The sequence below is a fragment of the Orcinus orca genome, chromosome 9, assembly GCF_937001465.1.
Source record: "Orcinus orca chromosome 9, mOrcOrc1.1, whole genome shotgun sequence".
In the NCBI taxonomy this organism is placed as follows: domain Eukaryota; kingdom Metazoa; phylum Chordata; class Mammalia; order Artiodactyla; family Delphinidae; genus Orcinus; species Orcinus orca.
In genome coordinates, this window is record NC_064567.1 from 84,977,684 (window position 1) to 85,115,580 (window position 137,897).

The window sequence follows — 137,897 nt, forward strand, 5'->3', positions numbered from 1 at the left end:
AGGAATATTACTCGGCCATAAAAAGGAACGAAATAGTGCCACTTGCAGAGACGTGGATAGACCCAGAGACTGTCATACAGAGTGAAGTCAGAAAGAGAAAAACAAATATCGTATAATATCGCTTATATGTGGAATCTAGAAAAATCGTACAGATGAACTTATTTGCAAAGCAGAAAAAGAGACACAGATGTAGAGAACAAACTTATGGATACCAAGGGGGGAAGGGGAGGAATGAATTGGGAGACTGGGATTGGCATATATACACTACTATGTGTAAAACAGATAACTAAAGAGAACCTACTGTATAGCACAGGGAACTCTACTCAGTGCTCTGTGGTGACCTAAATGGGAAGGAAATCTAAAAAAGAGGGGATATATATATATACATATAACTGATTCACTTTGATGTACAGCAGAAACTAACACTACACTGTAAAGCAACTATACGCCAATAAAAAATAAATAAATAAAATATTGATTTCTCAACACACAAAAAAAGGAAATGAGAATATACAAAACTCTTCCTGAAGTACAATCTACTCAGCTCTAAAAATATCTAAAATAGGTAATATTATTAGTAACCACAGGGTAACCGTAAAGATTAAGTGTGCTAATACATACTGAGCTAACAACAGTAACAGACATATAAGAGCTCAAAATGTTAGCTATTATGTCATTTTGATGAATTACCTAATGCTTCCCTTTCCTTAATAATGCAGCATGAGACAAGGAAGGAAGGTATATGCCTTAATTGCATTCTTTTAATATTTATCATAAGATATACTCTGGTTTATTATTCTAAAACATAACCCCAACTAAATGATGCATACATATTAGGAATCAAGACTACGGTACCTTCCTTGTTTACATATTTCTAACAGTTTACTATAAATAGCATGAAAAGCTGTATCATATTTTTAAAGCAATTTAAATTAATGCCAAGAGTATTAACATATCTTGGTTACATTTGTATTTTAGAAAATACCTAACATATTATTGCTGCTCATTCAATCATGTGAAATAAAAAATGAGATCATAAAACATCTAAGTTATTCAAAATCAAACACATTAAACTGTTTAGCTTCCTTCCACTTACCTATATAAGGTAAAATTAATATGGAGAAAAAGTTAAGATAACTTGCTCCTGGGTGCTCAGTCCAGATTCCCCAGAATTAGAATCTGAGGAACCTGGACCACTATCATCATTGGGCAAGAAAAGGTTTGCTGTAATTGCAAGAATCCAGGTAGCCAAAATTGCTACTGAGAGTGACTACAGTTATGCCTACAGAAGTTATACTGTTCATCTTCACTATGCAGAATTAGGAAAAACTGTGCAGAGGAAGAAATGAACCATTTATCCAGATAGTACTTTAGACTGTGCTAAAGTACTAATCTTTGGTAAGCGCTTTGGAAAGCATCTGCAATCTTATACTGTACATACTAGTACTATATATATTCTTATACTGATGAGACAACTGAGGCTGTCGGAAAGTTCTGCACCTAGTTGCAGAAGCTGAAAGACGAATATGGGAACATAAACATTCTTCATTAAGGTTTATCTACAGATTAAATGAAGAGCTCTTTTAAACAGTCAAAAAAAATCTTTCAAATTAAACAAATGAATTTTATAAAAGTTTCTTCAGTGTGTTTTTCAAAGCAACTTTAGTACAGGAGAAAAGAGTGGCCTGAAAGTCAGCAGATCTGAGTTTTGGTTTTATCATTAATTCATGACTTTGATCAAGTTATTAGATCTACAGGCAACAGGTTTCTCAACTGTAAAGCAAAATGTTTAACAGGAACTAGATGATCTCTAAAGTCAAACCATCTTGACTACTGCATAGCATAGTTTCTTTCTTCCTTGTAAATAAAATTCAAACTCAAATTATTTATTTTAGAAATACCCAAACTGGAGAGAGGGTGAGGGTGGAAAATTTTAAGAACTTCATGACCAAAATGCAGGAGAAAAATCTTAGGTGAAAAGGTACATATTTCAGTAACTAAACTAACCAATGTATTTACGCTAGGAAAAGACTTATTTTTGGCAAGTAAGTGACATTGAAAAGGAAATGGTGGAAAACATGTACATTGATTGAAGCAAAGAAAGTTAAGGCTTATAAATTACACTTAATCATATCTCTGCTGTACAAGTGTTAGACAAACATCAACTAAATATTTACTGTTCTAATATTGGATGGGTATTAGAAGACTGACATTTTAGGTTTCTCCTTTACAAGTAAGAATCTCTTTAGCCTCATGAGAATTTTTAGAATCCATGAAATAAAGCACTCTGATAAGTCTGGGGAACAATTCCTCTGATAAGTGTATGAATATGAGATAACAATAATAGAAATAACTCTCATTTATTGAAGGCTTACCCTGTGTAGAGCACTTTGCTAACACTTTGCATATATCATCATCATTTTAAATATAAAAGTCAGTGTTTATATATATGAAGAAAGTGAAATTCAGAGACACAATCTGTCCAGAATTATACAGGCTTTCAAGAACAAGGATTCAAATCTCTGCTTTCCAACCCCAAAACCTATGTTCTTGTTACCATGAAGATATACTGTCTCCTACAGTGGTCACTCTCAAAGGGGTCAGGCTGTGACTAAAAGGGAGCCTGAAGGTTTTGTAAAGCCGGTAACATTCTGTTTCTCGATCTGAGTCCTATTTTATAAACAGGATACAAACAGTTCTGAACACAAGCAGTTGTTCAGTTTGTAAATATATGTGTAAATATGTAAATATATTATATATAATAAATAATAATCTGTGTGGTTTTGTGTATATATTATATACCACAATAAAACATATATTCTCTATGCATTAGTCGGGACTCTCTTTTACAAGTAAAAGTCCAATTCAAACTATCTGCAACAAGAAGGGGAAATTTAAGGACTTCCCTGGTGACACACTGGTTAAGAATCCGCCTGCCAATTCAGGGGACACGGGTTCGAGCCCTGGTCCGCAAAGATCCCACATGCCACGGAGCAACTAAGCCCGTGTGCCACAGCTCCTGAGCCTGTGCTCTAGAGCCCGCGAGCCACAACTACTGAGCCTGTGCTCTAGAGCCCGCAAGCCACAACTACTGAAGCCCCTGTGCCAAGAGAAACCACCGCAATGAGAAGCCCATGCACCACAATGAAGAGTAGCCCCTGTTCGCCACAACTAGAGAAAGCCCACACGCAGCAACAAAGACCCAATGCAGCCAAAAATAAATAAATAATTTTTTCTTTTTTTTTAAAAAAGGGAAATTTATTGGCTAAACAACTCAAAGGTCAGGGGTGAAGCTAATGTCAGGGTGGAATGAATCCAGGGACAAGAGCACCTGCTGGCCTGTGGCTGTCTGCTTTTTCCCTATTCCTGACGACTCTCTGTGCTCTCTCATTCTCTTCTTCTAAAACTTTTTCCATGTTGTGGTAACATGCTTAGACTTTCATCCTTCTAAATGAAAGTTCCTAAATGAAAGAAGCAAAAGAGTCTTTTCCAGCAGCTCTAATTAAAAACAAAACAAAACAAAACAAAAACAAAAAACTATAGAAGGACAGTTTGGGTCATCAGATTTACCTGGACCCATCACTGTGGCCAAGGGAATGAGGTACCATTTCTGGTCTGGTCTTAGTCACATACCCACCTCTTTGGTCAGATGGAAGAAGTATGTGCAGCACATACTCCTGTTGGTCATTAAAGAAACTGCAGAGTACTGACCACCACTCCAATGTCTCATCTACTATATTCCAAGTCATAAGATGCATTACTAGTATTATTTTTAAGAGTGATACTTCATATTTATTCAACAATTCATAAACCAATTTAAAAACCTTTTTAAAAACTATATTTAAAGTTGATTCACTCCTTCATAACCCTGTGAGGCACAGAGAGGAAGCACTACCATCCTCAGATTACAAAAGAAGGAACTGAGGCTCAGAGAGATTGAGTAACACATTCAATATTACAAGCTGATAAATGTCACAAAATCGAATACAAGTGCTCTTTCAACCATATCATACTATAAGGCACAGTAGTCTAAAATTACATTAAAGATTTAATGGTACCTATGAGAATATGGTTCAAGGGGAAAAAAAGCTTAAAAGAGAAAATGTGATAAACCCGTTTGTCTGAGGCTCAGTACTTCTATTTGGTAGATCTTAATTTTACATCTACTACTATAAGCATTCAGAGGCAAAAGAGCACTATACAGGAAACCACACACCATCAGAAAGCATTTCTTGGTTATCACTTAGCATGCCTTCAGCTGCAAGGAAATAAAATTAAACTTCAAGTGACTGAAAAAATAAGGGGATTTATTAGCTCATACAGTAAGAAGTCCCAAGATAAGACAATTCCAGAGTTAATTAATTCCATGGCTCAAAAAGTCCTGAAAAACTCAGGACCTTTCCATCTTTCAACTCTGCCAGACTTGGCCAGCTGTCAAGCTCCCTTCTGGGGAGCAAGTTCATTACAACAGCTTCAGGCAACAGAGCTTCACCCACTAATGTCCAGAGACAGGAAACAGACCCTCTGTCTCATTTCATTCATTTACCTATGTTAAATTAGTTAATATATGTAAAGCATCTAGAAAATGCCTGGCACATAATAAATGTTATATAACTGTTAGGGGAAACACTGACTGAAACCACCCACCCTGGCCAGGCACCACAATAACCATCTGCATGAGTTGTTTTATAACAGGAGGTCCTGGTAAGGAACACGGAACTAACAAGCCACCACCAACTGGAAGAATTTGGGAAAGGTCAATATGAGACGCCAGTCCATATGTCCTACCAACCTCCCAGAATCCTCCTCACTGGAATCCATCTTGGCTGAGTGATGCGTGCGCCACCAGGAAGGACCCTGAGTCAGAATGATTGGCCAGAGACAACCCGGAAACTAATCTCATCACCATAAAACCTGAGACTGCAATCCACATGGCAGAGCAGTCCTCCTGGGTTCCCTTACCCTCCTGCTCTCCACCCGGGTGCCCCTTCCTAATAAAGTCTCTTGCTTTGTCAGCACATGTGTCCCCTCAGACAATTCATTTATGAGTGTTGGACAAGAGCCCACTCTCAGGCCCTGGAAGGGGTCCCTCCTGCAAGAAAAGGATTTTTTTTTTATAAGCCTATATGTAAGAGGAACACAAATCTATATGACCAAAGAGCAGTGAAAGGAACTCTCAGGCTGATGATAAAAGGAAATACCAAGATGGCAGATGAGAGGCATGACTTGAGAACAATCCATCCAAGAATGGAGCAGGAGGTCACAGAGTTCTAGGAGGGTCATTCCCAAGAAAGGAAAAAAAGAAATTGGTAGAATACCTGAATGTGACTGACTACAACAAAAGTTGTTCAGTTCTGTCAGAGACTTTCAAGAACTAGAAAAACAAAGCAAAACATAAAAACTGTTGCACAGACAGGAAATATTATCACAGATACTACATGATGTTGCTCTAAATACTGCACACACAAACATAAGCCTTGAATACTGATTTAACCAAAATTTTAGTCACTGGGAGAATGCAGTAGGGGGATTGGAAAGAAATCATAAAAAAGCTAAATCCTTATCATACAGTCAAAAATCAACAAAAAACATCTATAATGTGGGCCCCTTGCCCACTACTTTCTGGAGACAACTGAGTAGATTCTAAATAACAGTTACCACTCAGATTGCTAAACTGTATAACTATTTAGTGACAATTAATTGCTTTGTGGCTGAGGTAATAATCTTAAATTTGAAGGCTGCCTCAGAGACCCAGACTTTCCATAGTTCTTTCTCCCTCTTGTTCCCTCATGGCGTTTTAGCATGGAACTAGCAGGGAAAACAGAGAGGAAGTTATGGTATAAATATGGGTATCTGGTCACTGATTTTGGTTGTATGACTTAATTTCTTTTGCACCTTTATAACTTGGGCAAAGTAGGTATGTATAAAAAAAAAGTAAATACCATAAAAAAAACTAAACAGTGTTATTCAACAGGCCATTATTCCATTTTTAGCAGGGCAGTTCTTTTTGGTGCCCTAAGATAGCTCTATGAGGCTATCTTAGAGCACAGGTATGCAAACTAAGGCCTGTGGACCAAATCTAACGTATTGCTGGTTTCTGTAAATTAAGTTTTATTGAAACACAGTCATGCCATTCATTTCATTCATTTACACATTGTCTATGGCTGCTTTTGTCCTGTAACAGCAGAGTTGAGTAGTTTCCACAGAGACCTATGGCCCTCAAAGCCTAAAACACTTACCACCTGATCCTTTACAGAAAAAGTTTGCCAACTCTAATTTAGAATATTGCATGATATTTTGTATCCGATTCCTACCCACAAATGTCAGTATTCCCCGAAAAGTAATTATGAAAACCCCAACTTCACACCCTATATTTGCAACCCACCCTCCCCTACTCCCTACCAGGATGAAGAGTAGCAGAACTTTGAAACACCAACTGCCTCCAGGGAGCAGAACTCAGAGGTTGGATAAGGACAGGAAAGGGTACCAATAGGGGCTGTTATTTTTGTTTTCAAAAAGTCTTGAAATACCAAATCTTTCAAAGTATTCACACGTATTCTTCAAGAAAATTAAATTTAAAATCAAAAGAAAACAATAGAGCAAATCAAATCTGGTTAATGGTTCTGGTGACTCTCTAACATAATATGTGATTATATTTGCTAGATATAATTTGTTTTATCTGTTAGGGTTGCTCTGGAGAATTTTTTGGTTGCACATATCCAAAGCTGCTAGATAGACGACCCTCAGATAAGAAGGCTGTTACTGTGCTAAAACTGAATGTGAGTATAATATTTGAAACTCTCCGATCTCAAGAAAGGTCAATTAATCTAACACATCCTACAAATGATCTTCAGTGAAGTTTGAAATTTTTAAACCTAAAAAGTCCAATAGATAAAATGTTTAATAAATATTACTAAATATTACTAACTTACTACTAATTTCTACTAATAAGTACAAATTAAGAGAAAAGCTTTCAAAGATCTATGTAGGAAAAAAGAATAGTTTTCTTTAATTCAGCTTTCTTTTAAGTTGACTGGAAATTTAAAAGTAAAGATGACACTAATATAAAAACATAAAAGATTGAATTAATAGTATGATCAACATCAATACTTCCAATTCATTACTTTACGAGAAAAATGTGATACGGTATATCTGTGGTATGTTCTACCCAGAAAAGAAATGACACATCCAAAGACAGACTGTATTCTTAGGTATGTCTAATCTTTAAAGTGTGCTAATTTACCACTTATTTACAATTTAACTAAATTTTAAAATTGTCTGATTTTCCCATACATAGGAAAACCTTTAAATATATAATTATCTTTGTTAATAGGAACCTAATGAATAAGGCATCAAAAACGTTTTAAAATGTGAAAACAAACATAATTCACTATATAAGCTAAAAATCTAAGATACCACATAAAACAACAATACATTTTAAAGAGTGTAAACAACACTCTTCAGGAATAAACAGCTTACTGTATCTTCAAAAAAGGTATCAGAATTTGTACTTTATAAAGAAAACATTACACTGGTAAAGCTTATTTTGAAACATAGGATGACACAGCTAGTTAAGCAGTTATGACGACTATTCCTACAACATCAAAATAAACATTTTAATATTTCAGTTTGGAAAATACAGTCTCCAAAGGTTTATTCTACTGAAAAGATTCAGCTGTTGAATTATGACTTACAAGAAATAGACTTAAACTATAGTTTCCCTTGTTATAAAATTATAACTGCTCTGTTAACCTAGCTTTCTTCAAAAGAAATGCAAGAAAAAATTTAATGCTTTCATAAAATGCTAACTGTATTCATAATCCTGGAAATTTGGTTTATATTTTAACTGAAAATAATTAATCTAGCTACTTTGATAATGTGGAGTAAAAAGTAGAGAAAAATATTTCTAAGCACCACCTTTCTTATTTTCGGTAATACTTGACATAAAACCATCGTATTAAAAAAAAGCATGCGTTTTTAGAACAAAAACATTTAAAAGGTTAAAAGCTTTGACTATCAACTTACCTTCTTTTGATACCACACTATAGCATCTGTGACTTTGGACGCCATTTATTCCACTGAGATCACACATTCGTCATTTTAGGCTGTGCAAGAGAGAAAAACATACAAAGGACTTGACTTCCACCTTCTAAAAGGAGACTGAACAACATGTATACATAGCACTCTGGTTACTTGCACAGCAGGGGTGTATGACTATACTTATATTACACCCTTCCTCATTACTATTTTAGCAACAGGTTCCCTTAAGTGAACAAAAATCAGTTGCCATAAGAAAAGGATCTTTCTACATGAATATAACACTTAAATTTTCTTACAAAATAGTTGAATTGTTTTTAAAAAAATAAGTCTCTTAAATAAATTTCAGAATTTTCCAGATTATACTGGAAACTTTTCATTTATAAATTCACATATGATAGGAATCAATCCATTCACTCAGTAACAGATCAGTTTTGCTTCAGCTTCTATCTAGGAACTAGCATCAATTACGGTTGCTAAAGGATGGCTTGATAGAGATTCCAAAATTTATAATCATATTTAATTTTCCCTGATGCTCAGTAAACACAAAGTTGAACTAAAATCAAATAGCTAGAGAAACCTAATTAATGTTAAATACTAAGCTAATATTAGAGTTAATTACACAGGAATAGCTACTATTAAGGACTTCTCAGATATCACAGTTTGCTAACCTTCAGAAATTTACCACAGACTACTTCATAAGCATCTTTCTGGATACTAAACTTAATGGTTCCTTACTCCTAGAGAAAATTAATTTCAGACTGATTCCAGTTACCTCTGGAATACTTTTCTAGTCTTAATACTACACCAGCATGGAGGGCATCTCTGGCAGGTGTTAAGGATGAGCTTAAACAGGTTCAAACGCACAATTCATTGCAGAACTCATTACAAATTAGGATCATCCAAGGCCAAACAGGATCTCAAGAAAATTCTGAGAGTAGAGCACCCTGCTCAGCCAATCCTAGCACATGCAGATCTGCAACCAGCGAGATGCTAACACTACAGAGTTTGCCCAGAGTAAACAAAATACCAGAGGTTTTATACTCCATTCTTGGGAGCATATAAGGATTCAAATATAATGACAATTATCACCAGCAAGTTCAAATATTCAGATCAACTTCTAAAATTTAAGGCAGAATTTACTTACTGCCTGTATTTTTTTAACTTTTATTGAAATATAGTTGATTTACAATGGTGTGACTGCATATATTTTTGACAGTGTTAGAGACCAGATTATTTATTACCTTTTCTAAGATACTGATTGCATCTTTAACTGATCAAATTCAAGTAAACCATGTTTTGAAAACCTCATAAATTCCCTGGCATCATGGAAAGAGAAGGAGCATAGAGTCAAAAGATGAGAATTCAAATGGTTCCACTAACTAATATGCAATATTGAAGAAGTCACTTCACCTCTATGATCTAGTTTCTTTCACTTATAAAACAGGAGTAACTGTACCTATCTATCCCTTATAGAGTTTTTGTGACTAATAAATAAGACAATATACATAAAATGCTTACCAAAGTCTACTACATATAGATGGTCAATTATAATTATTTTATTAATTTTATATTTTAAAATTCCCCAATTCAGGAACTGGGAAATATTTATATTTCCTTTTTTAAACATGGCAAACAGGTTAGAGAAGAAAAACGTGCAATCAGTTTCTGTTGACAGTTAAAATAAAAATAGTTACCTGATTATCCTAAGACTGCAATGTCAATTCTCCACTCCATACACATGGATTATTTAGAGATTTCAAAGTTCACCTCCTCTGAAGTTTCTCAGTCAGATGTGGCTACCTTTATTTCTCTTAATAAATAAAGAGGGGGGAAGCTTGTCCTTACTGACTTAAAATCTTCCATTTTTTGTTTTTCTGTCCTGGAGGCCTTTGGGAGTAATTCATTAACTTAAACCACATTTTGTCCTAAAGGTTTTACCTTGATTCGGTCAGCAGACTATTCATTACAACATTACACCTTCATTATAATTGTCTGTGAAGACTATAGTTTATGTTTTCCAAACTGGTTATAACTCTCCTCCCTCTCCTGTCCCCACCTTGCCAAATGCAAGCTACAAAAAGTATGAAAATATCAATTTTTCACTTTACTGTCCTTTAATCTCACCGAATCTTTACTGACAAAAATTCCAGCTTATCTACCAAAATAAAGATCCTCTTTCTAATCCCCAGTAGTGTAAATAATATGCATTTCATATAGAAAATGTGAAAGGATTTTTTATTCACCCAATCTATTAAATATATAAGATATTTAATATATTTGGGGAATATTTAAATGGTCATACAAATAGTATTTTTTTTTTTTTTTTTTAAGAAAAAGCTTCAGTGGAAGTGAGGAAAACAGTACCTGGTTCAAATAAAATAATCTCAAAGTTTTTTTTATATACTTTGGTTTACACCAAGCTACACTAAGAAATAAATTTCGAAAATCAACTCTAACAGTACACTAGGTACATAAAATGTTCTAAATATTTTAATTATATTCATTTGGATTTACGGACATAAAATTTCAATCAATTTTGTTTAAAAAAAAGAAACACAACCTTTCTTCAGGTAATGGTAAGTTCTGCTGTACAAACTCATTTAACAGTTTTTCCATTGTGTCAACAACCTTTCAGTGACACGGAGTGGCTCATATCTATTTTTAAAACAGGTCTTACAGCATGCTAAGACAGATTCCTGAATCAGACATCTGACAAAGCACAGACACATGAGTACAAACAACAAGAAATAATAAATCAACAAATGATTTCATGAATAATAAAGATTATTTCTAAAGCTTTTCCAACTTCTTTAATTCTAACGGTCCAGGAATACAGGTTTATAGTCTCTTTTATCATGATAGTTCATGATAAACACTTTTTATGCTAAATTGACACTAAAATGAATTTACAGAAAAAAGTAGAATATTAAGCTTATTGGGTACCTTAAACAGAGGATCTTAATCTTTTTTGATCAAATAATTTGATAGAAAGATGATATTAAGATATAAAAATAATCCAATTGTGAAAACACAGAGCTAACCATAGGCATAACATTTAAATATTGCCATAGACAGTTACTCTGAGCTAATTCTCTCGATGCTGCTTTAGTCATCATACTTGTCAAAACATCTGAAATTACTCTTTACTATGTCAAGGTCTACACAAAATGCATCTATAATGCCAAAGACTAGGATAGAGGGAAAAGATGACTATGAAGAGACAGTATGTTAAGTCTGCTTTAATAGAATCTCACTATCAGGGGCTTGCCTGGTGGCGCAGTGGTTAAGAATCCACCTGCCAATGAAGGGGGCACAGGTTCGAGCCCTGGTCCAGGAAGATCCTACATGCTGTGGAGCACCTAAGCCCATGCACCACAACTACTGAGCCTGTGCTCTAGAGCCCGCGAGCCACAACTACTGAAGCCCGCGCCTAGAGCCTGTGCTCTGCAACAAGAGAAGCCACCGCAATGAGAAGCCCGCTCACCACAACGAGGAGTAGCCCCCGGTCACCACAACTAGAGAAAGCCCGCGCGCAGCAACGAACACCCAAAGCAGCCAAAAATAAATAAAATAAAATAAAATTCTAAAAAAAAAAGAAAAAAAAAAAAGAATCTCACTATCAAATACCCACAAGTATTCTTTGCACAGATATAGCCAAAGAAAAATTAAGTTTTTAACCATTCCCTATGTTAGAAAAAAAAAAAAATCAGTCTATGGAATACTACATAATGTTACAATGTACTTCTCTCATAATTCTAAAACAAATTTCTCTGTTCCAGCATGACTCTCACTACTCTCAGAAAATAATTTATGCACACCTCTGAAACTTCACTTGTGCTGTAATTCTCATTCCTTTTCTCCACTCATCCATCTTTCTAGATCAGTTCAAATCCTACTTCCTCTAAGATGAAGCTAGCTTTCTGTAAGTGTTCATTTGGAACACGTGAAGCTGGATGTCTCTTCCAGCACTGATTTGTACTAATAAATCTGGTATTTAAATAAAAATGCAAAGCAATATAGCCACACATGTCATTCAATCATATGTAAACACTCTTAAGGAAAAAAAGAGGCATCCTTCTTCCTTTGTGTCTCACTAAGTACCCAACACATTATAACATGCAGAAAAGGAAGGAGAGCAGAGAAAAAGCAATGACTAAGCATCAGGAGAACTGGGTTCTAGATTCAAGTTCTGACACTAAGAGCTAGGGCTTTTGAATTAGTTACTGAGTTTTCTGGGCTTTAGTTTCCACCAGTGCCATCTAGTCAAATATTCCACAACTCAATAAAGGTTAAATAAAAATTCGAATAATGTACAGGAGTTCCTGTGAATTCCTTTACTAACACACCCAAAAATATTAACATTAATTAAATCAGTCATACATATTTGGAATCTCATTATTATGCTATTCAGCAACCTTGTGTCACTCCCCACTGCACTTAGAATTGTATTTAGACCCTCTAAAGTCTCACACTAACCCCTACTTACCCAACATTATTGCTCACCGTCTTCTCATACATCTGTTTCAATCATACCACACTTCCTACACTTTTCTACCTCTGTGTCAAAATTAACAGTTCTTCTCTTTCCAAAACAGGGAAGATTTCAAGACGGCCTCCTAAATTCTACTTTCTCTGTAAGCTTCTCCCAAATTCCTCCATTAAATACTTCTCATCCTGTTCTGTATTCCCATTACACTTAATATGTTCTGTTTTGTACAGACTTCTGTATTCTTGTCTGTATATGTGCCCCTACCACTATCCATAAGTTCTTTGAGAGCAGTCCAATCAATGTCTTTACTACCTCAGAACTCTCCGATAGCTTTCTGTATATATTAAGCACAAATGTTTACAAACCAAATTAAACAGCTGCCAACCAAAGTATTGGTACCATCACAGATGAATGAATTTAATTTTTCTATCAACTGAAAAAAAAAAAAGAAAAAAGCACAACAATGAGAGTGGTCAGTTAAGTTTTATTTGGGGCAAAATGAGGACTACAGCCTGGAAGACTAGCCTTTCACAAAGCTCTGAGGAACTGCTCCGAAGAGGTAGGGGGCGAGGTCGGTATATATGTGATTTTAGTAAAGGTGGGGATACATGCAATTAATCACACATTTTGGCAGAAGGGTGCTACTAGTCACAAGAAGACCGCTGCTAGTCACGAGGAGCAGATGTCTCCCTGAATGATTTTAGTGCTTTTCCAGATATGAAAGTGTACAAGAAACTGGGCTCATAAAATCTTCTGAAAATATCTAACTATATGAAGGCCTGTACTGCCAGTTTTTCCGAGAGCACAGAGTGCCTCATTCCTGATCTCCACAAACTCCACCCTGAACTTCTTTCAGGGCGTGTTGAAGGTCAGCGACCACAGTGGCTAACAACTTCATTCTTGTAGTGCCAGATGGAGAGTGACAATTTTTAGTTGGCAGGCCAGAAATTAAAAATTCTATCCGTCAAACTCCTGCACTACCTCGACATGCATATAAACATAGAAACATACTCTTCCCTAATACTAAAAGGTACAAAAACATTGTGAAGTTTAATTAATATGGCTGGTTTATTTGCTGATATGTCACTCAATCGACCAATATATAAGGATTTGCAGACCTATAAAGTACAATGAACAGGAGTAAAAGTCAAACCTGCCAAGTCTAGTCTACCTCTATTCCTAAATGCTAAAGTTATATATAACTCAGTTGCCTCCTCCAAGGCTAAAATAAGCAATTTTTAGACTTCAGAAACTAGGAACAAAGCTATTCTGTCCTTAAAAAGGTAATAAACATACCTTTCATACTGATATTGAAAGGCATTTTTTCATACTGATATTGAAGTTAAAAAAAAAAGTGAAATTCTGGTAGGAGGAGCCTGGTGTGGACAGAAGGAAACCTTCTACTAGTTTCAGGGTTTCTATTTTCTAATCATATGACCTATAAATTGTTACAATTTCTTGAAAACTTACAAAATTCTTCATCTGGAACAGGATTTTATTTCATGGAAATGTTGTGAAGAATAAATACCACAAACTATATGTTTAAAGTCATTTCCAATCTTAGGATAGAAAAATCAAATGCAAAATGAGATCTAAGAGGTACACACTTTCTATTATACCAGTTCATAAAAGGAATATTTGTAATTCTTATTTTCCTTCATGGAACCAACACATAGTCTGTGTATTTAAGGGCTAGAGGATAACACCTAACCTAAGAAGAAAAATTACAGCCAAGTAACTTCTGTGTAAAACTGTATTTATAAAAACATGTTGTACTACTGTGAAATCTAAGAGAATAACTAGAGTTATAATCTTAATACCCACAAAACCCTCTGTAGAACTTCCTGATGTGTACAGCCAACCCACCCTGTATGTCCTTTAAAAGCAGCTCTTTGAATTTTAAGTTTCTTAACTTTAGCACGTACCCACAAAATCTCTACCAGTAGCATTCCTTTGGGCTTTTTTTTTTTAAATACTTAAAAGGTCCTTCAAATACTTAATTGATAGTGTATTATGTAAGTGATTCTTGTTTTGACTGTTGTGCCATTTGGAAAAATCAATAACGAAATACAATCTAAATGGTTTAACTTCCTCATTTACTCACAAGAAATTTTTTACATCAACCGTTCAGTCATCATTCAAATATGGATATGTTATTAGAGGCCTCTAGTAAAAACATTAACTAAACTAGTGTTACAGGTAACAAATGATAATGCATGAAATGATAGTCAAATGGTTTAAAGATTTAATAGATCATCAAAATGAATTTATTTAGATTAAAAATTGCTACCTATACCTCATTAAAAATACCATGAACAAAATTTGAAAAACACTACTTTAGAGATGTTTCAGCCAGTATCTGATACATTAATAAATATTAATATAAATATTAATTAAAATTAATATATTAATAAAAATATTTATTTACTGAACACTTACTAATATTGCATTGTTGTAGGCACTAAGGTCACAACAGTGAACAAGAAACAAGGTTCCTGCCGTGACGAAACTTAACAATGAAGAAAAAGAAGATAGAAAATGAACAGCAAACAATATAATTTTGTGTTGAGGTGGTGCTATCAAGGAAATAAACAGGGAGATATAGTTGGGATGGAGCGGGGTACCTTTGGAAAAGATAGCCAAAGAAGTCCCCTCTGAGATGACACGTGAATTGAGATCTGAAGGATGAGGACAACCAGCTATGCTAAGAATTGAGGGAGGACATTCTGAGCAGAGGGAACAGTAAACACCAAGACCTTGAGGTGAGAATGAGCTCAGAATTTTTAAGGAACAGAAAGGAAGCTTATTTATGGGTAAAATCAACAAGATCTAGAAATGGACTAGGATGGGGCAGGTTGGGGGAGGGATTAGGGAGAAGAATCTAGGTTTAGGGTTTGAACCATTTTTCTGAGATGGATGCATATTTTTTTTAAAAAAGGTTTATGAACAACATTGTAAAGTAACTATACTCCAATAAAAATTAATTTTAAAAATGGTTTATGAAATACAAAAAAATAGTTTTAGACCTGTTAAGGTGACAATACCTATTTGACATAAAAATAAAGATGTCAAACAAGTAGTTACATACTTGAGTCTGAGCTCAAGAAAAAGATGGAGATATGAGTATAGAAGCCATGAACACATAGTCAATATTTAAAATCAGAGGTGGGTTACACAGGTATATGCATTTGTCAAAACTAAAGTATACTTAAGACCTGTGCTCAGAGATGACTTCAATAAAATCACGTGACATATCAACTAAGAAGAGTATAATTAGAGAAGAAAAGGGTTCAGCCTCAAGTTGACTACTATTCAGAGAAATGAAACAAGAGAGGCCAAGAACAGAAAATGAGTAGAAAGAAAGCAGGTGAGTGCGATGTCACAGAATCCAAGAGAGGAGGGTCTTTTACAAAGGAGTAGGCTGCTAACAGATCATTGGATTAAACAAAACAGAGGTTAGAATGAACTTGGGAAGAGCAATTTAAATGAAGTGGAGGAGACAGAAGTCAAGGTGACATGAGAAGAAGAAAGGGCTGATAAAGAAGAGGACACTGTATGGGCTTCCCTGGTGGCGCAGTGGTTGAGAGTCTGCCTGCTGATGCAGGGGACACAGGTTCGTGCCCCGGTCCGGGAAGATCCCACATGCCGCGGAGCGGCTGGGCCCGTGAGCCATGGCCGCTGGGCCTGCGTGTCCGGAGCCTGTGCTCCGCAACGGGACAGGCCACAGCAGTGAGAGGCCCGCGTACTGCAAAAAAAATAAAAAAAAGAAGAAGAGGACACCTGTAAAAAAAAAAATCACCAAAGATCGCTAATTGACTCCCATTATTCCATCCTCCTTTTCCTTTTGCAAACGTTTTGCTGGACACATTGTTGCCCAAAATAAAGACCTTTCCTAAGCCAAGTCTGGCTGTGACTATGTTCTGGTCCAGATACAGCGGTATTAGGTGGAACTTCCAAGTTAGGCCCCTTAAAAGAATCTCACTCAGTTGGAGAAAGCCCTTGGTTCTTTCCCCCCTTTCTATTTCCTGCTCATTGGAATGCTGTTTTAATGGCCAAAGCTTCAGCAGCCACCATGGACAGTGATATTGAGACCAGAAGCCAGGTGTATTCATAGATAGGAAGGAACCTAGGTTGCCGGATGAAGCCACCTTACCAGTTCTGACTGTCTACCTCCATATTTCTTGTATCCAAGATTATAAATCCTTATAGTTTTAACCATTTTTATCAGCAGCCAAACCAAATCTGATACTGCTGAGTATAATACTTTTGATATATACTTTTTTTGCCATCAAAACTTTGTAAATATTGTTCAAATGTCTTTTGGAATTGTACGTAACTGAGAAGTTTGCAGTCAGCTAGATTCCCCCCCACACCACATATAGGTCAGGTTTTCTTTTTCGCCAGGATGCCAAAATAATTCTCTGCTTATTTCTAAAGTTACTAACTACTAGGGTGTAGTCATTTTTCAACATTTCACAATTTTTCTTCCTGGTGTTCAGAGCCTTTCAACCTGCAAATGTAATTTTTGCATGATATTTCTGAAATCTTTTTCTGTTCCATTTGGTGGAGTCTCTATTCCATGGATACAAGTTATGCTTAGGTAGGACAGTCTTATTGTCTTTTCATGGTCATTTCTTTCATTTATTTTTTTCCTGGAGTGTATTTGTAGAGTTACCATGCCATCTTCTAAAAAAATCTTGATCGTGTTTAACATGGGGAGTGCTACACTGAGCTCCTACTTATTTAGATATCTAATGGATTCTCCTTGACAACTTCAACATCCTTTTTACCTTAGCTGGGAACATTTTTATTTCTATGCACACATGTGCATGCACACACCACACACAAACTTCAATTTGAGATCTGGATACTGCTTTTAATCTATTTTTCTATAACCCATCAATGCAGGAAATGGACAAAGAAAGCTTAGTTTGGACTTTGCGTACAGCCACTGCTGAAACGTCATTAAGTGTCCTATACCAGGATCCATCCCCCCAGTCAGAGGGCTATCCTACCTTCATGGGCTTTGGTTCTTGCCCTTAACAAGAGTGCCTTTCAAAATGTCAATGCTCCCTGAAGTGTGAGACTCAGCATTAGTATGCGGGTCTTCTCAAGGATTTTTCGTTGACTTTATGCTTCCTACTCATCTCTTAGATCTGCTTCGCTGGACAGTGTTAGTGAGGATACCTCCTGTTTTGCAGGCCTCATCTTTCCTTAGTCTGGCTTCTGGGATATGGGGCTGGAATTATAAACCTTGACAGATACACGCAGTATCTTCTCATTCTTTCCTGGCCTCCACTTTTTGAAGTATTTGGCATAAGGTTGTACATACCCCTTTCTCGTGTGCTTCTATTCCTTTTTTTTTGTGGTACGCGGGGCTCTCACTGTTGTGGCCTCTCCCGTTGCGGAGCACAGGCTCCGGACTTGCACGCTCAGCGGCCACGGCTCACGGGCCCAGGCACTCCGCGGCATGTGGGATCCTCCTGGACCAGGGCACGAACCCGCGTCCCCTGCATCGGCAGGCAGACTCTCAACCACTGCGCCACCAGGGAAGCCCTTCTATTCCACTTTTTTGCCCTCTCCTTCCCCCACCCACTTTTTCCTATTTTCATTTGGTTTTTAGTGAAGGGAAAATTCTGTGATTCTACTTCATTTTTACTAATACCTAAATTTATTTTTTAACATTTATTTTTTAAGTGCTAATGACAATCTTTTGAGTTCCTGACTCAACTGAAAAGCAAAATTTAAATATTCTAAAATAGGATTCTAAACTAACAACAGCTGCAACTTTACTTCTGTTATTTCTAACAGAGGGAAGTAAAGGGAAGACACCCAGTTTCAATTCTTTTTATAAATTCAAGATACTAAACAGAAAGTACAGAACCAAGCTTAAGCTCTTCTGTGAAGCTGTTACAACTACCTCCAGGGAAAACAAATCTAAAATGCATTTTTCCTCCTCAAATCTACTATTCTTTTATTATCTACTCAATTTGGTACTTAAGCAAGGAACCCTAGAATCTTTGTCTCCTTTCCTTTCCCAACACCACAAATTCTCTACCTGGCACACAGGAACCATTCAATAAATATGAAGGAATATATCAATGCATCTACCTGTCACACCACCAAAACATCTCTCATATAACCCCTCCCTGGCCCCACTACCACAGACCTGGTGCAAGCCCATATTATCTACTACCAGGACTACTCTGACAGTCTCTTATTATTTCTTCACTTTCACCATTTATCTTTCTAAAATACTGACCTCAACATGTTTCTCTCCTTCTTAAAAAATCTCTAATGATTTCCTACTATGTAAGAAAAGAGTTTAATCAGCATAGTACACAAAAGACCTTCTTTTACAACCTTATCATAGATTCACTGCTTTTATAATCAGTAGCATCCATCATCTCTACCTTCTTCCACACACAACCTACCCACTCCAATCTGCCATCCATATACATATCCTACAGTCAGGCCATGTGGGTTACCAAATATATTTTCATGCTTGCCTTCTAGACCTGGTGATAATTCCTCTGTCTAAAATGACTTTCTCCTTGTTCTGACCTATTTGACAAGTTACTTTGGATTCTTCCAGGCCCAGATCATCACAGGAAATTAAATTGTAAGAACATATAAGGAATGGTGTGCAAGTGACTTAATTACTTAAAGAGTAATTTAAGATTTAAATATTTCAAACCACCAGGAAAAAAATGGTAGACTAAACACAGGGGTCTAACAACTTCACTCCCTTACAATAAGTAACTGAAACTACAGCAAAAGCATACACATATAAGAAATGAGCTTGGAATTAGTTCTAAGAAGGTGGATGGAGGGTTAATGGTGAAATAGAAATAAGAACCAAATTGTGTTCCCTGGGTTTTCTTCCCCCATAGTTATAGTAGCCAATTTAAAATTAGGACATATGGCTTTAAATATACCGGATAACTTCTTATGGGACAAGTGAACTATTCTTGGAAACTGAGTCATTTTTAAAATAATGAACATATTAAATCTCACTATTTCATGTAATACCATTATTAATATGTCCAGATCATCAATTCAAGGCTAATAAAAATGAAGTTTGGGGGTTGGGCTTCATATTACTACTAACTACCAAGCCAACTGGCCCAAGCTGCCTGGAAACTCAGGAATGCAACACAATTTAATAGCCACTACACTGATAACATTCTTTTAACCTGAGGGAATTTTCTATAAATCAGGAAACAAACACTTCAATTTCTAGCCCATTCAAATCCATACCACAGAGGAAAGTACTTTCTAAACGTACTACAACTACTATTTAACCAGAATCATGAGCTCAACTGTGTATAACTTATTCTTTTCACTGTTGCCTAATCTCTTCAACTATACAGTACTCTGCAATTTTATATAAAGGACTTGAGCACCAGAGGATTTTGGTATCCCCAGTGGGGGGTCCCGGAACCAATCCCTGCAGGTACCGAGGGATGACTGTATAAGACACAAGGTATGTGCTCAGCAAATGAAACTATTCCATTTCTCTTCTCCCCCTCACAGCAAAATTTTGCTGTCTCCTCCAATTTCTCCACTTCCTCTCTTCAATCCAATCATGCCTTTACTCCCCGCACTCTACTGAAAGTTCTCTTTAAGGACACGAATAAATTCAGGTTGCTAAATCCAATGGTCAGGTCTCAGTTGCTCATACGACACAGCTGACTATGCTTCCTCCTCTTGGAACACTATTCACTTAGCTTCTAGGAAACCACTCTCTTGGGTTTGCTCCTAACTTTCTGGCTACTCCTCAGTTTCTTTGCTGGCTCCCATCTTCTCCCTGAGCTCAGTCCCTGATATCTTCTCTGTCTTCACTCAGTCCCTTGGTGATTGCTTCAAAATATCTTAGTTTAAATACCATGTGTAGGTAATGACCACTACATATGTAGATTACATCTCTAGTCTAACCTGTCCCCTAAATCCACTACATTAGAAAAAGTCAAACAAGTTTTCTTTGGACTTCCCACAGCCTACTATGTTGCTGTGCATTATAAATATACAAGAGGAAACTATGTATACAGTATTTCTTACATATATTTAGACTAGAACCCTTTCCTCACGATGCATCTCATGAGACATACAATTAACTAAGCCACTAAATACAGCATACTGAGACATCTTTCAAGTAGTTCCAACTTCTCACAGCACAAATTAACTATACGAAAATGGGCAAACTTTTCTTCTGATTGAAGAGAGGTAATAACTGAGTTTGAGGCTTTTTTCAAGGCAGTTCACTCCATTAGAAGAGAGCTTGCCTCAAAAATGTCCTTATTCAGAGATAAATTGGTGTCTCTCTTAAATTCCATTCACCTGTATTAGTTATATACTCTAAATGGGCACAGAATAAATTTCCATCTTCTGCCTTCACATAAAATAATATAGTAAGTAGATGCTGTTGTAATCTCTTCTTTTTCCAGCTTAAATATTCCTAGCTCCTTCAACTGTTCTTCACATAACATGGCTTTCAAACCTCTCACTATCCAGGTCATCTTCCTTATCAGATAAGATCTAAATTCCTGGAATCTAGTTGGCCAACAAAACAACCTATTTGAAGAATGCAAAACACTGTGGACTTATAACTTCTACTAATAGGGACATGATCACTTGGTCATGCAGCCTAAGGATATATTCACTTTTTAAATTTTTAGCAGCCATGATACTGGTTAACTCAATAATCCTTTCTAAAAAATATAGGTGTATTACACACATCCACATACATAGATCTCACACATATACAATGCACTTAGCTATATCCACTAAGAGGGCCTAGACACAATGATTCCTCAGTAGCAATAAGCACATCTAACAACCAAATCTCTAAATACTAATCTACAGTAAAGAATCAAGGCCCCTTAGAGAAATGTCTGATTCCAGGGCTGGCATAGAGACAGTGCAAGGTGATCCTGGAACAACTTGTTGGGTCAGAAATTAAAGTGCTCAAAGAATAATAGGGACAGTGTCAGAAGAATAAAATAAGAATCAGGGCTTCCCTGGTGGTGCAGTGGTTAAGAATCCGCCTGCCAATGCAGGGGACATGGGTTCTTTCCTGGTCCGGGAAGATCCCACATGCCACAGAGCAACTAAGCCCGTGCGCTACAACTACTGAGCCTGTGCTCTAGAGCCCGCAAGCCACAACTACTGAGCCTGTGTCCTGCAACTACTGAAGTCCGCGCACCTAGAGCTCATGCTCCGCGACAAAAGAAGCCACTGCAACGAGAAGCCTGCGCACTGCAACGAAGAGTAGCCCCTGCTCACTGCAACTAGAGAAAGCCCGCACACAGCAATGAAGACCCAATGCAGCCAAAAATAAAATAAATAAAATAAATTTTTAAAAAAAGAATTAAAAAAAATCAATGAGCCTATACTGATACAAATGAATGAATGAATGAATGAATGAATAAATAACAGAAGGAAGCTTTCTTTGGAGCAGGAAGCCTTCTTTGTACCAGGAAGCCAGCTAATAAACACAGAAGAATTTGGTGAACTGGAAAAAAAAAATCACTATTTGGCAACCATCTTTTTTCCCCCAATGTTAGTGAGATATAACTGACATAACATTGCATAAGTTTAAGTCGTAGAACATAATGATTTGATATATGTATATACTGCAAAATGATTACCGCAATAAGTTAACAACCATCACCTCACAGTTACAGTTTTTCCCTTGTGATGACAACTTTTAAGCAACCATCTTGAAAACTGATTTGTACAATAATCATCAATAGATATTAAAGCCAATGCGTAAGTTTGAGTAATAGGGTATTTACATAATCAAAGTATCTCTCCACAAGGTACTTAATAGTTACAAGGAGTGAAATAATGACTTAGCTTTGGAGAAACCTGGCAGATACCTTTTTAACTAAATGATCCAAGTTATCATCACCAGTAACAGGAGAAACTGCAGCAATTGCTTCCTGATATAATGTACTGGAAAGAACATTATGTCTGTGATATTCCTGCCAAAAGTATATAACCTGACTCTAGTCTCGAGAAAAAAATCAACCAAACTAAAATTGAAGGACATTCAGCAAAATAACTGGCCTCAACACTTTAAAAAATGTCGATATCATGACATATAAACATAGCTCTACAACTATTCCAGCTTAAAGTAAATTACAGAGACATGACAACTAAAGGCAGGATGTGATCCTGGATTTTCTCTTGCCATAATGGACAGTATTGTGACAACTGGTGAAATGTGAATAATATCTGAAGATTAGATAATACTATTGTATCAAAGTTAATTTCCTGATTTTTGATCATCATACTTTGCTTACGTAGGAGAATGTTTTTAGGAAATAAAACTGAGGTTCACATAGTTAAAGGATTATAAAGACTCAAATGAGTCAGGAAAAAAGTAATGTATATCTGTATATATAAAAATAAGGATAAAGCAAATCCAGTAAAATGTTTAATATTTGGTTAATCTCTGAAGCGTATACAGGAATTCTTGTAACTTTTCAAAGTCAAATTATGTCAAAATAAAAAAAGAAGAAAATAACTATAGTAATTTTTAATTCAGTTTTAAAATATCTCCTTTCTCATGTTAATTTTCTACACACACACTATCAACTTAATACACATAAAGCCTTCCTTTTATAATTAAGTTTATTTTCTCATGTAGTGTGGTTGCAGTGAAAGGGATGCACAGGGTAGACAAAAGAAAACTGACTCTATGTTTTGATTTTACCAATTTACATAATTCACCTCCATCAAAAGAAAAAGGCCATTTCAGTTGCCTATGATCAATGAGGAGACATTTTTAGACATACTCTTCTAACATCTTAACTACATTTCCTCTACAGAGATTTTTAACAACCTTTAATACCTATTATTTCCAAAGTTAAGTTACACTGACCTCTCAAAATATAAAAGGTATTTTTGGATCACAGCGGTATTTTTAGTCTTTGTGGCAAATATTTTCCAATGATGATAAAATCTGAATTATTACACCTTTAGAGAAATATTAATACTTACTTCTCATTTATTTGCCCTAGTAATAATATAGCCATGTTTTTCACTCTCTCACATTTTTTGTCAATGAGAACTGGGTTCTAAAAAGAAGAAAATGCAATTAGTTGCTTTCCTTTTGACTCACCATACATTCCTACATTTGTTTCAAGTACAACAGGAATGCTGAGGAAGCTGAACATAAACACGTTTATCCAGTCAAAACGTACGGTACAATTTGGTTCTTGCTATCCAAAGCTAATACATTCTAAAATCATGGGTTTTAATTAAAACAATACTAAAAATGGTACTTTATGTATTTTAAAGCATTACTTTAAAATTTAATGAAGAGGGGTTTCCACTTCTAGCCACGATGGAGTATCAGGGACCAGATTAATCCTCCCACCTTTTATCTTATTTTTTTTGGCTGTACCATGCATCTTGCAGGATCTTAGTTCCCCCACCAGGGATCAAACCCAGCCCTCCGCAGTGGAAGCACAGAGTCCTCACCACTGGACCGTCAGAGAATTCCCCCTCCCACCTTTAAAACTAAAAAAAAAAAAAAGAAAAAAAGGACAAAATACATGAAATCTTTTCAGACATTGGACAACAGGCTGTGCAAGACAATAATCTTTGAAAAAGGAAACAAAAAAGTGAGCCCTATTATTTCCTAATAGTACTGCCTGTAGAGTTTCCAGGACACAGTGCTAGGAGGGGAAAACCAGAGCCTGACAGTCTCCCCAAGTTGAGAGGACAGATTTGAGCATTCAAGGACAGCAAAACAACTAGAGTTCTCAGGGCAAAGTACCAGAGAGGAGAGAAGAGCACAAAAGAGCTCTGGAGCTTTGAAGAGGAGTCCCACTGAGTCTTCAGCTGATTATTGTTGATCAGCACACTTATGAAGATAAACTACCTAAAGCCAGGAATAGAACCACCAGAAAGGAGCTGGCATAACAATTACCAAAGTTCACACAGGGATGGTAAGAGTTCACAGCTAGAGTGGAAAAATCCTGTAATAATGGGCAACAGCTAGAATACTGAGAAGGGCAGTGCCCCAGTAATAAGGCTAAATTAGCCTTGTACTAAAGGATGCTCAGGACTCATCTAACAAAGCTTTAAAAGCATGCCTTGAAGAACTGTTTCTAATAACATAACTGTGTTCCAAAACAAAGCTCAGAATATTTATAAGAATACAAAGAAAAGACAGCTCCAAACAACAAAATTCACAATGTCTGGCATCCAAACAAAACTTAGCAGGCATGCAAAGAAAAAGGAAAATACTACCCATAATGAGGAGAAAAATCAGTTACAAGAAGCGAATCCAGAAATGACAAAAGTGCTATGATTAAAACAGCTATTATATACAAAATACTGTGCATGTGTACATACACCTTATGTGTATATATTATGTATGTACATGTATACATTCACACACATGCATGCACACACACACAAATGGAAAGAAACCCATGTTCCTGATTGGAAAACTTAATATTATTAAGATGTCCATACCCAAAACAATCTACAGATTCAATGCAATCTCTATCAAAATTCCAATGGCATTTTTTGAAGAAACGGAAAAATTCATCCTGAAATTCATATGGAATCTTGAGGGACCGCAGATAGCCAAAATAATTTTGTAAAAGAACAACAAATTGGAGGAGTCACACTTTCTGATTTCAAAACATATTACAAAGCTATGGTAATCAAAACAGCATAGTACTGGCATAAGGACAAATAGACCAATGGGACAGAACAGAGTCCAGAAATAAACCCTTGCATATATGGTCAAATAATCTTTGACAAGAATGCTAAGACCCCACTCAATGGGGAAAGGACAGCCTCTTCAACAACTTGTGCACAGAAAAATGGATATCCACATGCAAAAGAATGAAGGTGGACCCTTATCTTATATAAAAATTAACTCAAAGTGGATTAAAGACCTAAGAGTAAAACCTAAAACTATAAAACTCATAGGAGAAAATGTAGGGTTAAACTTCATGACATTGTACTTGGCAGTGATTTATTTGGTTGTGACACCTAAAGAACAGAAAATAAAAGCAAAAATACACAAATGGGACTAAATCAAACTTAAAAACTTTTGTGCATCAAAGGATACAATCAATTGAGTGAAAAGGTAACCTATGGAATGGGAGGAAATATTTGCAAACTATGTATGTGATAAGGGGTTAATATTCAGAATATATAAAGAACTACAACTTAACAAAATATCAAATACCTCAATTTAAAAATGGGCAAATGGGGCTTCCCTGGTGGCGCAGTGGTTGAGAGTCCGCCTGCCGATGTGGGGGACACAGGTTCGTGCCCCAGTCCGGGAGGATCCCATGTGCCGCGAAGCGGTTGGGCCCGTAAGCCATGGCCACTGAGCCTGTGCGTCCGGAGCCTGTGCTCCGCAGCGGGAGAGGCCACAACAGTGAGAGGCCCGCGTACCGCAAAAAAAAAAAAAAAGGGCAAATGACTTGAATAGACACTTCTCCAAAGATGATATACAAATGGGCAGCAAGCATGTGAAAAGATGCTCAACATCGCTAATCATTAGGGAAATACAAATTAAAACCATAATGAGATATCACTTTATACCCATTATGATGGCTACTATCAACAAAACAGAAAATAACGAGTGTTAACATGATGTGAAAAAACTGGAACCCTTGTGCACTGTTAGTGCAATGGTGAAGTGGTGCAATCACTATAGAAAATAGTATGGAAGTTTCTCAAAAAATTGAAAATAGAACTACCATATGATCCAGCAATCTCACTTCTGGGTATATACCCAAAAGAAGGGAAAGCATGGTCTTGAAGACATATCTGCATACCCATGTTCACAGAAGCACTATTCACAATAGCAAAGAGATTAAAGTAACTCACATGTCCACCAATGGGTGAATGAATAAAGAAAATTATACAACAGAATATTATTCAGCCTTAAAGGAAATCCTGCCACATGCCACAACATGGATGAATCTTGAGGATATTACACTAAGTGAAATAAGCCAGTCACAAAAAGACCAAGGCTGTATTATTCCATTTATCTGAAGTACCTAGCATAGTTGAATTCATAGAGACAGAAAACAGAAGAATGTCTTCCAGGGAATGAGGGAAGAAGTAAAGAGTAGTTGTTGTTGAATGGATACAGAGTTTCAGATTTGCAAGATGAAGAAGTTCTGGAGAGCTGTTTCACAACAATATTAATGTAATTAACACTACTGAACTATATACTTAAAAAATTATTAAGATGATAAATTTTATGTTATGTATTATTTACCACAATTTTTTGAAAACTCAGCTAGTATAGACTCTACAGGTGACCCTTGAACAACAGTCTGAACTGTGCAGTTCCACTTATACACAGATTTTTTAAAAAATAAAAACATACTACAATACTACATGATCTATATGATTGGTTGAATCTGCAGATGCAGAACCGTGGATGTGGAGGGCCAACTATAAAGTTATACACAGATTTTCGACTGTGTGAACAGTCAGCACCCCTAACGCCCACATCATTCAAAGGTTAACTGTATTCAAGAAAGAAGAAGAGGGACTTCCCTGGTGGCGCAGTTGATAAGACTCCATGCTCCCAATGCAGGGAGCCCGGGTTCAATCCTTGGTCAGGGAACTAGATCCCACATACATGCCACAACTAAGAGTTTGCATGCCACAACTAAGAAGCCCATGTGCTGCAACTAAGAAGCCAGCAAGCCACAACTAAGGAGCCTGCCTGCCACAACCAAGACTGGGCGCAACCAGATAAATAAATAAATATATTTTTTTAAAAAGAAGAAAGATTGAACATGTAAAGGAGAAATATGTAAGATATAGACAAAATTCAAATCAAACTTACAGAAATGAAAAATAAAATGTCTAAGAAGAAAAATACACTGGATGAGATAACAGATCAGAAACTGAAAAGAAGATTACTAATCTTGAGGACAGAGCAGGAGACATTATCCAAGTTGAAACAAGGAGTGAAAAAAATATTTTAAAAAAATGAACAGAGCATCAGTTAGCTGTGGGACAATATCAAGTGGCATAATATATGCGTAACTGGAGTACCAGAATGAGAAGAGTGAAGAAACACAGAAAAACTATTTAAAGAAATAATGGACAAACTTTTTCTACATCTGATGAAAATGGTAAATCTACAAACCAAGAAGCTCAACAAACCCCAAGCATAAGAAACATAAAACACATCGTAGGCACATCATAATAAAAGTGCTTAAAACCAATGGTAGAGAGATCATCTTAAAAAGCAGCCGGGGGGAAAAAAAAACACTTTCAATATAAAGAAATAAGGATAACAGTAGATTTCATATTGGAAAATGCAATGAGAAGACACTGGTGCAGTATCATTAAAGTCCTGAAAGAAAAAAAGTGTCAATCTAAAATTCTATACCCAGCAAAAATATATTTCAAAAATAAAGTCAAAAATATTTTTTCAGCTCTCTGCTTCTCTGTCTGCCCCGCGGGTCCCATGCACCCTTAAGATGGCAGCCACGGCAGGAAGGTTGCTCCAGACTTCGCTTGTCCAACACGTGAGTGTCATTCCTTGGGGCATTTCTGCTGCAGCCCTTAGGCCTGCTGCTTCTCGAAGAACGTGCTTGACAAATGCATTGTGTCTGGTTCTGGTCAAGCAAAATTCACCTTTAGCACCAGTTCCTCATACCATGCCCCTGTCGTCACCCAGCATGCGCCCTATTTTAAGGGTACAGCTGTTGTCAATGGAGAGTTCAAAGAAATAAGCCTTGATGACTTTAAGGGGAAATATTTAGGGCTCTTCTTCTATCCTTTGGATTTCACCTTTGTGTGTCCTACAGAAATTACTGCTTTCAGTGACAAAGCCAATGAATTTCACAATGTGAACTGTGAAATCGTTACAGTGTCAGTGGATTCCCACTTCTCCCACCTGGCCTGGGTAAACACACCAAGGAAGAATGGCGGTTTGGGCCACATGCAAATCACACTCTTGTCAGATCTGACTAAACAGATTTCCCGAGACTACGGTGTGCTGTTAGCAGGTCCTGGGCTTGCACTACGACGTCTCTTCATAATTGACCCCAATGAGTCATCAAGCATTTGAGTGTCAATGATCTCCCAGTGGGCTGAAGCATGGGAGAGACCCTCCGCTTGGTGGAGGCATTTCAGTTTGTGGAAACCCATGGAGAAGTCTGCCCAGCCAAATGGACCCCAGATTCTCCTACAATCAAGCCCCATCCAACTGCTTCCAAAGAATACTGTGAGAAGGTAAATCAGTAGACCATCCCATGTGCACCTGCAGCTCCCCACACCAGAAAAGAACCACAGCTGGAACTCGCTTTTAGCACTTCAAAGGTTATTACTTAGAGAAGGCAAAAAAACAATTATGCTAGTATTCGTAAATATTACTCTAAACGTTCTGTTTTTGTAACACGGGCCAAGGCTTTTAAAACTTGGTTAGTTACTAATGTAAGGAGTCCTTTATTGGCAGTGTATGGACAGATAGCTAGTTGCTATAGAATGTGCAATTCCTCTGTTTCTTGGATCATGTCTTCAAAGGGAAAAGGAAACAATTCTTCTTTCTCAGCCTTACTTGAACCTTTGTATACACCAGAGTAGTATGACAGGCATCAAAACTTCTGATCAAGGGTCCTGAGATTTTCTTCGTGTGTTTCTTTGTATTAAACTGAATTTTCTTTTAAGATCATAGTTTTAAGTTGTTAGCATCAATGGTCCAGTTTAACACTTGCAGGACTTCCCTGGTGGTCCAGTGGTTAAGACTTTGTGCTTCCAATGCAGGGCGCACAGATTCAATCCCTGGTCAGGGAACTAAGAGCCCACATACCATGCAGTGTGGCCGGGGGGTGGGGGTGGGGTGGGAAACACCTGCAATGAATGTGTATGTGATTGAAGCAAATGTGAATCATGTTTTTTAAAAAGCACCTACAGTGGCAAAGTGACTTAACTGATCATGCATGTTCCCCAGTCCTGAAATTTATACTTTATATAGTTATTTTACTTATTTTTTTAGCTGACTTAGTGCCTACATACATTTCTAATATTGACTGGGTATAATTATAAAGGATATTTATTGAATCCAGGGATTGCATTTTGAATTTGAATCATTCATGCATTTGAATCATCACTTAATTATTTTCTTTCCTGAAGTGTTCAATGTAAAAAATATAAAAAAATATATATATACATATTTTTTTTCACATATACAAAAGCTGAAAAAATTTCATCAGTAGTACAGCATTACAATAAATACTAAAGGAAGTCTTTCAGGAAGAAGGAAAATGATACCAGATGAAAAAAGAATTCCAAAGGAATGAAGAGCCTTGAAAATGGTAAATATGTGGGTAAATTTAAGAGCATTTTTTCTAAAAAAAAAAAACAAAAAAATATTTTCAATCCCTTTGAAAGACAAATGACCATTTAAAGCTAAAAAAGTAGAACTATATTGTGGAATTTATAACATATGTAAAACCAAAATGTATGACAATAGTACAAAGGCTGAGAAGGGAATATGGAAGTATACTGTTACAAGGTTCTTATATGATATAAAAAGCTGTGTTTTACTCAAAGTAGATGTGATAAGTTAAAGATGTATACAGCCACTACAGACAGGCAGTAAAAAAAAAAAAAAGAGCTATAGATAATTAATACTCCAATAAAGGGGACAGTCATAAAAAAAATACTCCAATAATACTAAAGAAGACAAAGAAAAAAGGAACAAGAACCGATTGCACAAATAAACACATAGCAAGATGGCAGATTTAAACCCATCAAAATCAATAATCATATTAAATGTAAATGGTCTATATTAAAAGGCAGAGATTAGGATGCTGGATTTAAAAAAAAACAAAAAAAAAAACAAGGACAAACTATATGCTATATATCAGAAATCTGCTTTAAATACAAACACACAAGTAGGTAAAAAGTTAAAAAATGTAAAAAGATATATCACACTTACACTAATCAAAAGAAAGCTGGAGTGGCAATACTGATAAAGTAGACTTTAGAGAAAAGCATATTACAAGAGGGCCATTTCACAATGATAAAGAGATCCAATTCATCAAAAGATGATACCAATCTTAAATATGTATGTGTCTAGTAACAGAACTTCAAAATATATGAAGCCAAACTGATCAAACTGCAAGGAGAAATTGGCAAGTCCACAGTTATGTCAGAGATTTCAACACCCTTCTCTCAAAAATTGAGAGAACAGGGACTTCCCTGGTGGCCCAGTGCCTAAGAATCCATCTTCTATTGCAGGGGATGCTGGTTAGATCCCTGGTCAGAGAACTAAGATGCCACAGGGCAACTAAGCCCAGGTGCTGTAACTACTGAGCCTGCATGTTGCAACTACAGAGCCCACACGCTCTGGAGCCTGTGAGCCACAACTACAGAGCCTGTGCACCTCAACTACTGAGCCCGCACGTTCTGGAACACACCACAACTAGAGAGAAGCCCGCCTGCCGCAACGAAGATCCCACGTGCCACGACTCATACCTGACACAGCCATAAATAAATAAATAAATAAATAAAATTATTTTAAAAAATTGAGAGAACGAGCAGACATAAAATATGTAAGGATAGAGAAGATCTGAAAAACTCTATCAATCAATTTGATCTGACATTTATAGAACACTCCACCCAACATTCTTTTCAAGTGCACATGAATCATTTACCAAGAGAGACTATATTCTGGGCCATAAAACAAGTCTCAATAAATTCAAAACGATTCAAATCACACAACGTATGTTCTCTGACCACAGTGAAATTAAATCAGAAATCAACATCTGAAAAATCCCCAAATATTGGAAGACTTGGGTACATACCTTTAAATAACCAATAGGGTCAACAAAGAAATCACAAAATCAGCAAGGATTTTTGAATTGAACAAAAATGACAACACAACATATCAACACTTGAGATGCCACCAAAGCACTATTTAGAAGGGAATTTTATAGCATTAAACATTTATACTAGAAGACAATAAATTAACAAATTAAGTTTACATTTTAAGATTCTAGCAAATCAAGAGCAAATAAAATGCAAAGTAAATAGCAAAATGGAAATAATAAAGAAGAGAAATTATTGAAATTGAGAACACAAAATCCATAAAGAAAACCAAAACCTGGTTCTTGAGAATATCAATAAAACAGACAAACTTCTAGTCAGATTGAACAGGAAAAAAATGAGAAAACACACAAATTTACAGTCAGGAATGAGAAAGGGGACATTGCTACAAATCTTACAGATATTAAGAAGATAATAAAGGAATATTATGAACAATTTTATGTCCATGAATTTAACAACTTAAATTGACAAATTCCTTGAAAGATACAAATGATAATAGATGCTCACTCAAAAAGAAATAAAAAACCCTTTGTCTATTAAAGAAATTGAATTTGTAGTTAAAATCTTTCCCATAAAGAAAACTCCAGGCATAAGTATGCAAGTCATTTAATATTGTCTTAAGTTTAAGATACATGGAGAGATCAAGTATTTATTAACTATCATGTGCAGGCACTATGGATATATAAGTTTGATATGGTTATGTTAGTATTTCAACAAAATCATTCTGGAAGGAAGCTGTGTAGAGAACTGGTTAGTACGAGGCTAAATTAAAAGTAAAGAGACCTGGGACTTCCCTGGAGGTCCAGTGGTTAAGACTCTATGCTTCCACTGCAGGGGGCCCACATTCCATCCCTGGCGGGAGAACTAAGATCCCATATGCCGCGCGGCCAGAAAAAAAAAGTAGAGACTAGTGACAATAATGAAATGATGAGGGCATGAAATAAGTCAGTGGCAATGAGCATTTTTAAAATTTATTTATTTATTTATTTAATGTTTTTCTTTGGCTGCGTTGGGTCTTTGTTGCTGCACGCGGGCTTTCTCTAGTTGTGGGCAATGAGCGTTTGTATTTTAACTTGGGGTAGGTGTTGGGATAGGGCATGATTAAAAGATAGATAATTAGTAGAGAGAATAATCAGATGCAGTAATGGATTGGACATGAAAGGTATGGGGAGTAAAAGAGTAAGGATGTTCCATGATTCTTGGCTTGAACATCAGAAGAACCATTCATTAGAACAGGGAATACAAGAGGAGAACAAGAAGATATGTTTAATTTTTCAACATATGGTACATTTAGACATTCAGTGACCAAAAGGTAGATTGGAAGGCAATGTGATTAATACACAGAATCAACATTTAGGGGATCTGTGTAAATTAAGCTGCTCTATCTACCAGGATTACTTGCAATTAAAAGCCTTCTCTGTAACTGTACAATTAACTGCACAATGGCTTTTCTCTGTTAAAAGAACTTGAGGAGTAAGAAGGTAGTTAAAAGAGTTGAGAAGATAAGTCCCTTTCCCTATATACTTAATTCACAGTACAAGAGACCCAATTTCAGTGATCTTTTTACTGTCATTTAGAAAAGCAAAACCCTATTTATTTGCTCTATTTGGTTTAATGAGTCTGACCTCCTTTCTTCAGGAAAAAAATTGAGAACGTGAAGCTCGCTCCCTATCTTTTCCCTTTTTTTGTTGTATGTGGCTGCAATGATTCAATTCTTTATTCAACACTGCCTGTTACCTATATAACATCCATTGCCTCCTTTTAAGGTTTTCTTTGTTTGCCATTTTCGGCCTTTCCTTACTCTATTTGAGAATTGTATTTTTTTAAAAAGTATACCTGCTCAACTTAGTTGAACAATTGCAGCAACCTTTTTTTTTTTTTTGAGCAAGTCTTATAAGCCAGGCAATGAATCAAGTGCTTCACATATATTAGCTCATTTAGTTTTCAAAATCTTGCAGAGTAGATATCCCCATTTTATGATTAGATAAAACTGAACATCAAAAAGATTACATAATGAGGGGACTCTCTGGTGGCGCAATGGTGAAGAATCCGCCTGGCTATGCAGGGGACACGGGTTCGAGCCCTGGTCCAGGAAGATCCCACGTGTCGCGGAGCAACTAAGCCCGCGAGCCACAACTACTGAGCTTGCCCTCTAGAGCCCAACAGCCAGAACTACTGAAGCCTGCGTGCCACAAATACTGAAGCCCATGTGCCTAGAGCCCACGCTCAACAAGAAAAGCCACCACAATGAGAAGCCCACGCACCACAACAAAGAGTAGCCCCGCGTGCAGCAATGAAGACCCAACGCAGCCAAAAATAATAAATAAAATTTTTTTTAAAAAAGAAAAGATTACATAATGAGCCCAAAGTTAGAAAACTGGTGGACTGTAGAATTGAAACTTGAACCTAGGTCTGTAGAGCACCAAAACTTGTGCCACATAACTTTCATAAGCTTTTTGCTACCTGTAAGAGACATTTTACTGAATGTATGACTAAGGTGCTTTCATTCATGAAACAAACATGAGTGCCTACTACATGTCTTCAAACTTTCTGTAGATACACTTTTAATAGTCCCTTCCCCTACTGTTTTTGAAACTGGAAAGCTGCATACAGTACACTTTTTTTGCCTTTACTTCCTCTCATTAAATGTCAAATTTAATCATGTTACGATTATTATCAAGTTGTGGTTCAGGCACCGCCATTTCCTGCTTTAGTTCCTGTTCAAAATGAAGTCCAGCATATTTTCTTTCCTAGTCCTCTAAAATTACCTGTTCTAGGAAGCAATTTTTTTTTCTCATCTGAAAACTCACCTCTATTATTTTGTGTCATTTTAGCAATTTACATGAAGCTAACAAGTTGGGACTAAAAATGCAGCTTTCCTAAATGTCACTTAATATTTTCAACTTAGTCATATGATTCTGGTTATAAAGTGATCCACATTTATAAATCCAATGTGACATATATGGAATCTAAAAAAAAATGGTTCTGATGAACCTAATGGCAGGAAAGGAATAAAGACTCAGATGTAGAGAATCGACTTGAGGACATGGGGAGGGGGAAGGGTAAGCTGGAACAAAGTGAAAGAGTAGCACTGACATATACACACTACCAAATGTAAAATAGATAGCTAGTGGCAAGCAGCCACATAGCACAGGGAGAGGAGCTCGGTGCTTTGTGACCACCTAGAGGGGTGGGATAGGGAGGGTGGGAGGGAGACGCAAGAGGGAGGAGATATGGCAATATATGTATACATATAGCTGATTCACTTTGTTATACAGCAGAAACTAACACAACATTGTAAAGCAATTATACTCCAATAAAGATGTTAAAAATAAATAAATAAATAAATCCAATGGGAGTATTTACGGTTCTGTGCTAACCCGAGGGGAAGACATAACCATGGGACTTTTTCTTAGATTTTTCAAGGACAGTCCCAATTTAAAACATTCTGTCCAACAGTCACATCTCAAGTTTCAGTTCAGAAAAGACAGTCAAAGGGTATACATATGCAAAGGGTAGTTTGCAATACTGACTCTATATGGCAACAGAGTAGGTAAGGGGGGGTGGTTAAGGGAAGGCAATCAATCACTTAAGACTCTTCTTTACTTTACCTTACTTTATTTTAATTTTTTTGGCCGAGCCATGCATCCTGCAGATCTTAGTTCTCAACTAGGGATTGAACCCAGGGCCTCTGCAGTGGAAGCACGGAGTCCTAACCATTGGACCTCCAGGGAATTCCCACGATTCTTCTTCTTTTTTAAATAATCCCAAAACACACCTCACAAATTTGGTGCAATTGCCTTAGTCTTCTTTTACAGCTTAGAATGAAGTATCCCAATGAAATAATGAAATAGTTGCTTGCCTGAACATGTTTGGAAATGAAATTTTAACTGACAGTAGGGAAAATAAGTATTCAAAGGTAAATATTAAATAAAAATGTAACAATGCACAAACTCTTGAGATATTCCTATAATTTCAGTATCTAAGTATGCAATTTATAACCACTAAAATTGTCCAGCCACATTTCTATACAATTATCATTTAAATTTGGCCTTCAAAAATACTTTCTATACAGAGCCACAATTACTTGCCATTCCCTCAACAATCCATATTCCGGTTCTCCTGCCCCCAGTTCTGTGTGTTCTGTGTTTGATGCCTTCCCTCCCCACTAATCAAAATTATCAGTCACCTTTTTAGGTTCCAGAGATAGCTCCCTGCTAAACCTCCAACCCCTTCTCAACTCTGTTCAATTTATTTTTTCCTTCTTCTTTATTCAGGGCTTACCAATGTGACAATACTTTACATATTTTATTTAATACTAATACTCCCCTTTGAAACATTATTCTCTCCACTTAACAGATAAGGAAACTAAAGATGAAAAAGGTTTGGTATCATGTTCAAGGTCACAAATCAAAACAGGAATTCAAACGCTGGTCTGTCTGAATTTTAACTGAATTCTCTTTCCATGAAACCACACACTCTACGGCACTCTCTTATAGTATATACTGCATTGTGTTACCATTATTCGTTCAAATATCTCTCTCTCCCACTAAAGGGATGTTCCTCAAAGACGGGGAAGGTTACTCCATCCTTACCTCCCAGCAACACTCAACAGAGCCTATTATACAACGATCTCAAAGCGTTACTGAATATTCAGTTTATGGTTTTGCAGCATTATTTTCCATTGATTGCTCTCCTTCAACCAAATCTCTATGAAGCCATTTTTACTGTGATGGGAAAGCACAACAGCTTGGAATATAAGCTTTGTAATCAGATTGATTAGATGTAAATTCCACCTCCACCAACTTATTAGCTGAGAAATCTTGAACACATGAGTTAACCTACATTAACTCATGGGAGGACAGTAATCACAGTAGCTACCTCCTAGGATTAAAAGGATTAAATGAGGTAACATAGACAATCCTCATCTTTTCCTACATGCTACCCTAAATTTTCTTCGGCTCAGTCTAGTGTAGCCTTTTTCAGTACAAATTCCTTATAATCTTGATATTACTCAGCCATAATAAAGAATGAAATAATGCCACTTGCAGCAACATGGATGGACCTAGAGATTATTGTACTTAGTGAAGTTAAGTCAGACAAGATAAATATCACATGATACCGCTTATACGTGGAATCTTAAAAAAGGGTACAAATGAACTTATCTACAAAAGAGAAATAGAGTTACAGATGTGGAAAACTAACTTATGTTTACCAGGGGGGTGTATATTGGAAGACTGGGATTGACATATACACACTACTATATATAAAATAGATAGCTAATAAGGACCTATTATGTACCACAGGGAACTCTACTCAATACTCTGTAATGGCCTATATAGAAAAAGAATCTAAAAAAGAGTGGCTATATGTATAACTGATTCACTTTCCTGTACACCTGAAACTAACACAACACTGTAAATCAACTACACTCCAATAAAAACTTAAAAAAAAATTTCCTTGCAATTTTGAATGAAATGGACTAGCCAAAAAGGTTCATGGTTTAAAAATTGCTCAGGTCACTTACTTGACTTTTAGGGCCAACTGTCCAGTGCCAGTCTGGACTCAAAAAAAGTTTATTCTTGGAGGCTTGACTATGCAAGAGTGCCCCCACTGTATACTATATTTTATTTGTTCACCACATTTTCAAGCCCTACCAGCAAGTTTGAAAATTGGAACACAGACACTTCCTATTTTACTACCACCTAACTTAATACTACCTGATGCAGGAAGACAACTAACCTGTGTGGGAGGCAGGCTATTTCCCCTGCAAGAAAACGCTCCTGGAACCACCTGTGTCTGGTCTCAGGCATGGCTCATTCTCACCACACCTCCATATTGGTCTGGAATCTAGAGGCTAAGCCACTACACCTGACAGAGGATACCCATTTCCTTCTCTTAAACTTACCAACCCTTACTCCAAAAAGTTAGGATTTTATATTGTTATGCTATTTTACGGCTCTTTAGGCTAAAGTGCCTAGTTTCCAAATTATCAGAATTCCCCCTTAAAATTTTAAAAATCTATGAAAAAGCCCAGTTTTGGAGAAAAAAGTTTTTAAAAATACATAATCCCTAGAAACAAGAGCAAACACTAAGGCTATAGCCAGTCTCAAAGGGGAAAAAAAAAGAAAAATCTTCAAATGCTTAGTTGGCTAAAGCTAACCAAAAGCTCTAAAATCAAAGTACCATAAATAACAACCAATCTCAAAGTAAACAGAATATACCATTAACAAAGTGAGCAAGTGTGAATAACAAAATACCTAACACATTCACCACGAATTTTAAAATTACTTGGTATGTAGATACAGAGATTAATAAATTGTTCCAGATTCTGTACTTCCCTAGACAGTATATGTTGTTATAAAGCAGGGCCTTTTTTGGCCGGGCTAAAAATTAAAAGGGTGACAGATTAGTGACAGAATAATCTCTTAAATTCTACAAGGAGGTGTTGCGTTAGAAAGCCATGACTCGAAGGAACAATACCAGAACACTGGCTGTCAACATCAGGCAGATAAAAATAAGAAAAGGTGAAGCACGCTGATGGACCGCGGCATTGTTTCCAGACAAGAAATATCCCTTTAAGGCCCATGCCAAGGATTTCAGCGCCAGCTCCGCAGTCAGTGCTGGAATCAGAAAACTAAACTGTTGCCCGCTCAGTGGGAGCAGGGCAGCGACCCCCTCCAGTCGGCGTCCAGCGCGCGCAGGGTCGCCCCCTCCTCCCGAGCCCGCTCCTCCGACTGCTAGCTGGCCGCTCCCCGCCGACCCCGGCTCGGCCACCCGATGACCCCGCACTCCCTCCAGGACCCGACGCGCCCCAAACATAGCGCCAGGGGAAGGAAGCGAAGGAGAGGGGACTTGGGAGGGGGCGGAGGGGCGGGAGGCGGCGCTGGGCTTCGGCCCATCACCATCAAGGCTCGAGGACAGCGCGGGTTCGGGAGGAGGGAGGCTGAGCCTCCGCCACCGGCCAAAGATAGCGTCCCGGAGCGCAGGTGCCGGCGGCTGCCGAGGAAGTCACGGGCCGGGAGGACTACGCGATGCCCCCACACCCCCCACCTCCATACCACCCACCGCTCTTCTCCTCCCTCGTCCAGCTTCATCCTCCGCTTCTGTCAGAACCCAACGACCTCCACGCGGCCCGCCTCAGCGCGGAGGTGATGCCGGCTCTTACCGTAGGAAAGGGCGCCGCGCCGCTAGGAGGCGGCTGGAGTGCGCGCGGGAGACACCGAGGCAAACGCCGCCGCCGCCGCCACGGGAGCCTGACGAGCCACAACGAAGCAACCCGCGGGCGCGCTGCCTCCAGAGCCGTCGCCCCACCCCCTCTCCCGCAGGATTTTGCGCCGGAGCCTGCAGTCTCCGCGCGCTGACTGGGAGAGCGAGGGGAGGGGCGGGGCGACCCGCGGGGGCGGGGCGGAGCGCTGGCAAGTCTGATTGGCATCTGTGGGCCCAATGGGACCGCGGACGCTCCCGGCTATGCTTAGACTGACTTTCCTCCTAGCCCGTAGCAGTAGAGAGGCGGGCCTACTGGCTTCTTTTATTGCCGCCTTTTTGACAAACCCGATCGCACGGAAAAGTCGGTTGGTTGGCACTGGCGGCCAAATGGTCCAATTACCGCAGGGAAGGGGGCCTCTGAACCCAGATTGGCGTTCTCTCTACCTATAGGGTAGGCCCAGGGCGGTGAGACCCTGCCCCGGATGTGGGCGCGGCCCCGAGGTAGACCTGAGAGAGGTTCCACTGTGGTTGTTTGGAGAGGCGGAACTGAGATCTTTTTCTTGATTATCATGTGACGGATTCTGGATTTAATGGGGGAAAAAGCGTGGTGGAAAAGGCCAAGGATCCAAACTGGCGAATTTCCTAATCTTCGCGCCCCTCTGCGCTCTCCAGCCAGCGGCGCTGCCAGGTGAGTTCGGGGCTCCAACGAGCCGGCATCCTCCGAAGTGCACTCGCCCCCCGCGCCCCCCACCCCCCGGTGCCCTGGCCTCCAGATGCTTCTGTGGGCCGTGTCGCCGTCCCTCACCCCCTCACACTCCCGGTCCCAAACGCACATACACCTCTTGGCACCGGGATTCTGTTTGCATTGTGGATCATATTGTACAAGAACTGCGTTCAACTCCAGAATGTACTGGTCCCACAGTGCAGAATGGGGGGAGTCCGGATAGGGCACCGTTGGCGGACCGTCGTTATTCGAAGACGAAGGGCAAGGATAGTTTAGGAACGCCCTGAAGTTCTGAGACAAGTAGGCCCGAAAATCAGGTAAGTGTAAGCACAACGCTATTCCTTTGAAGGACGGTCAGGTTGGCCAAGGCTTTTGCAGCAGGAGCCTTTAGAAAGTGACTCATTGTTTAGAATAGCTCTGTATTGGGGGCCCATTAAACAAAACTGTCTTCGGGATGGGGCGAGTTCACTGGGAAGTGTACTGGCAGTCGCGAGAGAAGGGAAATGCGAGATGGTGTGGCAAGCACCATGGACAAATGATCAAGCCCACACACCTGGTACCGAGACGTTGAACTGTGGGCAGGGGGCCTTTAGATTGCCATTTAGGGGAAGCACAGGTTTTAACAATGGATAAGCATATACTTAACTATCTTGCAGGTGCAAGAAATAACCACCTCAAATGAGAAATACTTGAACAAATTTTTGTTTTGGAGTATGCAGCTCCCTCCACCCTGTCCCCCCCCACCGCCCTTCTTTAAGAAGAAAGTAGTAGTAGGAAACAAATATAATAAGTTAACAGAGATTTATTAATAAATTAATGAAATCGGAGTTGTAGGTCATCACTGAACCCCAGCATCCATAATGCTTCAAGTGTCATTTAAATATCAACAGAGTGCTTCCCAATCGAGGGCATTTTAGTAAAAGTGCATACAAAAGTTTGTTGCATCCCACATAATAAAACTTGTAGCCACAAGACTGTGTTCTTTGCAGCCTTTTCACCTCCAGTCTTCAAGTACCTATGTTGAATGCAGCTCCCTTCCTGTGACCAGTTGCTACTCAGTTCTTTACGAGAAAAAATGAAGCTTGACTCATCCAGTGGCTGGCTGATGGAGAAGTTACGTTTAAGCAACTGTATTATTGTAAACCTTTTAAAAGTCCATAAAAATGGCCAGATCGATTGGAAATGGAAATTGAGCAAATTCAATTTACAGTGTGAAACCCATCTGTAGTTACTAATCAGTACGCACCTCTCCACCTCTTCTTCCAAAGTCAGTCCCATATTCCACAATGGCAGCCTCTGGCCAGGAAAGGAGACCAGCACAGAAAATGCCTTCCTGGGAGCAAAAGCATCTGTTTTTCATAGTGCAGTATGAAGTATCTGCCAGCCAAGTAAACAAGTTGAGTGCAGGCAGATGGGTATAAGGGAAAGAACGGAGCTAGGAGATTCATAGGTCACTATTGAAATACAACAGATATATACTCTTGCACCATGACAGTCACCCACTGTTTGAAGTAGTAGAGATGTAGCAATCAAAGTTAGTTCTAAAATATAATTACTTAAAACATGATAGTCTAGGGCATTTGATTTATCTAGCCAGCTTCCTCCCCTTTTCCCTGTTTCTTATCTTCCTGCATTTTTACTCCTATCACCCATGCTTTTGTTACCATACCCATTACCTTCTGATCTTTTCCTGTTGCCATCAAGTGTCCTCTCTCATCCTCAGTCTATCACTGCCCAGTGGCTTATTTCCCTTTGTTTATAATCATACTTAGATTCCTACTTTACTGAAAATTTGTTCTTGATCCTTCTTTTTTTTTTTTTTGTGATACGCGGGCCTCTCAATGTTGTGGCCTCTCCCGTTGCGGAGCACAGGCTCCGGACGCTCAGGCTCAGCGGCCATGGCTCACGGGCACAACCGCTCCGCGGCATGTGGGATCTTCCCGGACCGGGGCACGAACCCGTGTTCCCTGCATCGGCAGGCGGACTCTCAACCACTGCGCCACCAGGGAAGCCCTTGATCCTTCCTTTGTCATCCTCATTGTATGTCTGACCTTTCATCTTCTTTTCTCCAAATGTTTCAAAGGAATAAAATGTTGTCAACTGTTTGCATTTCATTATCTTCTGTTAACTCCTCACCCAACTTCATGCAGCCTGGCTTCTGATTTCCCATTCTATTTACCCTTTTCCCATTGGTCACAAGGTTGATAAAAAAACGTAAGTATGGAACATACTGTAAACCTATAATGTGAAGATTAAATAAGTGCTTATACCTAAGTATTATAGATGAATGCATTCCTATCAAAATTCCAAGTTTTTAAGAACTAGTGATTTTAGCATTGAAAAACGTGGAAGGTCAAAATAGTAGAAAATATTCTGGAAAAGAAAATGGTAAATAGGTACTAGACCTCACAGATATTAGAACATATCCAGTAACAGTCATACAGTACTAGTACAAAACAGAAATATAGATCAGTTTTACAAAGCTGGAAAGAGCCAGCTTTGTAAACCAGGAATAGAAAAATTTTTTTCTGGTATCAAAACAATCTTGACTTTTTTTCCTTCTCTTAGGGTATATTTCCCTTTTTTCGACTCTGCAACAGCCTCTTTAAACTGTTTAAATGAGAATGTCCTTGGCTCAGAGAGTACTACTCACCTGGCTTTTCACATTACTCTTCTTGATCATGTTGGTGTTGAAACTGGATGAGAAGGCACCTTGGAACTGGTTCCTCATATTTATTCCAGTCTGGATATTTGATACTATCCTTCTTGTCATGCTGATTGTGAAAATGGCTGGGCGATGTAAGTCTGGCTTTGACCCTCGACATGGATCACACAATATTAAAAAAAAAGCCTGGTACCTCATTGCAATGTTACTTAAATTAGCCTTCTGCCTTGCACTCTGTGCTAAACTGGAACAGTTTACTACCATGAATCTGTCCTATGTCTTCATTCCTTTATGGGCCTTACTGGCTGGGGCTTTGATAGAGCTTGGATATAACGTCTTTTTTGTGAGAGACTGACTTCTAAGGACATCATCTCATTTTATTGCTGTTCAACAAGCTATCATTAAAGTGTTCTGAATCCTTGCAAGCTTGAAGAATGCCAGAGAACTGAGAAAAATATCAAATGTAATTTTATACTGCTTCCATAAAGTAGTCTTGGTGAATCATGGACTTCTAGTCAACCCAAAACTTAATTATTCAGTATTTTAGTTATTAGTACCCTTATTGTCCTATGTAAATAAAGTTTGTTTTGGATCTTATTTTTCTACTTGACTATTGAATAATGTTTTAAGTATGTGATCAACATTTAAAGTAAATATAAAGCTTTTAATCTACATATTTGGGTAGAAGTTTAATATATCATGGCCCCATTACTACCATAGTAAATAGTGCTTCTCGATTATGAAGGAAAAACAGTTACTGAAATAATTAGGGGTGCCACTTCATGTTTACATTCAGAAAGAATCTGAGAGTTCGACAGTTTTTTATCTAGGCTAAGTTCATTGTTACCTCTGCCTTCTATTTGAAACAAATAAACTAGAGGTAGCATATTAAAACAGAGCAGAAGCTTGCCTCTTTCTAATGTTAGGGGAACTATACAACCCAGTTATGTCAGGAAAGTCCAGTTTATGCCTATTGTCCTGGGGTCTCAGGGAGTTAGTTCCCCTTTCATTCTTAGAAGTGTCCTGGTTTGAAAAATTATAGATCACCCTACGAGGGTACTTAACCAATTCCAGTGAAGTGTAGGTGGCAGTACTTACAAGAATTCCAAAGAGTCTTAAGTGTCTTATAACCCTAAAGCAGGGTCAGGGTGATGTTCTTGCCCTATACAGCCCTCACTTAGCTTTGGGAGTATCTAAAGGAGTATTTTGTTCATTTAAAAAATATCTAACAAAAAAGTGGTTTCTGGCTGCTAATACTTGAGAGGATTGCTTAAATATAGCATTTTGGTCTAGTTCTCCTTTGTAAAGACAGATAATATGACAAAGTTTCAGCCACAGCACTACAAATTAATACTACTTAACTCTTTGTTTGAAACTACAGAGGTAGGGTAAATAAATAAAAAACTGATCAGTTACAGATATTTCCCTGTCTTATAATTGGTATATATTAGTATTTGGGGTATGTAAAAATAGGATTAAGAAGGATAGTTAATATGGGGAACATAATGTTCCAAGACTTGATCAGGTATTCCTAATTCAATTGAGAGATCTAAACTATTTGGTCACTGGAATCTATTATTAATACATTCAAAGCAGAAGAAAGCTGTAATCTCTGAGAAACCAGATAGGAGGGTTTTGTAGTTCAGGAAAACCTGTAGTTGTGAAAGTATCATCTAAGTATAATCTCTCACAGAGAAAAGAAGGAACAGCACCACATGTAAACAATCAGCTAGGCCAGGAGTCAGCAAAGTACTTCTGTAAAGGGCTATATAGTAAATACTTAAAGTTTTGTGGGCCATATGGTTTCTGTCACAACTACTCGGCTCTTGTGGTGAGAAAGCAGCCATAGACTATGGCTATGTCCCAATAAAACTATTTGTGGACAATGAAATTTAAATTTTGTATGATTGCCACATATCACAACATATTATTCTTTTGATTTTTGTTTCAACCGTTTAAAACTGTAAAAACCTTTCTTGCCTTACAGGCTATACAAAAAGCAGGTAGTGGCCTAAATATGGCCTATTGGCAGTAGTTTCCTGACCCCTGAGCTAGGCCATGAAACAAGCAAAAGCAGAAATTCTATATGACATTACTAAGAGGAAATGTGGGACTGGTCTCCAAGGAAAAGAGAAGTTCGGTAAGAATTATATGTAAAAAGGCAACACAATAACCAACTTGTTCACACATGAGGATCAATCAATTGTAAGAGTATCTGAAAGAGTCCCAGGAAGTAGAACTCTTCTTACTTAACTTGGTATACTGCCACACTAAATAAACAACCTGAAGCAGCAGTAAGTTATTGATGTGTGCCTCCCCGATTCGGACACCAGATGTGTGTGTTTTTTCCCTACATCACCAAGGAATTAACTCAGTTCTGACACTATCTGGAGATAGCATCAGATACCACAAGTTAAGGGTTCAGTCCCAGAAAACTGCACGTGCCCCCCACCCCCTCTGCAACTTCAGATGCCAGGCACAAATTCAGGTTGTCACCTTGCTTCTGACCTACCGCCTCTAGAATGGAGGTTCCCATGACCCTCTCCTTGAATTTGATTAATTTGCTAGAGCAGCTCACATAACTCAGAGAAACATTTTACTTACTAGAACACCAGTTTATTATAAGAGGATATTAACTCAGGAACAGCCAGATGGAAGATTCATAAGGCAAGGTATGGGGAAGGGGTGCAGAGCTTCCATGCTCTCTGGGCACACCACTCTTTCCCCATCTCCTCATGTTCACCAACCTAGAAACTTTCTGAACCTTGTCCTTTTGGTATTTTATGGAAACTTGATTACATAGGCATGATTAATTAAATCATTAGCCATTGGTGATTGAACTCAATCTCCAGCCCTGGTGGGGAGAGGAGGACTGAAAGTTTCAACTCTAATCGCTAGGTTGGTTCCCCTGGCAACCAGCCCCAATCCGTAGGTTACCTAGGAGCTTTGCAAGAGTCTCCTCATTAACATAAGCTCAAAAGACACCTTAATCACACTTATCACTTAGGAAATTCCAAGGGTATCTGATTCCTATGCCAGGAACAGGGATGAAGATTAGATACATATTTCTAATTATAAATTACAATATCACAGCCTACTTTAGAACAGTAAGTAATGGAAGACATAAAAGAGAAATTATGCTTACAGACGGAAACAAAACTAATGTAATAATACATAAACAGTAAGTACTGCAGAAAATATCTTCCCCTTGGTCTTAGCTATAGGATACCTCCTTTATAATAGAGATGTTTACTGATGGTGTTTATAAAAAGAACACATTCTGCCTTAAGAAAGAAACTTAAATTTGAAAGGTTTTAGTGAAGTCATTAATTTCCAGGTCAACACAGAGAAGTAACTTAAACTGGTTTGGGCAAATACTTATCAAAAAGTCTGACTGAGGGCTTCCCTGGTGGCGCAGTGGTTAAGAATCTGCCTGCCAGTGCAGGGGACACGGGTTCAAGCTGTGGTCCGGGAAGATCCCACATGCCACAGAACAACTAAGCCTGTGCGCCACAACTACTGAGCCTGCGAGCCACAACTACTGAAGACTGCATGCCTAGAGCCTGCACACCGCAACAAAGAGGAGCCCCGCTGGCTGCAACTAGAGAAAGCCCACAAGCAGCAACAAAGACCCAATGCAGCCAAAAATAAATTTATAAAAAAAAAAAATTCTGATTAAAAGCAACATGTGAACAAAATAATTTTCTATAGCAATTAAAAATATGAAAAGTAGGAAATAGATATTCAGAGGAACCACGACTTATTCAACATTTCATGAACACAGAAACCAGATGTGGTAGCACCATCCACTACCACATGAAACATGACCAGAAATCCACCAATGGAGAGCTTCCAAGCATTAAGAAAAATAGTTGCATAAAGCTTCAAGAAGTAGAAATCCATCCGTGGGCTACAGCTTACTGTAATTTTAAGAGTTATTAACCTTAGAATTTGATCATCTGGTTTCTACTTTGCTTTTTCACAGTGCAGCAAATAAGAGGAACTGATATTAATGAACAGAAGTGATGGCCAAAAAAGGAGAGGAAACCATAGAGCCATTTTCAAATAGGGGCAGGCATATTACTATGCACCTGCATCATAAAGAAAAGTTATTTCTCTCTATTGAGAGGAAAATTATCAGAGTTCTTTTAGCATTAAACAAAGGGATTTCCTTTATCCTTGATTGATCATGTTTGCAGAGTAAACATCACTCTTCCTCAAAGTATTATTGGTGTCCTTAGAATTCATGACTTAGATAAAGAAGGTACACAGGAAAAAAACAAAAAACCTCCTCATGATAGAAAAACTAAAGCCCAGGTAAATTAAATGAAATTAGCCCATGGTCATTGGTAAATGGAGAAGTTTAACTCCAAATGCTATTTCCACAAATAGGTTTCCTATTGAAGAAAAAAAAAGAAAGCATCAACAGAAGATACCAGTTATCAGATGCTACATAAAGACAACACTGGATTAAAAGCTTGAGAGGGATCTACACTTCAATATTTTACTTTCATTTCGCTTGCCCTATATTAAAGTTAGCCAATCATATACTGTAACCATACTGGTAATCCTAAACCATAAAGCAAATTTACTACCACTATAATCTATACACTACAAACACAAATTTGTAATTCACTTATATAAGGAAAAGACAGTCTGTGACATGATTTTGAATTGCCATCCCTGAGCAAAATAGTGAACTAGAAAGAAGTTTGTTTTTGATGTCCTACCTCCACCATACCTCACCTTTGACCTCTTGATGCAACTTTTTCGTCTTGCCAGATGCCTATCCTCTGCCCAAAATTAGAGACAGGAATACATAGAAGTGATGTGAAGATGTGAAATTAGGGTGACCCAGCACACAGCTCTTCTAACTATTCTTTTTACTATGTTAATTCCAGGATCAGAAGCTAACGTTTGTAGTGTCTATGATATGCCAAGCAATGTGCTAGATAAGCATTTGGCATGTGCTGTCATTAATTTTCACCACCAATTAACAGAATAGGTATTACCCCCTATTTTATAGATGAGAAATACAGACTAGTGAAGAAATTTCTCAACATTATACAAGTGTACTATCCCCCTTTAATGACCCACAGCTGTACTGCTACAAATGCCCTCAGCATATCATCCCAGTGAAGTGACTTTACAGAACTTTGTCTGAAAATGTGCCACCTGTATGTCCTTGTCCCACTCCTGTAACAGAATAAAGACAAAGAAAACTAGTGCATGTTATCATCTTGCTTCAATATTTTCAATTTTTGAATGTTTATTTATAGTATCAATAGGGAGAACAACACAAGCTTAATCAGAATGCCTCTCTGACAACCAGATAACCAGACTTTATCTTGCCAAATATGACTTAGGAATAGTTAAATTCTGCTTCAGACTATGAGATATTAAGATGCTTCTTAAATTATATTTGCTGGGCTTCCCTGGTGGCGTAGTGGTTAAGAATCCACCTGCCAATGCAGGGGACACAGGTTCGAGCCCTCGTCTGGGAAGATCCCACGTGCCACGGAGCAACTAAGCCCTTGTGCCACAACTACTGAGCCTGTGCTCTAGAGCCTGCGAGCCACAACTACTGAGCCCATGAGCCACAGCTACTGAAGCCCACGCGCCTAGAGCCTGTGCTCTTCAACAAGAGAAGCCACCGCAATGAGAAGCCCACGCACCACAACAGAGTAGCCCCCGCTCGCCACAACTAGAGAAAGCCCATGTGCAGCAACAAAGGCCCAACACAGCCAAAAATAAAAAATAATTTAAAAGAAAATTATATTTGCTATTTTTATAATTTTAGGTATAGTTAAAATTTATCCTTAATTTGTAATAATTTTCAGTGTATCTCTAGTTGAAGGGAAAAAAGTTGAACAAGTTTTATAGGTGTAATTATCTTTACAATACTTACTCTCCACATTACCCAATGGGCCTAGATATCTAATAGGTAGCTTCTTAAACTTTATCTATAAGGCTGTAGTAAGTACAAAATAGAAATTTCATCTCTTTATAGTGCCCACTGATCTAATTTTCTCCACTTTTCTTTCTGTTGCAATTCTAGAATTACATTATGAATTAAGTCAGAGGTGGACGTTTTAAATTATAGAAACCTACATAATTTGTTTTTCCACCCCAATAAAGTTAAGGTTCAACTTTTGTTCCTTCAAATATTTACTGAACACCAAGTGTACTATGTATTAGGTATTGGGGACACAAAGGGATAAAGAAAATTTGTAACTTCTAACTCATGGTTTAGCTAGCGCCTGACATACACTTAACAAATGTTAATGATGTGAAGAAAGGACACAAGAAGCAGAGGAAATAATTGGATCTATATCAGCTGTGAGGTGAGGGGACAGTTGGAGCAGATGAGGTCAGTAAAAGATACACAGAAGAGATGGTTTAACTGGAGTTTTGAAGAGAGAAGTAAGATTTCACCATGTTGTATACGAGGCAGAGATTTTCCCCAGCAAAGGCACAAGAATTTTAAAAGTACACAAAGGAAATGGCAAGTACTGCCATCTGGTAAAGCTGAAAATTGAGTACATCAAATGAAAGAGATTATAGTAGATAAGGCTGGAAAGGAAGGGCCACATCTTAAAGACTCTTTGGAGCCATGGAATATTTCTAAGAGTAGCAACCATATCTGTCTTAGAAAGGTTAATCTGGTGGTAACGTAATGGGCTGGAATGGGGGTAGGGGCAGAGGGCCGCAGGCAGCCTAGAACATGTTATGCTATTTTAAGAGCCTAGGTGAGATGAACATCTACTATGACTGTGAACAGCTACTATAACAAGAAGAGTAGACAAACATTTCTGGGGTCCACTCAAGAAAATCTCATGATATATTGTAGAGTTGACGCGTGAACAACGTGGGGGTTAGGAGCGCTGACCCTGACGCTGGCGAAAATCCACTTATAACTTTACACTTGGCCCTCCGGCCCTCCATATTCAAGGTTCCACACTCTTAGATTCAACCAACAACGGATTGTATAGTACTGTGGTATGTATTTATTGAAAAATATGTGTGTAAGTGTGTAAGTGGACCCTCGCAGTTCAAGCCCATGTTGTTCAAGGGTCAACTGTACACAGAGGAAAAGATAGAGAAATCAGATTACCATGAGATGACTGCAGAGAGAGAGAGTGACGCAATAACAAAATTAGGAGGGAATGGAACAGCTAATTCTTGGGGGCAAGGGAGAAGAATTTAGACTTGATTACATGGGTCATTAGAGATTGAGAAACCAAGGCTGACTGAAGTCATGGGGTCACGAAGATAGTTCAGGGACAAAGCCTAGAGACCTAAGGGGAAGAATCATAGAGACTGCCTTAAACAATGGTGGAGAGGTAAAAGAAGCCATCCGAAGAAACAGAAAACAACAACAACAAAAAACCCCACAACAGGTCATGCAGAGCTTTAATGAGTAAATGATTGATAACAAGTGTTACAGGGGTTAAACAGAAGTATTAAGAAACGCACCCACTGGATTTGGTAGTCAAAAGGTGACCATTGAGAGAATCACTTCAGCTAAAATGTTAAATTTGAGGATTAAAGTGAAATTGTAGTGAGATGAGAAGTGAAGCAGACAGATTTCTAAGAACTTTGTCAGTCAGGAAGACAGATGGAAAAAAGAGCATAAAAGTCATACTCAAGATTTTTTGGTTTTTTTAAGACAGACTTGAGATTTTTCACATAAAATTTCATCTGAAGAAGAAACTTGACAGCTGGGTGGGGACTGAACTGTCTAAATAAAATTTTAAACACTACTATGCAAAATAATTTGCAACTATGTTGACTTGCGAGTCTGCACACTTAGTAGTAGTCAGTAGAACAATAGCAATGACCTTTACAGGAAAGTGTAAAGATTTAACATTTTCAAGACATAAATGCATAAATTCTAAACTTCAAAATGTACTGAAGGATCCAAAGTTCTCATATTTTAATAGTGCCATTCTTGGAAGGTAGATAATGGTAATAAAGCATACGAGTAGTAAGTTTTAATTTCTAGTTAACATAATTCTGTTTCCCACATTTTGTTCTCAGGTCATTCACATTCCCTGATTGAGTCTGAAATCCTGAAGGGAAGATAACCTAAAATGCAAGATGTTTTCCCCCTCCTTTCCCTGCTCTCCCAGTAGAAATATGATATACAACGCCTGTAAACTTAAAAAGGAAAGACATCTCTGCTTTTAGGTTCCTTGTGCTTAACGTTTTAGAAAGCTGTCACTCCCATCTGCAATATGCAGTGGGTTACAGGAAAAACTGAACAGAAAAGCCAGGACAGAGATTAAGGATGTTATACCTCTCCTGAGTTGTCCTCTTAATTTTCTTATCTGAGGTATATTGCCAGAGCCAATATCAAACAGAACTCTTTAATGAAACAGCACATTCTAAAACCAGTAAAATTTTGTTTACATATCAAAGTAGTTAAACAGAAGGAAGAAAGATTAAGAAACAGCTGTTCTACCACTCTAAAGATAAAACCCATCATGTCACTTTTTACCAGCCTAAAAGTATTTTGAAAACAATGGTACTTTTGTCCTCTCCTCCTGGGATAAAAATAGTCATATCTAGAGGGAAGGGAGGCAATTTACCATGCCATCCCAGCACCCATACCTTACTAGTTTAGCGACCTTGTTTAAGGTGATCTTTAATATTCTTCTCTGTTGGCATAAGTCAATTTTTGGTATTTTTAAGAGTAAAAACGATTTTCAGACTGGAATCACTTTCAAGATCTTATGGTTTCTGTTGAAGATAGAGACAAGAATTTTTAAATATGACAAGATGAAAGTAAAATGTCAAATATAAGAAAATAATTACAAAACATGGAAAAAGATTATGGTTATCAATTTTAGTATTTATTGAAAGGTGGAAGACAAAGAAAATTCCTCTCAAACTCCAAAAATAAATCCTGCACCTTCGCTAAAAATGCAAAATGAACTGAGATATTTGCTTTACATGACAATGAAACTATCCAAAAAATAACTGAATCCAAATTTACCAAAACAGTGCAAATCTATTATTTACAAAGATGATCTTACCTGCCATAAGTATTGGGGAAAAACCTATTTTACACTCAGGAACGCTAATGAAATACCTTGAAGACTTAATCCAAGAAATAAAATATTTCCTACCCTCCATGACCCCCCCCACAAAGTTAAAGAATGGATTAAAAATGAATATATGCGGAAACAAACAGTATTTCCAATAACCTTATACACATACACGCGCACAGGCACATGCACACACAGAGTGTTGTGCTAGATCAACCTAATCTTTATTTAAGGTCAACAGCTGTAGTGACAAAGACGATAATGAATATGGCTTTAGTAAAGTTTTCAACCAAATATCACAAATGCTTAATTCTTTTGATAGCTAACCAGCTAACCTGAGTATGGAATATATTACTTAGCTAAAAGGATATGAACAAAAATAATTAAAAAGAAAAAAATCACTGTAGCAGACACCACTGAGGTACCTTAGTTTTTTTTTTTTTTGTAAAGGTCTGTATGGCAATTTAATAATTTACGTAACAACTATTTATTCTATATAGTATAAGTTCACATAGAAACTGTATCTTAAGTGCTTCATTATTCTGGTCCAAGAAACTGGAAATAACAGAAAAAAAGTTGTGTTCAGATAAGAACTGGAATGTACTAACTAGGAAACCATTAATATAATACAATATTGAAATAAAAATTATTTGTATGTAACAAACGTAGCCAACAACTTCTCAGATTGCATCTGAAGAGAATTTTTAAATTATAACCCATAAGACAGGAACGTAAGCATTACTCAAGGTGACAAGGCTGTATCTTGAAATCTGTGTTCACTAACTTGTATTTCACCTCCACAGAGATGTATGCATTTTACAAAACAATTAAAATTTCAAAATATGGAGAAGGTTGACTATAGGTTATATAGGAAACTACACTTAAAAGCGACCACTCTGGTTGTTTTACGTATGTCTTTAAGTTAAAAGTTTAAGGCTCATATATTTTGCAGGGATACCCTAAAGACATTTTATTGCAGTATGGTCTCATGCATCTATGTGTATGACCCTGGAAAACTGGAGCTAAAACGAACCTTGTTAAATATGTTACCCTTCACTTAAAGAAAGAAAAACCTAAACATTTTTACCACATTCTCTCTCAATTTTCAATACTGGTTTGTTATAAACTTTTGTCTCCCAAAAAGGTAGGTGAAAATACATAAATTTAGCTAAAAATAGAAGATAAAGGTGGTGAGGAGCATGTTAAGTAATATATAAAACAAAATCCCTATTTACATTTGCATGATTTATACTTTCCTTACGTCATGAAAATTCCTATGTTGCAAATATACTGATTTTCTACTAACCACTGAGATTTCCTTACAATATTTGCCTACCCTTTTAAATTGGAGGCCAGAAATGACATCAATGCTGCAGTTTATTTTTCCTGATGAAATGCCTCTGAGTAAGCTTCTCCCTGACCAGAGAGATAAGCAGTTTTATGGGTACCACAAATGAGGCTGGAGTAGAAACCACTCAAAGTGGAATAGCAACACTAGCTCAAAAGGCAGCACAAAGAACCCCATTTGAAAGTAATCAACCAAAGTATGAGCCCAGAAAAATACCAAATTCAAGTAAAAGAAAATAGATTTGCAACCAGCATAGTTCCTAACATCAAAGCATACACTGAAGACATTTGTTTGACTTTTAATTACGGTAGTTGAAGCAATCTGAAATGGTGCTGAAGTCCATTATTGAAGAGATTTGTTTTAATCATCTTTAGCTAGGCACTGGCAATCCTGTTTCCTATCCCAATTTTACTTTCTAGAGCTTCTTTTGAAAAAAGAAAAAAATACTCTAAGTTGTTTACCTTGCTAGGGTAGGGAGAGGGATGCTTAGAAAGATGAGGTAACAGATCTTATTTTGTTAGTTATCTCTTTGTATATGGCAGTTGAGTCACTGCCCTTATTTTAATATTTTGTATTTGCCACATTTTCCTTCTGTTCCTCAAGAAAAATGTAATAGAGGATTTTAACTGCTCAGAATTAAACTTTCTGTAACTGAACATTTTTTCTCAGCTACTATTAGGTATAGTATGGGTGCTGATTAGCAAGAAAATTTTCTCAACTTCTTATTCCATACACTACAAAGAAAATTCACGTTATAGGGCTATATAATCAGGTCACATAACTTCATTAGTTAAAGGGTTAAATATCACTAACAGACCTTGTTTCTCCCAACTTATAAAATTGATTCTATTACCTAAGCTGCTCTCTTAATGTTGAATATAAATATTTAAAAATGTATTCCAGGGAGCATAGGAAGTTTCACATATTCATCTTATTCAGCAATTTAAGAAGTTATGCAAAATATGATAACATATATATATATTCCCATACATACACACACACATATAAATATGCTTTCATAACTGAATCTTGGTTTTAAAAATGCTTGCACAGTGTGGGGAATTTAAATATTCACAAGATTTGAATACATACATTTGCACTCCATTATCCACTCTAAGTGGATATACCAGCAGAAACATAATAGATCAAATAAATGATTTAACTGAATTGTCAGTTTGGTGGGGTTTTTTTGCAGACCCAACAGAAAACATATTATTATGAACCTTTATTAAGTGGCTCACATTTCAGTATAAATCACACTAAAAAGGTTTTTTTAAAGCTATTTACACTACAGTGCTGACACATTTAAAATGAAGAAAAAATCGGTATAAATAAGCTCTATGGAAAAGCCTTAAATTGTCAAAAAAGAATTCTGGCTCATATTACAAAATATATATATATATATATATATATATATATGTTAATGTCAGCTCTATTCTAAAACCTACAACTCCAACTCAAATGATTTTTTTAAAGACTCCTTTTGTTTAAACCTGCAATGTTTACAGTGCATCTGGCCCTAAATGCTTTGATACTTCACAGTTATGGACAGGCACTGAGGAATGTTACAAAGCTACATAAACTATAATTTGTAACAGACTTGGGAGCAAGTTCTTGGCTTGCTTTCAGAATTCACGAATCTTTATTACATTATTAAGTTTAAGAAAAAAACAATATTAAATGGTATATACAAATTTAGCACAAAATGTTATCATCTTTTCTCTCTTGATTTGAATGTGTTGAACTATGTTGCCTTGTATCAACTAGACTTATGAGACTTCCAGGACACATTTCTTCCTTTAAATCTTTGTTGCTGTTTTCAAACTTAGAGTCCACATCAATCTTAAATTCTGTAAATTGAACATGATCCAATTTTGCTTTAACATTCTTGCCATCCATATTATTTGGTGCTCCAGTCTTTTCAGGAATATAAACATTCACAGGTTCTTCCTTGATTCTTACAGTTGCAATAGGTTCATGTTTAATCTGCTGTAATTCATATTTAGAATGAAGTTTGTCTGAAAAAACAGAATCCAAGGAGGTTTTGCTTACAGCACAAATCATGTTGTCAGTGTGAGGTCCAAGAACTGATGATGTGGAATCTGGTGATGTGCATGTTTCATGAGTAACTGTATTCTGAGCAGTGTCCTCCTCTGAGTGATATAACTTGAGACGAACATGCCATGCTAAACTGCATACAGCTGAAACTGTCTTGAACTGATGAACAACATTCCTTGGAATAAAATAAATGTCATTATCATACAGCTGAATCCTGGCATAGCGAATGCCTTCCCTCCTCAGTTGATTAAGTTTTGCATCATCAACCCACTGGACACACTAAAATAAAACAAAACAAAACAAGAAATACCAATAAGTCTTTTCCACAATAAAAATTAAATTGAAGATAATAATAGTTTAAAATATACCTGGGACAGTGGAGGTTCATGTAAATCTAACTGCATTCGTTGAACTACTTCTAAGAAATCTTCAGCATGAAAACAAATTACATCTTTGGTTATTCGGGGTTGATCAGGCCTAAAAAAGAACATGAGATAATGAAGAGTCTGCCATTAATGTTTCACTCTGCTAAGTCCTTATTAAATTCAAAGCAAAAAAAGTTTATGGTCAACACCAAAGTATTATCTTAGAAATGAACTGTAATTAGAAGACCACTTTACATATTTAAACAAAGGGATAACACCATGAGTTTCAACCTAAGTATGGATACAAACAACTCATTTTATTATTCTCACACACACACACACACACACACACACACACACACACGTTTTTGTATAGCAGAGCAGAAACTTTATTCATTAATCAAGGAATGGAGAAGGGAGAGCTCATGCTCTAAAAACACCTCCCTGAAGGGAGAAGAGTAAGGGAATTTTAAGGGGTAGGAGGCAGACATATCATCAGGGCTCTTGCAAAGGGGTGGAGATTTCCAGGAGCAGCCTCACCTCATTTTATTATAGCTATGTGTAACCATATTTGGAAAAATTAAATTGACCTGAATTGGTTAATTATGCAAATCAAAAAACTGTTTAGTCTTAAAGTTAAGACTTTAACTTAAAGTCTTTAATTTGTTGTCAATACTTCAACAAATTAAGTGCTAAATTAAAGATACTATATAATATAAAATTTAGAGATAAATATAGGGGAAAGGGAATACATTCTTTCAATACAGACATATATAACTGCAATGATACCAAAAATCCCTAAATAACTCCTAAAAATTAAGAGACATTCAATAGAAAAGTACTTATAAAATAAACTGTTACCATCCTACTTGCTGAGGTAAATAGAGTCTTTAAATATAATTCTAAAAAAAATCCCCAAATTCTTCAATTAATTAAGAATATACAAATACATGTTTATAAAAGATGCTCAAAAATGGAGTTTGGAATAAAATCCCAAGAAACATAAATACCAACCCCCCCAATCATACCAAGGAAATCATAACCAAATTTTAAAAAAACAGTGATAAAGAGAAAATCTAAAACTCATGCATCACATTAATATACAGGGAAAGAGGGTAAGAATGATTGCAGGCTTCTCATCAGAAACAATGCAAGCCAGAAGAGAGCACACTATCTTTAAAGTATTGAAAGAAAAAGTCAGTCTAGAATTCTATAACCCCCAAAATATCCTTAAGAAAGTGTGAAATAAAAACATTTTCAGACAAACAAAAACTGAGAGAATCTGTCACCAGAAGACCAGTACAACAAAGAATGTTAAAGAACTTCTTCAGGCTGAAGGAAAACGATATTTAGATGAAAATGTAGATCTATTCAAAGGAATGGAGGGTACAAGTAATAGTAAATATGAAAGATATTTTATTCTCATCTTAAAAATCTCTTCAGAAATAATTCCTTAATGCCAAAGAAAGCAACATATTTGGGGGTATGGTTATAGCACACATAAAGCAAAATGTATTAATAATAATTAGCACAAAGGCCATAAATGGGAGCAGGGAGAGATGGCAGTATACTATTGAAAGTTCTTACACATTACATAGCAGGTATAATTTTATGTTTTTATAAGTTGGCATTATTTTTTCTTTTCATTTTGAAAATGTTTCAAAGTGTTTATTGCTAATATATAGAATTAAAATATATACAAGTGACTTTTCAATGTTGTCTTATCTTGTGACTTAGATAAATTCTAATACTTCTTTTGTAGACTTAGAACTATCTCTATACACAATTATTTTGTCTTACTCTAAGACCCTGTAATTCCATTTCTATGTATTTACTGAAATGAAATGAAATTTTATGTGCACACAAAGGCTTGAAAGGGAATGTTCATAAGAGCTTTATTCATAAAAACCCCAAACTGGAAACAATTCAAATCTCTATCATCAGGTGAATGGATAAGTCAATTGTGATGTATCTATACAATGACATACCACTCAGCAACACGAAGGAATGAACTACTAATACACATAACAATATAGATGAGTGTCAAAAACATTATGCTGAGTGAAAGAAGTCAGGCAACATATGATTCTATTTAAATGAGATTCTAGACTAGGCAATACTAACCTATAAAGAAAGAAAATAGATTTTATAGATGTCTGGAGCTGGGGTACAAATGGGGGGAGATTAACTGCCAAGGTATATGAAGGAAACAAAATATTCTATATTTTAGTCGTGGTAATGGTAACATGGCTGTATAAATTTGTCAAAACACATCAAACTGTACACTTATAACAAGAGTGTGTATTACTGAATACAAATTATACTTCCATAGTTGATTTTTCAAAAAACTGGATTTCAAGAAGCAACCTGAAATACATAAATCTATGTGAATTCTATCTTCCTAATACTAAAAAGTGATATAAAATTCATCAACACTTCACAAGTCTATCTAGTTTAAGATTTCTTTGTAGTCTCAATCAATCCCAGTCCTTTATCTCAAATTGGTGTTAAGCCTGGCTCTAAGATAAAGTCAAGAATCTTGGACTTCCCTGGTGGCGCAGAGGATAAGAATCTGCCTGCCAATGCAGGGGACACAGGTTCAAGCCATGGTCTGGGAAGATCCCACACGCCATGGAGCAATGAGCCCGTGCACCACAACTACTGAGCCTGTGCTCTAGAGCCGGTGAGCCACAACTACTGAAGCCTGCATGCCTAGAGCCCGTGATCCACAACAAGAGAAGCCACCGCAATGAGAAGCCCACATGCCACAATGAAGAGTAGCCCCCGCTCAGGGCACCTAGAGAAAGCCTGTGTGCAGCAGCAAGACCCAACAGAGCCAAAAATAATAAATAAAAAAATTAATTAATTAATGAAAAAAGAATCTAATACTCTAATGCCTAATGTCTCATTGAGAAAAAGAGCAGAACTCAAAACACTAAGATAAGGAGAACACTAAGAGAAAGTACCAATTTCCTTAGTATAGCTTAATTTAACAACAAGGAATAACAATAAAGGGATCATAGACCACGTTTGCATCAGAGCCATGAAACCCTCTTAAAGCATCAACCAAATTATTTTCTTACCATCTTTTTTTTTTTTTTTACCATCTTTAATACTAAGAGATTAAAGCAGCATTGGTATAGAAAGCAAACTGTATTTTACAATACTGAGAAAACTCATAGCTAGCAACATCTCATTCCAAAATCTGTCTCAAATTAAATCTGGCCACCTAATATATTCATACTTTGGCAACAGTCTTTTTCACTGTGAAATTGTTAGCTTCAAGTGTTTTTTCATTCAGTAACTATTCATAGGGAACTATGATGGACCTGTGAAGGACAGGACACAATCTCTAACATCAAATAACATATAAAGTGGAGAAGCAAGCATAAACCAACAATAATTTAAAGGAGCTTAAGAGAGATTTAAACAAAGTTAAGGCCAAGAAGCAAGAATATTTATCTCTGAAAAAAAAATGTAACTATATGGCTAACTTTAACAAATACTATCTATAAATCGGAGTTCACCCTAAATAAATTTTGATGCCACTCTTAAATCCTTTATACCAAACATTCAAGAAAAATCTCATTAATTTGAAACAGGGGGTTGTTGTAATGATTTCCAAAGAGAGAAATTTGCCTTTACTCTTTGACAAAATTAGTATTTTAAACCAGATTATGTTAGAAACTATATGGGAACAACCACAGATATTTGATAATTACCATTTAACTTAAACACAATTATAAATTATTATTATTGAATTATAAACTGTTAATGTCATTTTCCTAAGGACCTCTTAGGGTTAGTTCAGTACTAGTTACTTTGTATATCTGAAATTGATAAAGCTTCATTTATGTTAAGAAAGAAGGTCAGTTTACAGTGGCCTCTCCATTCAGTATTAATTTATAAAATATTACTTTAAATTTTCCCTTTTGAACAAAGGGTCAATCTTGTATTCACAGCCCCTGAAAAAATTTCCTTGTACAGAAAATACAGGCAATATTTTTCACAACATCTTAGGAATCTATGCAACAATACTGACATTTTATACTTTCAGAATTAAAAACAGTTTCTTTTTACTTAGAAAAATTTCTTACATACTTAGTATCTAATTCAACTGATTTAATAAGCAAAACAGCATATTCCATCTTAAGTTTCATACCCAAACAATAGTCAATTTGAAAACAAAACCTAATTGAGCAAAGTTATCTTACAGTATAAATATAGCTTTGCTCTATGGGTTTTATCATTTTAATAAATGAAAATTTTTTTAACATATGGGATGACCACCTCTAAGTATATTATCCATTTTCATTAAGAAAATTATCCATTTTTCTAATCTATCAAAAGAGTCAGTGAAACTTACAAGCAAAGCCAGAAAAAATTAATATAGTAAGGTAAACAAACACTTAGTAGATACCAAACCTTAGAAAGATAGCAAGTTAAAACAGTACCAAGAAAAAACACAAGAATCTGTAGTCAGTTCTGAAATCAGACTCAGCTCTACCACTTGTTAACTATATGACTATGACAACATTACTTGATAGTCCGGAGCCTCAGTCTCCCTTTTGTGCAATAAATATGGGCCTAAAAGTAGAGAAAATTAACTGAACATTTGTAAATGGGCATACAATAAGCACCAAGTGAACCTTAGGTTTTCCATTACCTTAGGTAAGACAACTGTTTTCAACTCTAGTCACGTAAAAAATGAAACTACTTCAGTCAAGCCCAAAAGATAAAATCTAGATTCTAGCAAATGAAAATCTTCTTTAGTACAATTATACAACTAGGATATCCAAATACAGGGGAAAATGAAACTTTTTCCCCCACAGTAAGAAGAATTACTGAAAAACTTCCCAAGAAAAATTTTAGAAGCCATTAAATAGCAGTAGTTAATATATACCACTCTCCACAGTGCACAGCCTTCAACACTCCAACAGCAGCTGTAGTCTGTCGTTCAAAACCTTGTCCTATATGATCTGCATGAGCTCTTGTTCTGTCTTCAAAGAGCATCTCACGAGGCTCACTAGTTCGAGGTAGGTACTGCAGGTTTTTTATCTCATTGGTAGTTCTGTTAAAACAAAATTATATATATAAAGAGACAGAGAGAGGCAGGCTTATGCATATTAAGGCTTAATTGCCTTCAAACATTTGTACTGATGTATTGACAGGTTTAACTTTTTAAACGCATTAATAGTTACAGAACACCTACTCTGTGTCAGGCACTATCTAAGCACTGGAGCTACTGAACAAGACAGTAGTGAATAAGACAGACAAGTTCCTTACTCTCGTAGGAGTTTATATTCTAGTGAGAGATAGACCAAAAAATAAACAGCAAGAAAACACTAGGCAATAAGTGCTTCCATAAAACATGCACGGTTTATTGGAGGTAAGGGGAAAAAAACACTTTAGCTCCACCCTGGAGGACAGACATCTCCCACTGGACCTCTCCTCCACCGCTCACCTTCTAGAATCCATATGCATACAGAAGCTGCTGCCTACTTGGCCTCACTCACTGCAGAAACCCTCTCCAATTTTGCTGCAGAAGGGGAACTGGGTGAGAAGAATTTATGTTGGGAGTCATCATCTTATTTATCTCCCTGTCTGATTTTTCTGTTGCTTCCAGAGACAAATCAGGATTGCCCCCATTATTTTTTCGTCTCATCCTAGTCTGTCCCCTAGGGTCACTCTTCCTTTTTGGTTCTCTAATTTCCCACCCTCAAACTCTACTACTTTACTACTCTTTGTGCACTCTTGTCTTACAGTTTTATATAAACTTTCACACAGACACACACACAATGCTTTAACATACTTTTTTGCTGTTTGTGATTAATGTTTTACAGGTATTAGAAAGCTAGATGATGATGTTGCTTTCTGTGGAAAGCTAACAGGCTTTCAAACCAAGTCTCACCTCATTATACCACATTCTAATGAATTAAGACCTTATTAAAGCATTTGGCACAGTGCCTAGGGCACTGTTGTCATTAGTTGGTCAGACTATATATAACCTGATGTGAAATGACCACATATACCATGGATTGTAATCCCTGAGGATTACAAGTTCCTCAAGGGGCTGGTAAACTCCCTTAAATTACATGTAAAAGTTTGTATATATCTGCATTATTCTAGGGAGAGTCTTTCAGATTCTTAAAATGATTTGTAAATCCAAATTAAGAATCACTGAGATACACACCAAGTTTACCATTTACTACCAACTTAAAATTTAACTTGTAAAAATTTCATTGAACCAAAATTTATTTATTAAACACACTCTGTTTAGGTGCTAGAGACACATTAGTAACAAGCACAACATTGTCCCTGCTCTCATATAACCGACATTTTACTCTATGACCATTTCTCCCTGTTCTGTTTTTTCTTCTTAAATTTATAACCAGTGAGACCATCTTTAGACATCTAAAAAAAGGATTATCTCCCCACTCCATTCCCATCAATGTTACGCTAGTGTACATTCTTCTACACTTTTCTCTGTGCTCACATAAATATACTCTTATACATGTTTTTTTAATTTCTTTTCATAAAAATAGAATCATACTAGACATATACTCTACATTTTGCTCTTTTCAAGTACCATGGATATCCAGCTCAACAGACAAAATTTCATATTATGAAATTAACTATTTCACCACATTCTTTAACAGGAATGTACCAAAATGTATTCAACCGTTCTCCTGTTAATGGACATTCAGACCATTTTAAAATTTATCTCAATATGATAAATGCTGCAATTAACATTCTTATACATTTACCTTTAGTGCTTTTATTTCTTGGGACAAATTCCCAAAAATAGGGGTCCTGGTTCAAGGAGTATACATATGTTAAACTTTATGAGCTATTTTAGATTACTTCTAAAAAATGATTACAGAAGCTCACCCATAGACCAATAATATACATTACCCTGTTTCCTCACGTACCTACCAGCCTGTAATATACTCGCTCTGTTAATAATTTTTGCCAATGTAATAGGTAAAAATAATATCTCATAATTCTTTTAATATATATTTAATATACAATCGACTACCTGGGGCCTATTTTTCTATTGGGTTGTTCTACATTTTTCTTCTCAATTTAGAAATGCTCTTTGTATACTAACTTTAGTCTGTCACATGTTACAAATGTTTTAGTCCAGTCTATCATAGTTTTGAACTTTGTTGTTGATGTCTTTTCTCTCACAAATAGTATTATCATTGTATCTTTTAATCTTTGCTTAGGAAGATCTCTCCTAAGCTTAAGCATTTTATTCTAATATTTTTATTTTTTACTTATTATGTTCAAATCCCTTACTTCTTGTATAACATTGGGGTTATGGCTTTGTTTTCCTCCAAATGGACTCCCATTTATGCCAGCATTATTCATTAAATAAATTTTTCTTTTCCCACTTATCTCATTATTAAGTTCCCAATATACTTTGATCCGTTTGTGTACTCTATCCTATTCCAATGATCTTTTTGAGCTTCACAGTACTTTTTAATATTGAGTAAGACAAGGTCCCCCTCATACTCACCTTCTTTTTCACAGCTTTCTAGACTGACTTTACTTATTCTTCCTTATGAACTTTAAAATTATTTTATCCAGTGCTGGAAGTGTGAGTCCATTTGTAATGCTAAAAATTCCAAAGGACTATCATTTTTGTCCAATCCAGAACACAGATCTAAACATTTGTTTAGATCTTATTCTATATCTTTCATGTTTCAGTTTTCTTAAAATGAATATTATTTAAATTTATTTCTGAATATTCATTAAATTTATTCCAAAAGTTTATGTCTCTGTTGTGAATGATATTTTTTCCATTCCTAGTTACAATTTATTGTCATTTGCCTACCTTTTTCATGTTTTATTTATATTTGATACTTATAAGAAATTATATCAGCATGTGTAACCATTTTTGAACTTACATTTCAATTACATTCTAAATTTTCCCTTCCTTCTTCCTCCAAATTTCAACAATATACACATACCAATGTACAAATACCCATCCCCAGCAAAAAACATTTATATCCAACATACCTTTTCCTTTTGAAAGGTGACTTTGGCATATCAGCCACAGGGATCATTTGTTCTCCCGGGCGTACCCACATGATGGGACCATCATCACTATCTTTTCGACTCTCTAATTTTAGACTAGATAGTGTCCCCCATGGCAGTGTACACTAGAGGCAAATAATTACAGAGAAATTAATTATTTTTAAAATGTATCTTCAAATATACATTAAAGACTATTGTCCCCTTGACAAAATTTCATATATACATTTGAAATATATACCTATTTTAAATATATTCATATATATTCATAAATTTTCCTTCATAATATTCTATTTCAAACATAACAAGAGAGTAATTATTCTTGGATGGTTTCCCCCACTTCCCCAACCCTGCCAGAGGTATGATTCACTGTATTTATCATTTATTATTCTTCCTTCTACCAAATATATGGGTCATATGATGTTAATTAGTTGGCAAAATAAGTGTCTTCCATGAGAATCTATAAAAATGAACAACTGAGTTTAAAAAATGGATACCTCAAAAAAAAGGGGGGTGGGCCTTCCCTGGTGGCGCAGTGGTTGACCCTGGTGGCGCAGTGGTTGAGAGTCCGCCTGCTGATGCAGGGGACACGGGTTCGAGGCCACAACAGTGAGAGGCCCGCGTACCACAAAAAAAAAAAAAGGGGGGGAGGGGGGATATACCTCTGATTAGTTATAATCAAAACCTAACAAAACAAAAAGGAAAACTAAACCAAAATCAAAATTTATTTCTGTGTAGTAGTTTCTTGAAAAGGTTGCTGGTCTAAAAGCAGGAATTAACAGCTTTGAAAAGAAAAGAGAAATGACCAAGGGCCACTATCCATGGAATGGTGACAAAATGAGTATTTTTTAAAAAACCATACCCCCTTTCCAAAAAGGGGAGCTTGTCAAATTAAATTTCTCCAGAAAGAATGCATTTAGCTCATTTACTTTTAAAATTAAAATCTGAAACATATTTAAATGATGGTGTTTTAAAATAGCACTCAAAATAAATGCAACCAAATTCCATGTCACTAGTTGGGTGAAACAGACAAGGAACCAAAGGTTTAAAAGGAACAAAAAAGGAAATAAAAGGGGAATGGAGTAGGGTGAAAAAGAAAAGGAAGAGAAGGATACACATACACATATAGACTAGAAAATTAAGCATGCAGAAGTGAAAAAAGAAGAGATGTTTAACAGATTATGTGGCAAATACTAGAGACAAACTGATCTTGTCACATTTTTAGCTTTGAATTATTGATTAAATAACTGACCTAACTACATAGATCAGAGATTTTTCTCTCAATAGGATAGCCCCAGCCGCCCATAAGAAGAAATATTTTCTGGAATGCAGAGACTGTTGGGGGAAAAAAAAAACCAGAACAGAATCTGGCTAAAAATCATTTAAAGGGGCCTTAAAGCTGCATAGTTTAAATACCTTATTTTATGGATGAGGAAACTGAAGCCTAGAAAGTTTAAACGGCTTGCCCAACCCAGCTAGGATCTCGCAAGATTGAAATAGTTATACAACTTCCCAGGCCAGTTTTCCACAAATCCAAACTGCCATTCCCTTGTCCTGAACACTTTAATTTAGTAGACATCCTTCCTGTACCTCTTAAATCCTCTGGCACTCAGTTTATAAAAAGCTGATAAACGGATGGAACTTATTTTCCTAAAGTGGCAGCTACAGGCAAGTGTTATTTTCTGGTCCACCACTTAGCTTTGCCATTAAAATTAGTACCTGAGAAGTCACACACACAACACTACACAAGAATTACTTCTACTTTGTCATCTCTTCCTTTCCTTCCTTATAATTCAAATGAAATCAAAGTTTTTATAATTCTGAAACAGCCATGATCTGTTATCACTAGTAGCATAAAAGTAACTCCCACAACTTAGACTGCTTGATATTGTTTTCTCTTACTTTTAAAAATGGTGAATCTTCCAACATGTCAAGGAACTCAGGGAAGTAATCTCCCACTTCTTCATCTACTGCTCCCACCAAGCTGATCTGTCGCATTGGGCCAGCTCTATAAGTACCGTGAGAATACGTTCTTTTTACCTGAAGGATATGGAGTTAATTAAGTTAAACATAAGATAATGCCTGTTATCACTGGATAACACTAAATTATGTTGTCTGAAAATATTAGAACATAATGTGTGGCAAGCACAACAACAACAAAAAAGCCTTTCACAAACAGTAAAAAAAATAAGGCACTTAAAAAAAAAGAAAAGAAAAAAGAAAAGATCGGCACAAAATCAAGCTATTTTACCTTCTCTAGCTATTCCTACACACTGCTTATGAAAATACAGTTGAGATAAACAGCGTAATTCCAGACAACTAACTATAATTTCTCCTTATAACAGAGCAGTTTATTATTTGATCTACAGTGCCACTGAAATTATATTCAGAAGTTCCTGTACCTATATTTTCCTAAATGGTTCATATCTTTTTGTCAGAATTTTCAAAAGTAGACCCTCTGAAAACGTTGCATTTAACCATCACCAGTAGTTTGTATGTCCAAAAGGCCACCAGGAATGATCTTAGCATGTTAACTAGGATTCAGTTTACTTTTTTCTGATGAAAATCTACTAGAGCTTGAGAACCAAAAGTCCTAGGTCCCAAATCTGTCTACCTTTGCTATCTACCAGCTATGTGACCTCCAGAAATCACTTAAATTCCATGAGTTTGAGTTTCCTTAACCGGAAAGATTTACCTCGGATTGCTAAAGAAAACAATAATTGTACAGTGTGAGCAAATGGGTATCATTTGAATATCAACCAAAATAAAACAACCTATATACCTCAAGGATCACTGGTACCTAAGTTATCAAAAGCACATTTAAATCTTGCAAAGAAACCTCATATACTAACAGTAGTAAACAAGAGTATTTTTAAAGCAAAACAACTTCTTTTCATAAACAAACTTCAAGCAAAATCCTAATTATTTTTTTCTTTGGATTAGCCTTTATGGCCACTAACTGTAGGGAAATTACATTGTCTCAGTTTGCCTGGGTCTATCCCAGTTTTAAAATGGAAAGTCCCGTACCAGGCAAACCCAGATGGATGAGCTTTCATCACATCAGGGACACAGACTCTAAAATATTTTCATATCACAAGGTGAATTCCCACAATTGCAGCTGATACAGATAGTATTCTGTATCAATGTATTTAAGCCCCCACCCACAACAAAAACATGACAATAAAAGTTCTATCGTAATAGAACATTTGACTAAAACATTTGAGAATTTTATTTTTTAGCATAATAAGCAAAACAGCATAACAATGATACATTAATTCCTTAATAAATTTACCAGAATTACAAGGTTAAGTTTTCATGCACTATCACAAATTCACTTCTCAGAACCATAAAACCTTGCTCCAATCCCCAAGTTACAAAAAAAGTTGGGGTCTGTGTCCCCATTTTGTACTCATGATCTGACCTTTTTCTTCTCTCCCAAAAGTTCCTAGCATCTCCAGTAATGAGAGAGCTAAAAGTTAAAATCTGACTCTACAACAATATTTAGGCTTTAGATGTTTAGATATACTAAGAGTACTACAACAGGAAAATTAGTCATCACTATGCATTTCTGTAATGCAGTCTAACAAAGCTAAAAATATCAAGTTGAAATTTAGCAAATTTATAAGAACTGATATCAATTCTGTTGCGTGACTCTGAGCTTGTGGCTTCAGTTTTGGATCTGCAAATGGTCATATGTGTTTTTGAGAGACCTCAAGACCATTCAGTGAAATCAAACACCTTCTATTGTAAAACACAAATTTATAAGTGCTTTGAAATATTCATTTGACTTACAAGTCACATTAGGTAATATTTCCACTTCACACAAATAAGTAAATTTTCTGTGCCTCAATCTTCTCTGTCTTGTTTAAACTTAGATAACTCATCTAAATCGTTAACCGGTTCTAAGAAAGCCAGAATCAAGAAAGTCTTTGCGTTCCAGCTGGTTCATTCTACTACATCAACTAAATAATTTGGACAGTGACTCAATTATCAACATCAACAAGGATCAGCTGAATAATTTGGGCAGTGACTCAATTATCAACTAAATAATTAGGGCAGTCGGAGGAATGTTCAGGGAGGGAATCCTTCCAAAGTACTAAGCACAACTGAATTTATGAGCTCTCGCAAAGAAATGGGTACTTTAAACATACTTTTAAAGCAAAAGGCAAACGCGTATATGGTCCACTGGACTCTTTTTTTCCAAGGGAGTATGTGCAAGAACTAAATACATGCATACAAAAGATACACCAATAAAGAAAGAATGCTCTTTAATATGAATGTTAGGATTTAGGAGTCAGAGACAATCTACTCTGAGGAAATGTAAAGTCTGAAATTATAACAGTTTATTTAATAGGCAAAAACATGAAATAACTCATTTCTCAAATAAATGAAATAGATTTTGGAGTTCTACATAGTGGTTGCCATGCAATTCAATTAACTACTTCCATTCTAAAAAAAAAAACAAACAAAAACCCTACTATAACAGTATTTAACTATAGAGAAGGGATAAATACAATTAATAATCAAAAAAACAGAACTAGTAGGACTTCCCTGGTGGCGCAGTGGTTAAGATTGCTCGCTCCCAATGCAGGGGGCCTGGGTTCGATCCCTGGTCAGGGAACTAGATCCCACATGCATGCCACAACTAAGAGTTTGCATGCCACAACTAAGGAGCCCGCCTGCTGCAACTGAGGAGGCGAACCGCAACTAAGGAGCCCTCAAGCCGCAACTAAAGGAGCCTGCGTGACACAGCTAAGACCCGACACAACCAAATAAATAAATATTAAAAAAAAAAAAAAACAGAACTAGTTATTAACAAGTTTAACATTCAGCCCTCTTAGAGTAAAATTTCTGTGTTTAAGTGTTAAGTAAAAACATGTATCGTTTAGTAACAGAAAAAATGGGTAAAGCTTCTTGGGTGGTAGTATTAAAGACTTATAACTTAAGTACTTAACTAACTTTGATTTAACCAGATGTTGCTATTTTAGGTTGGAATGATCATTTCACTGATTGAAGAGAACATTACTGACCTAGCCATATCATTTCATTCAAATTACTCCTTTACATTAATTTCCAAGTTTACAAATGTTGTTCTTTGTTTACAAGTAAAATAAAATAAAACACGTCTAAATATTAGAAATTTTAACACAATAGACTAAATTAAAACAAATTTGACTTTTCCTCCTCTCCTATGTCTATTTTGAGGCTACCTAAAAGGAGGCTATATCTTTTGATGATTTTTTTTTAAAGTATACCCTATTAAAATTCGTAAATATTTCAAAGGATATTTGGGAGAAACTGAATTTTAAAGAGTAAAGTAATACAGACTCTATTTGTTGGATTATAACCTTAAATATGGTATTTGAATCTTCATAGTTCTGGTCACCTCATGGCAAAATACATATATACTATATGTAAATTCACTTAAACACATAATTTGCTATAATAAAATAAAAGCACAATTCTCTCCCCTTTTCACCAAAATGTGCTACAACTGTAAAGTACATTCTGTTTGTCCACTATTAAAACCACAGATAGGGAATTCCCTGGCGGTCCAGTGATTAGGACTCCACACTCTTTCACTGGCAAGGGCCCGGGTTCAATCCCTGGCTGGGAAACAAAGATCTCGCAAGCCACGCAGTGTAGGGAAAAAAAAAAAAAAAAAAACCCACAACACAGATATATTCCACTAAGTATGGTCTCTATATAAATTACATATACTTACCTATCAGGTTTAAAACAAAACAGCAATTTTCTTCTAAGACATTCATTCTTCAAATATTAAAGATAAGAATCTGATGACTCAATAGGATGGATATAAATAAATTTAAAACTAAATTTTAAAAATTAAATTAGGGCTTCCCTGGTGGCGCAGTGGTTGAGGGTCCGCCTGCCGATGCAGGGGACGCGGGTTCGTGCCCCGGTCCGGGAAGATCCCACGTGCCGCGGAGCGGCTGGGCCAGTGGGCAGTGGCTGCTGGGCCTGTGCGTCCAGAGCCTGTGCTCCGCAACGGGAGAGGCCACAGCAGTGAGAGGCCCGCGTACCGCAAAAAAAAAAAAAAAAATTAATCAAAATCTTAGCTTGTGAAAGTAATCTGAATTTTAAAATACAGTATAACTCAATTAAAAAACGGGCAGACCTGAATAGACACTTTTCCAAAGAAGACATACAGATGGCCAACAGGCACGTGAAAAGATGCTCAACATCACTAATCATCAGGAAAATGCAAATCAAAACCACAATGAAGTATCACTTCACACCCGTCAAAATGGCTATCATCAAAAAGATCAAAAATAACAAATGTTGGAAAGGATGTGAAGGGAACCCTGTACACTGTTGATGGGAATGTAAATTGGTACAGCTGCTATGGAGAACAGTATGGAGTTTCCTCAAAAAACTAAAAACAGGGCTTCCCAGGTGGCACAGCGGTTGGGAGTCTGCCTGCCGATGCAGGGGACACGGGTTCGTTCCCCGGTCTGGGAGGATCCCATGTGCCGCAGAGCCGCTGGACCCGTGAGCCATGGCCGCTGGGCCTGCGCGTCCGGAGCCTGTGCTCCTCAGCGGGAGAGGCCGCAGCGGTGAGAGGCCCGCGTACCGCAAAAAACAACAAAAAACAAACAACAAAAAAACTAAAAACAGAACTACCATACGATCCAGCAATTTCACTCCTAGGTATATATCTGAAGAAAATGAAAACACTAATTCAAAAAGATATATGCACCCCAATGTTCATAGCAGCATTATTTACAATGGCCAAGATATAAAAGCAATCCAAGTGTCCAACAACAGATGAATGGATAACAAAGATGTGGTATAGGGCTTCCCTGGTGGCGCAGCAGTTGAGAGTCTGCCTGCCAATGCAGAGGCCATGGGTTCGAGCCCTGGTCTGGGAAGATCCCATGTGCCGCAGAGCAACTGGGCCCGTGAGCCACAACTACTGAGCCTGCGTGTCTGGAGCCTATGCTCCACAACAAGAGAGGCCACGATAGTGAGAGGCCCATGCACCGCGATGAAGAGTGGCCCCCACTTGCCGCAACTGGAGAAAGCCCTCATGCAGAAACGAAGACCCAACACAGCCAAAAGTAAATAAATAAAATTTAAAAAAACAAAAACAAAAAACAGGACCAGGACTGAACAAAATAAAAAAGGACCTATACTATACAAGTAATCATTAGGGATTAGAAAAATGGCCATAAATTCACGTATTGAGGAGATTAAACAATTAATGAATATTATGTAAAAGCAGAAGACAACAGATTCACAGGATGAGTTTAAAAAAAAAAAGATGTGGTATATACATACAATGGAATACTATTTAGCCATAAAAAAGAATGAAATTTTGCTATTTGCAACAACATGGATGGACCTGGAGAATATTATGCTAAGTGAAATAAGTCAGACAAAGAAAGATTAATACTGTGTATTATTGCTTATATATGGAATCTAAAAAGTAAAATGGATGAATATAACAAAAGAGAAACAGACTCACAGATATAGAACCAAACTAGTGGTTACCTGTACGGAGGGGGAGGGGGAAGGGGGGAGGAGGGAGGAGCAAGACAGGGGCAGGGAGTTAAGAAGTACAAACTACTATGTATAAAATAAATAAGGTACAAGGATATAATGTACAGCACAGGGAATATAGCCAATATTTTTTAACTTTATATGGAGTATAATCTATAAAAATTCTGACCTTGTCACCTAAAACTAATATATTATAAATCAACTATCCCCCAATTAAAATAAACAAACACACTGTAATGTAACTTTTAATTACATACCATTTAATACAACTTTCTAGATTAATAACCCAATACCTGAAACATATACATCAGTCTGAACCATTAATTTAATGTTTCAAAAATGGAAAACTACACATAACAATGTATTCAAATTCAAAAAGTATATACTTCTTGATGAACCATATAGATACCACTTAAGTTGGTAAAAAAAATTACAAGAATATAATCCACACACTTTTCACAAAAAAGTAAATAGTACACCTTTTATTATGCGATACCTATTATACGGCAATATTATATAGCAAATAATCCAGTTTCCTCTATTACATGGAATAAAAGTAAACCTATAATAATCATAAGGAAAAAAGCCTTAATTCTCCAAAAATAATCTGTCCAACAATTACAACTCAAAAGCAGTGGGATGGGAGAAGGAAACAGATAAGAGTTGAAAGAATCTCTAAATAGTCAAAATTACTGTCACAAAGGCCATGATTCACAGGATACTCTTCTTACATATATGTTTCTACACTAGGCATAATTCTAACTAACATCTAAAATCATAAAGGATAAGAAACCACAAGTTTAGAAGAGGAAGGAGGGGCAAGAGGTAAGCACAGCTGCTGCTCCCCTAGGTCATCAATATTATAATATCATAATGACAAGCCTAGACTGAAAATAAAGAGATAAGTTATGTTGTACATGCTCAGGAAAAGGATAAATCTTGGTCCTTACAACTGTATGCTTCCATTATCTAGAAAAACCACTAATCTGGAAAATCTCACATCCTGATGACGCTTGACGTGAAATTACTGTATTTGGCTTCAGTAAACATTCATCATACTATCAGTTTTCTGATGCAGTTAAAAAATTAAATTGGAAATACCAAAAAATGTCACTGCTTTAAAACATACCCTATATGCTTCCTAAAAGGGAAATGTAGAGTTACAAAGAGGACACATATTGTTCCTCCCAATTTAGGTATACTTCTCAAAAAACACAATAAAAGACAGAAATGATATTTATTCATATATTTGCAAAAGCTGTTGACAGATGTAACATTTTTAATCTAAACCTCCCCTAGAGTCTCCCTACCCAGCAAAAACCCTACCACCACCATGACTGTATTTTCACATTTCCCTTCATTTATTCTCTATAAATGTTTTAAAGGCGGGGTGGGGGAGACTGGAGAGCAGGAAATAAAAGACTTCTTGAACCCTCTGCCAGTAAGTGTCAATAACAAAATCTCAGAAGCTTTGGTTAATGGGAAAAGAACTGTTACATTACGTTTAAACTAAATCCTATTCATTTTTCTTTACGTAAATAATCTTTAAAAAACAAAAACACAACCTTATGATTCTGAGTTTGGCTTGCTACAAAGAAAAAAGTAGCCTTTATGACAGGAAATACATTGCCAAAAGTAAATCTATAAGTCTCAATACTGCTTTCTCTTATTTTACGTATAAAAACTGCTGCAACAAGGGAAGCAAATATGGACACATGTAATTCAAAAAACCATGAGGCATGACTCACTTGAAATAATGCTGTTTCCCAAAATGTATTCCCTGATATGTCAGTCCCTGAAGAGAGGATTCTAAAGTCCAGTAAGTTTGGAAAACTCTTCCTGTTTGAGAGGTTCACCACACACTATTAAAGGCTAGGTTCTGAGAAGTCTCACAGTAAACAAACATAACTTATTTGGCCCAGTATTAGACAAACTATTTTGACTTCAAAACCTGTTTTTCTTATTTATTTGTTTTCTTTTAGTGTACCTATCAACATCCCAAGATAGTAAGAATTCCACAGAATACGTTATAAATACTTTATACTTTACACAGTATAGTTATCCATAATAAATATAGAAGATATTATAGATGCTTCTAGCTAGTATCATCATTAATCCAAAGAAAACACAAAAACAGGACAGTTATTACAGCAAAAAATTGAGGGGGTGAGGGCAGAAGAGGCTATTGGTTCAATTCTGGTGAGCTTTTTGGGGGAGAGGGCAAGAGGAAAGAAGGGAGTCTCGTATTTTAAAAAACAAGACCAGCTCACCACATTCCTACTGAGGCAATCTGAACATCTAACAAAAATATGTGTGCCACAAGGGGGAGCCATTCCCCATCACATCTGGCATATCCTTTCAAATTAAAACATATAACAAGAAATAACATATAATCAGCATTTCAAAAATATCCATATAACTATAACTAAAATAAGAATAAAATTGTTATTAATCATTTTTAAACTAGTACAAAAAGGAAAAAGTCTCTCAATTAGAACATCTGGTACCTGCCATAACAGATCAGTTCAAAAGCATTCAAGGAGGACATGACAAGCACAACTGGTCAAAATGAAAATTCAGTACAAAGGCTGGCAGTGGTCAAAGACGGTATGGCAAATCATCTTTACTGGCCTAGCATGGTGAATGACCCATGAATTCAATAAATGTTAGTTCTCTCCCCTCATTTTGCAGAGAGGCAAGGCTAACAGATCCAACCAGATTTAATAACTGTTTCACTATTAAAATATTAGCCATTTAATTATGAGTTAACACTTGACATAAGTTATTTGCTAAAAGCAACTCAGAACCAGGCTAAAATAAAAAATAAGATTTAGAGTTTGGGGGAGGGAAAAGGGTGATTAGAAGATAATTGCCCCAGTTTTCATATTCTCACAGTTCTTACTACAGAGTTTGGAGTGCATGCTGATTAAACATTGTATGGCAAGACAGAAATCTCAATTGTTTCTTGACAGATAAAACTCCTGTCTTACTTGCCTTTCTGTTTCCCTACCATCAAAGGCACAGGAGAACGATCAATGTCCAAATGAGTATTTGAAGAAAATAGAGATGGTAGAAAAACTAAGACACATGTGGATGAGTTCAAATGGCCAAAAACTCTTCCCAAGCATGTATGCTCACTTCTGAGCAATGTTACTGTGTCACTCCTATCATCAAGAAGTGAATCTGGGCTTGGCCTCATGACTTCCTTTGGCCAATGGGACATCAGCAAACACAAAACAAGCAGAGGCTTGCCCCCTCTTTCTGCTCTATTTACCCTGCAACTATCAACATGTGTACAAGCCCAGGCTAACCTGCTAAATGATGAGAAAAATGTGATTATCACCCCAATCGACATTGCACCAAACCGCCAGACAAATAAGCAAGGTCTCCTGAGACCAACTGACCAGCAAACCATCAGACATGGTTGAGGCCATGCCGCCCCCAGCTGAGCTGACAAAGACTGTCCAGAGAGTCCAACAGATTGTGAGAAAAATCTTTAAGCCACTTAGTTTTGAGGGTTTTGGTTTGATTTGCAGCAAAATAACTCATATAGATAGGTTACAAACTTTTTACAAAAATCCATTTCTATTCTCAAACAGAATTTTATTTCATACAGTTTGATTGATATTATACCACTAACATCAGAAAAATGACATGACCTACAAGACAATATATAATTCTACCATGTCTTCAGATTCTTCAGGCAATTGGCAGGGATATAGATGAAGACGAAATATAGAATTATGCAAGTAAAAAGAATTCCAAAATCAACAGGATGTCTTGATCCTTTTGTCAGTATTGTGTGTGTGCATGTGCACGTGCATGTGTGTATACATATAAACCCATACACACACAAAAAAATCAAGTTAACATGTTTCAAGGATAAAGGCTAAACAAATGCAAAAATGAATTTCTGTGAAAACTAGAGTATTATCACAAAGATAAGCATTATCACTATAAAGATCATAGAAACAGCTACATCTTACCTATACTGTCCTCTTTTAGTTTCTACAGAATTTAGGGCAAATTCTTTTCGCTGCTCTGGTTTTAATTAAACAAACAAACAAACAAAACTGGTCTGCAGAAAACAACTTCCTCAGTCTTCTAAGCTCTTAAAAAAACAAGCAAAGTAAAAATCCAGTTTGGGGAAACATCAAATGACCAGTTCAGGAAAGCTTTTCGCTAGATACTCCTCTTCATACCATAGGAATGGCTGGATCTGGAGGATACTGAGGTAAAGGCACATGGACCGTGCACAGGCAGCTTCCTGCCACGAAATCTAAAGCTGCAGAACTAAAAGCAGTCCTTGGGCTTCCCTGGTGGCACAGTGGTTAAGAATCCAGCTGCCAATGCAGGGGACAGCGTTCGAGCCCTGGTCCGGGAAGATCCCACATGCCGCGGAGCAGCTAAGCCCATGCACCACAACTACAGAGCCCGCGAGCCACAACTACTGAGCCCGCATGCTACAAAGACTGAAACCCGCACGTCTAGAGCCCATGCTCCACAACAAGAAGCCACTGCAATGAGAAGCCCGTGCACCACAACAAAGAGTAGTCCCCACTCACCACAACTAGGGAGCAGCAGCGAAGACCCAACACAGCCTAATTAATTAATTATTTAAAAGCAGTCCTTGCAGATCACATTAGATAGGGGGCCAGAGCCACAACTGGTAACAAAGAGGATGCATCTGCCTAGAGTTTCCTCTGTGCCATACATATTATCCAAGAACCCTAAGAGGTAATAGCAACCAGGGTAGGTGGCACTTCAAGGACTTGAGACCCACAACCTAGCCACACACTGTTCCATTCCTGGCACTGTTGTGTAACCTGGCACTGAGTAACCTTAAAACCCTAAGTTACTCCTATCTATGTTTGTTTAAGTTGAGAAAGTTCGGGATAGCTGATCACTAAAAGATCCCTTTGAAACTTTCTTCACTTTTTTCCTCTTTCCAAACTAGAATGTCAATTATTACTTACAATACCGAAAGTTTAGCACAAATAAATGTGAAAATTGGCTGATCTTTGACCTAAGCAGTCTCTGCTCTGAGAATGAGTAACAATGCACCAGACTTAGATGGGCCTACATTCACTTCCAAGAGCCAGCGGACTGGATTCTGCCTCTGCTTTTTTTTTTTTTTTTTTTTTGCGGTACGCAGGCCTGTCACCGCTGTGGCCTCTCCCGTTGCAGAGCACAAGCTCCGGACGCGCAGGCTCAGCAGCCATGGCTCACGGGCCCCACCGCTCCGCAGCATGTGGGATCTTCCCGGACCAGGGCACGAACCCGTGTCCCCTGCATTGGCAGGCGGACTCTCAACCACTGCGCCACCAGGGAAGCCCTGTCTCTGCTTTTAAAATAATCTATATTCCACAACACAGAGAAGGGTAGGAAATAGAAAGTAGCTCAATATATGCACTGGTCTGCTCATTTTCTCACATAATCACATATTTAACTGATGATTCCTTTGTATCACAATATATTTAATAGCCAACATTTATTCAGCACCTTCCACATGATGAATCCAATGCTAAGCATTAAAGCATTACTGCATAAAGCAAGAAGACAATTTTAAGTGATGTTCAAGTAAGAGAACTATTGTATGGACTGGAAAAATACATAGCGAAATTCATTTCACTTCCAAAATAAATCCACGGTAAAAAGGACAACAGAATCTTAATTATTTCACTGATTTTCTTTAAAAAAAAAAAAAAACACAGATAAATAGAAGCTGAAATTTAACCTCTAGCATTCACATCAAGAAAGTAATTTATTCTTAATATTCCCAAGAGGTTTCATTATATTCTTATCTCTTTATTTCAAACCTATAGCAAAATGAGGAACAAAGAACAGAAACTTGCCTAAAACATATAATTAAAAGTTAAAATAAAAAAACTAAAACCTCTTACCTGAGCATGAAAATTGGACATAGTTGTTGTCTCTATATCCTTCTTTCCCAATATCTCCATTTTCACTGGTGAATTGGGAAAATTAAATGAAAAGTAGTCTAAAAAATCAGGTAAATAAGTAGCTGCCCCATGAACAATACCCATTACATAGAAAGCTGCAGAGTTCTCGTTTTCACTGAACACCAGACCCACAAACTCTTCTGCAAACCTCTCCATCTCCACAGGAGACAGGTGGGAGAGTTCATTGCTGTAGGCGTGGATAACTGATGCACCTCCATTAGGCTGGTGCTCAATATGAATGAGCTGTTTGAACTCCAAAGTGTCCAACCTTTTGAGGTTGTTCTGAACCCGTGGCTCCTTTAATGAGACAAATGGAAACTCACTGTTCTCTGGAATTTTGGAATCATAGTTCTTGGTATCCAAATTCTTTCCACTGTAATCCTTTATGTTATCACTTAGGATGCCTTTGGCTTCTTGATCTTCAACATCAGACAGCAATCCTGAGCAGATGGTTTGAATAGATTTGCTATACATTTTTGGACGCTTCCGTTTTTCATTCTCTTTGTGTTTCTTTTTCTTCTTCTTCTTTGCCTTCTTAATTTGTAAGTCTTCTACACTTGTTTTTGGTTTCTCCTTCCCACCTGTTGGGAAACATTTTTTTTGAAACTCTGTATTTTAGTTTCTTTAAAAACCATGCTTTAGGAATTGTTTTATAATAAATAAGCAAAATTCACTCAGAATGAAGTTTATATTTGGGACTTGTTTTACACAGTATTGACAATCACAATTTAGTCAGGTTCTTTCCCTCTCTCTCCACACACACAGGCACACACACACAGAGGAAGGCTTAAGAAAAAGTTATGCCTAGAGTGCATGGTACCATTCTGACATGTAGCAGATGCTCAATCAGTATTTACTGAAGTAACGAAACAAATGCTTTAGAAACCATAATCTTCAAATTCTAAATACAGAAAGTCAGAAATGGAAAGATGAACAAAAGTCAATATGAACAATGCCCTGCAGATGTTTTCCATCGATACATATCATTTTTACTTTAAATTCTTAAAAATTGCATATAGGTGTCAAGACTTACAAATCATAAAAGGAGAAAAATACTTGCATAGTGTATCAGCAACAAACATAGCAATTCCTTAGCTTTTTACCATGTGTCCTCCTTGGTAAAGTACTCTTTCATCCAAAATGGGCTATGTTAGATCTACTAGAGCCTACAAAGTTTCCAGTGAAGACCTAACAAGGTACCATAAGAGATGACAAAATTAGAATCATTTATCATGTCCTAAGTACAAATGATATCCATGTACTGGTAAAGAGAGAAATTTAAAAAAGGAAAGAAAGAAAGAGAAAGACATGGGTCATAGTAAGTTTATATATTAATGAGTTTCTGTAACCAAAGGCAAGTAGACCCCGGGCTCAGTAATTCAGAAATCCAAAGAATAAAAGATTAATCCACAGAGGCTATACAGCTATAGAATTTAAGTGTACATATATAAATACAACATTATCACAGTATACTTATTTCTATACGATAAGAAAAATAGAAAAGAGTAAACATCCTCACGAGAAAATATTATGCTTCCTAAGATAATATGAAAAAAGCCATTAAGATAAGTTGAGGAAAGAAGGCATTCACTGTTTCCACCTGTTATTTCACTTTTATAGATAACCTGTCATGAATTAAGTTTTCTAAACCTGCTTCTTTAGCCAAATTCTTCCATCCTCACATATCTCTATTATTCTTTTCTGTCTCTGGTGAATGAGATGTCCTGCCTACTTCCCCAAAATAAGTCCATCCCATCAACTCCAAAACCCTTGCTTAAAGTTCTCTATCCTCTTCTTTTGACCATCAAACTTCTTATAAAAAACTGCAATGCCCAGTGCCTTTCCTTTATTAACTGACCATTCTTATCCCCTAAATTCTGGGTCTGCTTCCAGTCTACTCAAATTTACTTTCCCAGAATGTTAATATATCAAATCCAATGATATTCTCTCAAATCGCTCTTCCTGATCTCTCCAATGTTTTATGTAATTACCCAACTCATCCTTGATTATTTTTTACTTCCATGATACTACTGCCTTAATTTTTGGTCTAAAAGCCTCATGACTATCTCTCATCCTTAATGCGGGAGCCATATTAATCATTCTATACGCTTTATATATTGCTTTGATCATGTTCATCCCTTGACTCAACTGCTTTCAAGCGTTCTCAAATACAACCTCTTCAGTCTGGAATCCAGAGTCAATGCCGTCAAGTACGCCATGCTCTGGTCCAATCTGCACTACTTACAACTTCTTATGAAACATACCTAGTCCTACTTTATCTTCCTACTACTGGCAAAGGCATTTTCTTTCCCTAAAATATCCTTGCCCTGCCTAGTACTTACTACTGAACTCTTTCTTACCCATCCTTTAAAGACTACTCTTACATCATCTTCTTCATTTTGTTTTCCCTCATCTTTGTAGTTGGAACTGAAATCACTTCACTCTAACCTCATGTTATTATATATTCTATATCTATGAATATGGTCATATAAAGTTATTATTTTTTCATTCATAGGATGCCTGTATAATATATGTCCTTCAGGATACTGTATGAGTGAAACAAGTAACTTTGATGAATTCAGAGTGAAACACTTTTTTTTACCAATCATCAAATCCCTCCTGGCATCTAGTACACTGCTACAGATGAACATTTAATGACTCCATGAATGCAAAGACTTCTCTCACCAACAGACTACCTGAAGTTCATAGGTTTTTCCCCTTGTCTCCCATTCAGTCAGTTTTTCACCATATGAATACTATCACTAAATCCTAACCCTGAAACAACAACCATAAATATTCTCTCAAGTTCATAGCAATTCTTGAAAAAACAAAGTTTAATGTTAATAATAAACTATCTCTTCTAAAAATTCGTAAGTATGCAATGGAGACCAAATTGGTATCATTATGAAAAGCAAAACTAAAAATCTGTCAACATTATTGATTATGCAGGTTTGCAAAGTCATAAAATGCAACACTTAATACAGTGTTAATTTTCTCGAGTCTATATGTAAGTAGTTTTAAAATATATTAACAAATTCATACTTGCTACCCAGGTATAAACTATCAAAACATCAGATTCAGGTTAAAATCTTAGGAAAAAATTAATAATAAAAAGTTAAGGGCTTCCCTGGTGGCGCAGTGGTTGAGAGTCCGCCTGCCGATACAGGGGACGCAGGTTCGTGCCCCGGTTCGGGAAGATCCCACATGCCGCGGAGCGGCAGGGCCCGTGAGCCATGGCCACTGAGCCTGCGCGTCTGGAGCCTGTGCTCCGCAACGGGAGACGCCACAGCAGTGAGAGGCCCGCGTACCGCAAAAAACAAACAAAAAAAAACTGGGAGTTAATCAAAATGAAAGATAAAAGAGGTTTATATTCAATATATGTAAGTAAAATCCAAATGAGTCAAGCAAAAAAGACAGTAGTGTATTAAAAAACAGGACTTAAAGTTTAACGGGCTTAGGTATAATTAATAACTAAACTGGAAATACATGTAAAATTGTACAAATTAAATGGTTTGCCAAAATAAGCAGAATTTCATTTGAATGAAAAAATAAGCTTAATATCCTATTATATTTACAACTAACACATATTTTAAAGTTAAAATAGTAAATATCCAGTCATGTTACTTTAAAATAAAATAGGTACAACAGTTTGTCTATTTCTTAGTCACAAGGATGGATGAAAACAGTAGTAGTATAATAGAAACTGGAAAATACAAACTAATAAGAAATTAGTCAAGAGACTATTATATTGAGCATCAAGTAATTAAACTTCCATGACAAACTACTCTGTAATTAAATACTAAAGTGAGCACAGTGTGCAGAAAAGAGTTAAACATAACACATCTGAGACTGCTATCCTTAGGCCTGCTTGCAAGGGTGGCCTCTGGCTGGTATCTGAGAACTTGTATTTTGGGAAGGTTACTACCATTCCTTGATAAGAGTGGCTCAGTGTACCTGAACTGTTTGTGCAAACAATATGGTTTACACTGAACACCTGTTTTCCTTCTGGAATTTTGCTACATGCTACACAGGGGGTGCCTATGTGACCAGCTCCCAGTAGACACCCTGACTATTGAGTTTCTAATGAGCTTCCCTGGTAGACAACATTTCACATATTTTATCACAATTCACTGCTGGAAGAATTAAGTGCATCCTTTGTGACTCCACTAGGAGAGGACTCTTGGAAGCTTGTGCCTAGCTTCCTCCAGAAATTGCCACATGTTGCCTTTTCTCCTTACTAATTTTACTTTATATACTCCACTATAATAAATCACAGCCATGAGTACAAATTTATGCTGAGTCTTGTGAATTCTCCCAGCAAATCATCAAACCTGGGGGTAGTCTTGGGGATCCCCCCTCAGTGGGTACAGGTAAAATGCATTCTTTACATTTAAATCAAATCAAGGCACTAGCCTTTACTAGGTAATTTTTTTTAAAGTTTTATACAATCTCTCACTCATTTAATGTCTTGGAATGATACATGAAATGCAACAGATACATATGTAGGAAATTTTTAAATACTTAAGGAGATAAGATCATTTTGAATGCTAATGTTTTTATCTTATACTAAAAGGTATTTAAAGTACATATTTACTCTAAATTCATAATTCTTCAAACGGAGCCCAATAAATCAGAACTACAGTGTTTTTTTTAAAGGATCCTGGTAAATACCTATAACGGAAAGAATTGCTAAGTAATATGGACCCTCAAAAAGTATAAAAGTATAAGGTTGATGGGAGACCCTCCCCACAAAGAGCCACACACATATGCATAGTGGACCTCAAACACACACATACACACACACACACCAAGCAGACACACACATGCACAGATAGCCAAAGAGAGAATCTGACACAGAGAGAAATGGAGACACACACACAATCAGAAGAAGAACTCATACAGAGACAGAAAAAAACCACACACAGATTAAAAAAACAGCATGCGTTGTTAATGGCAAATTATTTTTAAAAAATCTAAAAATCACAAAATCACTGGAATTAATTTCCACTCCTAACCTTAGTATATTTTTAGTGTTAATAAAGGAAAAATAAAGGTTGCCCAGAGATACTGGATATGATTTCATATCTAATATGGGAAGTAATATATATATATATATATATATATATATAATTCCATTATCATACACAGAAAGCAGTAATTAGCTTAGCTATTTTCAACCTTTGGTCTTTGGGGAATGACTTCCTTTTTTGACACAGCAACATCTTCGCTCCTCCTGTCATGAATTACCTACCTGTGACCTTTAGTACACTACCAATAACCTTGAACACTGGCTTCTTTTCATCCCCTTTCTACCTGCTCGTCAGCAAGCTTCACTGATATGCTATAATGATAAAATTTACTCTCAAGAATACTATAATCATAACATCCATGTTCTCACACCTTATCAATAAACAACATAAAACGGCTGAAACACATAAGTGTACTCAGAAAAAGTAGTTGGTAGACATTAGATATAAAAGGATGAGCTAAATAAGCTTATGTTTCAAATTTATTTGTTCCTTTAAACTGTTTCTAATAAAGCAAACTCCTATTTTATCAGTGAAAAACATTTACAAGATTTCTGCATCAATAAAACATTTCTGGCATGTATATAATCATGTACATATTTCTAGTCATAACACAGTTTTTAATGAAAATGTGGAAGAAATAAGACTGGTGTGGAGTTAACAGTTAGTTACTTTATTTTTTTCCCCCTTTTAAAAAAAATTTCTTTTTTTTTTGGCCGTGCCCCGCAGCATGCGGGACCTTAGTTCCTGGACTAGGATCAAACCGTGCCCCCTGCAATGGAAGCACAGACTCTTAACCACTGGGCCACCAGGGAAGTCCCATGGAGTGAGAGTTAGCATCTACTGTCAGATATTCAAGTGTCATCACCAATCAATCAATGCCTGCGTCTGCCATAGCTTGCAATTGTTAGCATTATCAGAAGGAGAAAATTTTAAGGAGAGAATAAAAGTTGAAAGCCATAAAAGAAAAAGGGACATAAAGTAGTAAATAATAGGATACTTACTGCCCCCACTTAACTGATTCTCTTGTTGCTCCAGGACACCAGTAACAAAGGATGCCTTTCCCTGATCATAAGGCTCACTTGGGAAATGGCCGGCCACACAAGCAGAACAAATTGTTTTTGCCAGATGGTAACAATAGCTTACACTTACTCAGTGCTTACCATGGGACAGGCACAATTTCTCAAATTAATCATGTTTTTATTCATTTAATTATCTATATACTAACCACTAGGAGGGGAGATAGTTTTGTCATTGTTTTTAATCACAAGAGTTAATCTTTCATGTGTTTATAAGTAACATTCATAGCTACTTATTGAATACCTGAGGGCTAGACAACTGTACTTGGCACTTCCCCCTTACTTTACCTCATTTAATCTCTGCAACCCTGTAAGACAGTAATTAAATTATTATTTACCTCCATTTTACAATAAATAGATTTTCCTATGGTCATCCCAGAGGTCACCAATTTATTTCCAAATCTATCTCTTTTTTTCCCCTCTATCATCACTAGGTTTTAGTCTAGCTCGGTTTAAAATACCTCTTAAATTTTTCATTTACTTCAAAGTCAAGGTTACCACTGTATATTACTGGAAAATCTCCACTTTTCAGGCTATTTAAAATTCTGATTGCACATGTAATTTCTACGTTCACATACTTCACATTAATCGTATGTTAGGAATCTAACATTCAACCAAGTGACAGGAATTTACATCACTGTACAAACGGATAACAAAATGACTATATGACTAAACCAATAAAAAATGACTATTTGACTAAACCAAGAGGGTAAAGGTAAGAAAACATTTCAAGTGTTAATCATTAGCTGCTGTAGAGCACTAGTGTGATTATATTCAACTCCTGCCTCAAAGGCTTACAGTCTATTTAGACAACATAGATAAAACACACTGGCAAAAAAATAGAACAAAAGGACCATGAGCATTCACCAAGTAGCCATCAACTTAAGCTCTGACATGTTTCTTCAAGGTCAAAAGAATTTTATAGAAAATAAAGTTCTGACAAGTAGAAAATAGAGCTTAGACAAAGTGCCACCAAAGAACATCTGGAAACATGACAAAGAATGAAATGAAATTATAGAATCTAATACTGTTTACCTTAAATAATATAAATTAACCAGTAATTTCATTGCACCTACAGTGCTATGGCCTTTTCTCCCTTATGCAGATAGAAAGGCTTATCCACACATAAATTCAATATGAAATTAATCAAAGTCAACGTGTTCTGATCCACAAATTGTTAACTTGAGGCAGCAAATGAATTTGCTATCTAGCAACCAAATGCCACTGATTCTTCTTACCTTGCTATCTGAGTGAATTTAAAACTATCCTTCTATCACAAATTCTCTCTGGAAAAGTTCAGATTTATTGACAGGATTTATATTATTACCTCACCATCCACCCCTATGTATAAACAACAACTAAAAATAGTTGTAATGAGAAAAAACAGGAAACAAAAAGAGGATATTCTGAAGCATGCAAGAAACAAACAGTAAAACAACACCTTCTTATTTAGCTCAGAGTAAAATGCTCCCTCTAAATCCCAGACTATGCTATGGTGATTATCATCAAATATTGGTAAGATCTCTTCCTCCACCATAACTATCATGCTAAAAATTTCTTTAGCCTTTTATTTTAGATTATCTAAATATGGATAAAGACTAGTAATATAAACACAGAGTTAGAGAACCTATTTTCAAATAATTTAAGGAACCTTATAATTACCTTTAGTACTTTCTAATAACTCACTAAATAAATATACTAAAGACATATTACTACACAGATTAGAAAACCCCACTATTATATTTACCTTTCATAGTCTGACCACAAATGTTTATTCCCAGCAAAATTCAGCACCAAATAACATTTCTTACTTTAATCACTAAGCCAATACATATATACTGAACAATGTAACACAGTACAACTGAAATCACTTAATATAAACTTACTTTTCAGCAAAATCTTTACTTCTCCATTTTCTTTCTTGATCTCATTCATTATTTTATGCTTCTTTTTTTCTCTTTCCTTTTCTTTATCCCTTTCTTTAATTTTGTCTTTGATTTTATCTAAAAGACAAAATAAATATTTAAAACTATTTTAAAATTTTATTTTTTTCATGAACTACAGTGAAATTTCTAGAATTACAACACACCAAGAAAATTAGAATGAAAAACAAACATGCTTTTTTTTCTTTCTCTAAGGTTTTAGTTATTTATAAATTTCCTTTCATATATTGAACACCGGAATATATAATACATCATAAACTATCAAAATTTATCACTCCACATTTTATTCTAAAGATTATTCTTCACATACTTCATGTCCAATACAACAACAAACTAACTTCAAATCACTTAAAGTAAGTGGCTAACTTTAATCGAGAGAGTAAACTACAACGGAAAAGGGGCTAATTTTGAAGCTGGGCATATCTGGATTGGTTAATATAACACTGGAAAAAATAGTCATTCTCAATATTCTAATATGTAAAATAATGGTTGATATCTTTCTCATGGGTTACTACAAGGACTAAATGAAGAAAGATATAAAATGACTACCCAGAGCCTGGTATATATATAAGACTAGATGTTAGTTCCCTTATACTTGCACCTTTTAAAAAAGATATGACTGACATGGCTAACTGGTGATATTATGATATTAAAATAAAGGGTATAGGAACTCTAAGAATCATTGACCTGCATTCTAAAAATTCAAACTTTGTGTATATAAAATTATTCGATGTTCTTTTTTTTTGTTTTTTTGTTGCGGTACGCGGGCCTTTCACTGTTGTGGCCTCTCCCGTTGCGGAGCACAGGCTCCGGACGCGCAGGCTCAGCGGCCATGGCTCACGGGCCTAGCCGCTCCGTGGCATGTGGGATCTTCCCGGACCTGGGCACGAACCCGTGTCCCCTGCATCGGCAGGCGGACTCTCAACCACTCCGCCACCAGGGAAGCCCTCGATGTCCTTTTAATTATTGTTGTTCAATCAAGCTCCTATGCACCCAGCAAAAGACGAAATGCAGAGGAGAATTTTAAAATAGTGATAAAATCCTTGTCTTCAAAAAGCTTACTACTGGTTACAAAGCTATGATGGAAACACACAAAACTGCAAAAAGCCTGTAATGTAACACCCAAGATTATATAACATATATGCCAATTGCATAATTTCTTAAAATCCCTCCTTACTTCTCTTTCTATAAATACTACCCTAAGTTCAGGTCCTAGTCACCTAATGTTTAGATTACTGTCTTGATCAGCTCTGCAAACAGAAATATAATGGTTACCACATACGTAAATTTAAATTTTCTAGTAGTCACATTAGAAACAAAACAAAACTAGTGAAATTAATTTTAATAATATTTTATTTAGCCAATATATCTAAAACATCATTTCAACATGGAACCAATACTAAAAACTTACTGAGATATTTTACATTCCTTTTTTCATAATAAGGTTTCAAATTCCAGTCTATATTTTACACTTATGGCACATTTCAATTCAAAGTAGCTCAACTTTAACTGTTCAAAAGCCACATGAGGACTTCCCTGGTGGCACAGTGGTTAAGAATCCACCTGCCAATGCAGGAGACATGGGTTCGAGCCCTGATCCGGGAAGATCCCACATGCCGCGGATCAACTAAGCCCATGCGCCACAACTACTGAGCCTGCGCTCTAGAGCTGGCAAGCCACAACTACTGAGCCCATGTGCCACAACTACTGAAGCCCGCTCGCCTAGAGCCCATGCTCCACAACAAGAGAAGCCACCGCAATGAGAAACCCGCACACCACAACGAAGAGCAGCCCCCGCTCGCTACAACTAGAGAAAGCCCGCATGCAGCAACAAAGGCCCAAAGCAGCCAAAAATTAAATTAATTAATTAATTAAAAAAAAAAAAAGCCACGAGTCTAGGGGCTACCGTACTGAACGACTCTCCAAACTACTTAACTAGATAATTCTCAAAAAAGTTAAATCTATGTATTTAATAAACATTTTAAAACTTATTAATTTAAAAAACACAAATTCAAACAAGATATTTTCACCTATCAAACTGACAAAGTGCTTTTTTTAAAGTGATAATACTCAAAGCAGATGAGAGGACAGTTGATGGCTGAGCAAACTAAAACAGGGATTCACTGACTTAACAAATACACATTGCTGAGTATAAGAAAAAGTTAGGGACACAGAGATGAAAAAGCTAGATAAAGTCCTCATATGTTCATATACAACTTATTCTAAAATTCTAGAATAGATTAAGCTGTTCTCACACTTCAGATTGGCTCACTACTCTTACTTTTTGCTGTTTTAAAGTCCTTGAAAACATGTCATAGGCTGTCATGCAGCCATAAAATGTCAGTACAAATAGCTGGAGCTCAGACACATATATAAGTTAATATTGCCTAAGTAACTACACATTTTTAAATGAACTAGTTATATATTATTAACCACAACTGAAGAAAAGAGTCATCTGAAATGTCTCAGCATTTCTTTTCCCTATTAATCTTATTAACCTAAAAGTATTATTTCAATAATTATTAAACTTTTAAAAGTTTATTAAAGTATAATATACATACAGAAAAAAGCACGTAAGTATACAGTTCAATTTTCACAAACATGAACAGCACCCGGAACCCATCTCAGGTACCCCCTTCCAGTCTTTATTATGCAGCACTGCTAAGGGTAACCACGATCCTGACTTCCAACCCCACAGATTAAAATAACTATAGAATTTTAATAACATATATAAAAATATGATACACTATAAACCATCACAGTCACAAAACAAATTTTTTTCAGAATAAAATTAAACTAGTTTCTCAGGAAATAAAACTATAATATAATATGACCCAATTTTTATAGACTTTATTTATAAATATACTTATTTATAGACATTATAGACTTTATTTTTTAGAGTAGTTTTAGGTTCCCAGCAAAATGGAACAGAAGACAGAGATTTCTCATATATACCTCCTGCCTCTACACATCACAATTTTTTAAAATTTATGATTAATATACACATTCAGAAAACAGACTGAAAGATAATACTGCAAATCATTAAAAGCCATTACTTTTATTTTTTTAACATCTTTATTGGAGTATAATTGCTTTACAATGGTGTGTTAGTTTCTGCTGTATAACAAAGTGAATCAGCTATACATATACATATATCCCCATATACCCTCCCTCTTGCATCTCCCTCCCACCCTCCCTATCCCACCCCTCTAGGTGGTCACAAAGCACAGAGCTGATCTCTCTGTGCTATGCGGCTGCTTCCCACTAGCTATCTATTTTACATTTGGTAATGTATATATGTTAATGCCACTCTCTCACTTCGTCCCAGCTTATCCTTCCCCGTCCCCGTGTCCTCAAGTCCATTCTCTATGTCTGCGTCTTTATTCCTGTCCTGCCTCTAGGTTCTTCAGAACCTTTTTTTTTTTTAGATGCCATATATATGTGTTAGCATACAGTATTTGTTTTTCTCTTTCTGACTTACTTCACTCTGTAGGACAGACTCTAGGTCCATCCCCCTCACTACAAATAACTCAATTTCATTTCTTTTTGTAAGCCATTACTTTTAAGTGGCAAAAAGTTTCTAAGTTTCTGCAATAGGAGCATATTAGTTTTGTAATACAGGAAAAGGGGTTTTGAAATATGCCTTTAAGTATGGTATTAAATAGTTCAAGTAAAAATAAGTTGAAGGTGTGAAGTCATTATACAAAAAACACCTATGGAAACAAAAACAGTGGCACAGTCAAGACTATAAGAGTGACTGACAACATAACTGCATTTACCTCCTACCCTATACTACACCCAAAACCTTCAAAGCAAAGGAAGCAAAAACAAATCAGTCTATATATACATAGTAGAAAAGCATTTCTTTATCTTTTTTTTAAATAAAGACTTTATATTTTTTGGCTGCGTCGGGTCTTAGTTGCGGCACGTGGGTTTCTCTCTAGTTGTGGCCTGAAGGGTTTTCTCTCTCTAGTTGTGGCACCGGAGCTCCAGAGCGCATAGGCTCTGTAGTTTGTGGCACGCATGCTCTCTAGTTGGGGCCATAACAAGTCAGAACCTCACTGTCTATAAAACCTCAAGTCTGCTGCTACCACACTGTCATGCATTCATATTTATAAAAGCCACTTCGAGGTCTTTTCACAAGGAAAAGACTCCCTGGCATCAAGTTTACAGCTATACATTGTTCTTTAACAAGTGTCATTCTTAGTTTTTACTTCTTTTCATGACCATGAATTTGTACCGTTTTATCCTTCATGATTTAATCTAAGGCTTGGAAAGAATTTCTAGCTCATCTTCCCATCACAATTCTTAGAATAAAAGTGAGAATTATTCCACCATAAGAACAACAAATTATCTGTTTTGAAAAGCCCAATTTAACATAAGGACACTTTTTATTTGAAAATACAAAGGGGGATAGGGGACAGACGGAACACAGATGCTAAGAGACCCGTGATATGATTTGAATTTAAAGATGCAAAAGGAATCTAAGAATGGAGGGAAAGAGAAGGAATAAATAAGTCATTATCAACTCACAACATACTTTAAATTATATATGTGGAAAAACACACATGGGCTAAAGACATACCTTATACGTAGAAGTTAAGATATAAAAAAGAAAGCTGATGAAAATAATTTCAAACAAAATATAAATGGGATTTTCAAACATATGGTCAACTTATGATTTAGCAGTATATGCCACATATGCATCAATGTAACATGTATTTCACTCACCCAATACATTTCTATTAAGCATTTACGTGTATGAGATAAAAATGAGTAATAGTGCTGCACTAAAGAATCTTAAAATCGACAAGGTATCAGTTGATTTTTATTATAAGTACCACTTTGGAAACCAGTTCTTAAATAACAAAATAAATGTTTTCATCTGATTATAATAAAATTCACTTGTCTCCACAAGTATTAATGTCATTATAATAATGTAGGGATGAAAAACACACACAAGTATTATATGAACTGCTCCAGTAAGAAAGCAAAACATAAAAAGCTTTGTAAATACTTTTAAGAGACTGATCAAATAATACATCAACAAACCATTCATCTGAAATCTTCAGAATTAATTCACAGATTTCCAGATAACAGGAGATTGCCACCCATTTTTTAACAGTTCTAATTACTTTAAAAAATGTACTGTATACATCCCTGCTTTCAAAAATATAAGAAATATAATTTACTCTTTTCATTTTGACAAAAATTTTAACTCTCACTGTCATCCTCATAGTGACCTCAAAAACAGAAGAAAAAATTAACTGTTCAAAACTAAATAGCAGCTGAGAATCATTTCATTTTTATTGTCTCACCTGTCTCTTATCACTCCAGGTAAAAGACGTGACAGCTCTAACTTCTGGCAGTCACTGATAGGCTCATTCTCATTTGTTCTGTGCTAAGAAACTAGACCAGGTCCATTGTGCTATAATACAGCAAGCAGGTTCTCTATATCACACCGTATTCTAGTCAGTTACAAACATATCTTTCTTCTTAGCATCATTCCTAACCCCACCAGTGTACATTCCTTGAGGGTAGAGAAGGCTCTCCCTCAATAAATGCTTGTTCAATGCATGAAACGAATCCTGTAATAAAAGTGAGAAATTACTGTTATTTTCTACAGTACATCATGACTTTCTCTCCAATAAGGTGCTCTAAGTTGATCTTTGTTAATCCTTCCTTCTTTTCCATGGCAAGGAAGGGAATTCTTAGTCCTGAAAGTCTTTCAGTAGTAGTTCTTCAAATGTATATCCCTTTTCTAACTGACCTGGTCATTTCTGACAAACAGTTCTAAGATTTAATACAGCTATTCCTCCAATAACAGTAGGGATCCAAAATTTTTCTGGGTAAGTCTCAATAAAGACAAATAATTTTCCCCAAAAGACAGTGGGCTGATTTCTTTTTTATGCAGAATTCTTTTTATATAAAAAACTTTCACAATTTACCACCAAAAAAATTAAAAATAGAAAAATAAAATTTTAAAAAGAAAATAGGAAAAGATACAAAGGACACAAAACAAGCAAATTTCAAAGAATGCTAATGTCAAACATGAAGAAAAGCTCAATTAAAATAACATGAAATCATTTCTTCACCTATCAAATTGACCATTTTTATTGAGATATCACTGACAAACAGCACTGAATAAGCTTAACGTGTATACAGCATAATGATCTGACTTACATACAGGATGAACTGATTACCACAGTAAGTTTAGTGAATATCCATCATCTTACATGGACACAAAATTTTTAAAAAGACCATTTTTCTTAAAAATAACAGTAACCAGTGCTGCTTGGCAAAGGTGAAGCGAAATAGGCACTTCTACACAGTGATGAGCGTAAACTGATAGTCTTTACTGGAGAGCAATTTAACAGTATGTTGGAAAAATATTAAAACTCATCATTCCTTTGATCCCACAATTCCACAACTAAGATTAATAAAAAGAAAACCAAGCCTGCACAAAAATACACATACAAGGGTCTTCATCCCACATTATTTTTAACAGTGAAAAATTGTAAATAACAAATGTTTAATAATGGAGATTGGTTAGATAAATTTGGTTATATTCAGAAATGGAAAATTATGAAGCCATTAAAAATCATGTTTAAATAACAGTTAACATCATGGGGGAAATGCTCATGATACGTTAGACGAAAACTGCAAGTTGATAAATGTAAATCTATAAAAGGATCCCAAATCTGACATATATATGTATACTGTGTGTATATATATAAACACACACACATATACACACATTTATGTATATACGTCTGTATATGTATATATACACACACACATACGCACATACAGGGATCTTAAAACAAGGGAAATTGTTTATAAGTTTATGTAAGAAAGAGTTGGACTTCCCAGTTCTCCCACCCTCACCCCAAACATTCAAGTGATCATTTCAATCTCACCCTTTAAGACAAACACTGAAACTTTCATTTTCTGGAGGAACTGAACAGGCCTCAAGGCTCAGGTACCCTAGGCAAGGCAAAGACAAGCTGATTGTACTTCCCTAAAATACTCAAGCTGAACTGAATCAGGAAATTTAAAAAACAAGAATTTTTAAAAATTAAAAAGACAGTAGCAAAACAGAAAGCCTTAATTAAAAGGTTGGAAGAGATAAAGTTTAGATAATCTTCCAAAAATCAGAGCAACAAGACAAAGAAGTGAAAAATAGCAAAAAATAAGGCAACACAAAGGATCTATTCAGGAGATCTAATATCAAATTAACTGAAATTTCAGAAAAAGAAACCAATTGCATAAGGAAGAAAAATATAAATAAATAAATAAATAAATATTTCCCATAAAAAGATCAGTCTCCAGAATGAAGATTCTTCAAGGCATGAGTACAAAGAATGGACTTCACCACTGTAGCCCCTCCGGCCCCAAACACACCAGGCACACCCTCATGAAATTTCAGTACACTGGGGATAAAGAAAAGATCTTAAAAGCCTCCAGAAGAAGCGGAAAAAAAAAAAAAGATCGCATATAAAAGATCAGGTAACAGTGTGGAACTGGACTCCGTCAATGCAACAGTAGACGCTAGAAAGTAATACAGCAGTAACTTCAAAATTCGTAATGAAAATATTTTTTAACCTAGAATTCTAAAATCTGCCAAACTATCAATCAAGCATGATGGAAGACATTTTCAGACAAGCAAAAGTTCAAAATTTTTACCACACATGCATCCTTTCTGAGGAAGTTACATGAGGGCATGCTAAGTAAAAGGAGTAAACAAAGAAGGAAGAAGACATGAGACCCAGGAAACAAGGGACCCAGAGCACAGGAGAGCAACACAAGAAAATATCAGTATGAAAGCTATGTAGCTGGCTTAAAGGGTAACAGTTCAGGTCGAAACACAGGAATGGAGAACTGCAGAAACAAGGCCCCCCAGGAATAAAGGGGAATTGCCAGATTACCTCTTATCACACAACAGAGAATAAAGCAATAAGTATATATGTAAATGAAAAAGAGAGGCAATTTTTAGCTACATGAAAACCAAGAAAGCCATAGAGAAAAGGATCTCTGATCTGCACTGAACAGTATTTGCAAAGTCACAATAAGCCCTGATTATTGCTTCAACTAAGGTTTATGAAATTATCAGAGATAGGAAAGAAGTTAATTTTAAAGTGCTAAATTCTTATTTATCTTAACAAGAATGCAATATACGTCTAAAACTGATTGATTCAAAAATAAAAGGCAAAATGAGCATTTTATTTAGAAATTTGGAATTAAAAGGAGATGAGAATTAAGAATTACAGACGGGGGAGGGATGGATAGGGAGTTTGGATTAGCAGATGCAAATTATTATAAATAGAATGGATAAACAACAAGGTCCTACTGTATAGCACAGGGAAGTATATTCAATATCCTGTAAAAAACTATAATGGAAAAGAATGTGAAAAATAATATATATATGTATATATATATATTTATGTATACCTGAATCACTTAGCTGTACAGCAGAAATTAACACAACATTGTAAATCAACTATACTTCAATAAAATAAATTTTTTAAAAAAGAGTTACAGGGCTTCCCTGGTGGTGCACTGGTTAAGAATCCTCCTGCCAGTGCTGGAGACACGGGTTCGAGCCCTGGTACGGGAAGATCCCACATGCCATGGAGCAACTAAGCCCATGCACCACAACTACTGAGCCTGAGCTCTAGAGCCCGCAAGTCAACTACTGAGCCCACGTGCCACAACTACTGAAGCCCGTGCGCCTAGAGGCCATGCTCCATAATAAGAGAAGCCACGGCAATGAAAAGCCTGTGCACCACAAAGAAGAGCAGCCACCGCTCGCCGCAACCAGAGAAAGCCCACGCACAGCAACAACGACCCAATGCAGCCAAAAATAAATAAATAAATTTATTTTTTAAAAAAAAAACAGTTACAGCTGGACAGGGGGCTGGAGACAGGAATGGAGAGTGTTATGGCCATTTTTCACTATAAACCTTTCAGTATTATTTTATTTTTTAAATTAAATTTTATTTTAAAAATTTACAAAGCCATGGTCTTCCTCCCAAATACCCATAACCCCAGTCTAATCATGAGAAAAACATTAGACAAATCCCAATTGAGGGACACTTTACAAAATACCTGACGAGTATTCCTCAAACTGTCAAGGTCATCTAAAGCAAGAAAATTCTAAGAAACTACCATAGCCAAGAAGAGCCTAAACAGACATGATGACTAAATATAATGTGGTATCCTCATGCACCCCAATGTTCACTGCAGCGCTGTTTACAATAGCCAAGTCATGGAAGCAAACTAAATGTCCATCAATAGATGAATGGATAAAGAAGATGTGGTACATATATACTATGGAATATTACTCAGCCATTAAAAAGAATAAATTAATGCCATTTGCAGCAACATGGGTGGACCTGGAGATTATCATGCTAAGTGAAGTAAGTCAGACAGAGAAAGACAAATATCGTATGACACTGCTTATATGCGGAATCTAAAAACATGATACAAATGAACTTATTTACAAAACAGAAACAGACTCATAGACTTAGAGAAGGAACATATGGTTACCAGCGAGGGAGGGTGGGAAGGGGAAAGACTGGGAATTTGACATTGACACGTACACACTGCTATATTTAGAATAAATAACCAACAAGGACCTACTGTATAGCACAGGGAACTCTGCTCAGTACTCTGTAATAACCTAAATGGGAAAAGAATTTGAAAAAGAATAGATACATGTGTATGTATAACTGAAAAAAATTAAATTAAAAAATAAAACTCTACAGAGCAAAAATTAATTAATTAATTAATTTAAAATGTGTTATCCTCAATAGGATCCTAGAACGGAAAAGGGAAATTAGGTAAAAACTAAGGAAATGTGAATAAAATATGGACTTTAGTTAATGATAATATATCAATACTGGTTCATTAAGTGTGGCAAATATACTATACAAATTTAAGATTTTTAATAATAGGAGAAAGTGAGTATAGCATATATGGGAACTCTGTACAAAGTTCCCAACTTTTCTGTAAATCTAAAACTATTCTAAAATTAAAAGCTTACTGAAATCTATACTTTATATAAATTTATAAAGGCAAAACGTAGTTAATTAAAAGAAAAACATACACACAGACACATACTGTGCATGTGTATATAAATTTAACACTAATGGACAGAGCTCCAAGACACACTGTTAAGTTAAAAAGTACAAGTTACAGAAAAATGCATATAGGATATTTAGGTTTTAAAAAATAAACTGAATATTCTTTTCTGTGAGTGTATATATGTAAACATGTATGTATGTAAATGCATAGCAAAAGGTCTGGAAGGACAGACACAAACACCTAAGGAACAAAGGGAGCTCTTGGTTCCTATTTCATGTACTTTTAAATTATTTAAAATTTCTGCAACAGAAAGGGATACATATTTATGTATTACATGTATAAATAAGTTGTTAGCCTAAATCTTCTCCCTGAAAGAACTGACAATTATTTTCAGACAAATATTTTTTAAGAAAGAATTAGAATCACTTAAGCCATATTAGAAGGAAAGAGATGAGTAGAAAACACTTCAAAATAAAACACTGAATTAATATACTAGAAAGTAACAAACACACACAAATAATCTTACTTTTTCCCAAGTCCTCCCTTCACTTACAACTATTCAAATGCATTTCTGCCTCACTTTACATACATTACCTCAAGGTTATGTTATAATTTAAAAAGAGAAGAACAAAAGAAAAAAAGAAAATATAATACAATTATAATTGTATACATATATGAATATGTATACATATATACATTTGTTAGATTTAATAGTTTTTAAGAGAAAGATAGAAATCCCACACAATATTAAGACTTATTAAACCACAGATTTTGTTATAAAGAGGGATATTCATACAGGCTCATTAGGTTTTTTTTAATATTTATTTTTATTTATTTATTTGGCCGCCCGGGTATTTGGTTGCAGCACACAGGCTCTTCGTTGCCTCGTGAGAGATCTTCCTTGTGTCATGTGGGATCTTCAGCTGTGGTATGCGGGATCTTTACTTGCATGTGAACTCTTAGTTGTGGCATGAGGGATCTAGTTCCTGACCAGGGATTGAACCCGGGCCCCCTGCGTTGGGAGCACAGAGTCTTAGCCACTGGACCACAGGGAAGTCCTCAGATTTTTTTTTTTTTTTTTAAATGTAAGTGTCATAAAAATCCACACTGGCAGTTCTTAAGAAATGTTGGTAGAATTTCATGCTAAAGCTTTCAGCTGCAATACATTCGTGTAGCCCAACCTCAAATAGGCTTCATGTGATCACAGTTTTACTTGCTTTGTTATATGTGCCATAATTCACGCTGCAATAATGCAGTCCATGAAACTGATCGGTCTAGCAACAACACTGATATCCTCCTCTATTATCCTTCCCCACCCACGAATAAGTATAGCTGGAAATAGATCTGAGAACAAGCAGGAAGCAGGAGAATAAGAGAAGTGATACAGAATTGAAGTGGGGAGGCAGAAGGGAAAGTAAATTACAAAAATAAGAACATCAACGGAAAGAAAAAGATGAAGGATACAATAAAAAGAGAAAGGACTGCACATACAGTGGATGGGGAAAGAAGACACTTATCACACCTCCTCCCCCAACAAAGCTAATCAAGACCACCAAATCCAATGTTTTCTCAGCCCTTTTTTCTCAGTCCTTAGTGCAACAGACATTATTGACCTCCAACTCAAAATTCTCCCTAAGTTGCAGTGAAACTGCACTATCCTACATGACTACTCAATAACTCACAATTTATCATCCCAAACCTGCACATTCCCCTAGGGTATACCCTAGGCATGCTTCCTCTCTTCTTTCTATTTCCTCTAAAAATGCAATCCTATGATTTAAACTATAACTTTAGGCAAATGAATCCCCAAACTAATCTCTCAACCCAACCCTTCTACCAAGTTCCACGCCTTCATCCCCGTAAGAAACAGTTAACACCAAAATCATCATCTTTATCATATAACTAAGGTTCAAGCTCTCCTTTTAATTCTCTCTTTATGTTAATGGCACAACATCCTAACATTAAAATTCAAAAAATTCTCAAAAACCTTTATAATACTTCCTTCTTCCATTTCCCCGTAACATTAAGTCACCTGCTCAGTTCAGTCTATTTTTCCATTAAAATGTCTATCTTCCTTTCGCTTTCCATAGCTACCACCACCATTGATTCAATACCTTTTGAAAAAAAGTGATCTTCCTACCTAGAGTTTCTCTCCTCCCCACCAGTCCACTAAGCATAGAGTGACCAAATATTCCTTGAAAGTATAGTTTATCATGGCACTCTCCTCTGCTTTAAACAAACAAACCCTACCAAAAAAAGAAAATTCCCATAGTATGCCATTCAAGAATCTTAGTCAAGACTCACCTTATCTTTTAATAATTTCTTCTACTACTCATCCACATGTATACATACACAAAATTCCAGAATGTTTGATTCATTATTATTCAAATGTCTTACTCCAGTATTTTTGCTAATACCATTGAGCTGGAATGTCTTGCCCATCCCAACTCTGCCTACCAAAATCCTATACATCCTGAAAGATCTAGGTGAAATTCAGCTTCTTTCATTAAGCACTCCTAGATCCCTACAACACTGCCTCTCTCTCTTACGATTTGAATTCTGATTGTGTAGCTGTTCCATCTGCCCTACTGGATTATAAACTCTTTTGTAGTTATCATATCTTACTCATCTTTGTTATCTTCTACAGAACCTAGAAGAGTGTTTTGCATATAAATGATGTTCAATATGAATGCAGTTTCCAGGGGAAAAAGAAGAAAATGGTTCAAGTAAATACAAACAAGTTGCTAGTGATAAGCATCTAAAGGGTCAGCAGTCACAGAAGACAAAAAAAAAGGTCAATATGCAGAAAAAAGAAACAAGATGAGTAACAATACAGAGCCTTGCTTACACTGCAGCTAATTATCTCTCCAATTAAATTATAAACACTCTAAAAGCAAGAAATATAAATAGGGCTTCCCTGGTGGCCCAGTGGTTGGAAGTCTGCCTGCCACTGCAGGGGACACGGGTTCGAGCCCTGGTCCGGGAAGATCCCGCATGCCGCAGAGCAACTAAGCCCGCGAGCCACAACTACTTTAGCCAACGCACCTAGAGCCCGTGCTCGGAACAAGAGAAGCCACCGCCATGAGAAGCTCCCACTCGACGCAACTAAAGAAAGCCCATGTGCAGCAATGAAGACCCAACGCAGCCATAAATTAATTTTAAAAATGCTCCTTTCAAAAAAAGAGAGAAATATAAATAGCTTTCCTCCTTGCATTCCCCCCACAGTGCCAAGTGTACAGCAGGCAGTAAGTGCTTGTTGAATCCACATAAGAAAGAAGTACAGGACAAATTAGAGAAATCATAATGCAATATAAGAAAGTACATAAATTCTTTTATAAAACTCTAGAAATAAGCAGGGTATAGTGGAGATACAACAAGAGAAGAATAAGATAGTGTTGGAGTGGGGCAGTTGTCAGAAAAGTTTCCACAGAATTTGTTTTTTCATAGGAACAACTTAGAAATCTCACCTACTATCCTCATTTTACAGAGCAAAAAGTTGGGTCTCAGTGCACTTAAAAGAGTTTCCCAGGAACAGACACTAAATGGCAGAACCAGGACAACTCCTAATCAGGTCCCCTTGTTTCTAGTTAAAAACTCTTCTACCACACATTAGGAAAGAAAACCAGTAACTATAAAGAGAATTATTTACCATGAATGTTTTTTGATATTTAAAAATAAGAGTTTCTAACTCATAACCTGCACATATATAAGCACTACTTCTGGCTCTTCTGCATCAAGTCTTGCCCAGTAAATAGAGTTGTACGATAGGGGAAGAAATAATGTATAAACAGGCTACAGAAACTTGGAAGGAAAAGAAGAAAACTTTTCCTTCCTATTTAAGGGATGGCTGAGATCTGACAGGCATGAGGCAGATGGTATTTAAAACACCTGACTCCTCCTCTGGAGTTGTTTACCCATCCACACAGAGGGACACTGCTGAAATCAGGGTGAATTGTCCTTATGGACATAACTGTAAAAACTGATACACTAAGAACCCCGAGATTTGAAAGACTTATGCAGACCCAGTCGACTAAGAACACAAGGACTTGTGAACTGCTGAAATGAGGGGGTGTCATGAAGCTTCTGCTGCTTGTGCTTATATAATCAGGGGCAATAATAACTGACCTCTGAAGACTCCTTCTTTTCTAGTATTCCTTAATTCTATGTTTCTTTTTTTTTATAACGGGGAAATAGTACAATGACTCATACAGTAACAACATTCTATGTTTTGTACAGCAGTGCAAAAAATGGTTCTGCCTCAAGATATGAAGAGGAAGTTCAAACTGTACAATTCTTATGTTTCCTACTACTCAGGAATAGGCCAAAAAAAAAAAGAAAGAAATCAAAAAAAGGAATAGGCAGGTTGCTTTGGCTAACATATTAGAGGCCAAAAGCAAAGAAAAGAAAAAAAAAGGGACAAAATGTTGAAAATGGGACAGTTTAAGACAGCTGGAGATGAAGAAACTTTAAATGGATTGTAATTCAGTAGTCTCCCCTTACCCTGGGGGGATATATTCTAAAACCGGTTGGATGCCTGAAATCACAAATAGCACTGAACCCTATGTATACTATGTTTTTCCTACAATACATACGATAAAGTTTAATTTATAAATTAGGTACAGCAAGAGAATATTCAAGTTGCCAGCATCACTACTCTTATGCTTTGGGGCCATTATTAAGTAAAATAAGGGTACATGAATATGACGGTAGATCTGATAACTGAGATGGCTGCTAAGTGACTAACAGGTGGGTAGCGCATGCAGTGTGTGGATGTGCTGGGCAAAGGCATGATTAACTAACTGGGAGGGATGGAGCAGGACAGTGCAAGATTTCATCATGCTACTCAGAACAGCACACAATTTACAACTTATGAATTATTTCTGGAATTTTCCATTTAATATTTTCAGACGGTGGTTGACCCCAAGTACCTCACAGAAAATGAAACCTCGGACAGGTGGTCTACTGTACGGTGGAAATAACTCAGGCTTTGCAGTTAGACATATTAAGTTCAAATTTCAGCTCTACCACCAACTGACCAACTGACACAAGCTACTGAATTGTGTTGTGCCTCAGCATTCTCATCTGTCAAAGACAACAGCATTTATCTTTTAGATTTTTTTAGAATTAAAGGCAACATATGCATTATTTCCAACACATGCCCAGTATATTAAAGGCACTTGATAAATGTAGCCATTATTGTTAAAAACAAATAGTAGAATTTTATTAGTAAAGCCTCTAGTAACATGCATAGAGTGACAAAATAGTATAGCAGTAGTAGTCCCAAGAACACCAAAAGAAAAGTAACAGGAAAACAAAAATACTTATATACCTATAGGAAAGCCAAGCCAGGCATAACATGGAAGAGTGGTTTGGGCTCCCTCTCCTGCCATAGCAAAAGATTTCAAGTCAGGTTTTCTTCATTGACCTAGCAGGAAAAATTTGCCTCTAAAGCAGAAGTATAATTACTTCTTCTTTTTTCAATATATTGTAAAACAAAGATATTAAGTAGTGAGATATTATAATTGGTATCTAGGTTACAGAATTAAACCACTCTAGTCACTGAATCTTACACTATAGTTGTTATATAAAATGTGACAAATATTGAGCTTCCCTGGTGGCACAGTGGTTAAGAATCCGCCTGCCAATGCAGGGGACACGGGTTCGAGCCCTGGTCTGGGAAGATCCCACATGCTGCAGAGCAACAGAGCCCGTGTGCCACAACTACTGAGCCTGCACTCTAGAGCTCGCAAGACACAACTACTGCAGCCCACGTGCCTAGAGCCTGTGCTCCACAACAAGAGAAGCCACTGCAATGAGAAGCCCAAGCACCGCAACGAAGAGTAACTCCCGCTCACCACAACTAGAGAAAGCCTGCATGCAGCAATGAAGACCCAACACTGCCGAAAATAATAAATAAATTTTAAAAATAAATAAATTTATTTTTTTAAAAGAGAAATGCATAATAAAAGACCCTTGACTATCCAGCCCCAATTTCTCTTTAAAAAAAAAAAAGTGACACATTCTAGACCTCTTAAGTCGACATTATACAATTATTTAGTTAAAATTATACTCTATAATGCAAACAGTAAATCATATAGTTCTTTCCGGTTAATGTAATAACATAAGTGGGAACAAATGCTCTTTTTATACACTCCTAATTATATTTTTTCATACAACCAATTAAGGTTCTAAATTTTTAAAAGTTATGTATTTAGCTAATACCACTAAATAACTCTCCTATAGGTGCTTTATCTATTTCAGTTCAATGTAGAATATGCTCTTAATAAAATTTTACAAAACAAATATACCTATTAAGGCCCTAATAAGTATACAGGGAGGAACTGTTTCAAACTTCCAAAGCTAGGTTAGAAGAAGGCTTGCTGTTTCCACCCAGGTCTCTTGGTCTCCTTCTGCCATGTAAGAAATCCTACTATCCTGATGAGGAGATCATGTAAAAAGGTACCGAGGTGACAGGAGAGAGAGGGGACCAGCTCAGCATCTCATCATCCCTGACAGGCAACAGGCACATGAGTAAAGTCATCATGGACTCACCAGACAAGACTAACCATCAAATGAACACCACTGAGTAACCCCAGTCAGCCCCGAATGAAGCAAAATTACCTAGCCAATCCTGCTGAATTCCTGACCCAGAACATCATTAGATACAATAAAATGGTTGTTGTTTTAAGCCTCCAAGTTTTAGGTTAGTTTGTTACACAGCAATACCTAATGCAGCCTTCACAAAATCTTCTTATGCTCAAAGAAGTTGGGCTAAGTTATGTATGTACAAGACATGCAATGACTTCAGAGAAATGTTAAAACAGAGTATCTTATAAAAACAACTGATATTTTAAAATCTACGATGAAGGGCTAGAATAAAGATGCTTAGCAATATATAATGTCAAAGCTATAAAGAGAATCAAACATCTATAAATTATTTCCTGCCTCAGTATCTGTGACACTGCATAGCTCAGTTTTCCTATGTAGTTCCCATGAATGTTACACTTCATATAACGCTCTAACTAGAACTTCTTTAACTCTTTATTGAAATCCTACCACACTGTCTTTCAAAGTTTCTCTCAAAACACCCTCTCCTTCCTCCTGCATCCCTTCGGGAGAGGAAAGGGATTCTTAAGAAAGAAAGGGATTCTTAACATCTACCTGCGCCCACTCCCACTAGCTACCACCACTACTTTCCATTTGCCTTGTGGTATTTAACTTACTGTACTAAATATTATAACTACTTTTTCTAGTACCCTGCTAGATTGTTTAAGTTACTTGAAGGCATGGACAGCAAACTATTGATTTAGTCATTTTTGTTAACACCTACCACAGCATCTAAGTACTAAAAATGTTTAAGTTGAATAATTATACACTCTGCTACTAGAGATCTCAGATTTTAAAGACAAACACAATGCTTGATGTACCACAAACAAATCACTTCCTGAACGTTACAAAGTAATCTTTCTGTAATTCAACCTGTTCCTGATTATAATTGATAACCTTTCACTGTTATAAAATTATATACCCAATTATCAAGTACATGTAGAAAAACCAAAAGCTTTCTTATATACCAGTAATAATCTGGAAAAAAAAACTCCCCAAAATAAAACAAAATACAAGAAAACTCATAATATGTATTAAATATCAATAAATTTTACAGAGATATAAAAGAATAGGTAAAGATATACATGTAGCTTTTAAGTACAAAGATAATTCTGTAACAATTACAGTTTGCCCCTAATTCAATCAATATATTTAATAAAAATCTCTATGGGACGGGGGGGGGAGGGGGTACTTTACAAAATAACTCTTAAGTTAATCAAAAAGGAAAAATAAGAGTAAAGGAACCTTGATCCAAAACTCAAATACAGGGCTTCCCTGGTGGCGCAGTGGTTAAGAGTCCGCCTGCCGATGCAGGGGACACGGGTTCATGCCCTGGTCCGGGAAGATCCCACACGCCGCGGAGCGGCTGGGCCCGTGAGGCGTGGCCGCTGAGCCTGCACGTCCGGAGCCTGTGCTCCGCAACGGGAGAGGCCACAACAGTGAGAGGCCCGCGTACTGGAGAAACAAACAAACAAACAAAAAAACAAAACTCAAATACAAAAATTTTCCGAAGGCATCACAGACCTAAATTTAAAACCTAAAACTATAGAGTATCTAAAAGAAAACATAAGAGAAAACCTATATGACCTTGGGTTAGGCAAAGCTCCCTTAATTCAGACACAAAAAGCACAAACCATAAAAGAAATAAATTATAAAGTGGACCTAATCAAAATTCAAATTTTCTGCTGTGAAAAAGTATAAAGGACAATATTAAGAGAAAGAAAAGCCAAGGAATTGGAGAATATATTTGCAAAAATACGTATCTCATATGGAACTTGTTCACAGTGTAGAGAACTTTCACAATTTCCTAATAATAAGAAAACACCCAATAATAGACAATTTGAACAGACATGCACAGAAGAGAGATAGGGATGGAAAATAAGCACATGAAAAGATGTTCAACATCACTAATCATCAGGAATTGCAAATTAAAACCACAATGAAATACTACTACATGTCCACTAGGATGGCTAAAATTTAGTAAACTGACAATATGAAAGGGCTAGTGGGAATGAAAAATGGTACAGCCACTTTAGAAAAGTTTGACAGTTTCTTATGAAGTTAAACATGCACTTAACCATACAACCCAGCAATTCTACTTCTAGGTATTTACGGAAGAGAAATGAAAACATATATCTATCCCAAGATTTGTATGTAAATGTTTGTAGCAGGCTTTTTAATAATTATCAAAAACTAGAAACAATCCAAATGTCCATCAACTGGCAAACGAAAAACCAAAGTGTGGTGTCTCCATACAATGAACTACTACTAGAAATAGAAAAGAATGAACTGATTAATGTAACAACTCAAAAGCAACATGCTAAGTGAAAGAAGCCAAACATGAAAAAAGTTAGATAGTTCAACTTAAAAGACATTCTGAAAAAGGCAAAACCATTGGGACATAAAACAGATCACCCCCAGAATGGAAGTAGTGGGAGAGCACTAAGTGGCAAGAGGGAACTTTTTTTAAAAATTTTATTGAACTATAGTTGATTTACAGCATTGTGTTAATTTCTGCTGTACAGCAAAGGGACCCAGTTACATATATTCTTTCTCATTATCTTTTCCCCTCATGGTTTATCACAGAATATTGAATATAGTTCCCTGTGCTATGCAGTAAGACCTTGTTTATCCATCCGATATATAATAGCTTGCATCTGCTAATCCCAAACTCCCAATCTTCCCTCCCTCATCCCCCCTTCCCCTTGGCAACCATAAGTCTGTTCTCTATGTCTGTGAGTCTGTTTCTATTTTGTTATGTTCATTTGTGTTGCATTTTAGATTCCACATATAAGTGATATCATACGGTATTTTTTTTTCTCTTTCTGATTTACTTTGATTACTATGATATAATCTCTAGGTCCATCCATGTTGCTGCAAATGGCATTATTTCATTCTTTTTTAATGGCTCAGTAATATTCCACTGTATATATACACCACATCTTCTTTATCCTGGCATCTGTTGATGGACATTTAGGTTGTTTCCAAGCCTTAGCTATTGTAAACAGTGCTTCTATGAACATAGGGGTGCATGTGTCTTTTCAAATTATAGTCTTGTCTAGGTATATGCCTAGGAGTATATAGCATCTCTATTTTTAGTTTTTTTAAGGAACCTCCACACTGTTTTCCATAGTGGCTGCACCAATTTACATGGGTGGCTGCACCCAATTAAATCAACATTGCAGGAGGGTTCCCTTTTCTCCTTACCCTCTCCAGCATTTATTATTCGTACTTTTTAAAATTAATTAATTTGTTTGTTTGTTTGTTTTTGGCTGCGTTTGGTCTTCGTTGCTGCGCACACACTTTCTCTAGTTGCAGCGAGCAGGGGCTACTCTTCATTGCAGTGCGTGGGCTTCTCGTTGCGGTGGCTTCTCTTATTGCGGAGCACGGGCTCTAGGCATGCGGGCTTCAGTAGTTGTGGCTTGCAGGCTCTAGAGCGCAGGCTCAGTAGTTGTGGCACACAGGCTTAGTTGCTCCGCGACATGTGGGATCTTCCCGGACCAGGGCTCGAACCCGTGGCCCTGCACTGGCAGGCGGATTTTTAAGCACTGTACCACCAGGGAAGTCCCTATTTGTAGACTTTTTAATGACGGCCATTCTGACCAGTGTGAGGTGGTACCTCATTGTAGTTTTGATTTGCATTTCAAAGAGGGAAATTTTTGATTTTTAGTAGTATGTGATAAAAGCTGGCATTCTATATCTGTGTGGAAAGGAAAAACGATTCAGTGAATGGTATTAAAAACTAATTACTGGGGGCTTCCCTGGCGATGCAGTGGTTGAGAGTCCGTCTGCCGATGCAGGGGACACGGGTTCGTGCCCTGGTCCGGGAAGATCCCACATGCCGTGGAGCGGCTAGGCCCGTGAGCCACGGCCGCTGAGCCTGTGCGTCGGGAGCCTGTGGTCCGCAACAGGAGAGGCCACAACAGTGAGAGGCCCGCGTACCGCAAAAAAAGAAAAAAACAACAACTAATTACTGGAACAAAATTAATTATGATTCCTACCTAATTTTATGTCTAAATAAATTCCAAACAGAGCAAAGGTTTTCATTTATAATTGCATTACAGATTTTGTAAACAAGCTCAGATTAAAAATATAAAATATCCTGTTTGTACAATGTGTAGTAAGTTTAATTTTTTGAGGTTAGAATATATAAAATAGCAATTGTGATAATTCAAGATGAGTCAAACATTCAATTATTATTATCCACACAGTTCATTTTCTTTCTAGTTATCATGCCATTAATACCTGCCTCTTGTGCTCACCTGACAATCTGCCCATTGTTTGTGAACAGCTGGTCAACTTCTCATCCCATTATCACCTTCCGCTGTTTTCACATTTGAAATAACCTGCCAAGATTTTCCTGAACAACAATCAGACATCTCTTCTGAGGAGGCAAAAACAGCCGTAACGTAGTGCAACTTATTCATTTCTCAAAGTTATCAAGTACCCAGAAGTTGAAGGCCTGACCTGAAACAAGATAATCACAGCCCCAGATTCCAGAGAGCTTACAGTCTGGTGAAGAAGACAACTAAACATGTGATTAAAATGAAGTGAAGAAAATGAAAAGACAACCCTCAGAATGGGAGAAAATATTTGCAAACAAAGCAATCGACAAGGGATTAATCTCCAAAACATACAGACAGCTCATGCAGTTCAATATCACAAACAACCCAATCAAAAAATGGGCAGAGGGGCTTCCCTGGTGGCGCAGTTGTTGGGAGTCCGCCTGCCGATGCAGGGGACGCGGGTTCGTGCCCCGGTCCGGGAAGATCCCACGTGCCGCGGAGCGGCTGGGCCCGTGAGCCATGGCCGCTGAGCCTGCGCGTCTGGGGCCTGTGCTCCGCAGCGGGGGAGGCCACAGCAGTGAGAGGCCCGCATACAGCCAAAAAAAAAAAAAAAAAATGGGCAGAGGATCTAAATAGACATTTCTCCAAAGACGACATACAGATGGTTAAAAAGCACATGAAAAGATGCTCAACATCACTAATTATTAGAGAAATGCAACTCAAAACTACAATGAGGTATCACCTCACACCAGTCAGAATGGCCATCATTTAAAAGTCTACAAATAATAAATGCTGGAGAGGGTATGGAGAAAAGAGAACCCTCCTACACTGTCGGTGGGAATGTAAATTGATACAGCCACTATGGAGCATATGGAGGTTCCTTAAAAAACTAAAAATAGAGCTACCATATGATCCAGCAATCCCACTCCTGGGCATGTATCTGGAGAAAACCATAATTCGAAAAGATACACGCACCCCATTGTTCTCTGCAGTGCTATTTACAGTAGCCAGGACATGGAAGCAACCTAAATGTCCATCAACAGAGGAATGGGTAAAGAAGATGTGGTACATATATACAATGGAGTATTATTCAGCCATGAAAAAGAATGAAATAATGCCATTTGCAGCAACATGGATGGACCTAGAGATCATCATACTAAGTGAAGGAAGTCAGAGACAGATATCATATGATATTGCTTATATGTGGAATCTAAAAAAGGCTATAAATGAACTTATCTACAATACAGAAACAGAGTTACAGATGTAGAAAATAAACTTATGGTTACCAGGAGGTAAGTGGGGGGGATAAATTGGAAGATTGGGACTGACATATACACACTAGTATATATAAAATAGATAACTAATGAGGACCTACTGTATAGTACAGGGAACTCTACTCAATTGTCTGTAATGGCATATATGGAAAAAAATCTAAAAAAGAGTGGATATATATATAATAGATTTGCTTTGCTGTACACTTGAAACTAACACAACATTGTAAATCAACTATACCCCAATAAAAATTTAAAAAAAAAATGAAGTGAAGAAAGTCAGGATATGGCAAAGTGATATGGGAAGAGACAGCAAGGAGACCTAATCTAGTCCAGGGAGTAGCAAAGGCCTCCCTTTCAAGTTCAGTCCTAAAAGATGAGTAAGTTCAGTGGAGTAGAAGTGTGGAACTAGAGATGGAAGGATAATGGATGCAGAAAGTTCTAGGCAGCAAGGAGCACTGAGGAGAAGCTGAAGAGCTAAACGAGGATATGATCATCCAGAACCTTAGGGGACATTTTAAGGAATTTGAACATCATCTCATAAACAGAAAAGTGACATCAAATAGGCATTTAGATCTCTAGTTATCACTTAGGCTGTAGAATGAAAAATGAAATGAAAGATCATAGATGTGAAGTAGAGAGCCCAATAAGGAAGCAGTTATACAATAACTGAGGTTAGAGATAATTAGGCTAGAGATAATTAGCTTTCAACTAATACTAAAAGAAAGGAAGGCATAAAAGTAGATAGATGGGAAAGACAGTGGCTAGAAGCGAAAAGATCTGGCTACAGGTGTGATAAAGTTAAAGTGGAGAATTCAGTATTCAAACTTGAGCACTGAGGTAAGGAGCATACATAGAAAGACAAATTTGGGTAAGGGAGACAATGAGTTGTGAACATATTACTCTTACAGTTCTATGGACCACCTAATAGTGGTCATGTCAAGGAGGCAACTGAATACACAGATCTAAACCTCTGGACTAAGCTAAGATTTGAGGAGTGCTAACAATAGACATAAGAAAACTAACAGGGTCATTAGCAAAGCCAGAGAGTCTACTACTGTAAAAGGGCCCCAAACTAAACCAAATGCTAAAATAGCTGCAGCAGAGATAAGGAAAATGGCAGGGGATGCTAAAAGGGGAAGGACAAATGGAATGTAAACTGTCAAACTGTTGAGTGGAGTGAAGGTTAAGGGACCATGCCTAATCTTGGGGTTTTTAGAGACCTTTTGAAGACTGTGAACAGCTGGTTACCTAAGAATTAATGATCTGAGATTATTTGCTCCTCACAGAAAAAGCCCTCCACATACACACACTGAAGCACACATGTTAACTGAACAGAATCTCCTACATACAGAGCAACATTTTTAAACCTCACCCTTGGACTCACTACTAATTTGACATGCATCTGATAACAGAACTTTAATAAGGTACTTTCCTCCATCTCAAACTCACATCCATCTTTTTGAACCAGTTCTCTTACAGGCATACCCACATTTTTTCAAAAAATGCTTATTCTCTCCATCTGAAAGCATAAAATAACACGTAAATTCTCCTTTCTTGCTATATATTTGAAAACCATGATGCCCTATCATATAATCCCTCTTAAAATCTTCCTTTTCATGTCCAGGAGCACCAATCATTTCACCACTAAAATCACGTCATTTCACTACTACAGTAGTCTCCAATACCCCTGACTCTACAATTTTCTCAGCCAATCTCTCCTAAACAATGCTACTAAAGTAATATTCCTAAAATACCAGTTTGAATATATTATCGCCCTACTAAAAAACTGTGCCTTGCTGTTGCCCACAGAATGAAGTCTGAACTCCTTATCCAGACAAACAGAAAGCAGATTATGGCAGACTTTCAACTGCCATGCAGTCCTATCTCACAACTTTGTACAAAATCATCAATCCCAGCCAAATGGTTCTTCTCACAGACCACTGAACATGCCAGACACACTCCTGTCTCTACAATCTTGCTCACACCATCCCTCCTGCGTAACAAGCCTGTCTCCATCATCTCCATTTACATAAGTCCTAATTTTCCATCAAAGCTCAGTTCATTTACTTGGCAAACTATCTCACAATGCAAGGTACAATTCTGGATGAAGGAGTTTTAAAAATATTAACATGGTTTGCACAGTAGTTTAGAGAGAGAGCTCTGAGGTCAAACTATCTAAAGATCTGAAACCTAGATTTACTACTTATTTCATATCCTTCAGCAAGTCATTTAAATTATTCTGAGCTTCCATAAAGCACTTTCAAAAGTCTACTATCTAACTAAACTTTAAAGAAGTTGTGAAAATTAAATAAAAATTTATATAAAGTGCTGAGTATATAGTTCTATAAATGTTAACCCTTGTTCTTATTTTTGTTGTTTCTGTCCTCAAGAAGCTTATATTCTAGCACAAACTGCACCTAAGTACTCACTGCATCAGCTTGTGGCCCATCTCAAAAAAGCTTGACAGAATTTACTAATTCTGACATTTTCATTATCCTCAAAGGAGAAAACCAAAAGTATACTGTTCTGGTTTCTTTTGTATTAATTAAATTTTTTTCATGATAAAAAGTTGAATATTTTCCCAAAAAAGTTAAATATTTTAAATCTAAAATTCAAAAAAAGTACAAAGTTTAATGTACCTTCAGAAATAAAAATGTTTAAAGTGATAAAAAATTAGTTTAGTTGGTAAGAGTGTACATTTATCATTAATTCTCCTTAATCACACACACACAAAGATTTTATATAAGCCACAATTATTTCATCAGAATTCTTTTTACTCTAACTGAAAAAATATCATTATCTTTTCAATATCCTATTTTAAGTAGTTTATCTGTAATTTGAAACTTTAATTCATTTGAGGATGGTGAAAAATTAATGACATTTACTATAATAACTGGAAACCTCTGACATATAAACTTCTTTCAGCAAGTTAGTATGGTTCATACTAATACCAAAAATTCTCAGAAACCAGGATACCAATGGGAAAACTATACAGGTTATACATACCCATGAATTCAGTGAAACTAAACGTGTCCAATGTGTTATACAGGAAAGAATGGTTAGGAACTAATATCCCTACAAATGCTTACCATATACCAGGCTCATGTAATTCTAACAACCATGCTGTGGACACCGATAATAACAGATGAGTATGAGCTCGAAAAGATTAAGTGATTTCACCAGTGTCCCACAAATAGGAACAAATCAAAATAAGGCTAAAATTTAAGATCTCTTCTTGAAAAACATACCACAACAATAGGGAAAAAAAGAACTAGAAACATAAATTCCACCTTTAATGTAACTAGGAGATACTGTAACTGTAACCTGAGATATAATTTATAAAGACAGAACGTTGATGGTGGAATGGTAAATGACCTGGCATAAATGGAAGAAGGTTAAGGTAAGTCCCTATAGAAAGAAATAATGACAAAGAACCCTGTTTACTCTGCAGCACCCCAGAAGGGCTTAGAAATGGGAGGTGCTGGGAAAGGCAAGATGACAGAACCACACTGCTTCACCCCCCGCCCACGCTCCCACCCCCACACTCCTAAGGGAATGAGAGGTGTTCAGCAAAACTGAATCACACGGTGGCTCCAGCCTCAGGGGCGACACACACAGAAAAAGGGAGAAGCGAGTGCTGGTATGAATACAAGGAGACTAAGTGAAAATTTAGAAACTGGTGAGACCTGTAGTAGCTTTCTTCCTCCACCCAGCACTAGAACTCTGCCATCAATACTCATTACTTCTGCCAATCCTCTCCTCGCTCCATTATTCCACTTATGCAGACGGACAGAAAAATGAAGGACCATTATTTGAAGAAACTGAAAGCCTTCTTACCCACCACCTAGAGAAGAAAAAATAAAGATAAAAACAAGGGAGTTCATTAGTCACTAAGCTATGCTCATGCATGCCCAGTGAGCTTTCAATTAGTTTTGCAACATTCTCTTGAATATGAAGGAACTGCTGAGGATCACACAGATCTGAAGAAAGCCTTCAACAACAAAAGAAAGAGACCAAAACAAACAGAAAAAAGAAGAACCAAAAACAATGCAAGGCATGGAAGAAAATGTCAAAGAAACTGTAATTAATATCCTTGAAGAGATAACAGAAGATGCTGTACCCATGAAAAAGAAACAAGATGCTATAATACAGAAATAGAGAAGAGCTCATAAAACCTTTTTTTTTAAAAGATACCTGAAATTTTAAAATTCAGTGAAAGGGTTGAACTCTCCCAGATAGGACAAAAGACAGTTTTTTGGAGATCAAATTTCTCAGCATCAACATTGGAAGCCAAGCAATAAAGGAACACCTCCAAACTTTTAAGGAAAAATGATTTCCAACAGTCAAGTGTGACTCAACAGCACAACAGTCAAGTGTGAGGGTAAAAACGAACCCCCCCCAAAATACCTCATGCACTCTTTCACGGTAATAGTAGAGAAACCAAAAAGAAGGAATAAACTAAAAGGAAGGCATGGGATCCAGGAAAAAAGGGACTCAACAAAAGTGAAAAAAATTCCCAGAATGTCCCAAGATAACAGCTTTGCAGCAGGCCTAAACGGAAAACAATCCAGAATAAAGCAGGAAGGACAGCTACAGAAGGGATGACTACAGGAATAAGTGGAAGTGGTAAGTTTATGTGACAGATTTGACCATGTGGAAAATTGTACTGAGAAGCATTTTACCGAGCTGCTGGAGGATACAGAAAGACAAAACTAAGCAAATGAAAAAACAAGGCATGAAAAGCAAAAGGTTACACGGGAAAACTAAATCATAGTAAACTACTATCTCAGCAGTGACAAATATTTGGTTGGAATGATGAAAACTCTCAACGTGAATTTAACCTGAAATTGCAGAATAACAGTATTAGAAAGATGGAGGAAAAGCCTAGTTTGAAAAACCTTTTAACATCTATCCCTTTAAAATCATTGATAATTACATACCTCAAATTATTCAATTCTAAGGAAAGCCTCTATTTTCATTAAATTCTGTAACTACACTTTCAAGGCAAAAATTTAGTGAAATGCACTGGTTTTGTCTTGGGCTACTTCACAGGGTCATTTTAAGGAAATAAGGTAATAAATGCAAAGCAAAAATTCTAACAAAAATTAGAAGATCTATACAAGTTTTACTGGTTACTGGAATCAGTTAAGGCAGCTTATTATCTAGTAATATGTTTGTTCTATTGTTTGCTATAATTCTTTTTTTTAATATTTATGTATATATTTATTTTGGCTATGCCTGGTCTCAGTTGTGGCACACGGGGTCTTCGTTGCAGCATGTGGCATCCTCAGTTGCAGCATACAGGATCTTCTTACTGCAGCATACAGGATCTTCTAGTTGCAGCATGTGGACTTCTTAGTTGCAGCATGCATGTGGGACCTAGCTCCCCAACCAGGGATCGAACCTGGGCCCCCTGAACTGGGAACACGGAATCTTACCCACTGGACCGCCACACAAGTCCCTGTTTGTTGTAATTCTAAATGTTGGACACCTTCAGCACATGTTCACTTTTACCTTCCACATTTACCAGTTAATAATTTATTTAATCTTACAGGAAAATGGGCTGCGAACTCTTTAGTAGTTTACCTCTTTATACACCAAAATTTTTATTTCATAGTTTTAAAAATCTAGGACTTCCCCGGTGGCTCACTCGTTGGGAGTCCGTCTGCCAATGCAGGGGACACGGGTTCGAGCCCTGGTCCGGGAGGATCCCACATGCCGTGGAGCAACTAAGCCCGTGCACCACAGCTGCTGAGCCTGTGCTCTAGAGCCCATGAGCCACAAGGGCTTAAGCCCAGGCGCCTGGAGCCTGTGCTCTGCAACAAGAGAGGCCACCATAATAAGAGGCCTGCGCACAGCAGCGAGGAGTAGCCCCCGCTGGCGCAACTGGAGAGAGCCCGTGGGCAACAATGAAGACCCAACGCAGACAAAAATAAATAAATAAATTTTAAAAATAAAATAAAAAATAAAACTAATTTTAAAAAATCTAAAATGTTTTGCACTTTTCTTTTTATAAGAAATAAATTTAACTTTTACTTGATGACTCAGGCTGTCATGCAAGTCGGCTACAGTACTATGACTAGATGGCCTCAGAGGTTTTAGGTCTGTAAGGCATCAACCCTTATGCTAAATGGACATAAACTGGTATGCTTTTATAACCTTCCTGTTCATCACTCTTAACTTTCAGATCTACTGTCAACGATCCTTCCTCTATCTGGATTGACCCATCTTTTATTTACTATGGGGTTAAAAAAAAATCATCATGCTTCTGACTCAACATTTACTAAATGCCCTGCCTTTCATACACACACTTTCATTTAATCCAAATAACTTTTGTTAGAATGGTAGTCAATGTAAAAATTTAGCAGTTCTGACTAAAGACTTTAAAAAAAACTACTACAAATAAATACAGGAGTTTAATTGCTTAATGGAGTTTGGGGGCTGCATCTTTTGGATGGTTTGGGGGGTTTTGTTTGTTTTTTGAGAGAAGGATTTATTTTCCTTGCTTTGGTGTCTTTATAACTAATTTCCAGTTCTGATCAAGATTGGTCAATCAATGATCTATGGGATAATTGTGGGAGTCACTGAACTATCCTATGTGCTATCCTATCAACTATCCAACTTAGAGCAATACCAAAAAGAGATATATACTTAAAACTACAGACACGTGGTCATCCATTCACTAAGACTTTCACAAAAAACGCAGAAAAATGAGAAATGTATTGCAAATTAGGACTTTTATATTTGCAATTATATCTATATTAAATGCATGTATATAATTTTGTTATTTTAATACTTCTGTTGCTTAAAAAATTTCTTAGTTGAATAAAACAGAACCTCAATTCAGTTAAATCTGAACTTCAGAAGGATATGAGTACTTCCCAAATTAAGAGGTAAAGATTTTCACCATTAAATGTATCACCAAGACACTGAAAAGCAATCCTTCTCATTGATTTTTAGTTATTCCTCTATAAAATAGCAGCATTTCCATTAAAAAAAAGAAAGAAAGAAAAGAAAATCTTACCATAGTGTTACTATCTAGTCACTACTCAAAAAACCTACATAAATCATGGAATAGAAGCTATCATTGCTTATATTCAGGCTTAATAATGTAAGCTGTAGCCTTCAAAAGGAGGATTCTAAATGTAATTTAAAAGACTAGAAAACTTTCTCTTTAACAGTCATTTCACTTTAAAAGCAATTTATGTGCTCCAGAGAATTGTTAAAGAATGCTTACTTATTTATTTTCAGCCATTCCAATACATCGACAATGTTATACCCATATTCACGTTCTCATTCAAAGAACTTAGAAGAGCAAATACACTGTTTACACATCACAAATAAGACTGATATTGAGCTGCAAATGCTGACTTCCAGGTACCTTCAAATTTTAAATGTAATTATTAAAACAAAATTGCTTTAAAATACTAATCACCTAAAATCCCAGCCTAAAAGTCGTATAAATTCCATCCTCAAAACCACTTTCCTGGAAACAACACTCTCCAAAGCTGAGGGATCCTTTACCTTGTGCCAGAGTACCTGATGCCTATGCTTAGACGTCAAAGCTTTGCTACAGGCAAAATATCAAAAAAGTAACACTGTTGCTACATACTCGTGCACAACATTTTTAAAAATTGCGAAAATATACCTTTCTAATTCAAACAGAGAATTTTTCATGATCTAAGCTACCATTAGATCAGCAACGCTAAAACTGCTTGACATTTCATTTTTCCTAAAACAAACAAAAATACTTTCACGATACTGTGTATCAATGTACATTTATAATAAAGATCACTACGTGCTTTAAGCTTTTGATCACATAAAGATCTAATTTTCAACCAGTCTCCACGTTGTACCACTGTCAAAACTGTGTATCAAACATCTAAATAGGTAGGACCATCTATTTTATAGAAATACTTCCTGAAAATTATATGACTAGCCTACTTTTTAAAAGAAAACCGCGCAGTCGTGTCTGAAAAGAACGCTTAAGAATTTGCCTTTCTCTGATGCTAAAACATTTTGCAGCAAGTACTTGGTCTGGCCAAAAAACGTCAATGCTCCTGATTTTATCATTTGCTGCAGGAAAAAAAGAATATGGCTGAAAATTCTTTCTGAAGGGTGGTATTTCAAACAGGACCACTCACAACACTTAAGAATACGGAGCGGAGAGGAGGGTGGAGGGAGGGTACCTTATGAAACAGCACACTCCGGGCCCTGCACACTACCTCATTTCCCTAATAGGGATGAAAAGCTCAGGCCTCTGGTAGCTTCCAGCTGACGCCAATGCTCTCCACACCCCTTTTTTTGACAGGATTTTCTGGCGTTGGAGCCTGTGTCACAAATACAAATTCCGTGATCACGTCTAAACGGTCTAATAATCAAGCATCTTCTACAGGACCAAACCCTTTGCGATTCCATTCCCTCCCATCTCCCTCTGTAGCGAAACACACCTAGGCGGGTCCTCTACATCGAATTCTACAAATCCTGCCGCGCATTATCGAGGCAGAAACGATACAGAAAATAGATTTCAGCCATCCCCCTCGATGCTACCGAAATTACAGGCTCCATTTCCTGTCCCCATGGGGACCGCAAAATCTCCGAGAGAGAACCGGACGCCTCCCGCCCCCTCCAGGCTGGCGCAAGCGGCCCCCGCGCTCCCCCTGCCTGGGCCCCGCGGGCGCGAGCGGGTGGCGAGGACCCGGGGCGCCCTCCCTTCCCCCCACCCGGCGCCGGCACCCACCTCTCGGCAGCGGCTTCATCTCCCCATTCTCCTCGCGGGCTGCCCCGCCGGCCTCGCCTGCCCCGCCGAGGCCGTGCCTCCTCCTTTCCTTCTCTCGCTTCTCCTTGGGTCTGCGCGGCTTGGCGTTGGCTGAGGAGGCGGCGGCCGGCAGCAGGAGATGGTGAGGCTGAGCGTGCAGCAGCGTAGGAGGGACCAGCAGTTTGCGCGGCACCGGCTGGGACGAGGAAGCAGAGGCTGAGGAGGGGACGGCCGTGCCAGCGGAGAAAGAGAAATTGCTCCGAGCAGAGGACGGGGAGGGGGCAGCAGACAGAGCGGCGAAGCTCCAAGACCCAGGGCTGCCATAGCTCTGAGGCGAAGGTGCCGCGGAAGACTGCAGCTGCTTGCTGTTGCCGCCGCTGCCTCCTTCTCCGTTCAGTCTCCGCGGCGTCTTCTTCTCCTCAGTCCGGATCTTCTTGGCAGACAGAGGACCCGGCGGGTCCCGAGAGGGGGGCTGCAGCTTGGAAAACGGTTCTTTCTCCGAGACGGCGGCGGGGCCGCAGTGCACTAGGCTCGGCGGTTCCGCCATTTTGCGCTCCTGTTGTATTTACTCTCCTCCGCTCCCAGGCGCGGGGCAGGGGCGGGCTCTCCTCAGGGGGCAGGGAAGGGGCGGAGCGGCCGGGCCCTCCATTGGGCGAGCCACGCTGAGGGATATCTTAAGAACCAATCAAAAGCGCGAGTCTGGAGCCGAAGTTGTGGGGGGAATCGCCAAGCGTACCAGTTTTGGAGGTCACAGGGCCGCAGGGCGCGGCTAATGGCGGAGCAAGCTGTGAGAGGAGGGTCGTCCAGTTGTCGTCAGCGTGAACGCGGGTGCCCAGTGAGTGTCTGAGAGAACCCCAACTCCAGACCCCAAAGTCTGCCCCGGCCCCGCGCTCCTCTCTGCCTCGTCGACTTTGTCTTATACCACTGTCCCTTCCTTTTTCTCTGGGGGGGTCCTTTTGGTCCCTCCCCTGCCTTTTCCCGCTCAGAAAGCCGAATTTCGCAGATTCTCAGCTCCGAGGAGAAAATTTTGCCGGAAATTAAATCCTTCCTTCTGTTAGGCAGTAGTCGATTGATGGGAGGAGCTAAAAGTCACTTGGTGTCCTGACAAGATGTGTTACTCTTTTGCTAAGATCGTCATCTCTAATGCTTTGAGGGAGGTAACTTCTGCACACCTAGAACTTTCGGATTACTACCGAGCTTGAAGGTAAGACTCTCCTGGAGAATTTTTTTTTTCAAGCGCTTGTGATTAGACCGTTAAAGCTTTTAATTTTATTATCATTATTATAACTCAGATTCGCTAAGAAAAATTCACTAGCGATATTTATAGATGTTTGAAAAGCAAGTTTTTTTTTTTAAGTGTGTATTTTAGCGTTTAGTTAGCAGTCTGAGTGTTAGATGTTTTGTAAGCGCGTGCTGTGAATTGTACCTTAGAAGATAAGGAATTTGAGAAGATGGGTTACAGTAATTGCAACCAAGTGAAGAGTACGATTATAATTTTACTCTAAGGTCTTACATGAGACCAAGAAGTCAAAGGAACAGATGTAAAAATAAAAGTAGTCAAATGAGGAGATGACCAGTCAGAGGATATTTTGAGTCCCAAAAGGTGCCCTAAGCTGCCTGTAACTTTGTGGAAAACAATTAAAAGTAACTTTCCAGAATTACCAGTTCTCGTGACCTCATGAAGTTGGAATTCTTTATTTTGTTTTCACTTTTGAGGGGTAAAGGGGATTGGTTTTAATAATATTTTGGAGTCAAAATTTAATATTGGTTTATAGACTTTTTTTGAGGTGCATCAAATTTTTAAAGTAATGAAAACTATTCACTGTACTTTAATGCATAGCAATGAAAGCAAGTGTAAGCTGTGTAGTTGGAATTGACTGACAGTAGATGTCTTACTGAAAAGTGTGGACAGAGATTATGGAGCTGGAAATCATCTGCTACTGACTAGCTTTGTGACCTCAGTCAGGGTGTTCTTTATCTGTCTGAACTTCTGTTTCATTTATTAAGTGAGTATATTTGATTACATGATTACTAAGATCCCTGCTGCGCCCTAAACTTCGGCTGTATTTAAGAAGCTTTTCAAAATCACACTGAAATTATTACAATTAAAATAACTGCTTAATTGTTGGCCCTCCAGATATGAGAGTGTCTCTTATATACATAATATAGTGCCTGTAAATTTGCACCATTTATACCCTTATCTTCCCTGCAGAAGTCTGGAAAATCTGACTTCTTAAGGGCCCAGCTAAAGTGGACTCTCACCTGAATTCGTTACTAATTGCACTATATTCTTTTATACACTCTTATCAAGGCAGACCCTAAATTTATAGAGCCTGAGCAAGAGTGTGGTTATGGAGGTTCACAGACCGTGTGTCTAAATATTTAAGTTATAAATCAAGATAACAAACTATTATTAAAAATATATTCTACTCTCCTACCTTGGCAAATCTACTTAAATAATGATCTGGACAGCCAGGTTTAAATTTAGAATTCTTAGACTTCTGGAGTCCCCAGACTGACCCTGTTCTCTTCCCATTCCCAACTTCTTCACACACCTCACCCAGCATGTCCAAGCTATGTCCACATCTTGAACCCCCTGCAAATAGTGATGTGTAATCAGCTGCTCCATCTGCCCTCAGATCTAGCCACTCTGAAAGAGGAGTGCAGGCTCAAGGGACAGACATGGCCCCTTGACCTCATGGACTCCTTGTCCTTTGCAGCAGGAGGAGGGTACTCACTCAGGTCTAAGGGCAGTACTGTTACAAAACATGCTCAATTATCTGTCTTTTCTCCCATGTAATCAGCCATTCCCTTACAACTAGGTCATTCCTAACAACATTAAACTAGGAGAGAATTCCCACTACTGTCACCAATTCCTACTGGCTTAATCTCTACTGCCACTAAAACCATCCACTTCTCTCCATGTCCATTTTTGGTACCCTATTCCAAGTACCACCCCTCTCACCTGGATGACAACAGTAGCCTTTTTTCTGGTCTTCTTATACTCCAGTTTTCTCCAGTCTGCCTACCATTCTACCCAGAATGCACTTTTCAAAGATAAATCTGATCTTGTCACTTTTCCTTGCTTCAGACCCATCAATGCCTTCCATTTCTCTTAGGATAAAGAACAAAATCCTTAAATGACCAACAAAACCCATCATGATCTAGCCCCTTCCTCTTCTATCTCAAAGTAAAAGGTCTTCAATTTCCAGAATGCACCATACTGTCTTACAATTTAGGAATATTATATATGTTGTTTCCTCTACCCAACTGCTTTTCTCTTTACCTGATGCTTATGTGATGATTTGGATAATGGGCATAAGGGAGGCAGATGTCATTAATACCTCCTACATTTCTAACCTGCGTGACTTGATGGACAGTGGGACCATTCACTGAGCTAGGAGACACTGGAAGAGTGACAAGTTTGGGATGCTCTTTGATCTTGGACCTGATGAACATGAGGTACCTATGAGACATCACATCCTTTGGATCTCAGCTCAAGCTAAGCCTCACTTCCTTGGAGAAGCCTTCGCTCCCTGTCAAGACTAGATTCCTAACTTGCTGGTTCCTTTTCTTCTTGTCCCCATTTCTTTTCACTTGTTGTTGTTGTTTACTCACTTATTATCTCTCCCACCTCTTTTCATTCCTCCTCTAACAGCTAACAGCTCTATTGAAAACATACTACCCTGTACCCTGGTTCTCCATCTTCTTGTCTGACACCTGGCTGCCCTCTGAGGACACAGACTGTACTTTTTTTTCTCTCTCTCTCTCATATGCTATTTTAATTAATTTTTATTGGGGAGTTGGGGATTCTTAGGGTTATGTCATTGCTCTTTATCTGACTCTCAATATCTCTATGTGATATTACGCATCGCAGTGTCTTCTGATTTATTAGAAATGCTGTCAATTCCCAAGTCTTTCTCTCCTGCCTTGACCTTCTGCCCAATTCCTGACTCTTATCCAGATGCTAAATGTATGTTGCCCCTTTTGTAGCCACTTACACCTCAGATTTTATATCATCCATTCTCATCCTCCCATGTGTCATTCTCCTGCATTTTTTATCCACGTTAACATTCAAGCTACAAGCCTGGGACTCTTCTTTGACTTCTTTTTTCCTCTCACCCTCTGCGTTAGTCAGTCACTGTCTCTAGCCAGTTTCTCTTCTCCATTCCCACTGCTGCCTCTTGCCTTCAGGCCTCAAGTCAGCTTGGATTTTGTCAATGATCCCTTCCTAACTGTAAGTCTTCCATCTTCTAAACTATCCTCCATGCTGCTTCCAAAATTATATTTCTAAAATATTAACCTGATTATGCCTCAGTCTCTTCACTAATTCCCTTTGGCATATGGGATAAAAGTCACACTTTCCAGTGTAAATACAAGCCATTCTTTTTTTTTTTTTTTGCGGTACGCGGGCCTCTCACTGTTGTGGCCTCTCCCATTGCGGAGCACAGGCTCCGGACGCGCAGGCTCAGCGGCCATGGCTCACGGGCCCAGCCGCTCCGCGGCATGTGGGATCTTCCCGGACCGGGGCACGAACCCGTGTCCCCTACATTGGCAGGCGGACTCTACATTGGCAGGCGGACTCTCAACCACTGTGCCACCAGGGGAGCCCAAGCCATTCTTGATATAACCCCAGCACTCCTTTCTCTGTCACTCTCCTACAGCTTTCCTCTGTTTCATCTATTCTGAACTATGTGTAATTGCCAAAAGAGTGGCATTCTTTGTCGCTCTGTGCATTCTGCCTGTCATACCCCTCCAAGATTGGGTTCAAGCATCTCCCTAGTACTGTGCTTCCTGACCTGCCAAATCAGAGTTGATCGTTCCTTTGTGCCATCATCATTCTGCCTAGGAGCATTTAACTCAGTGGTCTCTGCTTCTAGCCTGAGAGCCTCCGTAAGAGCAGGGATGATGCATTATTTATATTTGTATGCATAGTATCTGGGACATGGTTAGAAAACAAATGTTGAAAAGAAGTATATAAAGAGCAGTTTTGATCTTTATGGTAAGATGAGGATCAGAGGTTACAATCAAATGGTCTTGATAGGTTAAAAAAATAATAAGGCAGGTTGACTATAATATAATAGGAAGTGGTGAGGACTGTGGAAACTGGGAATTATATGCCTTATCTACAAGGTACATTGCTGATTGTTCCTATATGGAAATGAAGCAGGCCTACTTGCTAAATATCTAGATTTTTTTAATGTGAGGTTTCCTAAGAACCTGTGCAAGCCAGACACAACGTATCTGTGGGTCACGTAACCCAGTCTGACTTCTGATCTAGAAAAAAGTGACTTAACTTCGGATAAGGTAGCCTTTGAGGGTTTTGTTTGTTTGTTAACTCAGGGCCCTTCCTTTGTCAATTGCTAGAATAGACAGATACTAAGCAAATATATGTGAACTCGTAGCCACGATAAATGTGTGTTAGCAGTGTTTAGAGCTGTCCTCCTAGAATCTGGTTTTCTCTGTGTATAATGTCCTCCAGTATTCCTGAGCCTAACTGATTTTTGCTCTGCAGTATACTATCCTCTGGCCTTGTCCAGGTTCCTGACACCCTGAGCTTTTTTTTTTTTTTTAATTTATTTATTTATGGCTGTGTCGAGTCTGCATTGCTGCACACGGTCTTTCTCTAGTTGCGGTGAGCGGGGGCTACTCTTCCTTGCCGTGCGTGGGCTTCTCATTGCGGTGGCTTCTTTTGTTGCAGAGCATGGGCTCTAGGCGCGCAGACTTCAGTAGTTGCGGCACGCGGGCTCAGGAGTTGTGGCTTGCGGGCCCTAGAGCGTGGGCTCAGTAGTTGTGGCGCACGGGCTTAGTTACTCCGCAGCATGTGGGATCTTCCCGGACCAGGGCTTGAACCCGTGTCCCCTGCACTGGCAGGCGGATTCTTAACCACTGCACCACCAGGGAAGTCCCCCCTCTGCTTTATGAAACCCTGTATTAACCTTAAAGACATCCCTTCTACCCTTCTGGCATGGAAATCTCAAAGTCCTACCTCTATCACACTGACCTGCACATCTTTATGTGTCTTTCTTTTGTGAATCAACATTGACCAGTTATAAAGGGTGGTTCTATGCCTTAGGAAAGTCTGATCTTTTCAACTTTCATGTTGTCAGTTCTAATTTAGTCCACACTTAACAGGAGCCAGCAAACTTGTTCTGTAAAGAGCCAGATAGTAAATATTTTAGGCTTTGCAGACCACATGTCTCTCTAGCAACTACTGCTTGTAGCACAAAAGCAGCCATAGACAATATATTAATGAGTGGGCATGGCTGTGTTCCAGTAAAACTATAAAAATAGGCAGGCTAGATTTGGACTGCAATATATAGTTTGCTGACTCTTGCTCTAGGATTTTGATTTCTACCTTTGATTTCTACCTTTATATCATATGGAAAAATGGAAAGAACATCTCTTCCACGCTCCCCTTTGCTCCTGCTGCATCAGTCACATGGCTTTCTCTCTGTTCCTTGATCATGCCCAGTCCTGCCTAAGACCCTTGGCCCAGGCTAGTTCCCTGCCTGGAACACTTCTTCCCTCCCACCTCTAACTCTTCTTTCAGATGTCATTACAGGCCTTCCTCTTTTCATTATTCTTGGTCACAGCATTCTCTTTCTTTCAGAGCACCTATCACAGTTTATAATTATTTTACAACTATTTCCTTACTCTTTATCATTTGTCTCCCTCAGTAAATAGTAAGCTCCATGGGGACAGGGACCACATCTTTCTTATTCACTCTTACTCACCACTGTATCTCTGGAATCTAGCAAATGCCTTGTATACATTAGACACCCGCCAAATGGTTATTGAATGGATAAATCAATTAATGACTCAGCCTGAATTTTGATTAACTAATTTAGATGTTTTTCACCAGAAACTAATAGAATAGTTCTATAGTGATGCAGTAGTATATCCACAAAAAAATCAATGGACTTCCCTGGCAGTCCAGTGGTTAAGACCCCATGCCTGCACTGCAGGGGGTGCGGGTTCAATCCCTGGTCAGGTAACTAAGATCCCACATGCCACATGGTACAGCCAAAAAAATAGTCAAAATTTTAGCTTTCTGATGAATCTAGTTATACCTACATATGCATTTCAGTCATAGTGACTGTTTCTTAGTTTATTAATGTTTCTTAGTTTCTTAATGTATTGATATTAGTACAGTGATGCATTGAAAATTCATACAACTCAGAATACATTTCTATAACTCTTTTCCAAAAGTGCAGAATAGCTCTAGCTGCAGATCTGAATAGTGAAACAATGCCAGGTTTATAGCATGAGATTTTATGGGTGTCCCCCTCATACAGGGATGGTCAGGGCTGTAAGAAAAACACTGACATAATCTTGTCCTGTAGGAAGAAAGGTCTATTTAGATAACAGAGTAGTAACAGGGGTAAGAGGGTCAATTTTGATTCTTCCATAGCTGTCTTCAGAATCTTGGAGTTAAGCAACTCTGAATAAACTTCAAAAAGAACTCTATCAAACTGGAACAAAACATAATGTCTAGGACCAGTTTCTTTGTATTCATCTGAAAACTTTCTGTTTTACTGTTGAAGTAAAAAACCTATTGACCAGCATTGCATCCATCCACACCTAACCTGTTAAAAGAACGATTGGAATTAACTATAGAAAAGGAAACTTATTAACATGCATAACATTATATTTTTGCCCTTTCTGCTGACAGATAAGATCCCTCTCAAGTTTGAATCCATGTATACATATATGACAAAAGAACCCACTGAACCATAGATTCACCATTAATTTCTCTGGCATCCACCAACATTGGGCTCTGTGATGATTATGTAAATCTTTTCCCTCACCCTGGTTATAATCATTCTTAAATTTAAGAGGTAAAAAACAACTATTTGAGGTCCCAGAGTTGAGATATGCTCTGTGTTGTAAGTAGAGGTGTTGCATACAGAAATAATTAAAGTAACTCCGGTTAAAAAAATAAAAGGCGGGACTTCCCTGGTGGTCCAGCGGTTAAGACTCCGCACCCTCAGTGCAGAGGGCCCGGGTTCGATCCCTGGTCAGGGAACTAGGTCTTGCATACTGCAACGAAGACCCGGGGCAGCCAAATTAATTAATTAATTAATTAAAAGGCAATTAATTATTATGAGATCAGGTTACAAGAAAAAGTTAAAGTACCCAAATAGCATTTGTTTAGCCATATAGTATCCAAGATAAAAATTTTTAATAAATAAAGGATGGATGTGGGGACACCAGGAGAAAATTATCATTCAAATTCAAGTGCAACTATTAGTTCACTTGAGTATCTCAAAAACATTTCAGACTCATCATATCAGCTCCTTCTCACAATATTTTATAAGCTCCTCCTCTGGAGACTCTCAAGTTTCAATTTAAGGGCATTTTTTCCCTCACATTATTCATTTTCTTGGCCAATCTCAAAAATGCCCATAATGTCAGTAAATTGTTTTTATAGTGACAGTTCCCCAGCGTATATCTGTAAACCTGGCTGGTCCTCTGTGTTTGTGACCTAACCACTTAGCATCTTCCACAGATATATCAAAAGCACCTCAAACTCAGTATGTCTGTGGCAGAGATGTCTAGTATCTGTTTTCCCCCTTCTTCCTACTACCTGAACTTTATTTCATTCAGGTGCAACATGCCTAGGTAAAAAAATACAAACAAACAAAAATGTAGACTGCCCAACCTCCCTCATTCCTAGGGATGGCAGTGATGTCATGGAAGTCTGGGTGAGGCTTTCAGGACAGCTCCTTTCAGGGTGGGAGGGGGCACTTAACCCCTTTGCCCTTCCCCCTTTCTCTCCTGCCTGGAACTTGGGTAAGGGGGAAAAGAAAGGGCCTTAACTATCAAGATGTGAAACTTTCAGCCTGTATTTTTCTAATTCAACAATGCAGGTGAGTTGAACTCTCACCTCTTAACCACTGATATTTTACAACAAATATGACTTAACTGCTTGCTCAATCACAGTCTTTCCAGTTCGCATATGTACTCAAGTTTGGGGCAAGTTGAAAATTGTAGGTGAGGCAGTGGCTGCTGCTTAAAGGCTTCGTTGGAGAGTCAGCAGCCACCACAGAGCAGGAAGAAGGCAGAAAGAATAAAAGGGATCAAGCAGAGTAAATAGAAACCATTTGTAACATCTCTTGGCAGGTTAATTTTGCTGCCAGAATTTTTGTATGGAAGGACATCAGATCATTTTGATACTTATTTATTTATTTGGTTGTGCTGGGTCTTAGTTGTGGCAGGTGGGCTCCTTAGTTGCGGCTTGAGGGCTCCTTAGTTGCTGCATGCATGTGGCATCTAGTTCCCTGACCAGGGATTGAACCCGAGGCCCCTGCATTGAGAGCATGGAGTCTTACCCACTGTGCCACCAGGGAAATCCTTTGATACTTATTTTTAAGAAAGGGATAGGAAGCCTGTAAAATGTATGACAGGAGCCTTACTCAGTGTTGTAAATCTCTAAAAAGACAAGCCTAAGTTTTATGGTATTAGTCAGTTTTCTGGAAAGAGGGAACTATTTTAGCTAAGAATTGGTGGGTAGAGGGTAAAGTATATATTATGACTTTGAAACCTAAGTGTGGCAAAGGGTGTAAAGAAAGATTATAAATTCATAGAATTTCTAGATTGAAAACCCAGCCCTGTACCCAATTTGTGAATTTCCTTTGCTGCTTATACTTTACTTTGTTCTTGAACAGGAAAACTTCACCTCCAGAATAACTGTTCTCTGCTTCATTGTTTCAGCCACACTTGCAGACCATCACTGTGGGTAGGGGGATAATGTTTACTGAGTGCCTTGTGTAAGCCTCATGTTTGTGGACATTTTACCTCATCCTATGCTTTGAAAAGCCTTACAAGGAACTTTTCACAAATGAACTGGAATTCCATGTTCATCCTGACACTAATTTTCTAATGTAGCCTATCTTGCAAGAGGAAGCAGAAGTCTAAAGTGTCAAAATTTTAAATCTAAACATTGATCATGCCTTTTTAGAAATTTCAGTTAATTAAATTATGTTTCAAAAATACACATTCAGAAAAGATGCAGTGTTTCTTAGGGTGCTGGTAGACACAAGTGCTTTTATCTCATACTAGACCAAGAGTATTTTTAGGGGAAGGAGTGAGAGTGGGAGAGGGTAAGGACAGACAGACCTATATAAGCAGTGGCTTGAACTTCTCAAGACACTTTACAGTTCAGTTGCCCAGACAAAGTCTGGGTAACCTGAATATCCTGAAGCCGGTCTAACAGATTCCCAGAAGGGATGACCCACAGAAAAACAATTTTGTGCAAATGCTGCACTTGTCAGTAGAGCCAGGAAATTACAAAACTATGACTGTCACAAAGTTATCATTTCAATTTTTTGGTTTCACAGATTCTAATTTGAAAAGCTTGTCTGAATAATTAATGAACAGCGCCATGAAGTAACATGTATCTTGCCTCAGGTGCAAGTGCTGGCTTTTCTTGATTCTCCTTAGATGAACGACTACTTCTGTGTACCATTAGATTGAAAAATAGATGTATAACTAAAACAGCTAAACTAAAAAACCATCAAATAAATACCCACTTTTTAAGTTAACTTTTAAATCCAATCCAAGCTCTGATTAAGTCTATTTACATTGTAATTTCTATTTTTAGGATTTTAATCCTAGTCTTTGCCCCATTTTATCCCTATGTTTGATTTCAATGAGTAGAAAATACTAAATTCTAGAATAAATTCACTGGGAGCTTTACATCTGTTAGTGAAAGAGGACAGAAAAAGGAGGTATAAATCAGGTACCTGGAAACCTTGACTACCACGGCATGAAACCTGGGGTCAAGGGTTGCCACATCCAACCTTGCCAGCACAGATGGGCAAGTTCAAGTGCCAAGCAAAGAGGGTAAGCTTTCTCTGTGTAGAATTCTTATAACCTTGGGTGGAGTTTGCCCTGAAGTCTTAATCTTACCATCTGAGTTTACAAATACTGCCAGTGTACCTTGACCATCACCTTGATCTAGGTCAAAAGTGTGAGTGGTATAGGGACTTCCCTGGTGGTTCAGTGGTTAAGACTCCGCACTTCTAATGCAGGGGGCATGGGTTCCATCCCTGGTCAGGGAACTAAGATCCCACAGGCTGTGTGGCGCAGCCAAAAAAAAAAAAAAAAAATAGTGTGAGTGGAATGGACATTTAGAGATTTCAGCTTCTTCATAGTGAACTGTAAGTACATGGGCATAGGTATTAGAGGCACACAGGTCCTCTTAAATATTGTTTGATGATGATACCAAGTTAAGTGCTTCAGTGTATCATAGGAAAGCAAGCCTAAAATGATGCAGCACCAATATAAATTACAGGTATGCAGTCATAACGTGGTATGCTTGTAAATGAATAACTAACTCCATTTGGAGATTAAATACCACTTTTGATGCCCCAGGTAGAGGTATTAAACAGGAAAACACAGATGCCTAGTGGCAAATAATACAGAATCTTTTGCAGATGTGAAGGACGTTGTTATTTTTATTTCTGTGGTCAGGCTAATGTCTATGACCACTCTGACTAACTGAAAACATAAATCATATTTACATGAACTTATATTTGCCTCTCCCCCTCAGCATTCTTTCATGTTTATAATATGTTTAGTAATTTTTAAAAAAAAATTTTGCTAATCAATGATCTTATTGTTTTCTACAGTTTCTTTATTCCTTGATATACTACCTCTTATGCTAGAGGTGCTTCTCTTATTACCTCTTTATGGATGCCCTTCTTCAGTTTGTCTTCAATTAATATGTAGTCTGCTTTTTCTTATTTTCCATATACATTAAGTATTTAGTTAGTAAATATTTATAGGATGTGAGGGTGATCTGGCTGCAACATCTGTCACCCCATTAATCACCAGGGTTGATCTGGCCAATCTGGCTGGCTAGGAAGGTATCCCCTCCCTCACTACTCCATGTGTGTCCCTCCCAAAGCTGTGCGCTCGGTCAAAGAGGACAACCGTCCTCAGTAGAGGTGGACCATTCTTAGGTCAAGGGTATAGGAGTAGCTGTGCTCCCCTGCTAGAACCTCCAAACAAGCTCTCAAGTAAATACTTACAAAGCATCCACATGCTGCCAGGCAGTAGACTAAGTGCTAGGAATATAGCAGTAGACAAAGCAGACATGGTCTCTGTCCTCGTGGAACAGACTTTACTCTGTAGTCACAATTTCTGTTTCCAAATAAGCTTTTCATTAGTGCTTTGTTTTTCAAGACTGTCATTTAATTTCTTACTGATTTATTTGTATAACAAACGGCATTGAGTATCTGTGGTGTACCCAGCACTGTGTCATAATATAATTGAGAAGATAGATGTCAACAGGTGAATTATAGCACTACGGTTAAAATAATGCAGTGGTGGCATGAACTATGTACAGTGAAGATGCAAAAGGCAGGTCAACAACACTAGCTGGAGAAATGGGGAAGAAAATCCCAGAGAAGATGATATTTGAGCTGACTTTTTAACAATTAGAAGGCAAAAAGATGGAAAACGATTTTGGAGGCTGAGGAAAGAGCAGTTAGAAAAAGATATGTAATAATAACATATTTAATGTGGTTTTCTCTGTGAGAAGTTCATTGTAGTTCAAGTATATGGGGCATGAAATGCCGTAAAAGGAGAGGAGTCTCTAAAATAGACAAGAACCAGATTGTGAAAGGTGTTGCTCATGACTGCCTTGGCATGCTGAAGACTCAGTGCATGCATTTTGTTAATTTAAGGGCTTAATGAGGAAGAGTGGAAAATGTTCATGTAACTGTGTTTCACTTCCTTCTGATTTCTCGCAGGCTTCACCAAGTATTGCTTCCTAACTCTAGCTGAATACTTCTGCAGGTCATGCTTTTTAACTCTCTGTGTAATACTTAAATGCTATCTCAGTTATCACAGCTTTTCTACAAACTGAATAAAATTAGGAAAAATTTGAAATTCTAAAATTAGATTTACATTAGCTCTCTAAAATATTGTTGGAATTTAAAATATCATTCATTTTATACAATAATCTCTTTATTTAGCTCTCCTGTTTATATTCCTTATGATTACTTGTATTTTTTGTTCGAAAGCATAAAAATATTTTGAAAGTAAAACAGTAAAATTGTAAAATATATTTATATTGATTACAAAACGATACTTACATAGCTTCTTCCTGCTTCTTCTCTGTTTTTAAAAAACAAGTGTCTCTTTTGAAGAGATTCTACCACACACACAGATGCAAAAGCAGGGGAAAGTAATTTAACATACTATTGAACCAAATAAAGCCAATGAAGCTTAAACCAATGGTTTATTTTATAGGAAGGATCAAGTCAATATTTACCCATTCTTGAAAAGGAAAATCTGAAAGTGGAAGGTATATGTGTAAGCCTTTCCTTACTTTCAAGAAGCGTATATTATGGACTTTATGTCAAACTCCATTTTAGTCACTGGAAATATAAAAATCAATAATACCGTCCATGCTCTCGATGGATTTGTTGTCTAGTGAAATATTTAGTTGAACCACATGAAATTACATCGGTTTTTAGATCAAAAATAGTCACATATCAGTTCAGCCTAAATGTATATGTGAACAGAAATTTGCAATAATAGAGATATGAACAAGGTGCTAACTGCCCTGCAAAAGTGCTTTGTGCTGCCTAGAGCAGTCTGTTGCAGGCTTTCCAGAGATGACATTTGAGCTGAGTTTCAGAAGACGGTTGAGAGTTCACTATGTGTTCACGGGAAGCAAAGAGAATGAGCACATTCCAGTAATAGGAAACAGCAAGTTCAGAGTTGCTGAACCGAGAAAGAGCCTGGCACATGTGGGAAACTGCAGATACTTTAGATTGGTTGGAATGCCAGGTATGTGGTGGGTGACAGAAGAGGCAGGCGAAGTAAGCAGAGGGCAGATGTTAGAAGGTAGGATGTACCAAGCCAAAGAGCTTGACTTTATCCTTGAAATTGGTGAGATGTGTATAATCCAGAGTGTGTGCAAGGCAACCTGTTATGGTTCATAAAGAAAATATTACTACTTCTAGTATATTTACCTTTGTATTGTTTTTTTAAATTTTCCAATTGTGTAGGGGTTACAGTGTATATAATTTTCTGCAGTACTGGATGTAAATAATTTATAAATAAATAAATAACATGTATTATGGTGCATTATGGGCTGAATTGTGTCCCCTCCACGGAATTTATGTTGAAATCCTAACTTCTGGTATTTCAAAGTATGACCTTAATTGGAAATAGGGTCATTACAGATGTAATTGGTTAAGATGAAGTCATATTGGAGTAGAGTGGGCCCCTAAGCCAATATGACTGGTGTTCTTGAAGATAAAGGCAGATTTTGGGGTAATGCTTCTAAAAGCCAGAGAACTCCAAGATTGCCAGCATACCATTAGGAGCTAGGGGAGAGGCATGGAACAGATCCTTCCTTCATAGCCCTCAGAAGGAACCATCCATGTTGGCATCTTGATCTTGGACTCCTAGTCTCCAAAACTATAAGACAATTTTCTGTTGTTTAAGCCACCCAGTTTGTAGTACTTGGTTACAGCAACCCTAGAAAATAAGCACATGCTACGGGATCGGAAAGTTTAGAGACCCTGATTAGATGATGGGGAGCAATAGAAGAGGTGGTTTATGTTTAAGAGTCCAAATTATTTATGTCCTGTAATTATTCAGTCTCAGAATTCAGTAATTTACTTAACTCAAATTGATTTCTTCACTTCCCAGTTCTTACTGTCCTTCTTTAAAACATTATAGTTTGCAAATAACTTGTTTGCATTTGTGTTTGGTATAGTTTATGGTAAAGGAAGAAGGAATTAGGAAATACCTTTAGTTCAAAACAGAGGGTGATAATATGCAACAGTTTTAGAGGAAAAAAATTACATTTAAGAAAAAAAAGTATCATTTAATCCCATTAGGTAGAAATGGAACTAAGAAACAAGATCCTACCAACAGAAGTCATAGCTGTAAAGAGTTTAATCAAGTGCAAGGAGAATTGTAGGTAAAACATGCATTATTCTAGCTATATAATCTTCAAGTATTAAGCACAACCAGTCCTTTTTATGTAAGTCATATGTTAGTCACTTGCCTGAGGTTCCAAAACAGAGTGATTGAGGGAGTTTTCAAGGCCAGGAATAATACCCTAAATTCAGATGTACCTATTTGAAGCCCGTTTTTAGGTCAGCAAAATCCAGAAGTCAGCAATACATTAATTAATTAATTAAAATACAAAGTATATTTTGTGTATTGTATTTTGGGCATTTTAGATCTTTGTGGGCCATGGAATATTTGATAATTTTTGGCCTTACTTTTGCAAATCAACTAAAGCATTTTGAAATACTACCTTTTAAAAAATCCCCATGTATTGTAATAGTTCTGCCATCCTTTAGACAAGTAGTTTTCAGACTTTCTAAAAGAATCCACTCTTCAAATGAATTCTTATGTGGAAGCCCAATATGCAATAACTACATTAGGCAGTTTACTCCATCACAGAAGACCATATATAGACCCTTGATGTTTTAAATCTTTTTTTCTTGTATCTACCCTGGAAGTTCTGTATTTTGTGAATATATATTCTGTATTCACTGTTCAATATGTTAGCAGAATGAAAAGAAATTTACATGATAGGAATAATAAATATGCCACTGACCTATGATCATAGGGCCTATGCTTGGAGTTGCTTTCCCATAGTGGGGTTGGATTTATAAGAATCCATCCATCGTCTCTAATTTGGTCCCCTTTGTGACCAACACAGCACTCTGTGACCTATATCTACTTGGTCAAGAATATAATGTCCACTGTTCTCATTAAGGGACCTCCTTTTCTCTGCTTTTACCCCATTCTTTTAACAATTTTTGGTTTTGCTTTATTCGTTTAACTACACCTTTGCTACCTTTGGACTCTAAAACTCAAAAACCTGTTTGTCCAGTTTAGTACATGGTTATTTTTTCCCTCACCCATGACTTACAATCATATTGCTGTAAGCTGATAAATATTTGGAACTATGTATACTTTTTATATGCTTAGATTATTATAAAAAGTAGCACCAATATGGAGAGGAGATAGCAGTGGAGACTCAAGAGTTTTCACATTCACGGTATTTATTAGATGAGTAACTTTTTTAAGATCAAGATAGGTCAGGTGGCCAATCTGACAGCCCATAAATCACAATTTAGAGACTTACCTACCTTTTTCTGAAGTGTACATATAAAAGGATATAAATAACAGGCTTTTTAGATAATTGGTCATCAGTGATTCTTTTCAATAAAAATATAATCAGAGTCTTTATTATTTTAGCAAATGTTTATTGAGCCCTTACCACGTGCTAACAGTCATTATGCTAAGTTTTAAGTATAAAGTGGCAGACTAAATGAACATGATCCCGGCCTTAGAGAATAGATGTATTACACAAAAAACTCTTTATATACCTGTACACACACACACACACACACACACACATATACTCCCTGGTATGAGTTATGAAGGAAATATATGGAGTTCACAGCAGGAGTAGAAGAAACTACTTTTTTTTGGGGGGCGGGGGGTGCCACATGGCTTGCGGGATCTTAGTTCCCCAAGCTGGGATTGAACCCGGGGCCACCACAGTGACAGCGCGAGTCCTAATCACTGGACCTCCAGGGAAGCCCCAGAAGAAGCTACTTTAAATAGAATAGTCAGAAAAGGAACGGGAAGTGTAAAGAAAAGCATTCTAGGCAGAGAATAGCCTGTGCAAAGGCCCTGAGGGAGGAGGAAGGTGGTCTTGTTCAAGGAACAAGAAGAAAGTTAAGTTCCATGAGGAAAAGATTTTTCTCTTTTGTCTAGAACAATATTTTAAATAATAGACACTACAGAAATATTTGTGTATGACTGAAGGAATATCTGTATACCTAGGATGTAGTGAGTACAAGCTGAAGTTGGAAAAGTAGGCAAGATCTAGAAGACAACAAGTCCTGTTAAAAAAAACTGGGGGGCTTCCCTGGTGGCGCAGTGGTTGAGAGTCCACCTGCCAATGCAGGGGACATGGGTTCGTGCCCTGGTCCGGGAAGATCCCACATGCCGCGGAGCGGCTGGGCCCGTGAGCCATGGCCACTGAGTCTGTGCGTCCGGAGCCTGTGCTCCGCAACGGGAGAGGCCACAATAGTGAGAAGCCCGAGTACCGCAAAAAAAAAATCCTGGGGGATCTAATTTACATTTTATAAAGATCACTCACAACTGTGTGAGGAATTGTTTGGTGGGGAGCAAAAATGGAAGAAGGGAAACCCAGGTTCGTGAGTGCAGTAGAGGTGGAGACAAGTAGATCAAAGAAATCACTAAATGACTGTATGTTAGAGCCAAGATCAATGGGTTTAACTTCCTGCGCATTTCACCTCTTCAGCATCTTAGCAAAGTGAATGTATCTGATTTACCTTTGTATCCCTAGAACTACCACTGCCCCTCAACCCTCAGACCAAGCCCCAAAAGAAATTAACCTTTGGCAAAGAATTTAATCGAGCCCTTGAAGAAAATAATTTCAAAGTTTCTCCTGGGTCTTTGTATTATTGAGGGAGTGACCATCCTAAATGAAGTTGCAAGGAAAATCAGAAATGTGTGTTATTCTGCAAGATTACAGACTTGGTCTTGTAAAAAAGTCAATGCCATGGAGGAAAAAAGGCAGAGAAACATTCTGGTTATCTACTACTGTATAAAAACTTATGCCCAGTGAGTATCCCTTTTGAAGAGATTTTACCGCAGGTACAGAAGCAAAAGCAAGGGAAAATCATTTTTTAAATGTTGTTATGCTCAATAAACCCATGCAACTTAAACTAATGGTGATTTTTATAGAAGGCTTGCCCCTCTCACACCTCCTCTGGCACTATTGTAAGGGGACAGCTTGTTTTGTGGGGCCTCTACCCATAGTTCTAGGGAGTGACCAGCAGAGTTGAATCTTGGTACTAGCAGAGAAGTCTTTGGGAAGCTAAGGAGTGATTGCTTGGTGGAGAACTCAGAGGGACATTAAGACAAAACTCTCTTTTTCCCAGCATATACTAAAAATAACCTTGAGTGGAGCTGCAAAGCTAATGGTTGTTTTATAGCACTGATCAGCACATAGGTTCTCAGTGAATGGGGATTTGCTACCTCTCAGAGTAGTCTGTTCTACTTTTGAATTGCCCTAGTTGTTAGGAAGTTATTTCTTTCACTGAGCCAAACATTTTTCCCCTCTTATTCCCACCCATTGTATGTGGCTTTACTCTCTAAAACCTTAACAAATAAGGCTGATCTCTACTGTTGGAATTTTAAGATTTAATTTAATTTGGAATGGCTGCCTGGACCACTTTCAATCTTTTAATCTGTAAGAGAAAGTGAAGCTGTAGCAAGAGTTAAATTTAGTTGATGGGGGCTTCCCTGGTGGCGCAGTGGTTGGGAGTCCACCTGCCGATGCAGGGGACACGGGTTCGCGCCCCGGTGCGGGAGAATCCCACAGGCCGCGGAGTGGCTGGGCCCGTGAGCCATGGCCAATGAGCCTGCGCGTCCGGAGCCTGTGCTCCGCAACTGGAGAGGCCACAGCAGTGAGAGGCCCACGTACCGCAAAAAAAAAAAGTAAAAGAAAAATTCAGTTGATGCAGTAGACAAAGTTCCCCATGTGAAGGCAAGTTTTGTCTTAAGATTTGCCAGTCTCTACAGCCTTTTTAATGAGGCAACTCAGTCTGCTCCTATATAACTTCCAATTTATTCTCCTGGATCTTAAAGGAACCCCAGCTCCAGGTGGGCAGGCCTCTGCTGGAATAATAATAATAATAACCAAAATAATTAAAAGCCAGATCACCGCCCTATTCCCTTCCCTCTCCCCCTTTCCTAAGCCATCTACATAACTGGTAGAATAGTATCAAGATCCTCCTGTTGAGTTCTAGGGTACTTCATCCTTTCACTACCTTGCTCTTGGTATGACCTGGTGCTTCCCATTCCTGAGATACTGCCAGGTTCTGCAGAAAGGAGTGGCTGTCCCCTCGGCCACACTCTCTGCATTTCTCTGCTGCACTGTTCCCTGCCCTCTTTCTTCATTAGCTAATCCTCCACCAGATTTCCTTCTTCCAGAAGTGTAATCTCTCAGCCAGGTATAGCCTCTACCATTCTCTTCATTTTGTGGTTTAACAAATGCTTCATTATCATTGTACTGGGGCCTCTTGGGGAAGAAGAGATAAATATGCATTGTCAGTCAGCCAACTTGAACCAGAATTGTAGTTAAAATCATATTTTAATATAACTAAATCATACTCCAGTGATTTTTTAAACAATTCAGTGATTTTTAGCATATTCACAAAGTTGTACAACCATCACCACAATCTAATTGCAAAACATTTTCATCACCCCAGAGAAGCCACATGCCATTAGCAGTCACCCCCTTTTTCCTCTACTCTCCTGCCAGCCCTAGTCAATCACTAATCTACCTTCTGTCTAAAGATTTGTCATCAGTGCTGCTTGTAGAGGGGACAGGTGCAGATGGGGAGAAAGGTGAGCTCTGGTCTGGAGGGGAGCTTCTACTTCTGATCTCTGCTTATCTGCCATCCCAGAATTTGAAGTGAAAACTCCTTGCTTCTTTGAAGATTAATTTCATTCCAAAGATTCTATCTGATCTCCTAAGGTATTTACATACAGTATCTATAAACATAAATAGATACATAGATACCAAAATTTAATCTTATTTCATAACTTTAATCTTATTTATTGGGAATGAGTAACCCTAGTACACACACATGCACACACACATGCACACACTCCCACCTTTTCCTGAGTTATATTTCAAAGCCTTGTCTATACTGACAATAAAGGACACCATTCCTCAAACACTTTCCTCTAATACCCTAATTCCTAGGTTTTTCAGATCAGGCTGCCATACCTGTATCTTGTTGATTTTAGGTAAGATATCCGAAATACTAGGTGACAGTGAAGGGTGGGAGACAGTAGAATGAACCATGGGGAATGACTTAGAGGAAACACCCTCTCTGCCCTGTGGACAACCAGAACTGAACATGGGGAGATGAGGAGGGGTAGCAGGTCAGTGTGGGAAGTCTCTTTAGCAGGTACTTTTTCGAGCCAGGGCATCTGGGCCTCCCCAGCACCCCCAGCCCTCAGGAGTGGTTCTTTGTGATGTATCAGCCCCCCGTAACCACCATTGGCTGTCGGGAGTGCCCTAATGACCAAACAAAGCAGAACAGGTATGACTCCTCTTATCCTGGGGAGAGGTATATATACAGAGGGAGGCCTGGCAGACAGGTAGACAACTGAGTGGCTTCAACATGGCAGAAGTGACCGAGAAATCATGGAAGCCACAAACTACAAGCATCAAGCAGGGGAAGAAGAGGAAGACCTCCTCTCGGCCTGGATCAAGAGGCAAGGTCAGATGACCCTACCTGAGCTCCTCTTCTTCTTTCCCTTTTATGCCCTCTATCCCCCAACCCACCCCAGATAATCCTGCCCCTGCCTGGCACAGACCTCCTCCTTAGCTGCCCCCTTTCCACCCAGCCCCCTTCTCTTCTCCCAACCAATGACCTCTGGGCTCACCTTGTTGCCTTAACAGGTGGTGAAGACATATAAGAAGGTAAAAGACCACTTCACGTGTGTTCAAGAAAAAAATACTCTTCTAAAGTTTTAACTACTTCAAGAAGGCAGAAGAGAGCGAGAAGGGCCAAAAAGCTTCAGCCAGTCCCATAGACTGAGCCAAAAGCAGCCAGGCCAGGCCCAACGGCCCCTGTAGAAAACACCACTCTGAGATAAGACCCAAGTAAACATCACCTGCAGAGCAAACTTGAGAAACCTCAGACAATCTGCTGTATCTAGAGTCCTGGCTGCAGAGAAATGGCCAACTGAATAGAGAGTGGCTCAGACGCTAACATGGAACATGGAACACAAATGATGGTTATTAAAATAAAGTCAGCAAGGTGTGAGAAGCCCCTCGAAAAAATAAAATTAGGCACTGTGCACAGAAATGAATTGTGTTGCATTGGCGTTGTCTGATATTGTTTCTCAAACTAAGAGAGTGAGATGACAGAGAAATTTAGCATCTTTGATCCCCCCGTATCCACCTGAGGAGAAAATGTACACGCATCTCACCGAGGGTGGAAGATATCCTTTCCACCAGGTTCCTCAGCTCTGGCAGACCAATTTCACCATTTCTGTACTTGGTAGTCAACACTTATTTTAAGTGTGAGTGAAGTCAGCAGAGCACAGCAGTGCCAAGTACACTCTAATAGATTTAAAGGCAACGGAGAAGGGAAAGGGGGAGAAAGAACAAGGAGAAAGCTCTGACTTTCTCAGTTATAACACAGAACTGAGTTGCGCTGGTCACTTGGGATAATTCAGTTGTGAGTTGAAGGCCCCTGAGCCTCATGGCTCCCTCATCCTTTGTTGACCTTGTGATGAGTTTTGTAACAAAGGAAAGGGCAGCACCAGGCCCAGTCACCAGGAGAGGATAATCACGAGGCCACACTGAGCAGAGACCTTACCAGATACTTGTTGCTGGTCTGATTATGCCCACCTTCCCCAGTCTCACCCTCCCCATCAATCATTCTTCCCCTTTAAAGCCCAGAATGGAGCGCTTACTCAGAGTCCCCCACAGAGGCGGAAATGGTTGGGAGTTCAATATTTATAGGTTAGAACAGTGATCCTCAAAAATTTGTTTTGTGTCTCTCCAAGAATTTGAAATACTATGCACCTCCTTACACAGTTTTAACTTAACGTTCAAAATTTTTATCATGAGTTTAAATAGTTACTAAGGACATAATTTCTAATTTATTGTAAATACTGCTATTAAAAGTAAAACTATTACATCAGTCTTTTTTTTTCTTTTTTTAATTTATAGTCTGATGTATATTTTTATCTGGATAAATTCACCCCAGTTTGCTAAGGAATTAGACTAGAGGGGTGCCACCAGACAGGGTTATTATTTGGCGTGGATTTTTCTCTCAAAACTTTGAATCTTTGAACATGCACGTGGTTGAGACTCAGTTCTTTGCCATGCCGTATAAATGAGAGGATTTTTTTTCTGTACATTTTTAAAGGCTGCTATTATGTGATATTGGCCTGAACCGTAAGTGCCTATCTGACTGCTGTGCGCTCTGTGCCCGTGGAAAATGTTAGCTGCAGGCTGCACACCAGCAGTGGAGCCAATGAACCGATTGTAGCCGGTTGTTTAGGAGTCACATAAAAACCAGATGTCCAGTGTTGTACAGCATCTTTTGTGAACAGGAATGTCCTGACCATATTTTGCTAGTGAAAACTATAACACAGGTGTATTTCTATAGATTTGCTGAAATTTAGAATGCTTACAGTATAACACCAAAAACAGTCCCTTGTATCACCTTTTGGCTTTTTCTATGTCTTTTTATTAAATTTAAAACGTTTCTTTGTCCCTAGAAAGATGGATCCACAGAAAATGATAGCATTACGTGTCTCTGGAAAGGGGAACTGAGTGGCCTGGACAGGCATGAGAGGGAAACCTCTCTTGTATGTCCTCTTGTATCTATTGAATATTAAGCCATGTGAATGCATTGCATGTTCATATTTAAAATCTAAAAAATAAGAGTTAACTATGTGAT

The 137,897-nt window shown here is 37.5% G+C and overlaps 3 protein-coding genes, 1 long non-coding RNA gene and 1 pseudogene across 8 annotated transcripts in view; 3 read left to right on the forward strand and 2 right to left on the reverse strand.

The window, feature by feature from the left end:
- Positions 1 to 5,078, forward strand: part of LOC125965434 (uncharacterized) — a 34,655-nt gene extending 29,577 nt beyond the window's left edge. The window contains exon 3 of the long non-coding RNA XR_007479309.1: positions 4,696 to 5,078. This is a non-coding gene — a long non-coding RNA (uncharacterized LOC125965434). The remainder of the gene's footprint in view (positions 1 to 4,695) is intronic.
- Positions 1 to 38,681, reverse strand: part of PHTF2 (putative homeodomain transcription factor 2) — a 113,169-nt gene extending 74,488 nt beyond the window's left edge. For 3 of the 5 annotated variants that reach the window (XM_033439798.2, XM_033439799.2, XM_004263397.3), the window contains exons 1-2: positions 38,541 to 38,681; positions 8,026 to 8,105 (exon numbers count right to left, since the gene is read on the reverse strand). In XM_033439798.2, the coding sequence (XP_033295689.1) occupies positions 8,026 to 8,070 (45 nt within the window). In that variant the 5' untranslated portion in view covers positions 8,071 to 8,105; positions 38,541 to 38,681. Of the gene's footprint in view, positions 1 to 8,025; positions 8,106 to 23,536; positions 23,614 to 38,540 lie in introns of those variants that run through there. The other 2 variants (XM_033439790.2, XM_049714937.1) reach the window with 2 other exon arrangements.
- LOC101270333 (thioredoxin-dependent peroxide reductase, mitochondrial-like) lies at positions 28,018 to 29,453 on the forward strand (annotated as a pseudogene).
- A 391-nt stretch (positions 38,682 to 39,072) lies between the features above and the next one.
- TMEM60 (transmembrane protein 60) lies at positions 39,073 to 42,567 on the forward strand. The gene is made up of 2 exons (XM_004263395.3): positions 39,073 to 39,269; positions 41,874 to 42,567. Exon 2 carries the CDS (start codon positions 41,924 to 41,926, stop codon positions 42,323 to 42,325), a length of 402 nt encoding a protein of 133 aa, XP_004263443.1. The 5' UTR covers positions 39,073 to 39,269; positions 41,874 to 41,923; the 3' UTR covers positions 42,326 to 42,567.
- Positions 42,568 to 53,987: 11,420 nt separating this feature from the next.
- Positions 53,988 to 115,924, reverse strand: RSBN1L (round spermatid basic protein 1 like). The gene is made up of 8 exons (XM_004263394.4): positions 115,360 to 115,924; positions 84,311 to 84,427; positions 76,259 to 76,899; positions 64,734 to 64,871; positions 62,817 to 62,959; positions 59,695 to 59,862; positions 54,795 to 54,903; positions 53,988 to 54,705 (listed from the first exon to the last, which is right to left on the reverse strand). The coding sequence occupies exons 1-8, from the start codon at positions 115,922 to 115,924 to the stop codon at positions 54,064 to 54,066; spliced, it is 2,523 nt and encodes an 840-aa protein (XP_004263442.1). The 3' UTR covers positions 53,988 to 54,063.
- Between the last annotated feature and the right edge of the window lie 21,973 nt (positions 115,925 to 137,897).

Excerpts from the sequence above, each read along its gene's own strand:
- TMEM60 (XM_004263395.3), top strand. The coding sequence starts at position 41,924 with ATGAGAATGTCCTTGGCTCAGAGAGTACTACTCACCTGGCTTTTCACA.
- RSBN1L (XM_004263394.4), bottom strand. The coding sequence starts at position 115,924 with ATGGCGGAACCGCCGAGCCTAGTGCACTGCGGCCCCGCCGCCGTCTCG. Across the intron at positions 62,960-64,733 it reads AAGATTCACCATTTTTAAAA|TGTACACTGCCATGGGGGAC; the intron begins GTAAGAGAAAAC and ends ATTTGCCTCTAG. Across the intron at positions 54,706-54,794 it reads ATGAACCTCCACTGTCCCAG|TGTGTCCAGTGGGTTGATGA; the intron begins GTATATTTTAAA and ends GTTTTATTTTAG.